General features: G+C 50.2%; 5 protein-coding genes across 5 annotated transcripts; 2 read left to right on the forward strand and 3 right to left on the reverse strand.

Moving 5' to 3' along the window:
- The first annotated feature begins 21,230 nt into the window (after positions 1-21,230).
- SORD (sorbitol dehydrogenase) lies at positions 21,231-42,675 on the forward strand. Its single transcript, XM_067305474.1, has 9 exons — positions 21,231-21,317; positions 23,596-23,629; positions 24,343-24,507; positions 26,718-26,877; positions 29,042-29,160; positions 29,646-29,711; positions 37,584-37,759; positions 40,507-40,628; positions 41,292-42,675. The coding sequence occupies exons 1-9, from the start codon at positions 21,258-21,260 to the stop codon at positions 41,455-41,457; spliced, it is 1,068 nt and encodes a 355-aa protein (XP_067161575.1). The 5' UTR covers positions 21,231-21,257; the 3' UTR covers positions 41,458-42,675.
- A 2,621-nt stretch (positions 42,676-45,296) lies between these two features.
- DUOX2 (dual oxidase 2) lies at positions 45,297-67,834 on the reverse strand. The gene is made up of 33 exons (XM_067305473.1): positions 67,789-67,834; positions 66,774-66,857; positions 64,994-65,158; positions 63,677-63,864; positions 61,827-62,028; positions 60,610-60,776; positions 60,454-60,514; positions 60,175-60,271; positions 59,933-60,005; positions 59,268-59,370; positions 58,760-58,923; positions 58,142-58,308; positions 57,780-57,898; positions 56,239-56,376; positions 55,800-55,913; positions 54,738-54,940; positions 54,127-54,312; positions 53,474-53,699; positions 52,677-52,770; positions 52,282-52,457; positions 51,907-51,976; positions 51,286-51,381; positions 50,243-50,421; positions 49,129-49,359; positions 48,760-48,859; positions 48,565-48,614; positions 48,292-48,419; positions 47,842-47,995; positions 46,966-47,198; positions 46,613-46,771; positions 46,296-46,451; positions 46,077-46,205; positions 45,297-45,562 (listed from the first exon to the last, which is right to left on the reverse strand). Exons 1-33 carry the CDS (start codon positions 67,832-67,834, stop codon positions 45,440-45,442), a joined length of 4,581 nt encoding a protein of 1,526 aa, XP_067161574.1. The 3' UTR covers positions 45,297-45,439.
- A 7,352-nt stretch (positions 67,835-75,186) lies between these two features.
- On the forward strand, positions 75,187-79,322 carry DUOXA2 (dual oxidase maturation factor 2). Its single transcript, XM_013946784.1, has 6 exons — positions 75,187-75,333; positions 75,512-75,569; positions 77,435-77,569; positions 77,762-77,975; positions 78,445-78,659; positions 79,123-79,322. Exons 1-6 carry the CDS (start codon positions 75,187-75,189, stop codon positions 79,320-79,322), a joined length of 969 nt encoding a protein of 322 aa, XP_013802238.1.
- Positions 79,323-85,317: 5,995 nt separating this feature from the next.
- On the reverse strand, positions 85,318-91,127 carry DUOXA1 (dual oxidase maturation factor 1). Its single transcript, XM_013946793.2, has 6 exons — positions 90,981-91,127; positions 89,686-89,743; positions 88,874-89,008; positions 88,530-88,743; positions 86,956-87,170; positions 85,318-85,538 (listed from the first exon to the last, which is right to left on the reverse strand). The coding sequence occupies exons 1-6, from the start codon at positions 91,125-91,127 to the stop codon at positions 85,318-85,320; spliced, it is 990 nt and encodes a 329-aa protein (XP_013802247.2).
- A 17,463-nt stretch (positions 91,128-108,590) lies between these two features.
- On the reverse strand, positions 108,591-113,563 carry NMB (neuromedin B). Its single transcript, XM_067305502.1, has 3 exons — positions 113,387-113,563; positions 112,399-112,601; positions 108,591-108,874 (listed from the first exon to the last, which is right to left on the reverse strand). The coding sequence occupies exons 1-3, from the start codon at positions 113,520-113,522 to the stop codon at positions 108,827-108,829; spliced, it is 387 nt and encodes a 128-aa protein (XP_067161603.1). The 5' UTR covers positions 113,523-113,563; the 3' UTR covers positions 108,591-108,826.
- Between the last annotated feature and the right edge of the window lie 2,014 nt (positions 113,564-115,577).

Raw genomic sequence — 115,577 nt, forward strand, 5'->3', positions numbered from 1 at the left:
AGAAAGACACAGCTGATACCTAAGAGACTGACCACAAGGTCATAAAGTATGTTGGGACAAAAAACACCCTGCACAACAGCTGCTGGTGAAAGGCAAGAGGTACCAGGACCCACACCCACAGCAATGGAGCCACAGCCCAGAGTGGCTTCAGGAGTCAAGGTCCTGCTAAGGATTGTGTGATGGGGTCCTGCAGAAGAGACTGTCATAGCACAAAGGTGAGCAGGCAGCTGGAGGAGGGGGTTATTACTTAGTGAAAAATTCCTCTATTATTCTTTTTCCACAATACATGAGATCATGTCAGGTCTTTACATGATGCTCAAAGAATAAAAGCTGCTCTGAATCAGTAAAAAGATCCTGGATCTGTTATTTCTGATAATGTAGCAGGTAAGGTCTTTGCAGTGCGCGTCTGAGACAAGCAGCCTGGAGTCACAGTGTTGACTGAGATACACAGTACAGTGGAAAAGCCAGGAGGTGGCATCCAAGACCTGAGCACATGAAACCAAGACACTTTACCAAGCACGAGCTTAACAAAACCAGGAGACTGCAGCTTGGAAAGACAGTGAAAGGGCTCTTGTTTTTTGTCCTGCACCTTCCTCTCCCCCTTGGGATGAGGAAACTGTAGCTATTTTAGACAAAGAAAATCTGTATTAAGTTAAAGAGGGAACTCTTGCTACTTCTTTGGTCAGCCACAGCATCTTTACCAAGAAATAACAAATCACAGCAGTGTTTGCAAAGGGACTGCAGGTGTCCCTAGTCCAACCACCCACTGGCAGCGGAACTGTCACCAGCTCAGGTCTTCTAGCTGAGCCTGGGGATGTCCTGAGGATGGAGATCCCTCTACTCTCTGGGTGCCTGTCGCTGTGTGTGGCTTCAGATATTCCTCATTCAAATCAAAAAGAAAGAAAAATAAAACAGCTTTAGAGAAATCCAGCAATCACACCTTCAGGTCTTCATTAGAAACTGTGGAGTAGAGGCCACACAGTCCTCTTATCCCACAGATCCCATCAAAGTCCTTTCCCCTGAAGAACAGGAGGGAAAAAGGCATGTGGCAGAGAGGGCCAGCATGGGCTTGGCAGTGGGGTACATGGTCAGAGTCATTCTGTAAGTAAGTGAGGCGGAGGAGTGAGATGATGAGGGCCAGGTGAGTCACCACCATCCTACTATGGTGTTGGGGTGAGACGGCAGATGGCACTAGGAGATTAGCTCAGGAAGGTCTTTAAGCAAGTAGGAGATGCCTAGAGGCAGCAGAGACTACCTCTGAACTTGCAGATCATACCATGGAGCTCCACACAGAGCTGCTGGATGGGAGACCAAGAGGCAAGAAACTGCTGCAGAAACCCAGGCCTCTGGGCCAGAAACAGAGCACAGGGGCACCAGCCCCCGGCACAAGCCTAAAAGTATCTCCAAACACCTCCAAAATGCCTTGCTCCCTTGGTCTGGGGCCCACAATATGGGAAAAATTCCAGCTTTCCCTCTAAAATGTGGACAGATTGGAGTCGCTTGCGTGTTTGTCCTGCTATGGAAAGCCTTCTTCCTTTATTTCCCACACTCTCTAGGCATGTCAGACCAATCAGGCTTTGTCTGCTGGGTTTCATCCACTGAGCTTCATCTGCTGGGCTTCACTGTGATTGGCACACTCCTTTCATCTGCCTCTGGGTCATGGGAGTGAGGGGGGAACACCTGAACCCTCCCCATCAGGGACTAAATCTCCACACCACTTAACCTGGAAAGGGATTTCACCAGGCAAAGTGAGGTGTTCACTCAGGCCAGCATGTCAAGAAGAGGCAAATTGTGGTTACAGCAGTGACTGACTTTCAGGGTAGTACTGCAGGGTTTGCAGTAGTGGGCACAGCTGAGCCCTTGGAGGTGCCTGGTGGTCTTTATGTGCTGACCTCACTTATGCAACCCCCAGCAGTGATGCCAGCCTCGATGTGCTCAGGTGTTGTCCAATTGCTCCATGGTATTGCCTGTTGTGTGTTTCCATTTTGGAAATCATACATATAGATGGGAAAGGGCCTGCTGGAAGTCCTCCAGCAACTGGCTTTTATGGTTGTTCCCGCAAGGCAGGAGGGGAAATGGCTGGGGACACCCGTCTGGACCACGGTACTTAGTGCTGCCTCTCCTGAAGTGGCACAGAGTTGCCCTCCATAGAGAAAGACCTTAGATGTGAGGGTCTTTATTGACTTTCAGGTTAACATGAGGTCTCTGCATCAGCAGCAGTTGCTATGGGTTGTACATGGCCTTAAGGGAGAAGAGGGTTGCTAGGAACGAGCGAGCTTAGAGGCTTTTTGGCCAAAGAACCTGAAACCATGCAAATGGCAAGGAGAGGCCATTCAGCTCTGCTCTGTCTGCAGCATCCCTGGCTTCGATTTTAGTTGGATCATGCCATGCTTCCCCCCGCAAGAAGCACTATTACTGCACAGCTCCAGGAGGACCAAGTGGCTGCAGCCTCCTCCCTGCTGGGGGCCTGGGGCTGGTACAGCTCCGCCAATGCTCCCATGAAGTCTCTGCACTGGAGGGCAGCCATGGGTCCCATCTTTCAAGGTGCCTGCTGGTGCAGGCGAATGCCGAGCAGTTCATCCTAGGACCTTGCCTTGGGAGCAGGTTTGCCTGCTAATGCAGACAGTCTGAGCCACAGGTGCCAGCACTGGTTGGAGTCAACAGCAATCTGTTTTGCTTCTTCATGCTTGGCTTGATAGGGTGCCTAATGGGTTGATAGCCTGATAAGTGTGCCCTTACATTGCAGGAAGCTTTGTGGCTTCACCCTACCCTCCTGCCAGACACCTAACAGTGAGGGTTTTCACTTGCAAACACAGGCCTGACTGCCATGTGGAAACATGATTTCTGTGCCAGAGGAATGCTTCCCAAAAAATGGTCAGTAGCCAGACCCAGGTGGAAACAGCATCTGAGATGTTGAAGCATGGAGGTATGAACACCTAGCCCTTGTGCTGCTCAAGAGATGCTTGCGGGTTTGGGAAACAGGTGTCATCTTTTCCTTAATGGACCAGAGGGGCCTGGCCAACAGCAGCTGAGCTGAGCCATGCCACCATGCAGTGCCACTGGCTCTGCCACACTTCTGCTGCATGGATGCCCACCCGGAGAAAGGTGCCCTGGCTCCCCGGCTGGCCTTTGGGAATTGACCACCCTTCCTGAAGGGAACCGACCAGCCTTCCTGAACTGACCACTGCTTTGTCTGTGAGACCAGCCTGCTCAGCAAAAAGCTGTTGGTGTGAGAGTTACATTTTCATTCTTACTTTGGACGAATCAAGACCAGTCAGGGGTGAAGGTCTCATAGATGAAGCAGCTGAGACCTTTGGGAACAGTGATGTGCTCTGACAAGCCAGCATCTCCTCCAGGTGATGAACCTGCTAATCCTGTTCCTGCTTCTTCATCCTCTATGCTACCTACACTGTCCCTGAGTATTTAAATCCACAGACACATATTCCCCTCCCCCCCATTACATTAATTCTTATGGGAAAACTTGTTGCCCTGTCAAATTGCTAGCTGTCGTGCTTTCAGGAATGCACCCCTGGCTCAGAATGGGGTCTGGCTGCGACTCATAATATACAGCTGTGCCATTGTAGCTGTAACAATTTATTTTTTCCAGCTATGCTAACTGGTCTATATGCCTTTACTTAACAACTGTGACTTGTCTTTGGCAAATAGGGAGCTCGAGTAACCATATTTACTAGTGCTACAGGGTCTAGAGATGTGGAGAGGGATGCTTAGGCAGGTCAGTCTGGCATATGTCACCCCTCTTCATGGTAGAGAGAGTAGCAGGTTGAGGTGCAAGAAATTCCCCTACAAATGAACGCATTTACCAGCCTCACTACCATCACCCAGCTCTTGTGGTTTGCCTCATAACTGAGTCTTTAGGGAGAACTTAATTAACGAAAGTATCTCCAAACCTAGGGGCTTGTTTCTGCAAAAAAAAACCCAGTCCCAAACAAAACACTGACCATGAGTCACAACTACCCTGTTCCTGAATCAGTCTTTATGTTTGCGTCCCAAGCACATCAAAATGTTGATGAGGACTGAATGAGGCAACATCTGAATAAATTTTGATTAAATACCCACATCTTTGAGTTACCCATCTGGTTTGGGCTCTTAGACATGGGCTGGGAATCAGTAAGGAAATACTATTTTTCCAGGTAAATTGCCACTTGTAAGTACATCCTGCCTTTTGGTGGTGATGGAGGTTTCAGGGCAGTTCAGTGGGCACTGGAGTGAAATATTTCTTTTTTGCAGATCACTCTGGCTGTGCCAGCTTACTTCTGAACTGCATTTACTAGATTTTTCCACAAATGCATCTTAAAATGACCTAGGCTTCGTTGGCTTGAACTGAGCACATTTTTCTCACATTTACATGGATCTCTTTCCTTAATGTCTACAAAAAAGGCTTACCTGGAAATCCCTGTGATCACTGGCCTGTTGTATTCATTTCTTTTCTTAAAAAAAAAAGTTCTGAAAAATTTGCCATTCCTTAGAGATAGAAAGCTAGCAACTTGGGAAGAGGCATCGAGTTCACATGATGGACTTTGCTTCATTAGACACAGGAATCCTCATATCCAATATATGTAAAAAACTTTGGTGGTGGACCTTTAAAAGCTATTTTAGTATTTAACACTTTTATGGCTAAAAAGCCTTTCTTAACATTTAACTTAAATGGCCCTGCTGCAATTCAAAATGATTATTTTTTACTTCTGATGGAGATGTTCTGCAGCTGGGGAATAACCAACAGTGCAGGCTGGGTGACAGCTCTGCAGGAAAGGACCTGGACATCTGGGTGGGCAGCAGCTTGGCTGTATGTCCTTGAGAATGGGGAGGAAGGGGATTTCCAGATGGATACAGAGGAAAAAATTCACACTGAGAGTGGTGCAGCTGCAGGACAGGGCCCAGGGAGGTGGAGGGGGACCTTCATTGTTGGAGACCTTCAAAACATGCCTGGACAAGACCTTGGCCTCCTGCCCTGGCTTGGAGCAGGAAGGTGAACCAAGACCTCCAGAGGTCCCTTCAACCCTGAACCTTTCTCCAGTTCTTGCAGTTTATGACGACACTGCGTGGGAGAAAAGATAATCCTAGCTAAGCAGCCCTTTCTGACCACATTCAGTAGGAAGTCATTCATCACATAATACATGTGGATGAAATTCTTTTTAACTGATTTTTGCTTAAAAAAAAGTTTCTAACTCAGAATAAGAAATATCTATTATTTCAGGGATTAAATTTATTTATCTTACCTACTGAATGCAGCCTACATTTTCCAGAGGGTTTAAGCACTTCTTAGTATTTGCTTCTCATTGTATGCGCCCTTAAAAAGGCACTATATAAGAGAAAACTAGAAGTTAACGACTTTTTGAACTGTTTCTAGTTCTAAAAGAAAAAAAAAGAATACCAAAAAAAGCCCAAACCAGTAAAAGCCTTGAGTATCTAAGGAAAATATTTTGGGGTTAAGAGAAAGGCAATATCCCAGAGATATGATCAGGGCAAAGATGGGATGCACAATCCTGAACCAGAAAGTGGACAGAAAAAGTCATGATACTTGCAGAGGACAGTGTTGGGGGGTGAGCCTTGGGAAAAACAGCGGGTGGATGGAAATGTTAGGCACTGGTTGAGAAACACAGGAAGTTTGACACAGGCAAGTACAAACTGGCTTCCTGACGGATCGAGTGCTGTGCAGTGTCCCGCGAGACAGGTTTTCTCGCATTCTCTGTGTGGAGATAGTGAAAACTACAGGCCTTTTGTATCTGGGCAAAGTCTTAAGTGTGAATACTAGATTTGAAACATTTGGGGGGGGGGTAGCTCCAAAAGACAGAGAGGAAATGGCCAAAGTCAAAGTCAAGATGAAAAAGGGGGAAGTTGGGCTGAGATGTTCAGGGTAAAACCATCCCCAAGCCACCATGTCTAATGCTCTTTGTAGCAGACTGTAGAAAATAACGTTGTTATGACTACCTCCATTGAAATGCACCTTAGCTCCTCCCAGTATAATCTTCTGGCATGGACAAGGCAGGATGTGAGGCAGCATTTCAGGGCAGTGGCCAGAGAAAGCCAAATGATAGAGGGCTACCAAAACCAAGTGAGGATACATTTTCCAGAGCCTGTGATGAGAGAGAGATACATCTGCCTTCCTGAGCTTACAGAGCAGGGATGCATGCCATTCCTTGGAGGAGAGAGGAAGCCTCCCGCAACACCATCCCAAGCAGAACAGAGGAACCAGTCGGGGGAAGTCAGCTCCACACCAACCCAGCGAGTGTGCACGGCCCGGTTTTTACTCCGGTAACTGATCTCCATGGCAGAGACTCCTCAGAAGTGGGATGGGTGCCAAGAAAGCATTTGACAGTCTTCGTGCCTGTTTTTAGAGATGTGCCTTGAGGTGTCTCAACTTGCCCACATAAATCCTATTTCGGCTTAAGGCATGGCCTTAGAGAAAACATGGGCAAAAAAATCCCTGCTCTCGGCAGAAAATAGGGCCAGAGAAATGTGCATGCTCATCTCCAGCATTTGAAAGAGTACTTCTTGCTACGTACCTCTCCTTCCCACAGATTTTGGAAAGATTTCCTACCCTTTCTCTCCACCACTTGTATCCGACCAGTGACACTTTTATTCTTTTCCCAGGATCTTTGCTACCATGGGTGTTTCTGGGCACTATTAAAACACGATTTTTTTTAGCTCTTTGTGGGGGAAAATGATGGCAGGCATTTTAAATCATTTTGAAAAAGGAAACAGCAAATATAGACACTATGCCATCATTGATACTTGTGTGACTGATGTCATCAGGAGCAAAGCTTGGGCTGAAGAACAAATAAGTGTTGTGTAGGAAAATATGTATTTTCATAGAGAAATGCTACACATACAGTTTAGTTCTAAATAAGAAGATGAATGTAGAAAAGTAAGAGTAAATGCACAGAATATATTTTCCTCATTTTTAGGACAAAGTAACCTCTCTGTGCCATTATATGTTTAAATGAAATTTATCTTAATAATTGCACAAAGATCTCCAGCAGAGAGGAAAAGCCAAACTGTTGAGTCAGGCACATTACGCAGGACCTAAGTCTTGTTTGACTTACACAGAAGTGGCAGCTCTAGATATTTTCCAGGGTGAAAAAATACAGGGCTGTAGGAGTGGGTTTCATTTGTTTCAAATGAGCACTCTCAGACTGCTGTAGGCAGTTCAGTATTTCTCTGTTACTCGCGTTGTCTCTCCTATAGACTTCTACATGCAGACCATGCTCGGACATTAGATGGTCCCTTTTGCACATGTACAGCCGGCATCTCCCATCCCCCACACTCCTGCCCCATTGCAGTGTAGTGTCTGTTTTGCAGGTACCCAGGTCTTCCCCTCATTGCTCCTTGCTTGTTCCAGCAGACCAGAACTGAACCTCCTGGGTGCGACTCAAGCCCCACTGTAAAAGCTCTGCCCCAGAAATGCTCGTCCCAGGTCCATGGTGGTGACTAGCCAGAGTAGGATGCTTGAGAGGAGCTGCTGGGACTGGTGGAGGTGGGAACCGACAGAGGCTAAGTGCTTTGATGGTGATGGGGAATGGCAGATATCTTTTAGGTCGACGTGGCCTCCCAGCCGCTGCCTTGCTCGTTAGGTGTCTTAAATCAACCCTTCCGTGGTTTTAGTCCAATGAAAACAATGGGTAATTCGGCTCAACTCACAGTAACAACAACAACAAAAAAATTCCTGCTGCTTTTTTGGAGAGGAGCACCCTCCTCCACCCATGCAGCCACACCATGCCTTTCCCTTTGAGTCATCCTTGCCTGCAGCAAGACTGGGATCCTCTCATCTTCCTTGGCTGAAGTCTTTTGGACTATTCCAGCAGTGGGGGGAGGCCCCTGGGCTGATTCACAGCTCCTAGACCTCATTTTCTTCCAGCCCAGCAACTCTTTCACATCCTTAAATCCCCCTCTGGCCTTAGTCCCCCCAGATCACACAGGGTTCCCCTTTCTCATCAGATGTTTCCCAGCTACGAAACACAGTTGTGGACGTGTCTGTGTGAATGTGAACTTTGCCTCTTGCAAAGCTGCAGCCATACTGATGGGATATGAGCTATCGTGGCTATCAGCAGAGCTCCAGACTGTACATGGGACATGGGGTCTCCACATATGCTAGGCACACTAGGCCTGCAGGCCTTTTTGCGGGAGGAATTTGCTATAGCAAACTCAGTTTGTTAAGGTAGAGAATTGCCCCAAGGCTCAGGCAAGAGGCATCTGTCTATAAAAAGCTCTGCTAAAGTCCTGGACAGAAAACAAGGGATTATCTTATTGAATGCCAGGTCCTGTGTCACCGAAATGCTCTTTATCATCCTGTTGAAGTCTTCTGCCATCCCTTGGTGGTGATGGGTATTCAGGGATCCTTACCAACTGGGTTCCTGGCAAGGCTGGAGGGAATAACAGAAAAACTCTCAAACCACAACTCCTTCAGAGGCTCACTGCAGGTTTTTAAAGCTAATGGCCAAAAGCACTGCATGGAAGGAGGCATTGCCAAGATCATGAAGGCTTTGGAGAATAGCTGAAATCTAGGCATGTGTTCATTTTGACTGAGATTTTAATCCTACTGCACTCAAGTCTAAAGCTACATTTTCTCTATGACCAATACATTATGGCATTTGTGCAGTTCTAAAACATCTCACAGAGAAATGCATAATTGAAAGAAACAGATTTGCATCTGAAAATAAGGAAATCAGTGATGCAATACTTGCTGTTCCATTTCTGTATGGAACTAACTGCATAAAAAGTTTTTAATGTAATGCTATCACCTTAGTTCCTCTGCCTCTGAGGCTACTTGGCACTTCACTAGTTGCACAAGGCCCCCAGGAAATGAGAAAAGCCACTTGTAAATATTCATTTCAAAGAAGCTGAAAGTGCATTTTTAACCAGTCTTTCAAAAACCCTGACAACCATAATGTCAGAATGTCAGAAAAATAAATTCTCTCCCCCTGAATTGTTTACAGAGATTTTTTTCCCCTAAATGGCCAATGTTGTAAGAATACTTGTGTGCAGAAATGAGCAGGTCTTGGGAAAGCATTGTTGGCTCTACCAAAAAGGGTTGGCAATGTAAATTGTAGGCCAGAGATGCAGTGCTCTGTTGAGTCTGTTCTGTGGAGTAAGTGGGGTAAACACAGACACTCAGTGGCTCAGCAACCCTCTATGGGAGGCTGCCAGTTGTTAGTGATGATTAGCTTTTTAAGAGCTGAGTCCACCAATATGTATGTCAGAAATATGTAATGGTCGCTAGTTATTTTGCTGGGGCACGCAGATGTGATGGAGATAAGCAGAAGAGATGGACTCAGCAGTGGTAGTGTGCAGCCTTTCAAGAAGTATTCGATTACAAAACAGCTTCACTAATAAGTCCAGCAACTTCCAGCTCAATCATTGCTTTAAAAGACAAGAAAATACAGGAGTGAGTCAGTTCTGAAATCTCCTAATGTGTAAGCCAACTGGTATGCTGTAAAGAAGAAGGGCACGAACTGGCCATGCTCAGCAATTTAAGCATCAATTAGTTTTCAGCGATCTGCAAGTTAGAGCCCATCTTCCTGGGCTCTTTCCATTCTAGCCCAGGATGTGAAAGACGGCAATCTGCCAAGGATTAAAAGAGCAGTCTCCATCTTGTGTCACCAATCCACCAAACAAATCTGATATAGCCTCTGCACAGTTTCTCAAGGTATCATCCCATTTCGTTTAGGTCCTGGGCTTCTACTTTTTGCCAGGGTGTGATGTGACCACAAGTCAGCCAAATCTTTGAGGTGCATCTCAGACTTTTTCCAACACTCCACAAAAACTTCTGGCATAGCAAAGCCTGGAATAAACTAGAATAGATCACTCTTCAGCTAAAGAGAACTCAAAGTGGCAATGTTGGAATAGAAATAAGAGGTCTATAAAAATTTTTGTCCACCGCTGTGTCCCTGCAAGTATCCTTGCTTCCAGGCTTGGTTTTAGTCAGTTCCATGGCATTGAGTTCAACCCTGCGCAGGGCCATCAGTCCTTTCCCATCATCCCATTGCCTGCTCCCTGGTCCTTGCAGCCTTTTTGGAGCTACAGCTTCCCATCTCCTTGTTGTGGTTACTACTTCCGCCTTTTCTACTTGCTCTGCTGTGCTGCCCCTGGAGGCTTTCTCCGTGAGCAGGCTCAGCTGCTCCCTGGGGAAGGAGCCAACCCATCACTGCCTTCCAAAAGGAACATGATGGGCAAAATTAGAACAAGCAAACCGCACTAGCGCTAAGAGTTGTCTGGGGAAAGCTTCACCTGTGCTGTTATATGGTCCTCAGAGCAAGCTTTAGAGTAGGATGTATTACTGTGCATCTGAAGCTCAGTTCGGCCATGCAGCAGCAGAGGAGCCACAGCCCATGAGTAATCTTCTGCCACTGGGAGAAAGTTTGTGGCCGCTGGCCTTCAGGCGGGTTCAGAAGAGCTACACCATATTACAGCTACACCATAATACAGCTGTATTCCAGCTAGCAGCCCAACATCTTCTCTGGCTTGTAAGTCGTCGGGCCCCAACCCACTCCCTGCCTTGGGAGAGCTCCCACTCTCACATCCTGGTGTGACAGGCTTTCCTCCCCAGTTTGACTCATGCCAGTTTTCCACAATCAGCCTCCTCCTTCAGCTGTTGCTCTTCCATTGCGTCTCTAAAAGAATGCCATTTGTATGCAGACAGTAGGTCAGCCACACCATGCCTGCATGCCCTTCCAAACACACCTGGTCTTAGTCATTTGGCCCAGAAAGGATACTCCGAATCATTCCTGCTGCTCACAGCATGAGGGTGAGTATGTAAAGTTCTGCATATCTTTCATGAAACTAATGCATAGTCTCTACTGCCTCCTAATGCAAATACCTTAGAAAAATATTAGGCATTAGGTGGAAAAAATACATAATGAAGCCAATGTGTGAGAGTTTGGCAGCTTTTCACCTCCAGAGGCATCCAGAGAAGAATATGGGAACACCGGGAACATCAGGGTTAGGATTAGGGTTAAGGTTAGGGTTATGGTCATGGTGGTTTCCAGAAGCTAGAGATACTCCCAGGCTGTCTGAAATCACACTGTTGAACAACAGAGGTCTGGGGTCTCCCTACCTCTTGTAGAGGAGACAGGCAGCCTGTCCCATGCTTGTGAGTGACAAGACCAGGAGGAACCAAGAGGGGAAGCCAGAGGAGAAGTCTGGCAGTGGTGGGGACTGAGAGGAGGTGGATGATTGCAAGCAGACACGTTTATGGCTTGAGTGAGGTGTGTTAGCATCGAGGGCAAGGACACAGGGCTGCCTGTGATGCTGTACAAGACCCCAAAGGGACAAGAGAGTTAAGAGGAGGAAGAGAAGGGGGGCTTGTGAGACAAGATGAGGATGCAATAAAGTACATTTGGGGTTAACTGGAAAGGGGAAGAACTTCTCAAGGGGTAATATCTGTAAGGGTGGGATGATATCCCAGGAAACAAATGAGAATGGCCATTTAGCAGTAGGCTAAAGAAGGACTGGATGGGAACAGTGTTTCCTCTGTGGCTGAAGATTTCAAGGTGGACAGTGCTTCTGTCATCTCCCCAGGCTCCTCTTCCCCCTTGGCGGGAGTGCTCCTCAAGTCATTGGAAGTTCTGCCAGTATGCAAGAGTCAAGGAACTATCTGTTGTTAGCAGATGCACAGCCTTTGGAAAGGAGTTTATTTGTTTCCAAATCCTGCTGCTCTCATCAGTAAGAGAAGTTTCTCAAAGTTCTTCTGATGCTCTGAGAACCAGAAATTTGTGCAGGCATAAGGTGGCACCAGGATTTGCCCATGTTTGTCTGCTTTTGGAGTAACCTCCAGTTGCTTTCTGGAGAAATGTGTGTCATGAAGTGTACTTTGCTCTTGACATCAGTCTGGCTTGGAACAGGCTATCACTATCACAGTCCACCCAGGCAGTTACTATATGTCACATCCGTTTTTTTTTTTTTTTTTCCCTCCCTGCGAGGATAATGGAGAAGGACAAGAATGTTACACCTATATGTACTCAGGTTCAGAATAAACAAGGATGAAACCTCCCCTGGGAGACTTTTCCCTCACTGCTAGGTTTTCTGTATTTCCTGGAAGACCAGTGAACAGGGAGCTGCTGCGCTACCTAAAACCCTCTTTAGTGACACTGGGCAAGCCCTCCAGGCACCTGTGCTGCAGGAGGAAGGAGAAACCTGGAAGGCTGCGGCTCCCCACGTTATCACCGGACTTGTAGCATGACTTTTCTCTGTCTTTGGATTTCCTCTCCAAGCAGGACTTCTGGTGTCTGGATAGAATTTTCTGCCAGTGGCATCCTACTGCCACTGAAGTCCAGTCTCCTATGGACTCGGGAGGCAGTCAGGAATCCTCCAGGTCCCAGTGCTGAGCAGTATCCAATTCCCTGCTCTTGGGTACTGGGGTTGGGGGGGGTGGTTCAGAGCATGGACCACTTACATTCATCTCATCTGCTCATGGTGCAGAGCTTGTTTCCCTTCTGAGCACCTTCCCCCTGGGGATTTGCTCAGAAAAGCTAACATGCTTTTGTTAAAGTCTCAGCCTCTAGAGTTTCTCTTTCACTTGTATGGGCTGTTAATGCTATTTAAGGCCCAAGATGGGGAAATTCTACAAGGTTCAATACCTGCCCTCCTGCACATATCAGTTTCACAGAGTTCATATCAGATTAGAAATGAGAGCGTCATCTCTTGAGAAAAGGAAGCTTTACAGTTCCCTGTGAGATCCAGCACTCATTTTTAGCCCTGGGTGGCTGGTTTTATGGTAAATAAGTCACCTTGTTTAACAAGAAAGAATGTCAACACATTTTTTTTTTAACTTCCAAGCAAACCATGAGGGGCAGGGCGAAAAACTGGTACCTAGCTTTATTGCTGCACTTGATGTTTTTGTTTCCCTGTGTTTCCTCATCTGCCAAGGGAGTGTGGCTTGTGACACATTCCACAACACTTAAGTTATTTGAGATGTGCTTAAAGACATGTGTTGGTTTATTTATAGGATCCCTTTGTACCACTGATGTTGAACTTACTGGTGGATGGCGCAGGCACGGATAAGATATGACTACAGACAAAAGTAAACAACTGCCTCTAGCTGGGTGCTGCTAATGCTCAACATATCAGGTTTTTCCAGGAAACACACCCTGGGGAGTGGCCCAGCACAAGAGAAAGACAAAGCACAAGGTCTCATCCCATCCAGTACCTATCTGGGGTATTGATTCCTGCTGAGAAGTAGCTGGACTTTCTGTGTAGTCCGATTCCTGTACAGAGAATGTAGCAGCTTCCTTATGCATTATCCAAGTTTCATTGCTGCTCCTCACCACCTTCTGTTTCCAACACAGCATGGCCCAGTGTCCTTTCTCTGCCTTCAAGCCTCCTTGCAGCTATTCCTTCTCTGGTTACCGATCTGTGTCTTTCAGCAACCTCCATTTGTTTTGTGCTCTGTTGTCCCATTTTTTTGCTCCACTCGCATGGAGGTTTCTGCTCTTTCAGCCTGCCCCACAAGTATGAAACATCTCCCCCAAACTGGCCTATAGCTCACCATCCCTTCCACATGGATCTGTCTACCAGAGCCCAGATGCCACAATCACTTAAGGCTGATTTCAGAGGGGGCTATGCCATGAGCCCGGAAAAAGCTCTGAAAGGCATCCAGACATCTTCTCTGTCCTTCCTTCATCGTAAGTGTAAAAAGTAATGGTCCTTTCTTATGGAAAGAGATGGTGAAATACTAGGAGCCCAAAACACGGTGTTGATTGCACTGCTGAAGAGTGTGGACCAAGGTGTTTCTCTGGGAGCAAATGCAGGTACCATGTGGCTGTGACCTAATCCATTCTGAAGTTGATGGTGTGTGAAGAGAACCTGAAGAACCAAAAGAAAGCCAAAGAGATGAGCAAGATAATCAGGCTCATGCAGGCAGGTAGTTTCAGGGTGGTCCCTGAAGAAAGAAAGGGATGCAGCAATGGAGGGGAAGTAACATCACCGACTGCTTGATTTCCCCTGTGTGTGGAAGAAGGACTTTAAGTATATCTTTCCAGAGGGGGATTGGAAGGGAATCATAGTTGGTTGACTGCAGAGTCCAGCGGAGAGTCACTAAGATGATTAGGGCTGGAGCACATGGCATATGAGGAGATGCTGAAGAAGCTGAGCTCGTTTTGCCTGGAGAAGAGAAGGCTTCTGGGGGACATAATTGCTGCCTTCCTTACTAGAGGGAGGATATAGAGAAGATGGAACCAGACTTTCCTCAGAGGTGCCCAGTGAAAGGACAAGAGGCAACAGCACAAGCTGCAATAGGGACATTCCAGTTGGACATAATGAAAAAATTGTTCCCTGTGGTGCATGGTGCAGCTGTGGGACAGGCCCAAAGAGTTGGAAAGTGATCGCCACCCATGAGTGCATCACCACCAGACTGGAAAAGGCCCTGCGCAACCCAACGTGACTTTGAAGTTAACCCTGCTCTGGCCAGGAGATGGAAGAGAAACCCCCAGAGGGTCGTCCAAGGCTAAATTTTTCTCTGATTGCATGATGCTATGATTTGATAGCTGCATTTCTTTGCTCCTCTTATCTCATGTTAATTCCAAGCATAAAGCTCCAGTGGGGCCTGAAAGGACTGGATAGCTGGGTTTTATTTTGTTGCTTTGGTGCCTTGTAGATTAGCCACAGCTCGAGAGAGGACAAAGGACATCGGGCTCTTAGGGGCATTAAAAACCTTACCACTGGTGCCTCTTGCTCACCTGTGCAAGCTTAATATCAGATTTGAAGTCAGAAAGGAATTTCAGTAGGGTATTGCATGGCTGTGGCATGTGGAGGATCATTGATTAAATATATGGGCTACTTTCCTGGACTAAACACTTGCTGTCCAAATGTCATATTCTGTTAGTTTTAACCAAGAAGCAGATCTGATTGTGGTCCATCAGTGTGCAACAGGAGCACACACATGGCAACTACTAGCCTAGGGGAACAGATGTGTTTGGCTCCCATGTATGGTAGTAAAGTTGGGAAGGCAGTTGCTAGAGGAGATTTGGGAGCCTCTTGAGTGAGAAATGGCCCTCAAGACAGTAAAATTGTACTTCAGACAGAAGGGGATTGGGGCAAGTAGACAGAATCACAGCAACATTGTTAAAAGAGTGATGCTGTCACATGGGCATGTTAGCATGGGATTTATCTGCTCTTGGGGTGACAATGTCAGAGCAAGGAAGGAAGCAGTATGACTCTTCTACATACATTAGGAAGCAGTCTTTGCTGCTTGTAAAGATGTTTATAAGTGCAAGGGCCTGGGAAAGCAGTTTGCCCTTCTAAGCTCTTGGGAGCAGGACCAGAGCCTGGAGTCCTCTGCTCCCATTCGCCATGGGTTCAAACCCCTCTGGCTAAGCAGTACCTTGTACTTGAGCCAGTGCTTTAGCCACTAGACACTTACATGAAGGTAGAGAGTTTTGCCACTATCTGCTGGTTTAGCAAATCTGGCTGAAGAGGGGTATTCCTGGGCATATGAAGTGGGAGGTATCCATGGGAGTAAAGCAGAACTTCTCTGGCTTGCTGCCCTGGCCTTGGGATCCCTAAACTCCAGCAAATGGTCTTGGGTGACTATATGACTGTTTGCACCCTGCCCTTGGTGCACAGTGCAAGCCCCTTGGGTGACTGATACTACTTGTGTATGTGGGTTCAGGATACTTCACTGAAGAACACAAAAATATGAGGGGGACAGATGCCTCGAACCAGCCACACAGCCCATGTCCCAGACAGGCTACTGCCATCGGTCAAACGTCATTTGAAAAAAGAGGTTGTCTGTAAGATCTGTATTTGTGAGAATAAAACTTGCTGCACATATGGGCTGTTCTGCCGCTGGACATGTGGCCCTGCCTTAGGTTGGGGAGTGGGATGGCCCTGGATGGGTGATGCGAAGGGTACAGCTTTCCCAGGAGGAGGAAAATCACATGACTTCACACTTTTTATAGTTGACACGAGCTTACTAAGGCATTATCTCACAAGGGTATTTAAAAAAAAAGATTTCCTGCCCAGTACTGTTCTGGGTAAAATGATGTTAAACATTGATTGAGAGGACACCGGAAGTGTGAGGGCTGTCAGCACGTAAACATGAGCATGTGTGAACAAGGAAGTGAGTGACTGGAATGGGTTCTGAGGAAATCATAAACCAGAGCTATGCAAATTACTGTGTGTTTAGGAGACTTCTGACTTACCAAATCACAGCATCCACGGAAAAGGCAGAGAGAGTGGTGGTATGACTGCCACGTATGTGCAGGGCTGATTAAAGGTCTTGACCCAAATCAGAAAGATGCTGTAAAAATTTATAAACTGGCAGCCAGAAGGACTCCCAGGATCTTCTCTTGTCCTCATCTGACTGGGAGGCTGGATATGTTAGATCCCTCTATATTTCTCTATATATCTTCTCAATGGAACATTTTGTGAGCTGCTCGGGGACAAGTCACATGATGGAACACTAGAAGTCCAAACACAGTAAAGGAACTGCTTTTGGGGGGTGCAAATTGTTTTAAAATAATGATTGTTGATAGATATTTTAAGCTGTGGCCCTGTTGGTACATTCAGCGAGAGGTTCTTATTTTTGGAACAAATCCCCTTGAGATAAAATCATCTGAGAGCTTGTCTAGGCAGGTAGTTAACATCTGAAATTAGAACCCAGTGGTATTATTTCAGAAAATAATTGCCCCCACTTGGATCTATTTAGGGAGGGTTACTGAACTTTCTAGGCAGACCTTAATCTGAATCTAGGCCCATGACTTCCACACACAGCCCTAACACTCATATTTGCTTTGATTCAGAGGTGACACAAGGGTGTCACAGGACAACAGCTTTATGCTGAGGCGCTGAGTATAGCATTCCCTTTATGTGGAAGACAGAAGTTACTGCTGTATTTTTAATTGATTTCTTTTTCTAATTGTTGTCAAAGTTGCTGGTAGATCTGGACAGGTGTCCTAGCATTTTGGAATAAATTTGGAGAGAACTTTTGCTCCAGTTTGTCAGAAATAGTATTGTTATGCTGGGAAATGGGTGAGAAATGTCAGGGAACCTGTTGAGTGTGACAGTACCTCCCAGGGAAATACAGAACTCCCTTCTGGGGCAAAATAGCAGGGGAAATAAATAGAAATAGCTACGTCCAGTGTGAGTCCTACTCAAGACAGCTATGATGGAGGACTTACGAAGATGGAGAGATTGGGCTCAGGCTACAGCGAATTCAGTCCCTTGGCTATGCTTAGGTGCAGACAGTGGCTTGTAGTGAAATCCAAATTTTACAGCAGATATTTGGTCTGCTCCACCCAGGGTCCACCAGCCAAGACTGCCCCCAAGGCTGTCCTGCCACCTGGGACTCTGTCAAAGGATCACTGCAGAGAGCCTGGGGTCAGAGGCAACATCCTCATCCCCAGCATGGACAGCTGGCAGGTCTGTGACCTGAGACACTGCCTTTTGCTTCCCCTTGCTCCATCATAGACATCGGGGGAGCTCCTGCTCAGGGACTGCCACTGCTCTCCACACCTGAGATGGTCCAAAGGAGCCATCTTCGAGGTCTTGTTGTGGGACTCACCAACACGTCATTTCCAGTTCCCTCTATGTCCAAGAGCATCCTCGTGAGTCCTCCTGCTAACTGGGAAGCATTTGGTGCAGGCCTGAACTAACACTCATGCTTAGGACCCTGGTTCTGCGGTAAGACAGGGCACACCAACATGATGCTACAGACCACTCTGCTAGTCAGATGCAGGAAAAGCCCATACTGCAGGGCTGAAACCAGGCATGTCAGAGTTGACCAAAGCACAGCAAAGATCTCGAACTCATCAGTGTGTCTTATAGGTTACATACCAGGAAAATATAGGCAAAGTTTGACTGATACAAGTGAACTGACTTCAGGGCATGTCAACAAGGAACCTACATTCTTACCTAGAGAGGCAACAGGGATCACAATCATTGATTAAAAAGGGAAAAAGTTTTATTTTCATTGAGTTAATGCAATGTGAAACTCTTTTGGTAATAAGAATTGTTTTGCAAGGTCAAACTATGATTATGACATGATCTTTATGGTACTGCTAATGCATGCTTGAGGTAAACGTGAATGATCTGTGTGGTCAGCAGAAGCTGCACATAAGCATTAACCAAAGTGAGGAAGAAATGAATATGTAGCTAAGTCCTAAGTATGTTTTGTTTAGAGTTTTCTTTGGGTGACAGTCAAAAGAGCTTGCCAGGCAGTGTTAAAGGCAAACAAAGAGAACTAGACCAGGGCAAGAGCTTCAAAAGTGCTTTGAAACCAGGATCTCAGAGGACTTGTAGAAGCTGGCAAAGTCCTTGTGATCTTGAAGCAAGAGCAGGCCCAGCTGGCTTGCTGCAGCTAGCTGCCAGGCAGCAAATACTGGTGAAGAAAATACAGATGGAAAATGTGAAGTGAATCTGATCCAGAAGGAAAGCAGGAGGAGAAGGGGAGTAAACTGAAGTCCCAGTGCTGACAGTCATGACAGGGAGGAGCAGAACAGCTGAAGAAACCAGTTCTCCCACCCCAACAAAAAAGCCGCTTGTCTGCCACAAACACAGGGAAGGAGCTGCCTTCCCATCTCACTGCAGGGCAGTGAGCAGAGGCCATCTGGCCATGGGAACATGTCAGCTGAGGGCATCACTGCACCTTAAGAAGAAAAGACAGCAACACTGATTCCTCCTCAGAGAAAACAGAACCAAATCTCTTGAAAGGCTGCTTCCCCACCATGGTGAGGCAGGACAACCTGGCCCAGGAGCAGACTGAGCCTGGGCTCTTCAAAGCATCCCTGGGTGCGCAAAAGCATTTCAAAAGCAGCAGAAAAGCTGCTTTCACTGAAGGATAAGGCCTCTGGTGATTTAAATACACACTTTTTGGCTTGCACAATGCACCTGCTGTTGGCCTGGCCTGTAGCTCATGACCTGCTTGTTCCATGCAGAGGAAACCTCAGTGTGTGCCACAGTGTGTAAAGAGCAAGCACTCCTTTTGCAGCTGAGCTTCCCAATGGCAGTCTGTAACTTGTCCGCAAGAAATAGAGGCAGTTTCAAAGAGAGAGAAATTATCAGGGGCATACATTAAGCCTAAAAGAAATTTCCCTCAACAACGGGAGGGATTAGGCAGCATGTGAATTGCCAGCTTCCCGGGCATTCCCAGACATGCTTACTTCTGGGCAATTTTGCTTCGCTTCTTCAGGGTTTTATCTGAAAATTGGCAATATTGCTGAGCAGACTGGGGAACAGAGTGAGTCAGGAGAGTGAGATTTAGTGCTGCAGGAGCTGAAGATGACTCTTGTGACTGCTCCCAGCTGAGCCCTCAACACCCTGCAATGCACTTTGGGAGCAAAACTGATATAAGAACATGAAGGACTTTTATTATATCAAACTCCCCAAGTTCTCGACAGAGAAACAGCTTGAGCTTCTGTGAAGAAATCATGAAAGGGGTTAAATCTAGAAGCTGTGGGCACCTCAAGGGGTTTGGAAAGAAACTTGCAGGCCTCAGTAACTTATTCCTCCAGGATTTGTTCAGATCCAGGGATCTGGAGGGCCAGACTGCATGTTACTGGTAGGGCTGTGAGATTTCAGAGTGACTTACAAGCTGAGCACCAGGCAGAACAAGGCAGATAACTTGCCCAGCAAGTCTAGTTTGGAGACTAATTGCACAAGGAGAGCCATGAACTGGTGCCTCAAGAAAATGAGTGCATTCAGGAAGAGAGGGCTGTTTCCTGTCTTTCCATCATTTGCAGAAGTTTAAATATTCCTGCTTCATCCACTTAAGTAGTGCATGCAGCAGGAAATGTATTGCTTTGTAAATACTGAGCAATGTGTTTCATCATAGCTTCCCTTGTGTACACAGACTCTTTCGCCTGCCCTCAAAGCAACCACAGAGACAGCGCATAGCCACTAATTTGATGTTGACTACTGCTCAAATAAACATTATGAGGAGTGACAGATACAGCTGACCCTGATGTGGAGGAAAGAAATGTCTCAGTCCTCGTTAGCCTGGAAGGTAGTCTAAAATATGATCGCAAGAAGGAAAGGAAATACACAGATATCACCATTCATGCAAGCAAGAAAATACACCAGGTGGGGGTAATAACATTTTTTAGCTGGTTCTGGCAACTTTGCATGACATGTCCTGTAGATTTCTTATTTTTCCAAGAAACTTAATTTTGAAAAGCTTTAAGCTTCAAACTGTTCAGGGGAAATGGGTTCAGATAACCTCTTGAGATCTTTGCCAATTCTGTTTTTGAGGGTCTTGAACTGAAAATATCTTCTTACTCCTAAAACCTAGTATTACTGAAATCTCAAATTTTTTTGCAAATAAGCAGCTCTCACAACTGAGATGCCCATGTGCAAACGATGCTACTGTGCCCCCAGCATGTTCCCAGTCAATAAAACTGCTTCCACAACCGTTAAAACTACATGCAGTTCCAGATGAACTAGCTTCGTGTCTTTGATTTGGTTTAGGCAAGGCCACAAGCCTGCATTTCATTGAATTTTAGCCAAAGTACAAGACACCATGTTCATACTGGCTTTACGCTGGCAGCAGGACAAATCAGATTACTTGATTCAGCATAAAAGTAAAAGGTGTGTGGGTAAACAATACTTGAACCAGGACAAGGCCTAGTGGTACTGAGTTAAGGTCTGGAAAAACAGAACCAGTGAGTCTGTGTTGTATCACAGTGTTTTATAAAGCACCTTCAGCCCGACCAATGTGGCACCGCATCCCCTTGAGCCGGGTGCAGCGCCCCGACTGCGAGCTGAGTCTGGGAACACCCACACTCAGAGCAAGGCCTGAGGGTGAGAAAACGCGGAAAGTTTGTGGCCAAGTAACCGGGGCTGCCCCGAGGTGTGCGAGGGAGCTGAACCCGGTGCGGGGGCAGCCGTGGTTCTGGCAGGCCTTGACTTGGCAGCGACTGCCCCTGCACCCTGCGTGTATTAATCCACAAATGTGATTTCCTCCGCGTCGCTCTTTGAAAGGCAGTATAAACACACGGAGCGGGAGGGGGGTGGCAGGGGCACCCCGGACCCTCCAGCGGGCCGCCAGGCAGAGGCTTTTCCCGGCAGCGGCGGGGGGCGGCCGGGGGGGCCCCGCCGGGGCCAGCAGGGCCTCAGGTCCCCGGGAGCCCCCCCCCCCCGGCCTGAGCGCTTCCCCGCTGCGGGAGGCCGGGGCCGAGCGCGGGGCCTGGGGCCGGGCCTGCCCGCTCCGGGCCGCGGGGCGGCGCCGGGGCAGAGGGCGGCCCCGCCGCGGGAGGCCCCACCGCCGGCCCTTGGACCGGGGCGCGCCGCCGAGCCGAGCCGAGCCGAGCATGGCGGCGCCCGGGCAGAACCTGGCCGTGGTGGTGCACCGAGCCGGGGACCTGCGCCTGGTACGGGGCCGCGCCGCGCCGCGGGGAGCGGGCAGCTCCGGGTCCCGCCGCGGCTCGGCCCGGCCCGGCCCGGCGCGGGGGCCGGGAGAGGGGCGGCCGCGCTCCGCTGCCGCTGCGGCCCCCGGCGGGCTGCCGGGCCGGCTGGGCCCGCGGCGCTGCCCCGCCTGCGCCTCCCGGGAAGCCGCGGTCCTCAGCGCCGCCCAGAGCCGGCCCCCCGCGCGGGGCCCCGCGCCGGCGAGCGGCGGCTGGGCCGGCTAACGGCATGGCGGAGGGGAGGCGGCGGTGGCGGCAGGGAGCCGCGGCCCGGGGGCTGAGCCCCAGCGGCGCTGCCGGGCGAGGGGCCTCGTCGCCTCGGGACGCGCGGCCTGGCGCGGGGCCTTGTGCCGGGTCGGTGAGCTGAACCGGCCCCGGCGGGCGGGAGCGGGGAAGGCGGCTGCTCCGCGGGGCGTTCGCCGGCGGCTTGCGGCGCCCCGGGAGCGCTGCCCACCTCCCCGCGGCCCCTGCGAAAGCCTCGGCTGCCCGACACGCGGGACGTCGGCGAGCGTAGCTGCGCGCGAGGCCTGCTCTGCCGCCGTGTGCTGAACGGAGAGAGGGCGTCGAGGGCCTCCGCCGTTCGGTAGATGTTCCCAGGAAAAGGCGTTCCCAGAAAGTAAAAAGAAAGAATGATGTGTTGATTAGTCCAGTTCATGTGAGCACAAGTGAGGACTAGGAAGGAGGTTTCAAACAGAGCAGCCAAACTGATCACTCATGCGCTTATGTCAGAATACTTTGCAGAGAGCAGCACATTTATTTTTTTTTTAAATCAGTGCTTCAAACCGATTCTGCTTCTCTGGCTGTAAATGCTTGGATGTACTTTGGTGATGAGACATTTGTGGTGCCACTAAAGATTTATACTTGCCAGTTTGGTAGGTGCCAAATCAGAGAAGAAAGATTTTCTGTGGGTGAACATTGACAGCCAGTTTTCTGTACAAACAGTTCTGGTAGGATAGCCCTTAACAAATACGCAGACCTTGGACACCTGTAGCAGCTCGCTTGCGAGATGATTGTCAAGGAAGCAGTTGATTTTTATCATGCCTGCACAGCTCAAGCAACACGTGCCAAGGCTAGGCAGCATTTGTGTCCTTAATTGCTGCATGGCTCCCAGCCAGCTGTGACATAACTGTAGTCTTCACGAAGAAGTACATGCAGTAATTGCTTGACTTCTACTAGACATATTCTACTAGACTATGTAGACTTCTACATAGACTATGGATTGCTATAGGGAGTTCAAGAACCCATTTCTAATATCTTGTGATTTGAACAGGCATAAGAAACCTGTAATTGTGGATGCTATCTCATCTGGTGTGTGTTGCCGGTCTTTAAACTGGCTCACACCCAGATGTTTGAGATTTCCTTGGGATAGTCTCCCTTCCAGAAACTTCAAAGGTGGTCATGTGCTCCCATGCCTGGTGGCGGGACCCCTGGGATGTGATCCTCCCAGGCTTCTCCTTAATGTTTTCTTGCCATGATTTGAATGGCAGTCATTGAATTACCCCACTGACTACGTGAAGAGTCTAGACAGTAAAGTTTGACCTCGTTATCTGCATTATTGGTGTCTAAAGTTAGGTGGGTGGGTGACTTGGAGCTTTAACTAACCCTCTGTGACTACTGGGTGCGTATGGTTAGCCTGAGCTGACCTCTGTTCCTGGTTTCCTTCTTTTCCTTATTGTTCATGTCATGAGCAGGTGTTGTGCCAATTACAAGCAGAGGGTGTGACTTTAAATGTTGGTTATAGTAATATTTATAATTTATTTATACATTTAGTAATTATTATATAATAACAATCATTTACATTATTTATACTAATGTTATAAGCATTGAGATATTAAAGTTTCATATAAATATGTGGTTCAAAATCTTCCCTGGTTGCAGAAGGCAAATTTGTTTTCAGAGTGCAGTATGAGGGATTCAGCTGAAACTTGAGGCTGTTCCAGGGCAGGGAAGTTCAGTTCATGGATCTTGTCTGCATGAAGAAATTACTGCACAGTAAGTTAGAGAATGGATTTACAAGCTGTCTGTGTGGTCACTTGTAACGGATGCCCACATTACTCCACTGGGTAAGCAAAATGATGTGATGCACATTTATATCTTGCCTTATTGCACAGCAACTTCTATGAGCAGACAGAACTGAAAATTTGTTCCGCTGTCAGATTTACCTGGAGTAACCTAGACTGACTTCCCACAAGGCATTCCCATGCTTTTGCACAAGTTGAACCTTTTTTTGTTTGTTTCCTCCCAGGAAAACCGGCCGATCCCAGAACCGGGTCCCAATGGTAAGCCTAGAGACTGCTTCTAGCTTGCAGTGTTATTTACTAATCTGTTTTCTTTCCCCATTCTCTTCTGCCACTCTGTGATGCTATAGAATAGATAAAATATTTCTGAGGAGATATAAAATAATCCAGAAGAGAATATGCAGCTGAAATAGGTCATGCAGTGTGTCCCCTTGAAAAGAAGAGCTAGAACAATCAAAGATATATCCCATTATCTGTTTTTTTTGCTTCCTGTTTTGTCAGTTATATATTTCACATTACACAGCTCTTGGGACAGGTCAGATGATCTTATCTGAGGACTAAATAGGAAGGGAGTATGGGCCGATAGGAGTTGGATTCACTAACTCTCTCCAGGGCTGAAGTCTAGTTTAGGGAGAAAGAGGAATTAAGGGCAATTGCTCTTCTGTTCTTGCTCAAATAAGATAGTAGCCATGCCCCTCTTACATTTCATTAGCTTTTATTGACAGGGTTCTTACTGCATTTTAAGCTTTCCTCTGTTTTAAATCCTTATATAGTTTTGTATTTCAGTAGGCATCTGACGAATATGCCATCTGTCCAAAAGCATGTAGGTGCAGTACATTTATTTAACGCTGGTAAATTTGGACGTTTCTGGCTTGGTCTTGGTTGTGGGGCACCGGGACAGCAAACTTGTAGTTGTCCCAGTACCCAAACAGGTAAGTTTTTTCTACAAAGAAATCTTCTTTTCTTTCTGGCAGAAGTCCTCCTGCGGATGCATTCTGTTGGGATCTGTGGGTCTGATGTTCACTACTGGCAGCACGGTCAGATCGGGGATTTTGTTGTAAAGGATCCCATGGTACTGGGGCATGAGGCTTCTGGGACCGTCATCAAAGTGGGATCAGGAGTAACTCATTTGCAGCCAGGTGATTGGAATCAAATCTGTTTGTTTTGTTTTGTTTTGTCTTCCTGTTAATCAGTTCTTGAGAAGGAATTGCTAACAGGCAGTGCTTTTGTGTTATGTTTATTTATCTGATGTTCTGAGCTGTGAGTAGCACAGTGTGACCACCTCCTTCAAAGAGTGTTGCTGCACTATTCAGCACCCAACTTGGCCACTGTGGTTTATGGTATTTTTTAGGTATGCTTTGTCCTCTTGAGCTGTCTGAGTTTACTTTAAGGCAGAACCAAATGTATGGCGGTACAAGGTGCTTTTTGAAGAAGTTAGAAAAAGCTTCAGAAACCATGTACATTGCTCTTGCCAGTAACCTGCTGTTAATGTTTCTTTGCTGCATTTCTGAAGGAGCAAAAGGCCTCCTGGAGTGGAGAGAGGTCACTGGTGCAACTCCACCAGACCCTCTGCTGTGACCTCTGCTGTTCACTGTGCTCATGAATGTCCTAGAAAATGGGCTGAGCAGCAAAGTTTGCAAAGTTTGCTGACAGCAGCAAGTTAGGCAGGGTGAAGAGGACAAGGGAGAGCTAGCAGGAGTTGCAGAGACACCTTATAGGTACCTGGGCAATAAGATGCAGATGAAATTCAGTGCAGGTAAGCATAAAGTGCTGTCCATGGCAGGAGAAACAAGACCAGCTTCATATATAAAACAGTGTGCTGACCATCACTGCTGAAAGTGAGACCGTGGGCTCTGACACGGTGCATGGAAACATTGGCTCAGTGCTCAGTAATGGTGAAAAATGCAAATCAGTGTCAGGAAAGGGAGAGAGACTAAATCAGAGAACATTCTTACATCTCTGTGTGCATCCCTACTGATGCACTTCTGGAGCCCTGCATGCGATTCAAGTCTCCTCATTTCCAAAGGGATATAAGAGAAGTGGGAAAAGGGTCAAATGAGGACAGGATGACTGAAGATGTGGAGCATCTTCTGTATGATGAGCGACTAAGCTAGGAACTCAAGCCCTAAAGAGGCAACTCAAGGACATGTGACATAGATCTAAAGATTCATGGAGGGCAGAGAGAAGGCACATAAAGATCACCTGTTCTCTGTCTCCTCCAGTACAAGAGAAAGGGGCTATGGGAGCTCTGTGCAGCGTTCACAGTAGACATAGCAGACCTGCTGACCTCCTTGGCAAAGGATGGTGTGGATGCTAAAAGTTTACATAGTGGAAAGTGGAAAAGAAATCTATTGTGGATTCCTAAATACAGAGAAATCACATCTAGCTTGGGAGGTCCCTGAGCTGAGTATAACTGAAGGCTTGGAGAACACTGAATGAAATAATTGTATGTGCTTGTCCTGCTCCTCTCTCCCAGACATCTCCTGGTGACCATATCAGAGCCAAGGGTGTACTGGGCTAGAGAGATCTTTACTTTGATCCATCCTCCCTTTCCTATATTGCCTATATTGTGTCAAGTGAGGGCCTTTTGTTGGAGAGCTTCACCATGAGATTTGTCATTGGTTGATTTCCTATGCCAAATAGAAAGGGTTCTTTTGTGTACTTTGTGTACTCGCAATTGTACTTTGATCCCACAGTTGTTTTCTTTAGACCATCCAGCCTCATGATTTTGGGTAAACAGTTACTCCTTGTCCTGCAGCATGGGCCCTTCCGGCAGCCCCCACTGCTACATTGTAGCATCAAGGAGTTTCTGTTCCCTGGCAAATCCTGCCTGACTCCTGGGTGTGCTTCCGTACCTTACCTTAGCTGTCTTCCCAAGGAACAGCCCGTTAGAGCTGGCAGCTTGGTGGCCAGCAGAGCTCACCTGCTTTGTCTTGATTATTTGATATTCCAATTACTAGAGTTTCTGAAAAAAATCTGATCATGTGTGTCTGTGGGATTTCCAGGAGTGAGGACTGCCTCTTCAGTGGAAAGGGGAGATCTGCTAAGGTTCAGTGCAAGGCAGCTGGAGAGAGGTTTTTGTGTGACTAAGCCTCCATCTGGTCTGTATCCATGTCTCTGAAACACCAGCTCTTTTCATGTGACTGTGAAGATCTTGGTGATGAGGCCCCTGCGAAGGAAGTGTTAGGAACTTTCCTGGTGCATGTAGTGTGATCTTTCTCAGTTAGTAAGTGCCCTTATGCTTTTGTTGTGCTGGGTTTTCATGCTCTCTTCCGTGACCATTCTGAAGTACCCATACCTATATGCCCCCCTTTTCCCCAGGTAACACAGTCTGCTTTCACCCTGGCAGGTGATCGAGTGGCGATTGAGCCGGGCGTTCCAAGAGAAATAGATGAGTTCTGCAAACTTGGACGCTACAACCTCTCTCCAACCATCTTCTTCTGTGCAACGCCTCCTGATGATGGGAACTTGTGCCGCTACTACAAACACAGTGCCAGCTTCTGCTACAAGTCAGTCACTGTTCCTTTTGCAGAGAAATATGTGTTCCTTGGGGGGAAATTAGCTGAAACAATCACCTCTTGGCCGTCTTGAGTGTCGCAGTGAGAGCTCTTTATTAGAACACAACAGGTTCTATTGCTTTCTAATCCGTGAATAATGTATATAAGGCTTGGATGGAAGCCACATTGCAAAGGGTTTGTCAGCCAGGTGTGGTTATACCCACTGGTGCCAGATGTAAACAAATAGTTCTTGCATATTTCCTGGGATGTCACCATTGTTTTAACCTTTAATTATTTTCCTTTTCCCATTTGCTCCCTGCTTCTGGTTTCTTTTCTGCTGCCTTATTATGTCCTTGCCTTCTTATGACTGTACCTGGAGGTCTTTGCCTGATTCTTTGAGCTGAGCTAGCTTTATTGCTGCTTTTTAGAAAGCACCACGTCAACTGCTGACACCTTGCTCTGTCATTTGAAACAAAGTCTTCCTAGTTAAAGCAGAACAGGAAAAGAAATCAGCATCCTTGCCAAACCACATTCTGTGTGGTGCTGAGCAACCCCACTAAACTACCAGCAGTATAGCTCTATTTCGTATCCACTTCAGTGAACTTGAATTTGTTCTTAACTGTGGCAGGACTTGCACATGTGCTTAGCAGGAAGCATGTGCTTCAGTACTCTGGCAAATTAGGACACTAGAAATTAGGACACAAACCTCTGCAACATTATACCCATGTAAGTGCAGTTACATGAGGAGTTAAACATAGTCCAAGGTAGTGGCCCTATGAGACTGCTCTACCTCTGGAGCTTAATTCCTCTTTCAGTCTTTGTGGAGCAAGTACTTCCCTGAACAGGCAGGGGAGAGCAGCTGAATGTGCCTGGGATTGATCTTTGGTACCTGTAGAGTTAGCGTTCAGGATCGAATGAATCTGAAGGAGGTACATGGATGCTTTTACTTCTCATGAGAGTCCTCAGGCAGAAAGCTCCTTTCAAAGCAGATCCCAGACAGCTGCTGGAAGATTGAGATGCTCTTCTCATGGGCCCAACTTCTCACTGTCCAGACCTGCTGTCACTGGTTTTCTCTGCTATTGTCTGTCTTTCTGCAGCTGCCATGGGGACCCAGGACAAGCTCTGTGTTGTGTGCTCCGGCTAATTTGACAGAAGTGGGATTATGCCACAAGGCTGCCCTCCCTGCTAACAGGGCAGTGCACGGACTCAGTAGGAGCAAATGTGATGCCAAACTCTCAGGCACCCGAACTCTTGCAGTCAACCCTTTAATGCCTCCTAAAGATATGGGATATGTTGACATCTTACAACTGCCATTACATGACTGTCATTTCAGTTCCTTTGGCTTTGTGTTGGCCTGGCTGAGATGTGACCTCAAGTTTCCCAGGGCTGTCACAAAGAAGAGGTGCTTCAGCTCTGCTGGTGGGGCATAACCTTCCTCCCAGACATACTCTCAGCACCCGCTGTGTAAAGAGGCAGTGATGGTGACTTTCTGAAGGGCTGCGCTGAGCGTTGCGTGGCTGGGATTTATTTCTTATAGGAGTAGAGAAGGGTCTCACCCCGCTCTACTTTTTGCTTTCACCTGTGCTAGCTGCATTACTCTGTCATTTCTGACTAAAATGCTTTTGATACCCGCTTTATACAGGGTGCCACATTTTTCCTGACTGCTGGGAAGGTGCACACTGGGGCCTGTCTACTCTTTGAAACACTGTGTGTCCATGAGGATATCCAGGGTGTGACGGAGATGCCTGGTTCTGGCTGCCTTTGCTTTATGTGGCATCATCATTGGCTTGTGTTAGGCAGGAAGATGTTTTCGAAAGCCTGGATGTAAATGACTCTTGCCAGATGAGGAGTCTGGGAGTTCACTGACGGGTCCCAGCCACAAGGCAGCCTTTGGGGTGATGCATATGCAGCTGTGGGTTTTGTTCCAAAGAGAATGAGCAGCAAGGGAGACTGAGACTGGGTGTGAGGGCTGACTTGCTGAGTGCTGCTTCAGAGCAGGGGAAGAGGCAGTATAAGCTCTTGAAATCCATTCCAGCCCTGCATTTCTCTGTCCAAGGGTGAGAGCATGTTTTGCCACTGGGATTTAGACCTATGTTTGGTCTCTGAGTATCATGGTTTTCCTCCATCACCCTGATAAACCTCTTTGGTGAATATTGCTTCTGTCTGGTTCCTGCAGGCTTCCAGATAATGTCACCTTTGAAGAAGGGGCCCTTATTGAGCCCCTTTCTGTGGGAATCCATGCCTGCCGAAGAGCTGGAGTCACTCTGGGAAGCAAAGTCTTCGTGTCTGGCTCTGGTATGGTAGAACATATTCAGGCCTTGGGTTCCCTGCCTGCTGCAGCTCTGTGGGATGGAGGGTGAAGGACAGTGTGCAAGCTGGGCTTCTAAGCTCAGCAGTAAGTGTGGGTCATGGCAGAGCTGCACAGATGCTGAGGGGGACCTTGAGGCTCTCCTTGCCTGTACTGCACTATAGTACCACATTTTGAGCAGTCCTACTCTAAAGTGCAGTGTCTGGGTGTGCTGAGCTCACCAGCTTGAGGGAGCGCAGGAGTGGGCAGTGCTTTTCCTTGCTGACCTTCAGGTATCAACATTTGCCCTGTCAGCATCCAGTCTCCCTACCCTGGGTACACGGTGATGCTGTGATCCCATCCCAGAACTACCCGCCTGGAAACACCGTTGGAGCCTCCTTTAGTGCAGGAACTGAGCTCTTGGCATTTTCTGTGCTTGTGGATGGTGCTGTTTGACAGTTGTGTATTTTCTCTTTCTCCCCTTTTTACCCAGGACCAATTGGCCTTGTTAACGTGCTTGTTGCTAAGATGATGGGTGCAGCAGTCGTGGTAGTTACAGGTAAGTCCTTTTAACCCATAGGAGTGCCTGTTTCCTATGGTTTAACACTTTGACTGATTCCTAATAATTCCTTGAAGGCAACTGCTAGGGAAGGCAGTCCAAGCACAATGGAAGGTCTGTTCCTGAATGCACTAGTAGTGTTCCTGTCTGGAGGCAATCCTAATAAACACCTCATTTCCCAGGAGACCTTGATCTTCGCACTAATTGGCATCTATAAGAAGATGCAGGTTACAACTGCTGCTTCTCTACTAGGTTAGTGGCCCCAGATAATGACCTCTGCTTCCTAGCAGAGACAGATTGTGCAGGTGCATAAACCACAGGCTAATGAGCAGTCCTTAGATCGAGCCCAGAGACTTCTGGTGGACTTTGAGCAGGTCTTTGGGAAGAGAAACTGCATCTTTATGTCAAGGTTCTGAGTTATAGAAGCTCCCTTTGCTCCTAGTGCCTTTGATCACTAACTTTTCTTTTTATTTCCATTCTGAGCTGTTCTGACCTCAACTTTCAGCTGTTGGTTAGTGTTACACATTTGGCTCATAGATCATGGTGCCCTGAGTATCAAATTTCCTCTTCCCTGTAGGGCTTATAGACCTTGATTATATTTCCTTCTTAGTCTTTGCACTGATAAGTCAGGCAGTCAAGGCACCAAAATGTATTTTATACCTCTCTTGGAGCTATTCTTGGAGCTTCACACTGAGCAGTTTTTTTCTTATTCCTCTTGTAGTGATAAGTGATGGCCTGGACACAGTGTTTCCCCAGTCCTTCCTGTGTTCAGCCACATTGTCCCTCTTCAGTGCTCTTTTGATGCCCTTCTTACTGCTCCCCTGCTGGGGGGTTCATTTTCAGCTGGTTATCCATAATGACCTAAAAGGCCTTTTCAGATTCCCTGCCTTTCAGAAATGGGCCTTCCTTGCATACCTGTGTCCTGGGATTTTTCTATGCTCTTGTATTTGGTTAGACTGTTCTGATGAATGTATAGGTTCAGTCATTGCTCATATCATGCTCATAGTGCACTGTGTTGACTTGCAGTCTTTTGGCCAACTAGAACTGGCAGTGGGATATCACTTGGGTGCTCCTGTTTGATATTCACAGGATCACAGAAGAGCTGAGGTTGGAAGGGACCTCTAGAGATCATCTAGTCCAGCCTCCCAGCTATTTCTATGAGAAATGTTGGTGTGAAGGCTTTCCTGGAGATTTCTAGTCTGACTGCTGCTTGCAGCAGGACTGTCATCAGCAGTGGATCAAGTCAGGCATGGTTTTGTCTAGCTGAGTGTGGAAAACCTCTGAGAATGAAGATTCACACTGTTCTGGGTACCTAGTCCAGGACTGCACGGCCTCCTAATGAAGAAGTTTTTCCTGGGGTCCAGTCTGAACCTCCCAAACTGCAATTTGTGGCTATTTTCCCTTGTATTGTCTGCAGCTACAGAAATTAGTTTCTCCATCCTTCTTTGTAACTGCCCTTCTGGTTGTTGTAGACTGCAATTGGATCCCTCCTCCTCTTTGCCAGACTAACCCAGCCCAGCTCCCACCACCTCTCCTCAAAGATCAGGCTCTTCTCCACATAGTTTGTCCAGAGGAATTGACACGGCAGTGCCAGCTGGAGCAATCTCTTGAGGTTCCCTGGTTGAAATTTCCACCTGGTATTTGAACAGGGCCTGGAAGTGTTGTTTCCAACTGCCACCACTGCTCCCTTTGATCCTTCTGAGTGCTGGTGGCCAGGAGGAACAGTTACAGATACAGCTAGACAATGAGCACAAATTGTTGCAGCATTCCTGGGCCAAACCCCAATCTGGAGCTTTTCAAAGGCTGTTATTCCACCTCCCCATTTAGGGCCAGGAGTGTTCTTGGCCTCTCAGTTACTGTGTTTCAGTCTTCAGGTTGAGAGATAAAATTAAGGTTTCAGCGTCTTGTCATTGCAGAAACATATTTCAGTAGTAGCTTGTGTGAAAATCCAAGGCAGATCATTGCTTTCTCCTCCCTAAGTCCTCTAACTGTCTAGTCTGGGGCATTTCTTGCTCTGCTGCCCCACCCTGCAGGGGTGTGCTTGGTGGATGTAATCAGTCCTGGCTATATATTTTGCTAAGTGTTGTGTTTTGAGGATGATAGTTTCTATAGCAGGAAGAACAACTCTGGCTCTTGAATCATGTGTGAGGAACCTTGATGCAAAGCTGAGCTGGTGCAGGGCCCGTTGATCACCCAGTCCTTGGGTGTGGAAGGGGTTGATAAGCCAGCAGGATTTGGTGGGGCTGATGTTGCTGGGTCACTTTGCTACCCCAACCCCTGTCCTGCTTCCTCGAGCCCAGTCCTGCCTGGGCATATTCTTCCCTGTAGCCCAGGAAACTGCTGTTTCTCCTGTCTGTGAACTGCTCCTGGGTCAGCAGTTCACCATATGGCATATGCTGAATGGCTCCATATGGTCATAGGAAGTTCTTGGTGCCTGGTTTGTAGGGTCAGGAAGTTTGGCTACATAGAATTGACCCCTTCTTATCTTTAAGCCTTGACCTAAGTAGTGATCCTGACCTGTAGATGTCTTCACATCACCTGCATGACAAGTGTTTGGACGAGAGGCTCAGAGACGCCCATGCAGGTGTTGTCCCTTGTCAGATATTTTGTGCGCGACATGGGCAGAAAAATGGGTTTTCTTTGGCTCTTTGCCACAGGGGATTTTGATGTCCTTCTCAAGGAACTGCTTTTTCTGTTGGCATTAGGAGCCAACGCCTGTGAGCTGACTGCCCACAAAGGCCCTCTTGTACTTTGCTACCAGATTCTTTGTATTCATTGCCTGGAGTTGTTATGATGTGTTTGTCTGTGAAAACTTTGTCTGCACAACACATTTAAAACTAATTACTTTAAGTATTTGTGTTTGTTTGGAGAAGCTGCACACAAATCTAGAAATCTAGAAGAGTTTTGTTCCTGACTTGGGGAGAACTCACCTTCTATGGCTTCAGCAGTGGTTTTCTGTGGCTTAGCTGGAGCCAGCAAATTTTGGAAAGTTACATTTCTGCCAAGGAGTCGTGTCCCTTCCCTATCATTCCTGTAGAGATGCTGGCACTGTAGCTAGAGGCTAACGTTCAGCCCTACCCTTTCCAAAGGCTTGCATGCACCAGAGTTTGGCTTTCTTCCCAGCTATAGCAGCTTGCCTGATAAAAGATATTAGCGCTTCTGATAACCTTTGCTCCTTTCCCAGAAGTGATTTCATCCTGGCAAGACTGGTGTTCTCCTATTTTGGGGGGGGTGCATGCAGTTGGGTGCAGAAGAGGTTGATTGATTTGTTTTGTGACTCTTCATCTTCTCTATGGTCTAAAGCTTTCTGCACTCTGCTGCTGAAGGGGTGTGATTGATATTTATGGGAAACCTTCTCCTGTCCTTCTTTGCTGTGGACATTGCTGTTGCTCTGAAAAGCTGCTTTTCTCCTTAAAGGGATCTAAAAGAGCAGCCTTATTCCCCAGCAAGTGCAGTGACAATTTGGGTATTCCTATGACAGTGTTAGGCCTTGCTCAACCTGACACTAAAGGGACACTTAGTAATTCCCACATAAGAGAAATTATTCCACTTGTACTGTCTAAGTCTGAAGTCCCTGGTGCTGCTGCCTTGTGCTCCAGAAACCCTGGAAGTCTGGTCAGGGAAGATGAATAATGGGACAGAATTCATGTTCTGTCTGAAGGATCATCAACACAGAAAGTATGAGAGCTTCAAGGATATTAGCCCATCAACATAGAAAGTGTGAGAGCTTCAAGGATGTTAGCCCATTAAATTGGATCCATTGGTTAACCATCACAAGAAGCTTAAGTGTAATTTGGTCACTTCTGTGGGAGCAGAGTTACAAGAATAGACTATTTTTAGTCTGTCAGACAAAAATTTAATTAGCGCCGGTGGCCGGAAGTGAAAATGAAATTCTGACTAGAAGCAATATACAGCTCTGTAATTGTGTAATTGATCAGTTTCCCAAGCGTTGTGTTGGGTTCAGCCAAGTTTAAAATCCAAATGACAAACTCACAAATGTCTGAGCTCTAGATAATATGGTAACCTTCTCATTTTATGTAACTTGCAGATCTATCAGCCTCAGTAAATGCTTAACAATGATTCGCTTATGCCAGCTATGCAAAGATGTTATTACAGTCCTGACTGAGTCTGATAGTACTGCTGGTGTGATCCATACACCTCTCCTACACGAGTACTTCCTTCCCGAGCAGATCAACAAACTAGAGGACTACTATAGGAGAAGTGTGGAGTATTCTCTGTGACGTTTGCTGCCTGTCAGCTACTTTTGCGGCCACTTCGAGGTGCATTGGCTGACAGAGTGAGCTTTCTCTCCAGAAGTATATCTGTTCCTCATATGGCAGGCTGCCCACAGGGGCACTGCCTCTGGATGTGTTTCTGTCAAAGGGACAGTATAAAATATACTAGCAAATGGCCAGATATGACAAATGGCTGAATCCAGCTGTGTCTGCTGCGTGGTGGTGTTCCGAACAGGGCACTTTGCGAGGAGTTTGGCCCATTGCTGGGAGTACAGTTGAGCCCCTACGGTCTCTTTCCCATGCACTAGCATGTGGGAGACACCAGCTGTGCCAGGCAGAAGTGCTTCTTGACTCTTCAAGTGCCTTGAAAAGAGCAGCTCTTGCTCCTTGGGAGGTCTCAGAGTGCAGCTCAACTAGGAGAGCGTCGAGCATGACTGTACACGTGGCCTGAAGTCCAATGCTTAGGGCTTGGGAAGGACAGACGTGACTAATGCCTCCTTCAGCCACAGGAAAGAGAGCTCAAGCCAGGGCTTCCAGGATGATGTTAGTCTTATTTTTCAGCTTTGAGTTTTCCTACTTCGTTTGCATTTTATTACCCTTTGTTCTCCCTTCTTGAAACATCCTCCACAGGTCTCCTGGGTACTCATCTTGGTGGGTGTGCCGGCACCTGGCCTCCTGAGCCTTCTTGCTGCTGGTAGGGGCATGTCTATGGCCTGCCCTTGCTGCTGGTAGGGGCATGTCTATAGCCTGCCCTTCCAGTAACGTCACATTCGCTGCGTGAGGGGCAGGGCAGCTCCTCTGACTTTGCTTCCTCCCAGCATGGGGGCTGAGTCAGAGTGGCTCATGTTAGAGCAGTGGCCTTGGCAGGGTGATAGCTGTCTCTCTGTCTTCCATTCTCCTTTTTCCTTCATTATTTTCCCCTTGCCTGTGTCTCTGATTTCTCTGAAGCCAGAAAAGAAGCTGTGCCCTCATAGGAGGGGTATGTTCTTTGCGGTGGACTCACTGTGTGTCTTGGAGAGAAGACTTGGGAAAACTATGGTTTTCTGAGTTTCAAGCCTAGGACCACTGGCTGGAGAGACTGGCCCACTCCACCAGCCCTGAGTTTGAGAAGTCTTGACTATTACAGCTAAGCTTCCACCATCCAGGCTTCTCTTCCAGTGCAAAGACACAGGCCTCTTCGGACCACTGCTTCAGTGCACAACAAAGAGGTAGTTTCTGCCTCAGAGGTGCCACTATTCTTTTCCACTGTCTACCTCCTCAAGTCCAGAGATGTTCTGGCCCTGGTGGGGTCTGGAGAGAGATGGGTGGGTTCCTTCCAGGCGACATGGCTACCCAGGGCAGCTTGCTCCATGGTACGGGCCAGGGCTTCATCTTCAGCTTCAACCAAGAAGAATTTGTCTGTCATAGGCATGTCAGGACAGGTTAGGTGAATGTTCTCAGCTTTGCAGAGGTGAGTTTTTTCTTGGGGCTCTCAGGGTGAGTTCTCCTTGAATACAGTTCACTTTTCGTGAATCAGTAACCCTTTTGCCAAGCTCCAAGTCAAAGGGATGCCTGTTCTGGTGTGAATTGTTACTATGTCCGTGATGGTCCTGCTCTCTTGGTGTGCTCCTGTCCAGACTGGCCAGTCACAGTGTGCTCCCTCACATGTGGCCAGTGTCAAGACCCTTTGGCTAAGGCTGAACCTTGCTGGTGCTGGCTGTGTGCTGGAGCAAGTTGTTTCCTCGCCTTTGCCTCCTCTGGAAGACCAGCTGTATTGTGATGGATAACTCCAATTCAAGGAGGGATAACTCCTTGAGGCCATTAGTTATGGGCTATTTTAGATTTTTTAGGTCCACATATTTATGGAACTGTAAAGATTCCTCTGGACAGAGTACCATAGTACAGCCATGCCCTCGCAGACATTTATCTTCACCTGCCTTGTTCTCTGCATTAATGGGATATCCTAGGCCCAATCTATTGCCATATCACTCTTCCCTTCTCTTACATGCTTGCCTTCTAATTAATCTGTGGCAGAAACTGCCTTGAGAGGCGCTCAGCAGCCTCCGGCCCTGTTGTAAGAAGGGTAAAAGGATGGGAGACATCTGTAACAGCAGGGACACACTTAGTGTTGCCAACTAATGCGTTCTGCAGTTCGCTCAGCTGAAAGCATCTGCTGATGGTTCATTGAGGAAGCTCTCAGAGAACTCTTTATCTCCTCTCATCTGGTATCATTAGAAGTTGTACGGCCAAATTAATGATCCTTTGAGCCCAGGGTGATGTCTCCTGTCAGGAAGGTTTCTTGGTGCCCTGCTGTTCATAGCCATGGGATTTCTAGCCATAAGGGAGCAAGGTCAGAGTGACCTTGCCTCTGCCTGCAATGCCCAGGACATTCATGAGGACAGAACATGAGCAAAAGCAAAGCACCTTGTCTTGAGAGCCAGGGAAGGAAAATGCAAAAGAAATGAGAGGTGGGATTTGCCTAACTGTGGGCTCCTGCAAGGTTAACTTGCTGAGCTTGTGTATGTTGTCTTTTTCTTACAGTCCTGTTCCACTAGTGGATTAAGGTCCCTGTTGAATTAGTGAAGCTGCTTCATGAAAGAATCATTGCCAGAGAGGCACTGAGCAATGCAGGATTAGACAGTGGCAGCTGGCAGCTTTGGTAAGACATAACTGCACTTTTCAAGCAGGTCGAGTGTAGCTTAGCACTCCCCCATCTGTCCTGTCCTTCTGCTGCCTTTTGCCTTTTCCTGCACTAAGGTTCCTCTGCTCTGCAGTGAGTGTTGGGACTGCAGCATGCATTAGCCCAGGGCAGGCATGGTGGCAGCACAGCCACAGCAACATGGCTAGTATATGTGCGCCAGTGCTTGGCCACAGCTGTTCATGTTGCAGTCACATCCCTGCTTGTAGTTTCAATGTGCACGCTCTTGGGACTTAAGCATGGCCTTCTGATCTGTCTTGGCACTGTAGCCTCTTGGTGCTCCTGCAGTACTGTAGAAAAATTTGGAGACCTATGAAGTGACGTTCTTAGAAAACAGCCCTCGAGTCTGATGGTTGCAGCTCTTCCTTCACTTGGACATTGCTTCAGATGATGTGCTTTTGTCTATGAGTTTGGAGAGTTTGTGCTTTGCCTCTTTGAAGCATACCTACTCCTGCAGCTGGAAAATCTTTGGCATCTCTTGGGCCTTAAGTTGTCCTCATAGCTCATCCTTCTCTACCTGCCTAGAAAAATGATCAGATCTCTTCCGCACCTCCTCACTGACAGCTGTGTGAATTTGAGAGAGGGAACTTAGACTTGCCTGGTTGTGTGCTGCTCTATGAGCACATGTTCAGACTTCAGAGAAAAGTGCCTGCATCAGGGCTTCTTCGGGGTGGCCTCCTATATTCTTTAAGGGCGGGAATCCAGAATCCCTTTGGTTTGCATGGGCTACATAAATTTTGAGAAAGTACTAGAGGGCTGTAGTTTCCCATCTTGTCCTAACACATAACAAATGTTAGTTTCTTTCCTGAGATAGATGACAGCTGGTCACCTAACAAGGTGGCTCTGTCACCACTGTTGAGACATCAGATAGTGGAAGGAAGTGGATTGCAAGCTCAGGTTCTGGCTCTGCCTCTGCTTCATATAGTGCTCCAGTTGTTAACTTGTTTCATCTTTCCCCAGATTTATCTGCCTCTCGCCTGCAGAAAGCCAAGGAGGTAGGGGCAGATTTCACCATTCAGGTAAAGAATGAGACCCCACAGGAGGTGGCCTCCAAAGTAGAAAGTCTGCTTGGCTGCATGCCCGAGATAACTGTGGAGTGTACAGGAGTGCAAGATTGCATCCAGGCTGGCATTTATGTGAGTATCACTTGTTCCTGGGGTAGAGTAGTACTGGCATTTGCTTTACTCTTTCTGGGACACAGCAGCGAATGATGTTATTCTGCTCTCATAGTGTTTAGTCTTGGGGGCTTGGTATGGTAAAAAGAAGTTGCTCGTTAGAGAACAAACTAAGAGAGACAGCTAAGCAGAGTTATGTCTTTGCAGACATCACGGGGACAATTGTCTGATTTGATGCTCAGATACATTACCACTTACCAAAGAGACTACAGTAAAACTCTGAAACCTGAGCATGGCTAAATAGCAGTGTCAGGGAGCTCGTAAAAGTAAGAGAAGATCTTTCATACAGTAGAAGCTATGTCCAAATGGGGAGAATAATAAAGAGTGTAAGTTTTGGCAGATGAAGAAGGCAGTTAGAGGGGATTTTTTGTTGTCCTCAACTGCCTGATAGGAGGTTGTGGAGAAGATAGTGCAGACTCTTCTCAAAGATTCAAAGTCAAAGGACAAGAGACAAAAGGGACAAGCTGCAAAAAGAGAAATTCCAGTTGTATACAAGCAAAAAAAATTTTTCTGCTGAGAGGAGTGCAGCCCTGGGACAGGCATGAGAGAGGTGGTGGAAATCTCCATCCTTGGAGATGTTCAACACCTGGATGGATGCAACTCTGAACAGCCTGATCTGACTTTGAAGGTGGATCTGACTTTAAAATTGGCCCTGCTTTCAGTAGGAAGTTGGACCAGACACCTCCAGAGGTCCCTCCCTACCCGAATTTTTTCTTTGACTCAATATATTGCAAAATCAAAAGAAGGCAGTTGAAAAAAGAGTTTCAAGAGCAACTCGTAAAAGACATAAAAACTATGAAAAAACTTTGCCTTTTGCAAAGCACATTGGGAGCAGGAGGCCTGCAAGGGAGTCCATAAAACTGGTAAACAACCTAGGGGAAGAAGCACCAGGAGATAAAGTCACACATACTTGTTACATATATCTTCTCTGGGACTCTGTGTTCATCCTTAGTGAGGCTCCCACACTGGAATCCTTCCTCAGAAGGTGAGCTTCAGAGTCTGTCTCACTGTGAAGCATCAGCAGAAGAGAGAGCAGAATAAATTGACTAAGCAAATAATGAAAACCCTATCAATGGTGTGACCTACAGGGTCTGAAAGGCCTTTGCCTCTGTTGGTGCTGCTGTGACAGAGAGGATTAGTTTTAGCAAATCTATATGAAGCCATTCACCGAGAAAGAGTAGGGTAGGGTAGGGTAGGGTAGAGGATCGGTGTGCCAGCAGCAGCTCAAGTGCTGTCTCCTGGTGTAGCCTCCTGTTCTTGGCTTAGCTGACTCCAGGCAACCCCTGCAGGGTGAATTGCCCAAATCCCTTTTGCAGTGGGATCATGTCAATCTCCCCTCCAATCTTGTCTCTCCTAAAAACCACCCCACTGCTTTTACCTGCCCTCTTAATCTTCCAACTCTTTGACAGCATGACAGTGGTGGCAATTCCCCAGGCATAAGCTGACCTCCGGGAGAATTCAAGAAACCATCCCAAAGGAATGATTAAATTACAGTTGTAAATTTTAACAACATGATATAGATACAACATGGCAAATTCAGGTGATACAGTGATACGAAGTATTTGCTGTTAGTAATTACCTTCATTCAGGATGAAAGTAGAAATAAGAAGAAAATAGTTTTTTTTTTATATTCAGAGGTTAATGATGTTTTAAAGAGAGTTCTGGGAACACAAAGGAGATTCTGCAGGCCTGTCATTTAATTTTAAGTCTGTAGTAGGCCTTAGTGTAGTATTTCTCATAGGAGAACCTAGGATATGGTGTTTGGAGCGGCTTGTGTTTTGAGTGATGAACGATCCCCTCGGTGAGGCTCAGGAGACCTGGATTATGCTCCTGATTTTGGTACTAGTTTGCTGGCTGGCTTTGGGCCAGGCAAATTTGATCCAGTTCCTCAGCTGCCTTCCCTTTGGAGCATGGACTTTATGAGGTCTCAACTGTAGCAAAAGCTTTTGGGTGTTACTGTAATGCGAATACTGATTTCCCCAGCTTGTCTGTTGTGCCTTGGCTATGTGGCATTACAATGTCAGTATACCAGGCAGCACACGGTGGTTTCTGCCAGTGGGGTGCAGGTGGACTTGGTCTGCTCTTACTCTGGCCGTACACTTCCTGTGGGCTTCTCCTGATGAGGATTTTCCTGCTGCCTGTGGCCTTAGATTGGACTTCAGGATTAGAAATGTAGGAGAGTAGGATGCTTCCACATATGAAGGATGGTCAGGGAGAGGGGCTTAGTAGTTTCAAAACCTTTCTAAAGCCCCACAGTGATGTGACTACCTGTAAATCAGCAAGGTCATTTCTAACTTGCACCGTAGCTAGGTGGTTATGTGCTTTTTAAAGTTTCTTTGTGGCTCAGCTGCATTTTAGGCACATAAAAACTTGGAATATCAGGCTCTTAGACATTTTAAATTTCTCCCATTGAAATCCAAAAGGCTTTTTGTACTCCTAAGTGCCAGTCATTTTTCAGAATGGGATTTAGATACCAAAATCCTTCAGGAATTTTCAGAAAATTGTTTCCTGAGTATTGTTTATCACATTTCACACTTACGGACTCCTGACAGCATCCTGCCTCTCCCTTGGCTTCTCTGTTGTACTCCAGGCAGTGCGTTACAGTCACAAAGAACAATTTTATTTTTTACAGTGTGCTGCAAAGGCTCTTGCTGTGGTGACTAACTTTGTTCAGCAAAATATAACATTTTTGTGTGTGTGTTCTTCAGGCCACTCGTTCTGGAGGGACCTTGGTGCTGGTGGGACTGGGGCCTGAAATGGTCACTGTACCCATCATTAATGCTGCCGTGCGGGAGGTGGATATCAAGGGGATATTCCGCTACTGCAACACGTGAGTCTTGTGCAGGGCTGGGTGGACTGAAGTGTCTCAGAGTGTCTCATCCTCAGTGTCCTTAAGAAATTCTTGCTTTCCACAAGGAGAGAGGAAGTGAAAAAGCTTGGTTTTCCTTACAACTGGTTAAACCTCATGTCACTCTGAAATACTAGCACTGCAGGACAGACAGCCTGACTGATTTATCTTGCACTTTATACCTTGATTACTGGAACAGTCCTGCACTGCAAACCTGATCGCAGTAAAGCAGGCCAGTCGATCAGCTGATGGGACCTCTAGCCCAATGCCCCATTTCAAACAGCAGATGGTGCCAAGAAAGGTAGAGACCCTTCAAACCCTTCCGCTGCTGCAAACAAGCCAAAATGGAAAAAAAGTATATAATTGACATTTATGTCTTCAGCTCCTGTGCCCTGTACAGAGGGAAGGCCAGGTGCTGGGGGCATTTTGGAGGAGTCTGGCTTGTCTGCAAGCGGACTGGCTCGTTGTGAAAGCCATAGCAGGCAAAATTCCCCTTACTTCCCTGGGCTGCAAAAATTATTGTAGCAAAGTCTGACTCTTCCCTGCTCTTTCCTTGGGGCTCTTGGAGAGCATAGGTCTTCACAGAGACCTCCCGGATCCAAACCAGCAACTGCTCTCACGTCCTGCTCTACATTTCCCTTCCAGGTGGCCCATGGCAATTGCTCTTCTTGCGTCCAAGCGCATAAACGTCAAGCCCTTGGTTACACACCGCTTCCCCCTGGAAAAGGCTCTGGAAGCATTCGAGACCACTAAGAGGGGCGAGGGAATAAAAGTCATGCTGAAGTGCGACCCCACTGACCACAGCCCCTGAGATGCGGTGGTGCCCGGCCCTCTCCCCTGTTACACTGCCTGTATGTGACTTGACGGATGAGGCCACCGGAGGCTGATGTATGGCTGTTGCATGTCCTCATAGTCACCTTGTGCAGGCACTCCTTTGTAATAGAGCTATAAAATCAAACTATAATGAGGGTGAAGAGCACCAAGGGATATTTGCAACTAACTACAAATGAAGAACCAACAGGAAATAGTTTGAGGCAAAATGCTGCTCTTTGATTAGAGATCTTGATTCACACAGTTGGCTCTTCTCCAGCAGACCACGTACTCTGAAGAGTCTGGGTTTCTCTGCGTGTGTCAGGCAGAGCACTTCCTTTGTGCGTGCCCCGAGAGGCGCCCATGTGGCACTGCGGGTTTGTCTGAGGACAGAGGGCAGGATGATGTCAACTGTGGCAAAGACGGACGAGAGGACTGAAATGCTGGTGCTACACCTTCCTGCCCCAGCGCTGCCCTGAGAGTGTGCTTGCCACAGCTCTTCCCATTTACAAAGCACTGGGCACAGAATAGCGGTACTTGAATACTCTGCCTTCCAGTCACACATTTCCTTGAGGATGCTCAGGGATTTTAATAGCCTGTGGAACAAAGGCTGGCCAGCCCCTTTCCGTGGAAAGTATCCTTACATTCAAGTAATTCCCTCCATGCTCTTTGCAAATAGCTCTGGAACAAACTGCAGGCCCAAAGCCTAGACTCCAGGGCTTTTTTGGAGAAGCTAGTCTGGAGACTGGCTAGGGCTGTATCTGCCATGTAATCCCCCCACAGCAGCTCCCAATGGGGCAGAATGGACTGTTGCAGAGCAGGCTGGAGCGTGTTTGCAGCAGAACTGCCCTGTCTCCAGCTGGGAGTGCAGAGAGCCCGGTCCTGACTTGGGTGACCCACAGATGCGGATGGCCGTGGCCCCTGAGAAGGGGCTGCTGGCAGCGGTGCAGGTTTCTTTTAGCGTGAAGGGATGTACGGGAAAGAGGTGAGGGGACGGCATCACTCAGAGGTTTTACCACTGCAAAGGAATTGCAGCTCGATATCAGAGCTTCCTGCTGAGTTTATGAGCCATGAATGAGGTACTAGTGTGGCAGCAGGTTGCAGATAACAAAATCTAATTTTAGATTACAGTTGTCTTAATTCTAATACTAGGAGATCAATCCAAGAACCCTCTCTTGGGCCGGTACCGAACTTTACCCAATAAATGCTTCTTACCTGATGGCTGTATGTCCCTTGAAGCTTTGGGTGGTCAGTTTGGAGGGATGTGGCTTTGTGGCTTGGGGACCTTGCTCTCATTGCAGCACAGAGTCTTGTGTGGTTCATTGGGGAGAGCGGGGGAGGCTGGTCCTTCAGAAAACCCTCTGCGTGTCCTACACTGTGCTCAGCTCAGTGGTTGGGGGGTGCCCACTGTCAACGTACACACCACCTCCAGTTACACGCAGAAGCTGAGAAATGACTGAGAAGGACTTTGGGGTAGCAGGGCTGTGCTGGGTTTATGGTGGAAACCCAGCAAGGCCCAAGTTCACCCCCTTTGACTGGGTCTCCTGATGCAAAAGCAGTCTGGAGAAATGAGGTCTGCTGGTGGACATCAGCCACAGAGGGAAAGGTTGGCAGCCCTGCAGCCAAGCTGAGCTGCTCCTAGCTGCTTGGAAAAACTGGTTTGCAAAGAAAGCTTCTGGGCTGTGGGACAAGGAGACTGCCCCATTCCTAGGGCGCAGCTCAGTGGGGGCACCTGTCTCCTGCAGATCCCCCAGCTGGTGCGCTGCCCAGTGGCAATGAGCAGTGGAAGAGCTCACAGCTGGCAGGACCATGCAGCCTTAGGTGACGACCCAACCCTTTTGGCATTGATTCTCCTGCCAGGCAGCTGTCTCCAATACACCTTTCAGCATGGACTTTCTACGCTTTGATTCATTCAGAGGGGCCCGGTGGGGGCTCACTGGTGGCTTGGGGGAGGCTGTCCCTTTTGGAGTAACCCTCAAGAGATGCAGAACAGCCATCTATGATGATTTATGCCAGCCCATTTATGCTTAAATCAAAGGGTATATATATATATATATATATATATATATTTATTGCAGAGGTGGCAAGGTTAATTTTGGCACAGGTAGAAGCCTTCAAGGCCACACTGTTACAGGGCTAAGACACAACCCAGTCAGGCTTCCCTTAGTCAGAAGGAGAAATGGTCAAAGTACTGTTCAGAGTAAACTGAGTAGTTAATGTTTCAGGCTGACTCAGTCACTGTAAGCAGGTAAAACCTACTGATAGCCTGTGTCTGTAATCCTACATAGTGGTGTTAGCAGAGTCCATGCAAGATTTGCTAAAAAGCACCTTGTAAATGGGTGTATGAAAGCTGGGAAGGTGAAGGCTGCTGGCACGAGCATGTGCCGCAGGGGAAACGTGAGCCGGGGCTTCCTGCTGAGCCATGGGCTATCCAGCCCCAATGACGTGGCTGGGGACTGCTGGCGATCGCGGGCCCTGTTATTACTGGGAACTGCAGAGCAGCTCCCTGGTGTCTCAGGGGGCTCTTTCATGCCCCAGGTGCTGACTGCGGGTGGAAGCGATTTCCATGGCGGCACCTGGCACTTCTCCTTGGGCCCCTTGGCTGTGAATTGCCCCACGTCAAGGCTTGCTGGGAGGCATTGCCACTGCAGGGGCATTACTGCAGGTAACAAATTGCTGCAGAGGCTGTGCCTGGGCTCAAGTCTGCATTTTCCCCTCCCCCCCCCTCCCCCCAAGACTCCAGCCATATCGTAATCCTCTAACAAAACTTAGTAACAAACTAAAATCAAGGCTGTTTTAGGTCTGAACAACACCCCACTCCATCACCACCTTTCTCATCCTGTGCAACCAATGCAGGGGAAACTCACTCCTCCTATTTAACCTACATGTTTCCCAGCAGGATAGGACAAATGCTCTGTAACAGCAGCAAGGCAAGCACTATGCCACAAGTATTACAACTTGCCAGGCGACAGAGGTACAACTACAAGAGGCAAGAAAATGATTTAAAACTTCAGTCAGCTTTATTTAAGCAAAGAGAAATGATATTGCTCAATCATAGCCCATGAGATTGGCAGCCCAGTGATGCATAGCCAGACATTAGTTAAGCATTAATGATCCCTGATCGAAGGATGGTGGCACTGCTGGAAGAGGCCAATGCAAACACAACTAAGGCCCTGAGCAAACTGAGGGGACGCTCGGAGGGCTAATGAACAGAGACACATGAGTACAGCAGGGAAGCTGAGCCTATTTCCTGGAGAGGGATGGTGGGGAGCTCACTGGCTCTGCACACCGTGCTGAGGTCTCAGGGCAAAGTGCCCTGAATTCAGGTTGCACAGGAGTGAAGCTGCTTCCAAAAGCTGTTCAGAGCCATTCCCCAAGTGATCCTGTGGAGCATGTGCTTTACTGTCTTGTGGGATTAAGGTGGCTGAGCCTCACCTGAGTTGAACACTGGGTTTTTCTGGATTGGGACATGCAAGCTGTCAGCCTGAACCCAGGGTGCAAGATACAGGAGTGCACAAAACTCAGTGTGTGGATGGTAGCAGGGTGCCCTGGGGCCAGGGGGACATGCAAGCTGTGCAGGCAATGCTGTACTAGTGCACCGAGCACCTGTTTTCAGCTCTGTCCCTTCCCTAGCTCCCACAGGCCAGGCTGCACATGGTTGCGGATGGGATTTTCTCCCAGGAACAGCAGCTGGGGCAGCCATCCAAAGTGGCACCATGTGGGTGCTGGGGGTTGAACATATGCATTTCCAATCAAGATGCTTTGGTATTGTTTTGAGAGGCTGGAGCAGGAGCACGTTGGGAGATGACCCAAGAGGATGTGCCCACTGTGATACCTGGCTCTGACAGGCAGATGATCTGCAGACTGAACCATGCCTGCTAAAGGGTCCTGGCATGTGGCTCCTGGCCAGAGGGCAGGCAAAGGCAAGGCGCTGCCCAAACCCAGCTCCCTGTTGCAAGCAGGGGATGGGGCAGGCGATAGGGTCAGAAATTCTCATAGTGATGCACAAAGTAGGTCTGGTCCTTCTTGTTAACTTGCTGACAGGCCTTTTCCACACTCTTCGTCATCCCAGGCGGGCCACAGCTGAACACCCCAATCTTCTGCACCTGGGGAAAGAGGGAGGCCAAAGGGATGTTGAATCTGATGGCATGAGCTCTCCTCCCAGCCCAGCTACTGCTGGCTTGCTCATGCCAACCCTTGGGCACCTCATCCTCCGGCAGCATCAGGCATAGCTGCTGGCCGTCCCTGCCTGAGGAGGCTTCCAGGGACTTCCTGTGGAGTCACTGGGGCTGTGGAGGAGGGATGGGGGCCTTCAGAAGGATCCTCTTGGCTTCTGCCAGCTCCAAGCACTGGCTGCAGCCAGGGTCTCATCATATGGTGAGGTGGGGGGGTATTTGGCTGGCACAGGGCAAATGAGACCCCCATGGCTCATCCTGTCTCCAGAGGGTAGAGGGGGTTTATGCCCCTTCTGCCTTCCCCTTCATGCTGGCACCACCAAGCTCTGCAGGGCCTTGGGGATGGGCTGGGACCAGGGACATCACTGTTCCCTGCACTGGCCAGTGGGGTGCCCCCCTCCTGCCCCCATGCAGGTCCCCAAGGCCCAGACCGGGTAACACAGACCTCAGGGTGCACCTCCTGCAGTGAGGTGAAGAAGGGCACGAATGGGGGCCGCCCGAAATGGGTGATGGAGCGCAGTCCCGTGAACAGGCTCCGGTTCAGCACCTTCTGGAAGTGCCGCTCACAGATGTACTGAAAGAGAGATCAGGGCACATCAGACCAGCATGGCCCAAGCACTGGGCCAGCCGCCTCCCTGGCAGGCAGCCCTGGCATGGGGCTCACCAGCATGGTGGTGCGCAGGTCAAACTTCTCAGCCAGCTGTGTGACATAGATGTGCACAGAGACCAGGTCGTTCCGGTCGGCCTCCTCCACCTCGCGGATGATGTCAGCCAGCCACTCAAACTGCCGCTGTGTGCGCGTCACCCAGATGAAATAAATCTGTGGCGTGCAGGGATGAGGCTTGGTATGGGGCCAGAACCCACAGTGCACATCCAAGGGGGTCTTTCTTGGCCAGATCTTGGGGAATTTCACCCCAAAGAGACCAGAAGCAGCACAAAGTGTCTTGGGAGGGCTCTTGCTCTCTGGCTGCTTCCTCTTACCTTTTTACAGAGCAGCTTGGAGCTGAAGGATGACTTGAAGACCAGGTCCTTAAGGATGGATGCGAAGGGAGTCACCCCGATGCCTCCTCCCACCAACACTGATACCTCAAACTTGTTCCACTCCTGGTGGCCCTCCCCAAAAGGTCCGTCCAGGTAGAGCTGGAAAGGAGCTGAGTCTTAGCAAAGCATCTCTCTCCTCCACTCACCCAGGGCTTGGCCACCTTCAAAGCTGGACAAGTGCCTTGGGCTTGGGGACAACTCAGTGCCAAGTTGCTTTGGACCTGAGAGCTGCCTGCCCTTAGGGGGTCCCCATCTCTGGAGCAGCAGCCCGTGGTGCACAGTGCCGGGCTCACCTTGGGCAGCTTGCCAATAACAGCTAGGCTCTCCGGGGAGTAGAGCTCCCGCAGGCGGGTAGTCCAGGGTCCCACAGCCCGGATGTGCAGGCTCAGCGTGTCCTCATGCGGCGCCGAGGTCAGGGTGAACGGGTGGTACTCGGTGGTGCCCAGGGCCACACAGGCAATGCGCACCCACTGCCCCGACTTGTAGTCAAAGTCCTGTGGCCGCTGGAACTGGAGATGGGTAACACCTGGGGTGGGGAGGGGGTGACAGAGGACTTTGCTAGCTCCCTCATTAAGGTTGTTGCTTGAGACATTGAGCAGTGGAGGGAAAAGGCTAGGAGAGATCAGTGGCCTCAAGGAAAGATGGAGCATTTGACCTGTGCTAGCAGTGGGGGGATGAGGCTTAGGGACAAGCTGTGGAACCAGGCCTGGGCACAGGATGCCTAGAGAGGCTGTGCCAGGGCATGACATGAAGACCAAGTGGTTCTCGTTAGGTAAATAACTGATCCCTACTCAGGGAGGTAAAGTCAGTGTGTTGGCTGAGCTATGTGCCTCAGTTTCCCTGTCTGTGGAGGGCCACCAGGAGATCCTTGCCATGCATGGGTGCTGTGAAGGCACTGAGAAACATATGTTATGGGACAAGGCTGCCTCCCTAAGCGGTGTCAGTCTGAGCCACCAGTTCATGTGACAGCCAGCAGGACATTCTCCAGGGAGAAAATGACCTGCGTGCCACCTGTGTAAGGGATTGCTGCCATGGGACACTCGCACCTCAACGCTAGCAGGACTGGAAAACTCAGCCCCTGAGAAGCTGGGTTTCCTCTTCCTCTGCAGCCCCCTGATGCTCTTGTGAACAGCCTGACCTGGCACCATGGGTCTGTGTGAATGTGGTACCTGATGGCAGGAGCTCAGCTTTCACCACACCGATCTCCACCTTCTTCCTGCTCAGGCTGAGCAGCTTGTCTGCACCGTAGATGAGAGCTGGGATAATGAAATAGATGTGGAAGCGGGGCTGCTGGATCAGAGCGTAGCTGCCGTGGATGATGATCTGGGGAAGAGCAGGGAACAGCCCCCATCAGTGCGGCACTTGGCCCAGCAAACCATCGCCCTGTGGTTAATCTGGTGACAGCTCACTGGTAGCAGGGAGATGGGAGGGTCCAAGGATGGTGGAAGGAGCAAGGATCCAGGCCACCAGGTCCTTTTGAGTACTGGGCCCTGTGGGATCTGCCTGGCTATTTCCCCTGCTGCTCCTTGCTGGCTGGGCTGAGCCTTGGGCTTGCAGTGCATCAGCACCACCTCTTCCCTCCCTGCCCAACAGCTGGGCTGGGAGGAGACTTGCATTACCAGGACATAGAGCAGCACGTAGAGATGGTGAGTGATCCAGAAGCCCTGAAAGCTGACGCGCCGGAAGTGATGGGTGGCAAACACATACATCACAGCAAGAATCACGAGCAGCAGCACTCCTGTCATGCCTGCAAGAGAAGTGGTTGGGAGATCAAGGGTGGATCAGGCCTGCCCCATGGGGGCTCCACCTGGGCTGGGCGGAGGCTGCCCGTCTCTGGCACACAAGCAAGCATAGGGTGCAAGGTACACAGCCTGACCACTAGGCAGTATTACCTGGAATAGTTTGGAAGAACCACCAGTAATACTTCTGAGGGAGCTGCGACCTAGAGAGGGACAAGAAATTGCACCATGGATCATGGACTGGCCAGAACAGGGATAAGCCTAACACTTGTCTGAAAAAAGTTTTCACTTTCTTTCCCATCCACGTCCAGGATGTTCTGCCTGGACTGTCCTTCAAACTGCACCTACCCATCATCCATAAAGACACTGGAGAAGAGGCAGGACAACACACTGAGAGGGATGACTGAGAAGATGTAGACGTTCACTACGTGGCCGGCAGTGTGGAGCACTGTGGAAGAGAGAAACCAGGAGAGAAAAGCATCATCACTGCAGTAGATGGACATGTGGCAGACCCTGCTGATATGCCCAGCAGCCTGGTGATTACTCCTGTTCTGTGGTGCAAAGCATCTAGTCTCACCAGGCTCCCTACACAACGGCATGCTTCTGCCAGGTCCAGCTGTATCATGATGGGCTGGTCCCTTCTGAAGAGGTGATCTCCTGGTTTTACAGTGATTCCTGGGTGACATCTCCCCTGGGCCTCCCCAGAAGACCACCCACCTGAGAAAATCAGGGCTGCCATGGCAATCCAGCGGTGGAAGTCCACGGCGGCGTCGAAGGGGATGTAGCGATTGAGGAAAGTCTCCCGCAGGATGGTAATGAGGTTCCGGCACATGGTGAGCAGGATGTAAGAGTACATGAAGGAGATGCAGGCAGCTGACCCCCGAGAGATGATGATCCCAACAAAGGTGGTCTGTGCAATTCCAGTGAGGGGGGATGCAAAGGCATAGTCTGGGGGGAGAGAGCAGAGTAGGGCATCACACGCCTAGCACACTGCTCCTTCCTGAAACCAGAGTGACTCTGCCAAGAAGCGGCTGCCTGGGACAGGGCTGTGTGGGAACAGGGACACACTATGCTATGTTGGACCCAGGATCTGCACTGGTCCCTGCTGCTGGGAGACAGGATCTCCTTGGCAGTTGGGGGAGGGGATTAGTCTCCTCTTTATAGCACTGTGAAACTGCATCTCAATACTATGTCCAGAGTTGGGCTCCCCAGTACAAGAGAGGTATCAGCAAATAAATGAGTCCAGTGGAGGCCATCAGGATGGGTGGGAGCTGGAGCACATTGAGTATGAGAAAGCTGAGGGAAACGGGCTTGCTTGGCCTGGAGGAGACAAGGCTCAGGGGAGACCTTACTGCTGTCTACAACCATGTAATGGGTGTTGCAGAAAGGATGGAGCCAAATTCTTTTCAGTGTTGCACAGTGACAGGATGAGAGGCAATGGTAAATATTTCACTAAGGGAAATTAGAATTAGATAGCAAATAAAAACTCTTCACAGGGAGGACAGGCAAACACTGGGATGGGTCCTGTGATGAGACTGGATCTCCATCCTTGGAGCTCTTCAAACCTTCTCTAGACAAGGCCTTCAGCCACTTGATTCAGCTTTGAAATTGACCTTTCTTTGAGTAGGGAGTTGGACTGGAGACCTCCAGAGGTTCCTTCTGACCTCAATAATTCTTTGATTATTTCAAGGGAGGACCAACACTGTTGGACAAAGCTGTGCCAGCACCTTCCCCCCCTCCCCACCTTGTGTCCCATGCAGTGCGTAGTTTTCAGGAGTCAACCCTATGCACCCCCCAGCATTTGGGGTGGCAGGGCTGAAGGGACACTCACAATATGCTCTCTCCACAAACAGGCCGGCAGTGATGGCAGAGAATAGGACCACACAGACAATGTGGCGCCGGTAATTCTCAATGAAACGTTTGAACTCCTGAATCTTCTGCTGAACTTTGTTCTTCTGGTATTTTTTCCTTCGTGCTTCAGTGTATACATGTAGCTGGTACCGGTTCACTCTGGAAAAATAGAACTGGTGTCAATTCAAGATTTACCTGATGTTGAATATGGCTCAGGGACTGTATAGCACCTAGCACACTGGAACAACCCTCTGCAAACAAGTGCAGTGACCTAAACAAGATGATATCAGAGGTTAGTCTTAGTGTATGATCCACTTCACACAGTTATGAAAGCTGATAACAAACACGCAGCTAATGCCTGATGAGATAGGCCATAAAGCAGAATCATAAAAGATGATAATTTTTATAACAATAATGAACCCTTCAGAGAGATGAAAGATCCCAGGGTTGGATAAATTATTCCTGGCTAGGAATAATAACAACTTAACTGCTTTGCTGGAAGAACATTTGCCATTGCCACAGCAATGAGGACTTGAGTGTCTCTTGTTGATGTTGCAGACATTGCAGAGCTGAAGCAGCAGAGTCCCAGAGAGCAGAGGAGGGCTGGCAGTGCAGGCAGGACTTGCCATACAGTGCTCCTCTCTGCAAGTAGGGCATACACTCTAAAACCCACTATCCTAGGCTCTGGAATTGGCCACTTCATGTTTTTCCAAAGAAACGTCAACCAGAAACAGCTACAGTGGTGAGGAGCAAATCCTGTGCCGTCCCACTGAAATGGGCTTATTCCCAGGGCAGACATCATGTCCCAGCCTGAGAAAGGGTGATGTGTCTGCCCAGGCAGTGGTATCTCCTGGCGAAGATGGTGTTGCATCCCCTCCCTCCATCCTGCCACCTTCATGCTGGGTTCTTCATATCAGTTATTTGACTTAAGTCCTACCAGGACACAGAGACATAAGAAATTGGAAACAGCAGCCTGACTGAACAAGAGCCCAAGTGCAGAAGGCAAGGAGAGTGCATACTCACTTTCTGCCCAGTCTCTTCCTCAGTTCTTGCCCTTCTTGCTCCATATACTGGGCCACAGTTTCCACATTTGGGCTTTCCTCCCTGTCTGAGATGGTTCTGCCAAAAAGAGAGCTTGTGTAGTTGAAAGCTGCATTTGCAGGAAGGGCTGTGGGTCAGTCAGAAATGGGTCTTCTCCATTGCTGCCCCACAGATGCTTTCCATCTCAGGCTCAGCCTAAAAGGGGCCTTGATTTTTCTTGCCAGCCTGCTGCATTCTTTAACTGCAGGGTACATGGGTTGAATTCACTCCAAGATAACCCATCACCCTGAAAAGCAATGTGGGCTCCCCTCCCTGTGGTAAGGCATCTCAGTCACGTAACACGTGCAGTGTAGGCTCTCCAGGAGGCAGTTCCTCCTCAAGCCCATCTGCAGTACTAGGGGAGCGAAGAGAGGGCAGCATCCAAACCACAGTATGCTGCCTGCTCATGGACATGTCCCAGTGTGGGCATGACCCCTCTCCAGCTCTGAGGGTGGGAAGGCCCAGTGGGAGAATTTATTGGAGAGGCTGAGGTGAAGGATAGGTATGCATAAGGGCAGAAATAGAGAAAGAAACAGCAGCAACAGGATTGAGAAGAGAGCTTACCCTTTGGGCTCGTCCTTTTTTATGAAGGAGACACGGTTCTGTATGTTTTTCTTGAATACGTCGGGGACACCTTTCAGGATTCAAAAGGACAGACAGCCATTTACATTGTGTAAGATTCAATGGACAAGGTTTAGACATCTTTCTTGGGCAGGGGTGGTGCAGTGGGGAGAGTCTTTGTGCTGAACAAAACTGCTTCCCTGTGTTGTACATGGAGCAACAGCCAATGCCAGATTACTGCCCATGGAGAATGGGGCAACTAGGGGTTGGAGAGACAGATGGGACATGATTTGGAAGCTACATACTAGGTGCTGTCCAGCTCATCCAGACCTTTGGGCCCAGGTGTGACCCAGCACTCCTGCACATGCTCCCACTGACCTTTGATGCAGAGGTGGGTGAGACGGAGCTCGCTGTCATGGTCCCGCAGCATGTAGTGGAAATCCTCCCATGTCAGTTCATCCCTGTCCTGAAACCCTGAGGCCTGAAACATGGACTCAGTCACCTGCTCCGCCTGATCTCTCGACAGGCAGTTGTTGGAGATTTCAATAAAGGACCTGGAGCAAGGAGGGGAGATGGGAATATTAGAGTACTACAGCTTGAGTCCTTGAAATAACACAGGGCAGAGCCCCAGACCGGTTTCATTAGGTCTCACGTAGTCCTCTTGGGGACTGAAGCACAGAGATTGGGAATTGCTTGTGAAGACACCTACATTTGCAGACATTGCCAAGATATCTACAAAGATTCCTGGTTCTGTCTAGAGAGACGAAAGATACCTGAGCATCCTCAGAAACTCCTCCTTGGAGAGAAACCCATTCTCATCAATGTCATACATCCTGAACATCACCTTGGACTTCTCTTCTGGGGACCCTGGTGGGAAGGGAGAGAGGTGGAGTAAGAACAAGATTTTCACCAGCAAAGGTGCTTTCAAACATTGCCTTTGAAAGCCTGGACCTGTGGCAACAGTCTCGCCCATCTCTGAAAAGACTGTGAGGACAAACTGCTGATGGCAGTTTGACTAGCAACAGAGTTTTCCTTCACTCTCATGGCTCACTTCTGCTTGACTTTCTCAAGTGAAAGGTGAAAAAATGGGTAAAGACACTGTTGTGCATTATTTTACAAGCTCAATATGTGAAAGCTTTTTCACAGCAATGATTTTCTGGGAGCTAATTTGATTAAATCTGTTATTCATCACCTCCACCTCCTAATTTCCCTTTCCAGTGGTCAGTTAGGGAGGATCAAGCATGATATCAGATATGGTTGATATCTATCAAGGACAGGATGTATGGTCCATTCAGGAGACAGAGTGGACTTGTGTGTGAGAGGAGACAGACCAACAAATCACTGTTCTGAGATAGCTGTCCTCATGCACAGTCGGCATAATTACATTGTTACTGCCTTGTAACTCAAATTCAAGCTGTCCTAAGTGAAGTGAACTTTAATCTGTAGAACTGTCTGCAGATTGACCTGCTGGATGGATCTTGTCCCTTACTCTGCTGGTGACATCATTGACAGAGCCTAGAAACAGGACTTAAAGCAACAGATGAAGACACTAACCAACACCAGGTCCCACCTTTCATGAAGATCACCAGGATGTCCAGAAACTCCCGGAAGGAGATGTACCCATTGCCGTCTTTGTCTGCCAACGAGAACATGGACTCCACAAACATAGAGTGGGCTTTGAGCCCTAAGGACTCTGCAAACTCAGCCCTGCTCAGCTCACATGTCAGAGACTCCTTTGCCTTCTGTGAAGATTCAAAGCTGAGCTCTCCAGCATCAGACCGGTCAATGTCCAGCACCTGTAGGTTGTGTCCCACAAAAGAAATCCTCTGAGTGCTGGCAGAGCAGAAGGCTATTGCTCGCTTGTCCAGCCTATTGCACAAAGACTGGTAGCTCTCCCGGCACAGAGTTCATGACAGATACCGTAGGAACGTCCTGTATTTCTCCTGCACAATACACCTTTTACAGTAAACACCACTGACCATTATGGATACCTCAGTCACTTTATGCCAGTCTCTTTCTAACATTAAACACTTGTATCACAACAGCAGAGCTGCCTTTGTCTTCTGCAACGGAAAATTTTCCGTAATTCTAAAAGTATCAGCAGCTTCTTCCTTTTGTGTGGCTAACCAACTCTTAGGGAGAGCAACAGCAGCAATATTCATTGTTTAGTCAATACAGAAATACCTTCCTCCATTCATCAGAGCCCGCCACACCTGTACATACCTGAGCAAATAGATGCCTAAAGAAAGTCTCCAGAATCTTTTTCCTCTGCTCCTGGGTGACTGCCTGTTTCAGCAGACTCTGTTCCTTCATCTCAGACACATGCAGATCAAGACAGCTCTTTTTCAAGTAGTCTCGTAGCTTCCCAATGAAGTTGCTCCTCTCTGCCTCTTCGCTGAAAAGCAGCACCTGTGAAAGGCACCAAATGGCTGTCAGTGGCAGAGGCTCTCAGCCAGGTTGAGGTGGGACATCACACTCAGCAAGCTAAAAGTCCAAGCTTTCCTCAGCAGTTCTTGGCTGTTCTTTTCAAGCTGGCCTGACCTCCCCTGTCAGAATCACCCCACACATGCCATTTCTGTGTCCATGGGTACTGAGACCTGATTTGCTAAAGCCCACTGGTCTGGAGGTCTGCAGCTCAGTACGAAGCACTGCTGCTGTTCACCACTTCATGGTATGAAGTGAACCTGGTGGTTCTCAGGAGGCTGTGGCTACCCTTCAGGGGCCCATGTTTCCCCAAGAGCCCAGTGCCCAGGACTGAGTGATGCAGCATATGTGACCAGTGGCAGAGGATGCTGGAGGCCCAGGGGACATTCCCCGGGCATCATGGTACTCACTAGGTCGTACTCCTTGGGACTCTTCAGGAGCAGAGCTCTGTTGCCTTTGTTGTTGGAGAGAATCATCTCCACCCTTTGTTGGGTTTTCAGACTAATGCTCCGGAGCACAGACCATCTACTATCCAGCACTTTGAGCACTTTGTCAGGTTGGAGCTGAATGCAGACAGGAGAGCTGTCTATCTTGGGACCGTGCCACTCCATGGCTGATGGGAGAGAGAACAGGACTCAGCTGGAAAGGCACACCTGAGCTCCCATTCATCCCAGAACCTTCCCTCACTGAGATGCAGCTTGGGAGTAACTTCATGGGGCTTGTTCTAAGGGATGGTAGTCCATTGTTCCTTCCCTGCTAAAGCCGCACAGTACAGAGGTTGTACACAAAATACCTGGCAGGTCACGTGGGGTGCTGGGGAGGGGGAGCTGGACTTTGCTGTCACATAGTCTGACTTTGCTGCAATAACTGTGCCATCTTTGGTACAACTCTACAGTTGTGCCTGGGTCTTAGTTTTGTCAGAGTTAAACCTTCCCACCTCATTTCTAAAATTTTAGACTTGCAGTTTTATGTGGGCTCAATGCTGTTCACTAACCACTGGTCACATGTCTGCCAGGAGACCATATACATCTTAAGGGAAAAAATGATGTTCTCCTGACTGCCTGTAACAGAGCAGAGCTCAAGTGTACAGTCATGGGAGGAGTGCAGACCATGGAGCAGGATAGAAAGATTTTCCCAGCCTTCAGAGCAAGGAGAAACAGTCCCTGTCCTGGAGCCACTGGTGCAACTGCTCTGCATCTATTTCCCTCAGATAAGGTGTCATCTGGAGAGGATTAGTATTATAGGGTCATAGGGTAACTCAGGTTGGAGGGGACCTCAGGCAGTCTCTAGTCCAACCTCCTGCCCAAAACAGGGCCAGCTATAAGGCCAGGCCAGGTTGCTCAAGGCTTTATCCTGAGGCTTGAATAAAATGGGAACTCTCCAAGTTCTATTTTCCAGCCTTGCCTGGGTATGTGCCCTGACTTCAGCAGCATCACCAGACCCCCATCACAAGATTAATAGTGCCACCTCACCATGTGCCACCTCACTGGTCACCTCTCTCCGCACGCTGGGGTCCCGCTTCTTCTGCAGCTTCTTGAAGTCTCTCTTGCGGAAAACAGCAACAATCCAGGCAACAAACAGAGTCACTGGGGACACATTGGAGAAGGAGGCATGAGACATCACAAAGTTCCTTTCTGCTTTGGCAGTGTCTCCTGTATGACTGGGGCAGACAGGGGTTTATTTCTTCCCCATTCCCCCATTTAACCTTGCACAGTTTTATTTAACCCAGGGCTGCACCAACACTGGTCCATGAAAGCCCTACTCCATCCCAAGCAATGAAGGACCTGCCACCACAAGGACCTCAAGAATGGCCAAGACTCAGCAGCTCCTGCTGGGAGATGTTTACCCTGGGCAATCATCCCCATCTTCCAGTAAAGGAAGAGAAGAAAAAAAAAAAAAGTAATGGCAAACCTAAAGGCAGACAACAGAGGACAACGATGATGATCCCAAAGCCTGCACCACTGCCTTCAAAGTAGTCCAGTACGGTCATGGGTGTACAGTTGGCCAGGTGTTGAGTTGTCAGCTGCTGGGGCTGAGGGCACGGGTCCCCTGCATGGGGGGAGAAAGGCTGTGAGCATCATGGGCCTTTTATCCCTCTCACCGCTGTCATCCTTGGAAACCTCTACAGTTAAGATGCTGCTGGGGTTCATTGCTGAGTGACCCAGGGAGCAACGCAAAACTGTCTCATGCTCATCACTGGCCTGATGTTCAAGTTAAACTCCAGATTTTAGGGGACAGCCTTTGTTTCCAGGCTGAATCTTTGCCTGCCACATCAAACCAAGCACAGAACTGGGCCCAAGTACTCTGGGCAGTCTCTGCTGTGAGGTGCTGAACACCATCATCTCTCCCACTAGGATGGGCTGAGCGAGGGCACTCTGGGCCATGCCAAATCAGGGCTCAGCACCCCTGCTTGTCACGTGGGTGCTGTAAATCCAGACAGCTCTCCTGGTACAATTGATTGCTGTGTACATCTAGGGAATCAAAACACATTGCAAGGGCTGGAACATGCACCAAAAAAATGCTTTCATTTAACAGGAAGGGTGTGGCAAAATCAGAAGAGGGAAAGGCATGCTGCTATTTTTGGCCACATCTCACCCTGAGAATAATGCTGGGAGACCCTTTGGGTCCCAGCAGCAAGGACAGGAAAACTCATTTCAAGGATGGCACACGTCAGCCTTCAGTGTGGGACTTGGGTCTTTAATGCTGCTTCTAGCCTGCTGGGAACCAAAAATGCTCTGGCACACAAGCCCTGAGCCCTCCCTGGGCTGAAATCTGGCTGGCACAGTTCATCACACACAGCTCCTCTCTTGATCTCCGTGGCAGTTGCATTACAACCTCAGAAAAGCCTGGTCAACTTTTTGAGCAGCCCTGGTTAACCAACAGTCCCACCAGCAGAGCAGCTGGGCAGGAGCAGGTGTTACAGAGCAGCACCCAGGGAATATCCAGAGGTTGATGCAGTTAAGCACAAATACAGTACACAAAGCTTAATTCATCTGCAAACTTCACAGAGTTTCAGGTCACTCACCAGTTTAACCTGCAGACCTGTGTGTATACATATATAAAAGCAGCTAGAGAACATGTCATTGATGAGCATGACACAGCTTGGGGCAGGCAGAGGCCAAGTCAGCCTGTGCAGGACTTTCCAGGGCGTCATTTGCCAGTGGCATTTTTGTACCCAGGGATCCTACCAGGACTCATGCAATGCACATGCCTAGCCTTTATCTAACTTTCAACGTCAGCTCTGCCTGCTTTGCTTACAGGTGATCCTTGAATTTTGTGTACATTTTGCTTGCTTATGAGCATAGCAAGCCAGTTTGCCAGCTGGTTGCTTTCCCTGTGTCACTGAACCACTGGCTGTGTCATCGAGACTGGCCTGTGTCCAAGCCCAGTGGAGCCGTTTCCTCACTTGTGCTGTTTGCTCCCTACATCCTGGCACTGCACAGAGAGCTCACCCTCATGCCAAACAAACACCTCGCGCTGAATTTCTGCTGAGTTTGCGTAGGTGACTGCAACGAGGACATCATGGAATGTGGTGTTGCGAATCTCCCTGGTTTCTCCCTCTGTGAATAAACTAAGAAAAAAGACATGGAGCCAAGTGGTGGCCGGGATGACACAGCTTGGCCCAGAAAGCCAACTGATGGCAGGAGGGATTCACTCCCTGCGCCATTTTAGTAACTGAGGAAGCTGAAGGGTGGCTTTTTCCTCCAGCCCCAGTTGCTGTGGCTATAGGGATGAGGTGTCCATGGCTCTCTATGCATGGCTGACAGAGCAGTGGGCAACCTGCTCTGCGTGCCAGATGGGGAGAGGCATTTACCCATTCTTGGTGTTTTCAAACCAAAACCTGTCGCCATCACGCAGGCGCACAAACTGGTCCAGGATGATGACACTGAAGAGGGAGCCGTTAGCCTCCAGCATGCCTCCAGGGAGCAGCTCCAGCCTGGCAGTGTTGTTGGCGTACAGGGCAGCAACCCGCTCCAGGACCTGGACAGAAACCCCCACCACACACGCAAACACAGCATGAGCAGAGGGAATTTTGCCAGGGCATTGAAAAGTTTTGGGAAGCCTCAAGAGGAGCGGGGAAAATGCATTTCCCAGGCATCCCATGTCCGTTGACCGGGCAGATGATCAGACCCACATAGCCTTGAGCTTGTGCTTGTGCTTGAGCAACCAAACATTGCTCCCAGAGCAACTCAGCTCCAGGAGTAGAGCACGCAGCAGCATGGGAGCTCTGCACAGGGGCAGGATACACTTATTCACATCATGTAATTACACAGTTACTCCAATACAACAGCCACACACATGAAAATGAGCTAGACCAGGGTGTGCACTGATGTACCTCTTCCTATCTTCTTGGAGAAAACAGACACTGCTTTGACTGTCTTGAGATCCTTTGACCCTTATGCTTTCTCATCCCAGACCAGTCCCCTGTTACCTGTTCTCCCAGGTGCGGGGCAAGGTCTGTCCAAGTCTGGAGAGGCTTCAAACCAAATTGCTCCCGGGCCTGGTTATAGGTGGGTAGGCCAATGTCTCGTCCACGCTGTAGCCAACTAGCCACATAGTCAGTGCGGGTGTACTTCAGAGGTCCATACCAGTAATCTGTGGGTGGAATCAAAGCCATGGTGATAGTAAAACATACCCTGAGGAGCAACCCCACCTGCCCCGGATACTGGGCTGCCTTGTCTGTCTGTCAGCTATGTCCCCCATAGACTATGCTGAACATGTAGATCACCTCCATATCCCCGCCGACAAAGTCCAACATGCTTAACGTCCTGCAGCTTCTCTGCACCTCCATTAACTAGGTTGAAGCTGGTCAGAGCATGCACTCAGGTGCTGACAGTGGCGGTGATGGGACCTGCCTCCCTACCTCAGCCCCCACAGAGCCCCAGGAGAGAGGGTCCCCCCCTAACAACACACCAGCTGCACTGCGGGTTAGTGCAAACCTTGGAGATCTTCCACCACAATGTTGTCTTCCCGCTCCGCGATCTGTGAACTCATCCCCAATAGGAGGTCATCCATGTCCTCTGCATGCTGCAGCCTGGTGCTCTGAAGGGAGATGGAGAGAGCAGGTGAATCCTCACAGGACTAAGGACATGGGGAAGCACTCCCCCTCCCCCCCGCCTGAACTGGTACCCAAAGCCAGTCTGCAGTGGCCACTGGACTCTCCTGGCCACGGCACACAAACACCCCCCTCTCCCCCCCGAGCCTGGGGACATGACTGGATTGGGCCATGTGGACAGCAAGCGTGAGCCACTCTACGTGGGCCTGATGGCACAGAAGAGCAGTGTTGCTGTAGCTGACAAAGGAGTCAAGTGGGGTTTGACTCGGACCAAGCTGGAAAATAACCCTAAGGAGGAGGATATGTGGCAGAGCTTCTCCCCAGTCCAGCTCTTCCCAGCAGCACTAACTGCTTTGTGGTGTGCTTGTTTTTGTATCCAGCAGAGAGATTTCATTCCCACATCCCCAGCCGTGCCAACTGAGGGCATGACAGGCAGCTCTGCAGGAAGCATCTCATTCCTCAGAGGGATCTTCCAAAGGGAGAAGCAATTTGGGGAGAAACAGAGCTTTAACCACATGCTCTGGACCCTGCCAAGCTCCCTCCCCGTACCTCTCTGCTCCAGTAGCTGTTGCAGAGCCGCAGTGCTGGGTACGGGTCGGCCCGGAACTGGCAGGTGGGGTTTCTGAAACAGGAGAGAAGGGCTGGACCTGCAGCTGGCTGCCCCCGAGACGGGGCCTGGCAGGCCCCGCACTCCCCAGGTGACGGCAGGATGACAGGGAAGGAACAGGGACTGGCCCCACCTTCCCCAGGGCAGGCACGGCTCTCCCACAACCCGGCCTGGCTGCTCCTACCTCCTGTAGATGCCCGGCGGCACCATGGTGGCAAGGAAAAGCGATGCAGCTGCCATGAACTCCGGCGAGAGGCTGGGGTCCAAGTGCTGCTGGTAACCTGTAGGGGCAACAGCCACGGCCGGATCCGGCACCCGGGAGTGGAGGGACCAAGGCGCCAGGCCCCTCTGCCTCCCCGGCTCCCTCGGCCTGCCCAACCCATCTCTTCTCCCCGACCCAGGGCCCCTGCACACCCCATGGCTCCTTCTTCCGTGGGCAACCCCCTTCTGCGTCACCCCTCACCTTTGTACTCCGGGACGGCTATCTCCAGCAGGGCTGGCAGCCACTCGTACAGCACGATGCTCTAGGGCAAGGAGGAGCGGGTCAGGGCTAGCGCCAGGGAGGACGTCAGGGCCCCGGCAGAGCCGGGCTGCTCCGGCTGGGGAGCCTGACCCTCACCTGGAAGGTGGCAATGACCCGCTTGCGAGCATGTTGGAAGAGGTCCTCGTCAGTCCAGGTGGGATGTGCCTGGGCCAGCGCCGTGGCCCAGTGGTTGTGATAGCGAAACCAGACGATGTTCTCGGCCTGCAGGAAAGGGTTCTCGTTCCCCCAGGCGCTCCCCAGGTCTGCAAGAGCCGCCGGGGCCGTGAGAAGTGGATCCAGCCACAGGGTGCATGAGGAGGCTGGGGTGCCCCCGCCTGTGCCCCCAGCTCCCCATCCAGGACATGGGGGTAGCCGTAGCGACAGACAGAGAAGCACCCCAGTGCTGTGGCTAAGGGGATGGTGCCTCTTGCCCCGACGGCTCTGGCACCACACAACCTCCCCTCGTCCCCTGCCCTTCTCTCCTCGTCCCTCTTTCCCCACCTCCTCCCATGGAGAGGAGCAGCCTGAGCGAGAAGCAGCACGGGGCAGAAGCATGTGGAGGGGGAGCAACTCCAGGCCCCAAGCACAGAGCAAAGGTCGGGCAGGTAAGGAATTCAAAGCAAGCTGAGCAGGTTTTATCAGCTGCCCCTTTCCCAAGAGGAGATCTCCTTGGATTAGAGGGACGAGCGCCTGTCGGCATCTACGCATTGGCCGGGAGCTGACCCACTGCCTTCCGGGGATGTGGTGACTTAAGTTCATGGCACATCTTTGCTGTGCGGCCCTGCCTCCTCCAGGACATGCATCTTCCTCCTCCTCAGGCTGGGAAACTGCCTTCTCTCCTGCAAGACGTCTGGTATCTCTGCGCCATGTAGTCCTGCTCACCACACTTCCACAGCCACTCAGGAAGGGGCTTAGCTGCCCCAAGCCCCCTCCATGATCCCCTTGCCCTGTCCTGGGGTCCCTCTCTGCCCTTTAGGCTTAGCACACCAGCTGCCCTGAGCCTGGGGTGCTGCACGGCATCCCTTGTCCTGGCCATGCTCCACTCAGAAGTAACCGTCTCTCCTTTGCGATGGAGTTTGCTCAGGGAACAGGGAGGGAAAGGGAGGACGCAAGCCAGGACCAGTGTTTGTCAGCCACCTTTTCTCATCACGGGGATGGACGAGCAAAGCCTCCTGCAGTTGCCCTGTGCCGTTAATCACTGGGGAGCCCTGAGCTCAGCTTGGAGGCTCGCCGGGTCAGAGATGGAGCAGAATAGGGAAAATTGCCAAGGAAAACTGGCCCACAGGGAAAGGAAACCCCAGGTTCTTCCTTACCATAGATCCCCTGGGGACCACCTTTCCCTGTGGATGGATCCAGAGCCTTCCACATGGGGACCCTCCCATTCGTCTCCCTCGGGAAGCGCTTGTCGGGCCCAGAAGCCAGCTTCCCCCCTGAGAAGCTCCTCAGGGCATCGCTCCAGGAGTGTGACGGGCCGTAGATGGAGCTCCCGTCGAGCCAGCTCGTCACTTCGTTGGTCTGAGGGGAGATGTGGAGAACAGGCGTCAACAGGGGGCGGCCTCCAAGGGCTCAGCAGAAGGGTATAAAACATCATGCACGCTGAAGAGTCCCAAGCAGCTTGTTTGGTGTCTTGTCGTAAGGCAGCCACCCCAGCCCCTATTTTAACGAGAACTGCCAAGATACATATCTTACGATGGCCAGTCGCTGTGGAAGCTACTGGACTAATTCCCACAGGCTCCTTGTCTGGTTTGGAAAAAAACAGGTGCAGATTTTTCCAAAGTATGAGTTTTTTTCTTTTTCTTTTTTTAATTATTATTTTCAGCTGTGCCCACAAGCAGACAGCCCTGAATCCTTATGTGGGCAAGGCCGCACTGGAAGGGGGCAAACCCCATCCCTGGGGAAACTGTATGTGGGGGTGAGTGTAGGAAACGCTGGAGTTTTCTTTTTCCGGGGGCTGTCCCACCATGAGATCCTCCCTGGAGGGCCTTCTCCTCACAGCAGGGCATCCTGCTGTCCTAACAACATGCCGAAACATCTCCTCTGCCAATATTTTCAGGAAATCATCCTTTTCATTTGAAAATGTGCTGGAGTTTGTTTTTCTAAGGTTTGAAATACTGCTAAAAAATGTAACCTGCTAATCTGATCTCACTGAGGTTTTGTCACATGAGCAGCATTGAGGTTTATTGCTTTGGCTATTTTGATTGGGAAACTTTCCAGAACTAAAGAAAAAAAAAAACACATCAATTTTGAAACTCATCCAGCCTCAACATAGCAAAATAGAGAGAGATGGGGAAATCTGGATTTTCAAGAATGCCTGAAATCCAGAGAAGTTTTACAACAAATACCACTTTGAAAATTGTCGGAGGGGGGAAAAAAAGTGTGAAATCCATATGGATTTTTTGCCTGGTGTTTATTAGTGACAGTTGCATTGCTAGGAGCCAGATAGCAAGCCATATGAGCTGATTCCACATACTGCATGCTCTGTGACACGGTGTCACCCCCAACCCCTCAGGAGCACTTCAGACAGGGTGACAGTATCAGCTCACTTTCATGAAACATTTTGAAAGATGAATTATTGCCTAAAATATCTGTCTTAATTGCTAATCTTCCAGAGTGGCACGAGTATAAAAAGATCTCTTATTTAAGTTCTTCACACTTATCCTAAAATGGCCCTGGTTATCACTTGTTTTAACAGCCAGAGGCTGTTCTCATCTGGTGCTAACAGCCCTGTCTTTCTCATTTTGATTGACATCATAAAAAGTTTGGCAGCCAAGGAAGATTGTGAATGGTTCCTGCTTTACACGTTTCTTCCTAAACCTTGCAAGATACTCAGATTTGCATTAAAATAGGTGGCACAGGCAGGTCTGGAGTAACCATCAGGTTTTCTTTTGGAGAGAGAGAGGGGAAAAAAAAAAGCAAAAAAAAAAAAGAAAAAGCAAAGCACTGATCTTCAGCAACCACAAATGTTGCTCTATGTAAATTAGTACCTTGGGTCTGTGCTTTGGGTTATTTGCACTGGGTTCATACTCTCAAGAGTGGTATATTTTTAAGACAGCAGCGCTCTCCAGTTTTCACAAAAGCCAAAAAGTGCTCCTACAGACCCAACTGTCAGGTGCAGAGGAAGTTAGCCAGAAGGGGAAGAGCAAAAGAAGAGCAATGTCCTTACCTGCTCCCGGGGTTTGTTGGGGCTCTGCCCTGTCTCCAGTGCCCACTGGATGCGCTGGAAGGGTAGGATCACGTCTCCAGTGCTCTCAGGGTCAAACACAGGGTCTCCGGTGGGGATGTGGATATTCAGGAATTCAGCGGGGCAGCCGGGTTTCTCTGCTTCCAGGATCTCGGAGAGCACGTGGAAACCTGCCAGAGAGCCGAGCAGAAGCGGCAGCTGAAGGGGCTGCCACCACCACATGGAGGGGGACATGCTGGTAGACAGCCAAGCAGGTTTTCTTCCTGCCTTCACTGATGGTTTGCTCTGTGACCTTGAACAATTCACTCCAGGCCTTACTTTCCTGCCTGTAAAGCAGGGCTGTCAACACCTGCTGTGGTGCCCTGAGGCCCTCAATGAAAATGAATGCTAGAGGGACCAATGTGCCTGGCTCCATCCCATCTGAGCTGGGGCTCCATGTGCCCCTGGCCAAAGCTCACAAGTAGGGCAGCGTCATTGAGGGACCAGGGTGGAAAATCAGACAAACTCAGCCAGTGGCGGTCCAGAGACCCCTGGCATCTGCTAGACACTGCTTCACCGGGAACAAGGCTCTTCATCCAGCCATCGTTTTCCTGAGCTCCTGCTCACTGGTGGCCTTCAGGGCCCAGGGCTGCTGCTGGTGCTGAGCCCTGCAGCAGCCGTTGCTGTTGGCCAATCAGAGCTCTGGTGTGACGGGAAAAACTGTCTCCAGGCAGAAGCTGAGTGGTACCACACTAGTGTCTGCTCCTCCAGCAGCTGTGGGCTTGAAGAGTCCAGCGACTCATCTTACTTAGAGCCCAGTGCCCAGAGCTGGGTGTTGGGAGCCATGTGTGAACTTTAGGCTATACTTGGAGCTAATTAGTCTCCACTTCTTTGACAAGTTCAGCCTGTTTCCTCAAAGAGCTGAGACATGAGATCCCCAGGCTCAGAGACCCAAGGCCTGGCTGAGCTCCTGAGAGAGAGCAGAAACTGCTCCGACTTGTAGCAATGCTGCCCAGCAATCACTCGCTATACAGCCATTATAAAATCTGTCAAATGTTTTGCAATAAGATAACTCTACTGTTAAAACAAACAAGGAAGTTTCCAAACAATCAATATCAGTGTTTGGAGCAAGCAAAGGTCACTGAAAATTCATGCAAATTCCCTTACTTAGGCAGTACTTTGGGATGGCAATAGTCAAGGCTTTATCTTTCAGGTGTGGATCTGCTCTGAAATTAGCATATTAGGAGTGACAGGAGTCATTCCAAGTGTGAAAAGCAGTCTCCAATCTGTGCCTGGTGCATGCCTAATCCTTGCTCTTACCGAAAAAGACTCCAAGGACTGTTGTGTTCCTGTGGGAGGGCAGCCCGGAGGGGCCCTGGGCCACTGCAACGCTGAGCTGGCGAGCGTTGGGCACACGGGGCTCCTGCAGTGCCTGGTACACGCCGTCAGCGTAGTTTGCTGGCAGGAGACGCAGCAGGCTGGCACCTGGGGCACCAGAGCAACAGGGTGTGGGTCCAGTGGCACCGGACAAATGGCAGCCAGGGTAATAGCAAGGTACAACAGCATGTGGGAGGGTCCCAGAAGAGTGTGGTAGAATGATGTAGACATTTATAGGGGCTGAGAACATACAGGTTTTGGCACTTACAGCAACTCCCATCACACTGGGATCAGTCCTCTTAAAATTACGAAGGATCCTGTAAAGGCACATTCCCTCCCAGCTGTCCTCCTCTTGCCCCTGTGCATCCCCTTTGCCTCCAGGAGGGTCTGAGGAGCTCACTTGGTAACTGCGCTGCCTGTGTAGACTATGCAATTCTGTGCAAACATGGGGATCAGCCTTTTGCCAACACCACAGGAAACAGGAGAGGGAACAGCAGGAGAGACACAAAGTAAAAGATGAAACACCCTGAACTTCATATCCACTGCCCATCCCATAGTTGAAAAGCTGGGAGGCAGGAGGTCATTTCTCACTGATGAGCAAATGCATTTTGAAAGGCTGTTCACCAGCGTATGGTGGGCATTGCTTGCTGGAGTTCCCTAGAGATGGGGGAAATCCTGAAATACTGGCTGACCACAGAGGGGTAGTGGGCTTATTTTTTATAGGTTTATTTCCATAGGTTAAGGGCTGGTGTCTCTGCTTGGATAGAGAGAGATCTTGTCCATTGTGGGCCTGCTGGCCTCTCTCCAACAAGCTTTGACGTGATGGGCTGGTGACAGACAAGTCATGTTGAAGAGCTATTCAGTCTCAAAGGAAGCTGTACAATTGCCACTGTAATTTGTGTCACCATGTAGGTGACAGATCTAGGCTGCAGGATACAGAAGCATTCATAATCTTTAATATTTCAGATGGGATCCTGCCTGATCTGCCCTGGTCCCCAGCTCAGTGATGTCTCCTGGAGGTGGGCTCCATGGGCTGATTGTAGGATGTGAAAAAGCAGCTCCAGTCCCTTATCTGGCACACAGGAATTCCGCACGCCTGTTCCAGCACAGGCCAGCGCACATTGCATGACAGCCCCTCAGCCTCCACCACATGTACAGTATCTGCCCTGTGCAGAGTGGAGATGGAGTGGGGCAGCAATACCTGGGCCACAAACCCTTCTGTCTCTGACCTTGCATTGAGTGCTGCCTAAACTGCATGCTGATTTTGGCCAAGGATACCTTTTCTAAGCTCTGGCATCCCTGACCACCACTGACATGCCTGCTGAGAACAGCTAGGTCCTCCCTTCCTTGGATATTTTGAATGTGCTCCCAAAGGCACGGCTGTTTTTGGGGCCTGACCCAATGCCAGCCTGGCCCACAGATGTTGCCTGAGCATCAGGCATGGTAAAAATGCCTGAGCATCAGGCACGGGGGAGAAAGCTAAACTGCTGGCCCCCTCCAGACTGCTCCAAAGGGGCTGTTCAGGTGCATCTGTGGATCTACCCTGAGTGACAATTTAAGAGCCAACAACAACCTCCTCTGTGGGAGCTGGCATTGCCTGGCCACCTCCCTGGTTCAGGCTCAAGTCAGAAAGGATTTCTCCGTCAGCCCTGAGGCAGGTCAGATGCCAAAGAAAGTGTGAGCCTGCTCCCAGCCCACCGCCCCCAGGCCCGGTGGCACTTACCCACTGAGCCATGGCTGTGGTGCAGCAGGTTGTTGTACCAGCCATCATAGCGCTGGACCTCCCAGAAGATGTTCTCCTGGGCCCCTGGAAGAGATCAGGCCCTGACTCAGTTGGGACAATCAGAGTGAGACTGGTACCGGTGCAGAGGTGACCTGATGCAGTGCTGGCAGCAGTCCCACTCCAAGCATGAGCTTGGACTAGAGCTCCCCGGGGTCTCTGCCAGCCAGCGCTGCAGTGATCCCATGGCATTTGCTACAGGTGATGGGCTGGGGGCAGCCATGGCCACATGGCTCACCCAGGGCCACTTGCTGAGCAGCAAAAAAAAAAAAAAAAAAAAAAAAAAAAGCACGAAGCATCTCAGCATCTCCCTTACAGAATTGTATTATATTGTCATATTTTCCCCCATTTTTTCTGAATCCTTCCTTATAAACAGATATTTTGAGAAGTTCTGTCCTCTTTTTGAAGGAAAAACAATGTATAAGATAATAAATTCAGACTTGTGTTCCTGAAGTCCCCAAATCAATATGATATCTGATATCTGGCTACCATCAGTCTGCTCCCAAAGGATCTTAATTTTCTCCTGTTCTCTCACTGTGTCAGAGCAGGTTTTCCCCTTGCTTCTGATCCCTACATTATCCAGATGAGTCAAACAAAAGCCTTGGCACTGGGGTGATACTCTCCTCTGTTCCACTACGCATCAGCAGAAAAGAGCCTTCACCAATAAGTATATGCCCTATTTCCTGCACGTTAGTTTTTATTGCTTTTATTATAATAACGGCAAGAAACCCTAGTGCCTGGTTACAAGCTGTATGTACACATACACAGTAGTAGTAAAGTCTCCCAACTTGCAGGCCCTAGAAGCTCAGCATTTTGCTCCATTTCTTCCTTATCATCTCCTCACAAAGTGAATTATGCCCCACCCTGATACAATGCCCCATAAGTTAGAGGAAGTTCCTCGAGGGCAGAAACTATCCAGGATGGCCCATTTTGGATGCCCTTCCCAGAAACTACTTACCCCCCAAGGTCCACATTACCAGCAGAACCAGGGACAAACTCAGCATCATCTCCATGGGATGCAGCAGCCACTGGGTCTGTGGAAGGACAGAGCCATAAATAGAGAGAAGGACCGAGCTGGAGCCAAGCTGCTCCAGGAGGCTAACACCTGCAGATCATATTCTCAGCTCCCTCTTGTGGTCTCTATTGACTAATAAAACCCTTTGCTACTGCCTGTTGGCAATATGGCCCCCTTCTGGCTCTGAGAAGGCAGCAGAGATCCCATCACCCTGGGAAAGCTCTGTCAATAGGTAACAACTGGCCTGAGATGGGAATACTTCTGCCGGGGCAGGGCCAGTGCCCCTGCCTCGGGGTACCACCTGCTCTAGGCTCATGTTCATCATCCACGGAGGGACTCACTAAGCTGGGCTAGCTCAGTTATGGAAATCCGTTCTTCATTACAGAAACAGGTACGTTTAATGTGCATTGTCCCATTTAAATATCCAGCTGGCAACAGGTTGGGAATGTCCTCAGCATGCAATCAAGCATCCAAAAGCATGTTAATACTACAGTTAATGAGCTCTACATCAGCTCTAAACTAACTCTTAGCAAATGCCCAACAAAATGCTCTCAAGACTAGCCTTTCTCATGATGCTTTCCCATCTTATTTTCCAAAGACCCTGGATCCAGAACAAATGTCAGTGGGACTTGAGCCTGTAAATCCTCAGCCAACACCTAATTGAACAGAGGGATTCCCAGACATATGCAGTAAAGGCTATGTTTTTCTTGGTCTCAAAGACAGAGAAGATGCTATAATGCTGCCACTGGATTTCCATGCAGTTTGATAAAGGAACACCAAACTTGAATTTGACTCCGGAATAGGGTTTTCTACTAAATACGGCTCTTTGTCTCTCGTCCCAACACTATGGGTATATAACAGCACTGTGAATGTGCATCCAAAGATTATCATCATTTCTTGTGAGCTGCCCTTCCCAGAGGACAGAGATGTACGGGTTTCTGGTCTGTGTGTCAAACATCTCAGTTTCTCCTACACTGCACTGTTGCAAGCTGAAGTGATCCTTTCAGTCTTTTTCCTTGTTTTAACCAAACTTTAAATCAATGGTGGTTTCAGAAAGCTTACACTTTGCCAACAGTTCTGTAGGTTTCATTTTAGATTTACTAGGTATCACAACAGGGATTTTTCACTTATAATTAACAGTGGCACAAATTATAACATACAAGTCACTAAATATACTGTCCACTTACCAAATGAAGTGGTTTGAAATTTAAATGCCATTATTTGTGCTCACAGATAATTGTGCTCATAAAATAGGACACTGATTGTCAAGTTGTGAGCATAGTATATAACCAGCAAAATCCATTTTGGTCAAAGATTTCTCTAAGTTTGTTCTTTTGTATTAGAAAACAAGCAAGAGATATCAAGAGATAACATTTCCTCATTCCTCCTACTTCACAACAGCTCACCTGCGCTCAACACATCACAGGCAACCCATTTTATTAGCTCTCTGTAACCTGATTTAAAATTAAATCAGTATTGAAATATGTGTTTGAAGGGCCGGTACGTAGCAATCAGGACAGAGGCTTCACTGCAGGCACAAAGCTACAAATACACATTTCCATCAGCTGGCAACAGGGTTTCTGAATAGGGCCATGCCAACTGGATTTTCAGATCTGGCTTCCCCTCCACGCACCTGCCTAAGCAATGCTCAGCCAGCAGCTGGCTCTACAGGGACATAGGACCGCGTGAAGAGCTGCCTGCCCCAAGGTGGCTCTTTCTCACTAACAAAACCTGCAGTCTCAAAGCAGTACAATGTGACAGCAGAGCTGGCAGAGAGCTGTACGGCCCCAGGGCTGTCCTGCAGCTCCTCAGCAGCATGGGCCTCGCAAACAGTTTGGGCACACTCCCCATTCTTGACTGTGTCACAGGGTCTGTGCTACACTAGGGGTTGAAACCTCAGAACAGCTGAGGGCAACATCAGGCAGAGGTTCTGGACCCTCAGTGCCATTCCTATCCTCCTGGAACACCTCCCTCTGCAAGGGGCCCTGGAGATCTCCCATCCCTCAGCTCTCTGCTGAGCATGGTCTTGTGGCCACAAGATTTGGGTTGTGTGGTTGGTGGTACCCAGAGGCTTGGTAAGTCCCATCCCATAGGAGGAACATGAACATTTAGACAATGGGTGAAGTGTTGAGGTGCTTGGGACCTCTGCTAGGAATGGCAGAACCCAGTTGACATCACCATGTGGGACCCTCCTACCAGAAAGCTCTTTCCATTCAAACAGCCTGCTCCATTCTCAAATCAATATGAAGGGCTGGGTGGCTGGAGACACCCTGTAGCGGTTGTGGTTTCCTTCCACACAGAGGTCTATGTGACCTCCCATGCCACAGGAAGGGAATCCCCATAGACACAGCTGGATTTATCTCCTGCCCCCATAAGATGTATGGTGTTACAATCCCCATCTAGAGCTGGGGCCTGAAGGTACCGCAGAAGATTAACCAGTCACTCAGGAAACGTGGTGCTAAGCTCAAAGCACATAACCATAGTCACAGCATAGCACCTGACGCCCTTTCCCTTGGTTCTTCTTGCAGAGCTCCAGCAGAAAAAGGGTTTTAAAATTCCCTGTTACAGACCAAAGCTCCCATTTCATCAGACACAGGAATTACTCTCAAACCAAGAAGTCATGAGATTACAAGCAAGTTCTTTTGTGCTCCTCATCTCTCCTGGCACCAAAACCCCACTTACTGCCTGGTCAGTCCCAGACTCTGGGGAGCCCTTGGAGGCTTTCCGTGGTGGTCCTGCTCCAAGTAGTAAGTTGGACTAGAGACTCCTGAGGTCCTTTCTCACCAACACTTCTGAGATCTGACATGGGAACTTCTCTTCCACTTGCTCCACTTGCCTTCACAGCTCTATGTCCTCCCATGAGTTATTTGGTACATCAGTAGTGTGTGTCCCAACCAAAACTCACAGGCCATTTCTCTTCCCCTGGAGCATCTCTTAAGGGCAGAGCTCAGTCTTTGCAGGCATGGGGAGGCACTGGCACCATGTCTCCTCTGTCTCAGACCTTCTCCAGCCACTGCTGGGAGCTTCCTTACAGGCAGAACTGAGTGACAACAGTCCTTACATGATACCCTCAGGAAGAGGCAGGTGCAGATCTAGGCTAGGGACCCTATGCCCAAGGAAGATGGGCATTTCATGAGTGACACTTAGCTGTCCCACAAACTCCTTTCCCATGCCACAGCTGAGAGCTCCAACTTAGCTCTCCCTACTGTTCTGTCCATGTGTTGAGGACCCAGTTGCTGGGCTTCTCCAGAAGAAGCCCCCTGCTCTCCCAGCCACCTCCCAAACCTCGCAAACCACCCAGGGGCTCCTTGACATAATGAAACAGAACCAGCCCCAGAAGCCCACGATACAGCTTGCTGAGGGAAAGCTTTGCAAGCTTGGATTAGTTGCACAGACCTGTCAAGTTGCCTGGGAAATTTGCAAATCTGATGAGTCCTCCAGGCTCTGCTGTTCAACAGATTCCCTGTGCCGCCTTGGGAAAGTCACTCCCTCCCTTTGTGCTCAGTGAAATCAAAGCCCCAGCTTCCCCAGCCCTCTCTTCTCCCAGAGAGGATCCCTGTGCCCTATTTTAAGCCCAGAGTTTCCATCTCTTGGCATATGCTGAAGCCCTCCTGCAGAGAACATGAACACATGGCCTGCACCAGAGCCAGAATCTCCAGCTCCACCTGATCTCAGAAGGTTTGGCTCCCCCTAGAGCTAGGGCTTCATCATTCAGACATCTCTGGAACTCGTCTCAGAGTCATGCATCAGCCAGGACTGTGGGACCCAACAGGTACAAAACAGCTCCCTGGCCCACAGTAATGTACCCTAGGAGAGCAGCAGCCCTGTGGCAGAGCTGAGTGTGACCGTGTGGATGAAGGAGAGCAGTCTCGAGGCTTCTGACAACCTTGAGCCTGATCCCTATCGTCCCTCTTGGTCACATCTTAGTTAATTTCTAGCTCACCCCACTGCTGGTGGGACAGATTGGGGAACTGTCACCTGTCCCCACCAGCCCTGGGATTTGGGAACAGGCAGTGCCCGAGGGCCACCACAGTGCCCAGCAGGGGCTCCATCCCCCATGGGAAACAAGTGGCCCTGTCAGGGCCCCACAGGCCCCTGAGCCCACACAGGTGGGGACACCAGGATCCTGTGCCCATATGAGACAGGAACATTTGGCCCTGTCCTACTAGCCCCCTGTGCCCACACCCCTGAGCCCACACAGTCAGGAACATGCATGTCCTGACAGTCTGTGTCCCCCCCCACCCCGGTCCCATACCCATGCAGGACACAGACCTGCATAGCCCCAACTCTGTAGCCCCTGTGCCCATGACAAGCAGGGACACGCTCTCCCCAAACCACCCCATGGTCCCCATCCTCATGCAGGCAGGGAAATGCATGGCCACATCCCACCCTGTCCCTATGCAGGTGGAGGCATGCATGACCCCAGCCCCCCACACAGGCAGAGACATACATGGCCCCATCTCACTCTGTCCCCGGGTCACTGCACAGGCAGGGACACATGTGGCCCCACCCCACCTTATCCCTTGTCCCCCATGGGGACACGTGTGAATGCCGGCCCTCCATGCAAGCAGGTACACCCTGGCCCCCCACGCAGGCAGGGACATGTGTGGCCCTGCCCCTCCGCTCCCCCCATGCGCACGGGGACAGGTGGTGGCCCATATCCCACCCTCACACAGGCAGGGACTCGCGCAGCCCTCATCCCCGGGGGCCCCCACACAGGCGGGCACACGCGCAGCGCCGGCCCCTCCGGCCCCCCAGCGACATAGACACGCGTGTCCCATACCCCCGCCCCCCACGCAGGTGGGGACCCGCGTGGCCCCGGACACCCCACGCAGTCAAGGACAGGCGTGCCCCCAGCCCCTACCCCCCAACCCCCCAGCAGGCGAGGCCACGCGTGGCGCCAGCTCCCCCGGGCCCCACGCAGACACGCGCGGGGTGCCCCGCCGGCGGAGCCGCGACCCCGGCGGCGATCGCGGCGCGGCGCGGCGCGGCGGGCACTCACCGGCGCGGCGGGCGCAGTGCGGCGGGGCGGGCCGCGCCGGTATTTACATAGGGCTCCGCGCCCGCCGCCGCCTATAAGAGCGCGGCGCGGCCGGTGCCGCCCGGGCTTCTCTGCCGCCGCCCGCAGGTAAGGGCCGCCGCTCCCCCCGGGCGCTCCGCGGGTCCCGGCTCCGCGGCGGAGGGAGGGATGAGCGAGCGAGCGAGCGAGCGAGCGAGCGAGCCAGCCCGGAGCCGGCGCTTCTCCCTCCCTCCCTGACTGCCTGCCTGCCCCGAGCTGAGGGCCAGAGGATGCTTTCCAAGGTGCACCAGCTCCGGTTACTCCTGCTGTGAGCTGCAGGAGACAGCTGGTGGGTGGACAGCAATGAAGTTTGGGGCTGGACTGTTTCCCCGGGAATACCCTGAACAGCGGTTCCCAGCAGTTACACAGTGTGGAAGAAATGCTGACGTCCCTCGATATTGTTTGAAAATTCAACTTGGAAGAACAAAAGAAACATTTTCTATGTTATGTTCAGATTTTTCAACTCCTATGTACTGTTATCTGCTTTAATTTACAGAGAGTTATATTTGGGGGATTACCAACTTGGTAATCCTTCTTTCCCCTGTTACATCTTGTATGAAATTTGGGCAAAGAAATAATGAAGCCAGTGGAATTCAAGTAATTAAAGCTTAACTTGTTCTGGGCTAAAATGTTTGTTTATCCCTTCTCTTTCAGCAGGTCTGACTGTTTGCGAGCACGTTTGCTGGGCTGGGGACCCCTGCAGCCAGACTTTGGTCTGATATTTTTTATTGGGACTCAATTACGGCTCCTACTTTTCAGGTAATCCTAGAGAAAATGGTGTTTGAAGGCTGTCTTTCTTTGGGCTCAGTTATCCAGTGAAATAGCCCAGAATAGCTATAGCAGAATAACCCGAAACAAGATCTGTAAGTACATGATAGCTCTGCTATTCAAGCAAAGGGTCTAGATACGGTTAGGTCCAGATCAGTAGTGAGTTAGACCACTTCCCTCTAAAGGTCCAGTCTTCTGTTAAACTGTTTGCTGTAATGATCTGAGCTCTCAGTGGAACTCTTCTGAAACCAAATGTTGCTTTATGGGTTGGAGAGTGAGTTCAGCTGTACAGGTCTAATTATTTTGTGATGCTTATTATAATCTCTACCCACTTCTAAGCATTTTGGACTTTCTCTTTTGTGCCTGAATTGTTTTGGGTTGGATCTTACCTAAAAATACAATTACTACTGTTTGCAGAAAATGAGAATAAAACCAATTCTTCCATGTTGGGAAATTATGAAATTATATCTGCTCATGAGTCTTATTAGCTCTGGCATCCCCTGACTTTTGAAGACTTCCCAGGGTAGTCTCATGCAGAGATGCTATTAAATAAACAAAACAAAAGGACTTAACAAGCAATCAGTTCTGGCAGAAAAGATCCAACCCAGAAATGGGGGGCAGTTTTGTAACTGCTACAACTTAAGTGTTGGTGGGAGCTCAAAGCAATCTGGGAATTACACGCTGAGTCTGCCATCTGATCTTATTTAACTCAGTCTCCGATGGCTTTGAGATTTGCTCCTGATGCTCGGGTGCTACCAAGGACCCTTGCATGCTTGGGCCCATGTCCCAGCTCTGGTGGGTTGCTTCTGTCCCCTCTGGACCAAGTGCAGAAACAGTCCACTCCCTCCTCCCAAAATCATGCTTTCCAGTGTCGGGGAAGAAGCCCCCTTCAAGAAAGAGGATAGGGTGGAGGTGGTAAGCTTTGTTCTTTGTGATGATGGCCTGGGGCTGGGATAATTTTGCTGCCATAAAGTTAATGTTCTCAGTGGTTCATTGCTGTTCTGGAAAAAGGCTGCGTGTGCCAGCTTGGAGGAGTAGTGGTTGCTGGCTCAAGGCTTCCTCTAAGGGTGCGCCGCAAAACGGAAAGCATCTGCTGGATGGAAAGGCCCAGCTCTGTCCAGAGAGGAGCTGCTCAACAGGTTTCTGGGCCTGGGCAGTTCCTCAAGTCACAGCAGAAGAGCAACTTGTGGTTCCCCCACATTGCCACAAGCCCTTCAGGCTGTCTGAGCCCTGCCCCAGGCACCTCCTCTCCCCTGTTGAGGGCTTTGGGTGGCATGTTTCTCTGCTGTGCAGTATTTCATCATGCCGGTTTCCTTGAAGTGTTACATTTCCTTGTCCCTCTGGGGAGCTTTGTGAGGAACTTCCCACAGCTGGTTGTTCCAGAGCTGAGGTGGGGTTGAGGTGATTGGGGTGGAGACCCCCTGAGGCTCAAGACTACCTGGCAGGGTAGCAGATGAGGCAAGCTGGGCCTCTCCTGTGACAACCTCTCTCTCACAGGCTCCTGGAGGCACAGGATGACTCTCTTTGATGGCGTTTACCCCTTCTACCCTCAGCAGAGAAAGAGCTTTGTTTTCGATGTCAGCACCATCATAGTGATCATTGTCTTCCTAACACTTGCTTGCAGCTTCCTTGTCATCATCCCGGGCATCCGTGGAGGAGCGGTGCGTGACCCCTCCCTTGTGAAAAAACGTCTAGTCCTCCTGTTTTGGAGAGATGAGAAAGCTGCAGGTCCTCCACACACCAGAGTGCTCCCAGCTGGCCTTTTACTAGCTGGGGGTAAGGTGGGAGGACAGCTGCAGCTGTTCCCCAGTGCCTGATGTCCCACCTCTCTCCCTGCAGAGGCTGTACTGGCTAATCCGGGTTCTCCTCAGCCTTGTCATTGGGGTGGTGATTGTCGGTAAGTGTTGCACAACTCTCTGAGGGTGGGCCTGTGCAATGGATTAAGTTCTGGGGCAGGGTTTGTGCCTGGGAAACATCAGCTGGTGATCACAGCCATGGCCTGGCAGAGGCTGGTTGCAGGGTCTGCCCTACCCCTGCAACACAAAGCAGGGGCTTAAGAGCACTTGGAGGTGCTCGTGCCCACCTCTGAACTGAGAGGGCATTTTGCTCACTCCAACTGCTCCAAGGAAGCCAAACTGCCCTGCTTAGGTGAGCAGCACAGCCCTGTGTTCTCCTGGCTGTGCAACCCCTCCTGAGTTGCCTGGTGCTTAGGGAGCACGGCTGAGTAGCTCGGACTGCGGCCAGAGAGTTTGGAGGGTGAAAGGAGCTTTGCAGTGACGTGGGGAGAGCAGGTTGAAACAAAATACAGGCAGGTTGGAGGGAGGGAGAAGGCTTTCCAGGGAGTGAGACAGGAGGAGATGGTGAGAGAGAGGATTTGATTTACTAGAAACCAGGAAATATTTTGGAGTAAATGGGACTGATGGGGAAACCAGCAAGGATCCAGACTGGACGTTTCAAAGGCACACAGGGCTGCAGGGAGTCTAAGTGAAAGATGGAGCAAGGGGAAGGAAAACAGCGGGTGAGGAGAGCAACCAGCCCTAACCCAAAGTCATAAAAACTCTACAGATTTGAAGAAGAGGTATGGCAGATGACAAGACCATTTAGAGAAATGGCAAAGCATAACTTAAACGACTCAAATCCCAGTTCAACAGGACAGTAACAGTAGATAGCCAGGCTGTGACCAAATGTGTGACACTACTGACTGACGTGTGGGTCACAGGGCCCAGTTTGATATGTACTGGTCACACTCCATCTAGGGGTGTCCAGGTGCTGTGGGGTGCTCCCAGAGCAGCTGGGGAACATGGTGCCAGGCTCCAGCTGGCAAAGGGGTGGAGGTCATAGCTATGCTCCACAGCCTCAACCCGTTCAGTTCTTGCTCAGCCCTGGAGAGCCATCCAGTGCCACTTTCATTACAAGGAAGCAGTCGAGTGCTGCTTGGGCACACAGGAGGAATTAATTGTTTTAAAGGCAACGTCAGGATTTTTGTCTGGCAGCAGCAAGGCCCACCCAACTCTGTAGCTAGAAAATGTTCCTCCAGAACTGCTCCTGGATCAGTGCTCTCACAAGCATGGGGGAAGCTGATTCTACAGCTGAATTCATTTTCAGGCAGGCCTAAAAGGTCTCTTTCAACCTGAGATCACCTTCATTTTCAGCTCATTTCAGTGCTGGCAAATTAAGCCCACTGTTAAGTGAATGTGTTTCAGAAAAGGACACTTCTGAAAACATAAACCAGAAATTTTTCAAATTTTTCTTTTTTGCCTAGCTGAAATGACCAGCAGAACTGCCACAGCACTTGCCACCCTTCTCCACCAGATCCATTTGACAGTGATATTCACTATTCACTAATAGTGAGATCTGTTACTCACTAATGAGCTTAATATTCAGCAACAAAACTTATCCCTTGTCTCAAGTCTGAGGAATGTCCTTGGGGGCCATGGTGCGTGCTGTAGTGTGGAGGCTGCAAGGAGTACTGAAGAGGATTCCCAAGGAGGAATCTGATTGTGAGGGTTGTCCCTGGGGATCTGAGCTTTCTCTGGGATCGGGGGAGTGGATGCTCTGTGAGAGGAGGACACGAGCTCTGCCCGAGCTTGGGGAGCTAGCTGAGGCACGTTCTTGCGGCTGAGTCAGCTCTCCTGCCCTCCTTTCACTCCCTTGCTGTCCCACAGCAGGAAAACTTCAGTCTGTACTTGCCCAAAATCCCCCTTGAGCAGAACAAGGCCTGAGACAAGCCCCTCTTTAACCCCAACTTACTTTTCTTGGCAGCTGTCCAGTACACAGGGGACTGGGAGAGTGGCTGGGTGAAAGCAAACACCTCCTACAAATCCTTCAGCCATGCCTTGGTGAACGCAGACATCGGGCTGCACATCGGCCTGGCAGGGGTGAATGTCACGCTCGTGGGTGAGTCTGACGTCCCTTTCTGGGTCTCTGAGGTGGCCATGGCCTTGGGAGGTTTCCAAGCACTTTGTGAAATGCCTTGGTCTTACTGGCTTTGCTCCTAGCCCTCTGTTGTTGTCGGGACGCCAGTGCTCCCAAGTGGCAACACTCAGACTAGAGGGCCACAGCAGGATCTTAGTTTTCCTCCTCCATCAGGAAACCCCGTGAATCAGGTCAACGAGACCATCAGCTACAACGAGCACTTTGCCTGGAGCTTCGATGCAGATTATGACCTCAGCTACAGTGAAGGCCTGGAGAAGGGGCTGCCTAGCCCCATCCTCTACGTGGCAGAGAAGTTCACCACGCAAAGTCCCTGTGGTGTGCACAACCAGTATCGCATCTCTGGCCACTATGCATCAGCCACTCTCTGGTGAGCCTCGCTCTTCTGGTGCGGGCAGGGGAGATGCAAGGATATGAGAAGGGCCCTGCTACCTTGTCCCTAAGCCTCCAGAATTGGTGAGCGATGGGTGGTAGTCGCACACTGCCAGGAGGAAAGCCATAGGAGTGGAAGAGCATCTGTGAGGTCTGCTGTCAAACCTCCTTGGGATGAGCAGATGGGAGGGATGGTCTTGGTCCTCTCTGCAGGTGAATCCCACTGGGGTTGGGCAGGACACAGGAGAAACTAGAACATGGTGCAGATTCCTGCCATGATGTGGTGATGGTGGCAGGGACCCGTCCCCATGGAAGGGAGTTGGAGTTGCTGTCCTTGGAGGCCTGGAAAGGCATCACATAGTGCAACCAGGACCCCAGATTCCTCCTTCCACATGGAGAACCTTACCTAGAGCATCCTAGTCCATGGCACTTGTGCATTTCATCACTTGGTCTTCTCTTGTCTCCAGGGTGGCCTTTTGCGCTTGGCTCATCTCCAACATTCTCTTCTCCATGCCTGCCCTAGTCTATGGAGGATACATGGTCCTGGTCACAGGGGCCTTCATGATCTTTTCATTGCTCTCCTTTTCCACTGTGAGAAACTCCCCAATGTGTGCAATCCACTTTGGGCCTGCATCCCTTCACACAGGCTACGGGGGATCTTTCTGGCTCACACTAGCGGTTGGTAAGCACAGCAAGCTACATCAGGGCATGCCACTGTGTCCCTCTGGATGTGTAAGAGTCCCAGCACTTTCTCCCCCAGAAATGGAGGTGAGATAGCTCAGGGCGTGCAGCCCCTTGTGCTCTGCAGGAATTGGAGTCCCAGCCAGTGCCTTGGCAAAGCGGATCCTGGTGGAGATGTGGAGAGGGCTAGCAGAACATGGAGCACCTTCCCTGTCTAAAGGGTGGTGAAGGGATTTTTAGTCCTTGTATTCCTAAGGTGTAACAATGTAAGGAAGTGGGAAACACATGCCTGTGGGTTTTAAGATGCTCAGTGCAGCAACTGAAGCCACCTCATATGGAGGAAGGCCATCTTCTGTAAGGGAAGGTATTGTACCTTGGTGGGGGGGCCTATCAGAGGAGGGATGTGGGATGGGGAACGTGCTGGTGTTCACAGGCATGTTCTATGAGAGGACATTGTTTTCCAGGCTTGCTCTGTTTCGTGATTGGGGTCACTGTTGTTGCACTGCACTTCTTCAACTTGGACCTGCTGAAAACCTTCTTTGATCTCCATGTGGATGAAGCAGAGGAGTGCCAAGAGATGACGGAAGTGTACATCAACCCTCAGTTCATGAACAATGCACTGTCTCCTCCTCAGCCCTCCACACTCAGCCCTAAGAGTATCTAGAAGGAGGTTTTTCCCACTTCACTGAGCGTGGGCCCAAGAGGGCAGAGCATGAACCCTTCTTGGCATCCCCACAGAGACTCATCTCCCCAACCAGCTGCCACCAAAGTGTGCACATATATTCTGTTGGGATGGGGACTTGCTGGGAAGTATCTTTGAAAGCTGCATCTCCCTGTTCATGCTGTCTGGGAAAGGGCAGACTTTGCAGAGAGCCAGCAGTCTGTAATTGGAGTAGCTCATGGCTCTGCAGCCTTCTGAGCAGAGCATTCACCTGGGGATCTCTGTCCCAAGAAGTGGTGTCCATTCCTGCTCCTCACCCTGCCACAATGTGGTGCAGTGAGTCTCCAGTGGCCAGTTCCCATTACTAAAAACTGAGCTCACTGGTGAGACTTCTTCTGGGGAGTACCCAGGAAACTCTAAAAGACAGGGATTAAACCTGCCCAAGCTTTCTTTCCCAAGCACTGATGTTTAGTGTAAACCTTTAGGTGTACCTAGGAAAGACAGACAGGCCTCTGTTAAGCTGGATGCTGTATAAGCTAGAGTAAAAAATCTGCTCCAAAAATAAGGACTGAGTAAATGTACGATGGAGGTTGCCTGGGGGAATGCAGTGATGTGATGACTTTCATAAAATGCTTTCCAAACTTAGGCTTTATTACACAAGAACAGTAGCCTAACATAGACCAAAAAGATGCCATGGGGAAGGCAGAAAAAGGAAGAATGAGCTTACACCTGCACAGCTGGAACAAACTTGCTGGCTGGGCTTACCACAAAATGCAAGCCTGAGGCCAAAAGTTAGATCCAGCCTGCTTATAGCCAAGGTGAGAAATGAAGCGCATCAAGTCACATTATTACAGATAAAAGATGGGCTCTGGGAGCAGACTCGCCGACACTATGATGTTTCCAGAAGTTACAAGGAGATTGCCATAGCTGTATGTTTGATACCTGGGCAACTTTGGTGCAGTTAATTGTAAGAGAGAAGATTTCTGTATTTTTTTCTTTCTGAGGAAAAAACTCTTATTAAATTGGACTACTTATTTCTTTCACATGATATTTGTATTGAATTAGTTTGATTTGTTATAGTCAAGAGCTATTATTTTTAATAAATTTTTTTCAAAAGTGCATCTCTGAAATACTTTGGGGCTTTTCTGGAATAGTTTCTCAAATGGAGGTTCAGAGGCTTGTCTGCAGGTGGCCACTTGTGAGCTCGAAGGAGGAGCATCTTTCCCTTGGGTGATGCTGCCCTGGCAGAGGTGCCCCCAGGAAGAGACTAGATTTATTGGTGCTTATCAAGGCAGGCCCTTGGACAATGTTTGCCATTAGAAGCAGCACACCACAGTGATGTGGGAGATCCTGAAAAGGAAGTGCCAAAGTGCACTTAAATTTTTCCAAGGAACAGGACAAAAGCCGTAAGGTTAAAGCAACAGAACTTGCAGTGGGTTGACTCCCTTGGGAAAGGGAAGATTCTTTCTCGAGCCTTCACAGGTCAGGCCTGGTGGCCTTGCTGGAAGGTGCTACAACAAACACAAGCTATTAGAACTGGTATGGGACAGATCCCCCGCCCTGAAGCTATAGGAAGTTGAAGTGTTTCCTATTCTTTCTGCCTCCACATCTGGCACTCTAGCCCTCTCCAACCTCATCTCTTGCCTTTAGGAATGATTTTCCCTGAGAAACTGATAGTGTCCTTAGTGGAAGAAAAGCTTTGGCTTATTACATCTGACATACAGAGACATTAACCCAAATAAACAAAAAATATATAAAATTGGATTCATCTAAAGCATTGAGTCACCATTACCAGGGTCAGCTCTCTGTGTGCCTGGTTGGTTTATCAACAAACACGTGATGGGATTTCTGCAGCTGGATGTGCATGGGACCAGGTGAGCAGCTGCAAGGAAACCATGGGGGAATGCAGAGATCCCTTCACACATTGTATCTCTCATGGAGATCTGTATTTTTCAGCGACAGCCCAGCAAGGTCAGAATAATGAAGGCTGGCTGTCCTGGCTGCGGAAATGTTGTGGGGACTGGCCCCCAGAGAGGAGCTTTACAACGTGTCTGGGCAGGGGACTTCTTCCCTTGCCACCTGGAGTCTCCTAACACCCTTGCTGGCTGGTGGGTTTCTGTCTGCCCCACTGCAGGCTTTCTCCTGGGTCAGGCAGGCAGCCACAGCATGTTTCTGAGAGGCCGGGATGTGCTGCCAGCTCCTGCGGCGCTCTCAGGATCTTGGCACTGGGCTCCCAGCTTCGCCGTGGCAGTGGTTCGCCCTCATTTCCCAGCAACGCCTGTGCTTAACTTTCTCCACACCCTCGAGCTGATCTCAGAGTGTGCGATTTGGGACATGTCTGCATCCCTCTGTGTATTTTTATTTGTTCCCCTGAGAAAGCACTAAAAAATCAACTGGAGCATAGCAGTGGGAGGCCTCCAGCTGCTCTGGGAGAGCTTGGCCAGCTGAGGTGCCAACTAGAGCAGTGCCACCTCCTTTTCTGGGCCAAGACTTTCCCTGTCCTGCCCTTGTGCTCCCTCTGTGCTGTCCAGTGCCACCACCCCAAGACATCTCAAGGACCCGTTTTGAAGTGGAGGTGACTGCATGTGGCTGAGGGATGTATGTGCACGAGGCCCACTGTATGTGGCCATTTCTTTCTCAGCCTGACACTGGCAGAAGCACTGGCAGAGGAGAAAGGGGCGACTGCTAAGAAGCACCCAACACCCCATCTCCAGCAGCAAACATCAAAGTCATGAGGCTGGGGACCTGCTCAGTTTGCTTCATGGGTGTGTGGGGAGATCAGAGGTCGTTGTCTATGACCTGGCAGGAGTGTGCCTATGTCCCCAGCCCTCTGCTTGGGGACGGCTGCTAGGTAGGGCCTCGGAGAGGGATGGGAAAGCTGGCAAGCGACAGTGGCTACTTGCCAGCTTTTCCCCCAGCACTGGGGGGACAAGGTTTGGCAGCCTCTCCAAGGAGCCCGGTGCCCTTCCAGCGGACACTATTTGTCCTACGGTGCTTATGGGAGCTGCTGTGCAGGTGGTTTGGGGCTGCAGGGACAGAGGCTTGGTGGTCCAGAGACTTTCCCTGGGGGATACATAGTTGAGCAACTTTCTTTTTTGCTCAGGGATGATTATTTTGCCTCACTGCATGTTATTATAGCAGCTTGTTGACATGCACTGTAACAGTTGTGCCTATACAGACCCTAAGCAGTGCTGCTGTAGGACCTACCTCCTCCATCCATCACAGGTCCCAGCTCAGTTTCCTGGCTGGACTGAACTGTTTTGGACAACAAGACATGAAACAATTGCCAACAAATCCCTGGCTCTCAGCCCAGGCTGCTTCTGGCCCCATGTTGTCCAGATCAGACCTGTCTGCTGGAGCGAATCTGGCATCTAACCAGAGCGCCTGTGCCGGTAAATGGAGGAAGCACCATGTGCATCTCGGAGAGCAGACTGGGACTTGGCAATGGTCATGGTCCCCATGCCTGGAGGCACTCGGCACCCTGGGGCACTTGGCCACCATGCTATTTAGCGGGTACTAGAGCTGCCCTCTCCCCTGCCCCCAAACTGGGCTGCAAGGAGGAATGTGCTTGGGAAAGGGAGAGGTTTAGATTGGCAGAATTTTGATTTTTCCCATTGAAAATAAAAGAAGTGGAGAAATAAAAAGGTTTTGTTAGTGCCTGGGGCAGGCTGAGGCTGAAGCCTCTCTTAGTACACGCCATTGGGAGTATCATGGCTGAGATCTCTCAAGCCCAAGGAGTTCAGATCCATTTTTAAATGACTGTCGATGAGAGAGAGGTCCTCTTTGAAGACTATCCCATCTGGAGTGGGATGGGACAGGCTGCTGTGCCTGAGCAGAGGATCTGCCATGTCATGATCCCTCTGCAAACCTCCCTGTTGAGCTGGGGGCTGCTCCCACCAAAGTGTCCTCATGTCCAGGGTCACCCAAGGAGCTAATTCCCCTCATGCTCAGGCTGCTTGCTCACCTGGAAATGCTTCAATACCCCATTTACCATGTGTCATCTTGTCCCTATTGCCCTGCCTTAGTCAGATGCACCATGCCAGGAGACAAAAGGGCTCTGTCAGTGAGTTTTTCCCTTTCTTATTGCTGCCAGGCCAAAGGAAGGGAATGTCCCAGGCCTGCCAGGTCTCAGAAGTCCATCTTCTTTGCTAGACAAGGGAAAGACCAGGGCAGATTTATTTCACTAAGATAGAGGGGAAAATATGTAAGTACAAAACAGAAAAAGGATTTTGCAAGATCTGCACAGAGTGAAAGGGGTGCAAACCTGAAACATGCTCAGTTCCCTCCATCCTTCCACATAAATGGCCAAGATGCATCTTAGCAGCTGGCAGCCTGGAGTGGGTGGCTGCATCCAGCCTGCATGTGCAGTATTTCAGCAACTCATGCCTCACAACACATGTGTTTTCACAGTTAAGCAGGATGAAATCAAGCCTTCCAGACAGGGTATGATGCCCACCTCTTACTAATTAATTACAGGTGCTCTCTGAGGCACCATAGCACCTCTGTTCCCTTCTCCTGCTCTTGTTCCTTCTTGCTGAAACATTCTGTCTTCCTTTCAGAGAGTTGCAAGAACACTGGTGACTCATGGTTTGTGACCATCCATTCTGATAATCTTTGATATGTGATGTGTGAAACTGCATCTGGAGCCTTGCACAGAGCCTGGAGAAGGAAGCAGGGCAGGAAGGTGGCTGTTCCTCTGCTCCCGGCCCTTTTCACAGTGAGAGGGCCGTTCAAAGCTCCTCTGAGGTCTGGCCATGCACATTCCTAGGCTGTTCCTATGTTGTCCCTGTGGTTTCTGGGTGTTTTTAAGCATTGTAAGAAGCAGGGACCAAAACCCAGTTCCTCGACTGTGCTTTTTTCCAGCCCAATGTACAGCCCAATGCACCTCATATCTGCTGCCCACATTGAACCTGAACTGTGGGACTCCAGGATGGTCAGGAATCCAGGATGCCTCCAAGATTTGGTACCTTCAACATCCCACTAAGTCATGGCCCTCCTTGCCAACCTGTCCTTCACCACACACCAAGAGGAAATGCTGCACATGGGGCATCCCAGTGGCCACAGGGCCCAGCTCTGCTCACTTGTCCTGCCTGCTGATGGGAAGAGATCCCTGGGCAGAGTCCCCTGGCTACTCAGAGGCCTCTGGGCTTGGGGTGCTGTCAGGTGGCTCATTGGGTTCATTTTTACGCTTTTCTCTAGTTTCTTTTGTTTTAGCCTCTGCATCTTAGGGAGAACTCTCAGTGTTTGTTGGAGACGGAGTAAGTGGAAGAGCAGTAGCCCAGTGGCTGTAACTGGACAGCCAGGAACAGGGCAAGGATTCCTTACCCCGAAAGCTCTCCCAGCTGCTGGTGAATTGAATAGCAACAGCAAAATTGGGGCAAACGTTTATATTTGAGACCTTTCCAGGCTTGGATATTCTCATGTGTCTCTTCCCATTTGAGCTCTTGGGGGGTTTTGGGCTGGTGCTTGAATTCAGGCCTCCTGCCAATCCCAGCTGTCATTGCCTTGTGTCAGGCCATGGCAGGGGAAAGACCTTAGCTCACCTCATCCACTCAGGGTAGGCCACATCCATGGGCAGAGGAGCTGATGGAGATGGCTGCCATCAGAGTGCCAGCATGGCTCATGCAGGTGCTGCTCAGGGCAGTCTCCTGCCCCAGTGAGGCCACGAGCCACTTGAGACAGCCCTGAAAGCTTCAAGCTGCACAGCCAGGCAGAGCACCTGGTTTTAAACCCAGTCTCTGGGCTAGTGCTGCAGAGCTGTGCAGATGCACCCATGTGCCTAACAGAGCACAAGCAAGAGGGAAGAGATGCTGCTCCTACCCTGAGTGGCTCAATGGGACCCTCTGTGGTGGGGGCACTTGGCACTGAGCTGCGACAGGGACAGAGCAGGGACAAGCTGGGACCCTGCCCTGTCCCTGTGCTGTGGCCAACTGTGCAGAAGGAAAGTGGGCTTTTCTTGGGCTTCACTCTCCCTTCAGTGCCCTCCCACCCCAGGACCTTACAGTTTGGTGGTTGTCACCTCACAAAGTTCACTCAAAGGGACCATCAGCATGTCTTGCTCAGAGATGCTGGCATCAGCTGGCAGGAAGGACTTCTCCCACCTTTCTGCTGCTTCTCCTTTTCCCTCCCTGCCATCCAGGTTAAAGACAAGTTTCAGCTTCTCTGGCTGCACAGAATTCAGGACGATGACACCCAGCCCCAGCAGAAGGCACAGCAGCCCTGCAACACAGAATCACAGAATCACAGAATCACAGAATCGCTGAGGTTGGAAGGGACCTCTGGAGATCATCTAGTCCAACCCCCCCTGCTCAAGCAGGGTCACCTAGAGCACATTGCACAGGAAAACACAACATGGAGACGATCATTACTGAGTGCCCTTAACTCTCTACACATCCTTCCCCTGGTGTCCCAGCATCATCCAGACCAGGATCCAGGGCCAGGAGGCCAGCAGGCTTGTGGCATCAGAACAGAGGTCAAGGGAAGGAGTTAGTCCCCTCCATTCAGTGCCTGTGAGGCCACGTCTGGACATTGTGGCTAGTTTGGACTCCGCAGTACAGGAGAGAAGTCAATAAACTGGGGCAGAGGGCCAAGATGGTTAGGCCTGGAGCGCGCTGTGTGTGGACAGGAGCCAGGCTTGTTCAGCCTGGAAAAAAGGAGGCTTCAGGGGGACCTAAATGCCATCTTCTGCTATCAGAAAAGAGCCAGTCTCTCCTCAGAAGTGCAGTGAAAAGAGGAGAGGCAACAGTACAAGTTGTAACACAGGAAATTCCAGTTTGATTTAAGGAAAAAATTGCTCCCCCAGAGCAGGACAGCCATAGGACAGGTTCTGGAAAGTAGAGGGGATCTCCAGCCAATGGGGACATTCAGCACCTGACAGGACAAGGCCCTGTACAGCCTGATGTGGCTTTGAAGTTTACCCTGCTCTGGGCAAGGGCTGGATGAGAAACCCCTGAAGGTCCTTCCTTTTGGCACACCTCCACATACATAAATTTGGCGATTCAAGTCTCGTGGCTGGTCAGCTCTTTTCTCCCATCTGGAAAATGCTATTCTAAAGTCTTTTATGCTGTTTCAAAACATAGCCATCCGAATGCTCACTTCTCTTCCAGCTCATTGTCAGTCCCCAGTGAACTGCCCCAGCTGGCCACCTCTGAACATGCTCAGCTTTGTAGTCACTCAACTGTATGGGGTAGTACACCATTACTCATGGGTCTGAATTTCCATCATTTTTCTTCTTCTGGTCATGGGCTAATAGCGTGAAGGATTATTTGCTTCTGAACAGCTCTGTATCTTCTGTCTGATCAGAAAACCCTATTTGCCCAAGCTGGCTTTATCACTGTCAATCACTGGATTTTGTGGCATTTCTGCTCCTTTTTCCAACCCAGGGACCTCCTGGTCCTTATGGGAATGTAGTGATCCTGGGGCCAGAAAGGGACTTTTGCTAAGGGATATGGCCATTCTCCCAGGTGAACTGAGTGGCTTTCCTCATCAGGAGTATGGAGAAGCCTTGAACATAATCAGTTTCTGTGACCACTTGTGGAGGGGGGGGGAGAGGTGCTGTTGGAGCTCTCCATCTTGACTGTGCAGCATTGCTGTAGGGAAGGAGAAAAAAAGCCCCATGAGCAAGCTGAACACTAACCTGTTGCTAAAGTCAGCCAAAAGGATCTGCCATAGACTGTTTTCAGGGAAGCTGGGCCAAACTGGATGGGGCACTTCGGAGTGTTCCTTGCAGTGAAGAGGAAGAGCAATGAGAAGAGCATCAGTGCTGCAGTGAGCAGGAGCATATAGCCACCATAGAGCAGGATGGGCATGGAGAAGAGCAAGATGGAAAGGAGCCATGTACAAAAGGCCATCCTGAAAAAACAAAACAAAACAAAATACAACACTGAGCAGAAAGTCTCATGCTTAGCGTCTATTCTCAGGTCTCTTCTCCAAATCCTCATGGAGATGGGTATACCCCATTCAGCCTCCCCAAACCTGAAGGGGCATTGCAGAGAGGATGGAGTCAGACTTTTCTCAGAGACAAACAGTGAAAGGACAAGAGACAACAGTGCAAGCTGCAATAGGGAAATTCTAGTTGGATTTTAGAAAAAAATTCTTCCCCATGAGCCTGGTGGAGTCCTGGGACCAAGCCTGCAGAGGTGGAGGGGAGGATCTCCACCCTTGGAGGCATTCAGCACTGAAATGCACAAAGCTCTGAGCACCCTAATCTGGCTTTGATGTGAGCCCTGCTCTGGGTAGGGGATTGGACTAGAGATCTCCAGAAGTCACAGAATCACAGAATCACAGAATGGTTGAGATTGGAAGGGACCTCTGGAGATCATCTAGTCTCTTCCAAGTTAAATCTTTCTCTGATTCTATGACCCTCCACAACCTGCCACCTGGGCCATGGTTCCACCCATTTAAAGGGAGAATAGTAACAATGGAGACTTTTGCATGAAGACTCTCCTAGTGAGCCGTGCTCACATCTGATTTAGCATCTGGAGTGAACCCAGCTGCCAGTCCTGCCCTGTATGTAGAATTTGGGCTTAGTTCATTGTGGAGGTGAGTCTAATGAATGGTTCTGAATTCTAAGAATGATTACATGAATTTTACAGTAACTCTGCTGAGTATTTCTGAAAAACTTCCCACCTCCACAGCAGGAATGGTTGCACATGGCCAGTTTTTCCTGAGAATGGCTGAAGAGATTTTAGCAGGAAACTGGAGTTTGTGCTCACAGGAAGAATCAATCACAGGACTCATTCTTCCAGGCAGTGTCTTTCCCATGTACTCTCAGACATGTGGGGATGCTCTGAGACTCTGCTTTGTACCACAAGGCAGCCTCTGAGCATCCTCTTAACGGTCCATCCAGAGGAAGCCCCCATTGCACTCTTAGCAGGGCTCTGCATCTTCAGCAAGATGGCTTGGGAGAGGTCCTTGAATCATAAGACCCAAACAGTGCATCTGTTTTCTTTTAAATGAAAAACAATCTTCTATCCAACTGTAATTTTATCCGTCAGGGCAGAGAACATAGATAATGACTCTAGGGCAGATGACCAGGTCAGCCTGAGCATTAGCAACTCTAGTTCTGAGAAAGGGTTGGTCCTCAACACTGGCCAAGACTTTGGTGTGGTCTTACTGGGAAGACAGCGACTCCCCCATCCACTCTCTGCTCTACTCTGTCCTTTCTACCTCAGTCCCGTCAGTAGCCAGAGACCTCTTGCTCTGCCTTACCACAGCATGAGTGATGCATAGTGGCCAGAGATGCGATACTGGTTGTGCACACCACAGGGACTTTGCGTGGTGAACTTCTCTGCCACGTAGAGGATGGGGCTAGGCAGCCCCTTCTCCAGGCCTTCACTGTAGCTGAGGTCATAATCTGCATCGAAGCTCCAGGCAAAGTGCTCGTTGTAGCTGATGGTCTCGTTGACCTGATTCACGGGGTTTCCTGATGGAGGAGGAAAACTTATGTCCTCCCTTAGCCTTGGAGGCAGCTCTGAAATCCCCCAGTGTGGAGACTCGGAGGACTCTGCTACCAAGCTTGTCCCCCATCACCTCCTGCTGCAACATGCACTCACCCATGAGCGTGATGTTCACCCCTGCCAGGCCGATGTGCAGCCCAATGTCTGCATTCACCGTAGCACAGCTGAAGAACTTGTAGGAGGTGTTCACTGTCACCCAGCCATTCTCCCAGTCCCTGGTGAACTGTGTTACTGTGAAGACTGCAAGGGTTAGTTATGGCCTGGTGGCAAGACTTCTAGTGACAACATACACTGGAAGCACCTGCTGTGACTGTCACCATGGCTTGAACCTCAACCACCTCATCCTGAGGGCTAGGCCTGGATTGTGAGCCCTGAAGACCTTTCAGGTATGGCAGAAACCACAGTTCTTGTATGTCTTTCCCCAACACCAACCCTGAGCTGTGACCCAGAGAGAGCAGTTGGAACAGTTCCTCCCCAGATGCCCAGCTCAGCCCCAGGTGCTAGAGGTGATGAGGCTGGCCTGCAGGTGCCTCCCAGGCACTAGTCCTGTTCCAAACACCAGCTTCGGTCACCTGGCAGACAGCAGTGGGCTTTCAGTGAGCACCCTGGAGGTGATCTTTGCATCTGACCAGCCTTTGTAAAGGAGACGGTTGACTGGTTTGTTGCAAATACATTACCACCAGATCCCTGCACTTCCCTCTGCTTGCCGATTACTCTGCTGGACCAGGTTCTGGGCAAAGATAAGGACTGGTCTTCTCTGCAAGCTAGTCCTGAGTGCTGGACTCAGCTCTCATCTGCTGTTCCTCCCCCGACCTCTCTCTTCTGTCCTCCACATCCTGATTGTCTTTGTCCTTCCCCACCTGGCTCCCAGCTGCTCAGGGACCCATGCTTGGCGCCCCAGTACTCACTGAGAACCACTGCTCCAATGAAGAGGCCCATTATCCCACGCAGGAACCAGAAGAATCGCTGCAAGGAGTCAGCAGAGAGCAGGGAGTTAGCGCTTGTGACCAGCCACTCTCTCTCCTTGACCATTGCTCACACAGTGAGGTACATGGTATGTAACAGGAGGAGCAAGGAAGTTCAGATCAGCGGCGCAATGTGTGTCCCTGCAGTGCAGCACTGCTAAGTTAACATATCATCTACTCTTCAAAAAAGTGAGTTTCATCTCAGTCAAAACCTTTCAGAGGGAGGATGGGTCTCAGCCAGATTTTCCAATTCAGAACTCAACCCAAAGCAGAGCATTTAGAAATGCCAGCTAATAAGAAAATGGACCTGCCCCTCCTCTGAGTCATCCCAAAGGCTCTGCAAGTGAGTAGGAGGTGAGTGCCCATGGCTTGGGAATCCCTCTGCAGTGCGTGGGGAGCAGGGCCTGCTGTCTGGGTGTGGGAGGGAGGCATAGCTATACCCTCCAGGAGGCAACAGGGGGATCCAGGTAGAGCAAAAAGGTCAAAAAAGCCAATATGGAAAAGCTGTACTGTTCTTTCTATTGGAGGGATAGAAACACTCCCTTTCAGTATTCCTGAACTCAGATTTCTGCAATTTTCCAAGCTTTACATGTTTAAATGTGTTGACAGCTGGTCACAACTGGAGACAAAAACAGCTGCCAGGGTTTGTAATGTCCCCCAAGGTGGGAGCTGTTTCTCTGCCAGCTCTGTTGTAAACCCAAGTGTCTGGCTAGCTTACAGTGTGTGAGTGGCGAGCTCTGTGCAAGGCACAGCTGGGCAGATCAGTTTGTCACAAGACGGCGAGAGACATTCCCTTTTGGCCTGCCACTATGCTGGAGCTGTCTGTGAAGGCGCAGAGCCCCGTGAGCTTACAGATGGTGTTGTGACATGTACAGCACACGCCTTTGTTTTTCAGGGATTCAGAAAGGCGGAGCAAGACCATTGCACCTCACCTAGTTTTTCTACTCCTGTAAAATCACTCTGGTTTGCTCATAGCTCGATTTCACCAAGAGCTTGCCAAGCTCAGATCTGGGCTTACTAATCCTTATACATTTGGGATTGTGGTGTTTGGCCTCCCCAGAATGGGGTAGATGCTGGGTTGGGCTTGAGCTCACCCCTGGGGTTGTTAAAGATCCCAGAGCCCTGGCCCATGGTCACATTTGCTGCCCAAGTCAGTTATACAGGCAGGGAAGGAGGAAGCACATGTACTGCAGCTGGCATGGACAACAGGGTTTAGCTTCTCCACCCCCTCCACTTACCCCTCTACCCCGGATCCCCGGCAGGATGATGATGAAAGTGGCCAGCACAGAGAAGAAGACAGAGATGATGACAGCTTGGGTAGTGTCGAAGGGGAAGCATGCATTCGTGTTGGGGTAGAAGGGGAAGGAGCCATCCCACAGAGTCATCCTGGTGCCAGCACTGAAAGAGCCAAGAGAGGAGCAAATCACATCCCTGACAGTTGGCGGCATTCACTGCACGTGCTTCCTCCTATACTGCACATCCATCCGACACAGCCTTCCCCACAGAGCCGTCTTCTGTCCTTCTGCCAAAGCATTCCCAGTCCCAGGCAGGTCTGGAGACAGGGCTGTGTGCACATTCCAACTGTCTGGCTCTGTGGCAAATCCCAGAGTAGGACCCAGCAAGCTGCATCGGTGCAGAACATGCATCGGTCTGAGGGCAGAGTTGGGCACCCCACACTACAGGTATCCCATTTGGTTGCATGGGGTGAGCTTCACCTACCAGCTAGCTTCCCAGGAAACCTTTCTGTCTTTGCACCCAGAAGAGCTCCCTACTCACCTCTGTGAGCATCACATATCATATGTTTGCATGTATTCAAGTATCTCACCAGGAAGCCATTCATCTGCCTGAGGGACATCCCAGAACAAAGAAGTTTCAGAGTCACTGGGCCTCTGCCTTCAGTGGTCAGGTGTGTCCCCAAATGGGACAGCAAGATGCATACAAATCACTGGGCCTTTCACTCCCTTTCTCTGCCCTTTCTTGGTCCCTGTTCTGTCTAGGCTTTTGCTTTTTTCTGGACCAAATTTTTGTTTAAAAAGCCTGGCTCCTGTTGTGGGTGTTGAACACCAGAACGTGCTCGGGGCACTCAGTGAATCACTGCACAGACAAACCAGGGCCATGCCCTTTGGGCTGTTTCTCTCTAAGCCTCAGACAGAGGTAACTCCTCTCCATTCAAGAAAACAGGAATAATCCAGAGGGAACAGAGAAACTGCCCTGTTTCAGGCAGCAGGATGCCAGTCATTATCTGCCAACTCTCATTCCTTGGAGCTGGCTGCAGGTAACATTTTTCCTATGGCAGGCAGATGGCTGTTGCTTGGAAGGTAAGCACGCAGTCATGTTCTTGACATAGCAGTTGGCCAATCCACTGCTCTACTAGGAAAAGCTGCTCAGCACCCCCAGGCATGGGGAGCATCCTAGCAGCAGGGCTGTAACTACAGAAACACCCGTGCCCCACTCGCCACGCCAGGCCTACCTCTGTCTGCAGCTGTGTCTTAGAGCACGACGGCTGCCTGGCTGAGCGATACCCTGCCGGCTGCTCTTGCTGATCCTGAGGGCTGGTTGCTGTAGAGGCACAATGTGCTCTGAGATGTTGGGAAAAGGAGTGCTGCCTTCCTCTCTGTGCTACCTCCCTGGGGCGGGGGCAAGAAGCCAACTCGGCATGCAAAGGTTGTGTTTCTCCCAGTCTCTTTTACAGTATCCGCCTCCCTAAATGGCTGGATCATGCAGCCATACCCACACCTGACCTGCCTCCTCTGGCACTCCTGCTGAGTCCCCAGATGGGTATGAGGCAAGAGAGCTATAGGCTGGCACTGCACCCTGGCAGTGCTGCAGAGATGAATGAGCCTGGGGAGTGGAGGGGGGCGGGGGCGGGGGGGGGCTTTTCCCTTTCCTTACCTTTTCTTGTGGACCAGAAAAAATTCCAGCTATTTTTTATGGAATGAAGGTACTGAGGCTCCCAGGCTCCTCAGGAGCCTGCAAGGGGCAGGCTGGGAGGTTGCTGGGGAAGGCATCAAAGGAGTAAAATCCCCCATCTGCATTGCCCAGTGAAGCATGTGAGCTCCCAGGACATTTGGCTCGGTTTCCTGATCCTTACCTGCCTGACTCATGGTTTTTGAATGCTTGGGGTAGGCAGTGTTGACCCTGCTCCAAACTCCATCCCCAAGAGAGGGTTCCCCAGGAAGGTCCCAGCCGACTGGTCAATCACCGGGCAAGGCACCCCAGCAGCTAGTGAGGGGACCAGCAGAGAGGTGCCCTAGACACAGCCCTAGAGAGGCTCCCAGTCCTGTTACGCAGTAGAAGCTCAGATCCCTGGTCTGTCCGGAGTGTGGAAAGCACAAAAATTCAAGCTTTGGGGTTTGCACTTGTGTTTTGACAATCTGGTTAGCTGAGACAGGTTGCATTGATGCAGAGAGGCCCCAGCGTGGCAGAAACATCTGCAGTTCTGACCCCCCATGTGGGGCTTCCCCTCAAGAGCTGGCACAGCCACTGCTCTCTCCTTCCTGAGCATCCCCAAGGGGGAGCTCCCTGCCTCCCCAGGGCGGAGGCATTCATAATGGCCAGAGCTTTGAGACGAGCTAACGTAGAACGCTCATGGGCATTTCTTGCTCAGTCCCAATGCTTTATGGCAGTGGATAGGCTGTTTGGACATCCTGAAAAGCTATGCTTCCCACCCCCTCAGAACAGAAGATAATAGAGGTAGGTAAAATTCACGTCTTACATCCATACCTAGCAGGAAATGAGCCATTTCTGGCCAGAGACTTTGCCATTTCCCCTTAAGTGCCAGATTCATGCTCCCCAGTCTGACCACTGACTCCCTTCATGGGGCTTGTTTAAAAAAAAAAGAAAAAAGGCAACGTGTCTGGGACACCTGCATGCAGATCTGTGCTGCAGATGTGTGTGCTGGTGCAGACAATGACAGGGATGTAGCATCAGCTCCATCTACAGCTGCATCCACAAAGCGGAGGGAGACGTGGGATTCACAGTAAAGCATGGAGATCCTGGGGAGTGATTGCTGGATGTCTGTGGGACTTTGGACCTCTTGGAAAGGTGGAAATATCTCTCTCGCCAGTGTGGGGAAGGGAAAACTGAAGAGATGCCTGGTAATCAGCAGGATGAGATTAATTAAGATGGGGAAAATACAACCATTTGAGGTGGTATGTCCGGGGTGAGAAGTGGTCTCACTAGGAATTAGACCGTCACTCATAACACCCTCTGGAACTAGGAGAAGCAGCAAAGGGACACACTTTGCAATAGCTTAGCCAAACCCACGTGGCTGCTTTGGGCTGATAAGTTTGACAGGGGCAGGGAGCTGTCTGGGCATCAGACACATTCCCTTTTCTCTCCTCTGTTGTACCAGCCACCACTTCTCCCAAAAGGCTGCAGTGCTCACCATGCAGGTGAGGCCTGGCGCTGGTGTGCCTCTCCGCAGCAGGATGCTGGGGCTCAGGAGGTGGGTATCATGCACAGGCCTTCCTTCAGCACCATTTTTGCTCCAGGTTTTAGCAGGCTGCTCCAGAAATCAGCAGGGCTAAGTCACGAACCAGCTAGGTTGCCTCAGCGCAGGTTCCTGGGAAGTGGTGGGTTTGCTCAGGAAGAGATTGGGACATTGCTGTTTTCATGCTGTTCAGAGGAACAGAATGATGCAACACCACAAGCCTGGCTTTTGGAGAGATGCCCTACCGTCACAAAACTCAGGGGAACCCCACTTTCCCTCCATCTCTAAGGGAGCTGACGAAGTGCCCAACAGCACAGCGAGTACATTTGGGTGCAAGGACATCAGCATTCAGGGCTGTTATGGTTTTCTGCTCCTCTGCCTGTAAACTAGAAATAGCAGCACTCCCCACACTAGCTGTGCCCAGAAGGCACTGAAGGTTATGGGATTGGGTCCTAAGGGGTGAATCATCCTGAAATTTAGAAAGGCTCCTGAGGGGAGTTAGGTGCTTAAATCACCCCTGGCTGGAGAGGGGATTTCCTTGAATTGCCACTTTGCATGCAAACCTTCCCACTCCCATGTACGTCTGCAGTCCTATGCACTGACAGCAACGTGGTGGTGGTAGTGGGGGAACATGAACTTCTGTCAGGTGCAGATGTGCAAGCTGATGTGCTCGTGGGTTGGCAAATGTGGAAAAACTACTGGATTTACACCTTATCCAGCACTCTGCATCCATAAAGAGGTCCTACAGGAAGCTTGAAGCTATGTTAGTAACTGTTTTGCTTTTTTTTTTTAATATTTCTGTTCTTGTCATTTTCCAGATGTTTCTGTTATTTTCTGGGGACAGCAGGGCTAGAGGCAGTAAAAGATTTTTAGCTCTCTGGGCACCTTCCAGGGATCAGGTCTTGGGACTGGTTTTGGCTGTCATACACTGAGGACACAAGAAGCTCATAGCCACAAGTTCAGGGCACTGCTCCATGCCATAATCACCCTGCATTCAGTTTTGATAGCCCTCTTTATTCAATAGCTTCTGCTTTGCTTGGGTGCCAATGATGAACAGGACAATTGCAGATGAGTCACTTGATACAAATCACCTGAAGAAGGGGGAGGGGGGTGAGGGGAGCAGCACAAAACATCTCCTACACCAACAGCTTTGCAATGTCAGATCAGTCACCATGTATGAAAGAGCCGGAAGCCAAGGTGGGGAAGGTGGACGGACATGCCTGGGCAAGCAGGACAGCTTTCAGAGACGCAGGGCCTCAATGGGAGCCCCAAGAGGCCACTTTTTGCTCCAGGTATGTGTGTTAATGGGTAGTATTCATCTTGCCCTGCTGGTAGATGACAGGAGTCCTATCATGGCTCTCCCTGGTCACCTTCAGTCCTCCCTGTCTCCTGTGCAGAAGGTGCCTTGGCTCAGACAGCAGGTAGAGTCAGGCCGGGGCTCTGCCACCATGAAGGCTGGCCAAGGTCCTGCCTCGTCGAACATCCCATCTCTGCCAGAGCATTGGTCTGGATGGCATCCTGCAGGCACAGAGGGAAAGGCCTTGTCTTGCCCAGCCTATGGGGAGCCCTGTGGAGGTGTCCCTGCTGATCGCTGCTTCCCACTGTGGAGTGCCTCACCAGGCAGGCCATAACATGCCTGCCGTGGAGTGTGGGAGGTGGCGGAGGAGGGCAGGAGGGTGCACAGTGGTGGAGGTCAGCCCCACTATCCCTGCTCTGCCGTGTGGGGCTGGTGGGGTTGGCAGAGTCCAGGGAGGTTTGGGACCCCAGGAGAGTTGGCAGGTGTTGGGTGGCCCCACAGGTGCACCCAGCCGTGCGCGCAGCATCAGAGGAGGCTGTGTATGGTCAGGAAGAGGTGACTGTGACAGACACCCTTCAGGAGCTGGCCTTGGGAGGAGAAGGCCAGAAGCTTGAGCATGTGAGACCTGTAAAATAAGACTGGTCAAGAGGCTGGGGAACGGCCTGGTGCATGCTGGCTGGGTCCTCTCTCATACCTGTGACTGCTGCATGTTTCAGCTCTTGACTCATGGCCTCTGTCTGCATCATCTTCATCTCAATACAGCTCTCCAAGTCTGTCTGGGGACTAGGAGCACTCCTGCTACATCATACATCAAATGTGTGTCCTTCTGCACAGCCTCAAGCTGCCTGTCTTATACAGAGACCCACATTTCACGTCCCTGCCCATCTGTTCTGTGCTCTCTGGGGAGCAGTGCTGTGGACGTGGGAAGGCATATGCAGGTCTGACCAAATATCCACCTCTTCCTCTATCCTGTCTCCAATGTGGTTGGTAATCTGTCATCTTGTTGCAGGTGCTCAGAGCAACATCTAGCTTTGATAGCTGGTACATTAGCTTGGCACCTCCTAGCTGGGCATTGGCAGGCAGGTGGGGCATTGCTGCCCACCTGCGAAGAAATATTGACCAAAGAGACAGGGGTCTTTGTGTTGTGTGTTGGTGAAAACGGGGGTAAGTGGAGTCCAGAGCTCCAGGATCTGATTGCGGATGGCTCTGTGCGTGTTTCTAATGGACCTGAAGCCTATGGCTCAAGAGTCAGCACACCTAGCTGCTGCCATGAGAGCCACCTGGGTTTGGGAATGGCACAGTTTTAGTCCCATGTGCTGGACAAAGACCATGCTGTTTCCTGTCTCCACCTGGCAGGTCCACCTACAGCCTAGCCCTACTGGCTTGAGTAGCTTCATTCGTAAGGAATGGAGAAATGGTCTAGGCTACCTCACAGCTCCCTGGCCTGTAGCTTCTCCCTCTCTGTGGTTAAACTCATATGTTAATGAATGTTTAGGAACATGGTGAACTTGAATCACTCCCTACTGGCAAAGACAGACCCATGAGTCAGGGCTGCCCAGCGTGGCAAAAGCAAAACAGGCTAGTTTGGACTATTTTAGGCTCCATTCCACTGCAAAACCCTGGGAATGGGAATATGCAGTCACTCCTGTGCATGGCTACACTGCTGGACAGGTTCAAAAGCTCAGAGGTGTGTCCTTGCACACATATTGCCAACATGAAAGAGGCAAGAACTACCATGATCTTTGCTTCTCAGGTCACCAAATTACTTGCCTGACCTGACACTGGCAAAAGTCAGTTATTGTGCCAAGATCTTCCTGTGTGATTGCTTCTCGCAAAAGATCATGAGCAGTGGGAAGTGGGCTGGGACAGGTTGCACTGGGGGGCAATGGGTAATGGATGGGATTGGAGCAGATTGGCCCCAGTGATACAGGAAGCAGTTGTACAGACCTTGCAGGGTTTGGCATGCTTGGTCTGTGATGTGTTGCTTTGGTGCCCCAAGTGCCAGCCTGCTCGTTTCCTGACAGCAAACTATTCTGACGGCATGTACCAGGTGCTGCAGGAGGCCCTCATGCCCAATGCTCGCTGGTTCAACATTTTGGTGGTGCAGTGGCCTTCTGGACTGCCTCCCACAGGAACACAACCATGCGGGGTGTCTTGTTCAGTAGGAACTGGAAGCTGCCATGCCCTCCTTGTCATGTGATTAGAAATCCGGCCGAGGTTTCCCTGTCCTGGAGTCAACATCTAAGCAAACTCCAGTGAAACATTCACACTGCTCAACAGCTTTTAGCAAGCTCCAGAAGACAGTGAGTGGCAGCAGCCTCCTCCCTTGGATGAAGGAAGGGCATGGCAATCCTATTCCAGGCAAGACTCATTAGAGAAAAAGGAGCGAGGGTGAATGGAACCTTCATCAAGTTGGTGGAGTCAGGCTGTCCAGCCCTTGCTCATGACTCTTCTGGAGACCATAGGGAGCCATGAAGATAACATAGCAGGAGGCTGCTAATGCCAGTGGGTAAGATCACCCGCTCTATCACTAGATGCTGGGATGCAGCTACTTGCCTGGGATCCTTTGAAACAGCTGAATGGAGAAGCTTGAAGGGAGGGACAGGAGGAAGGACAGAGAGGCTCCCCACTGGGCAGTTTCCACCTAGCGGAGTGCAGTAGTCCTTGAGCAAAGCATGGTGCTGCTAGGTTGGGCTGTGGGAGAGCTGAGCCCACGCCAGCAAAGGGGATGCCCGAGGCAGGGCCTGTCCCTGTTCCTTCCCCAGTGTCCTGACCTTCACTGGGTTTGCTCAGCACTTGCCTGGGCAGTGTGGCACCTTCCAGGCCCCAGTTTAGGGGCAGCCCTCGGAGCTGGCCAACTGCAGGGCTGTGGGTCCAGACCTTCTCTCTTGTTTCAGAAATCCCATGTGCCAGTTCCAGGTTGACCTGTACCCAGCACTGTGGCTTTGCAACAGCTACTGAAGCAGAGAGGTACGGGGAGGGAGCGTGGGGGGTCTGAGTAGTCACCCAGGGGCCCCAAAGCCTGCACAGCTCTGGGAGGACAGAGCAGAAGAGGAGGCTTGTTCTCAGCTCCTCCGATGTGTGCAGAGGCAGGGAGCATCCTCCACTGGTTTGGACTGGTGTGAACTCACCCACAGAGCAAAGCAAGTAGAGAGCAGAGCCCTCATCCTCCACTCCCCAGGGTCTCTTCCATAAGCTGGAGGCCTGTTCACCCACTGCAACCATCACTTCCCATCTCTCTGGACACAGCGCTCTGCCAACATCCTAGGCTTCACCCTCTGCCCCTCAGCATGGGCAGCCCCTTTCCCACGTTAGGCCTCTGCCCATCACAAGAGCTCTTTAGAGCCAAGATGGGGCCCCACATCCACCTAGCATGTCCATGGTGTGTTCTGGGGTACACCACAGGACATGAGCAGCTGGATGGCCTTGTGGGGTCCCAAGAGTCTCAGCTTTTGTTTTTCCTTGGTGGAATAGATGTTTGCAATTCAAGAGGGCACCATGTCTGGAAATTACCAGGGTGAAACACACCTGGTGCTTTAAAAGCATGTCAGAAGACCACTTTTGAACCAAGCATCTGGTTGGCAACAGGAGGGATCACTGGGTCTGAGGGCAGTCATGGCCCCTGCAGCAGCTCGCTGCCTGCCCACTTTCCCCAAGGAAGAGACGGTGGGGAGAGAAAGGGAAGGGGCCATGAAGGCTCCTAGTTCCCACCAGCTGTGGCCTCACCTCTGACCAGTGCTGATGGAAACATCTGACTGGTTGAAAAAAAAAAAAAGGAATTTCACTGTGATTTTGGAAAACCCTCCCCCAAATGATGTATTTCGTGGTATTGTTCCTGACAGAGCTGAATGTTTAGATAAAGCCAGGCAATATTTTATGGATGTTGCCTTCTCCACCAAAAAATGGTGCGGGTGTCAGTTCTCAGAGCATCTGTCCAGCCTCATCCCTGAGTGCACAGCTCATCCAACAGAGCTCTGCCGCCACAGGACAAGAGCATTACAGAAGTGCTGAATGCCCCGAATGCCTTCCCTATTCAGTGCTGTACAGAAAAAGGCCAGGAGCTGGTCTGCCATCTCTCTCCTGCCTTACAGCAACCACAACAACCTGTAGTCTGCCCCATGGGACTTCCTCTGAGTCCACAACATGCAGGACACGCAGGGTCAAAGGCAGCCGTAACCTGGAGTGGGACTCAGTAAATCAGTGTCCCTGTGCATTAGTCTTTGGGACATGGCTTGTCGGAAATTTTACCATGCCAGCTTGGGGAACCCCACTCCCTGCAGATTACAGTTTGTAGCCATTCCTGTGAGTCTGCTGTAACTAAAAACAAGCTAATCCCTTCCAAGCTTTGCTTGTTAATGATGTACTGGGTTGTAATTAGCACTTTAAGCCTAGCTTGTAATTTAGAGAACAAACTTTCTCTCACAGTCCCTATTATTAAAGGCCTAATGAAAGCAATACTGATACTCCTATATCCGGCATCTCTGTGCTAGTCTTGAAATTAATGAATAGAGCAGTGCTACCCCACCATGGACTGCAATGCAAGTCTGTGTCTGCATATACCCAAGCTGTCTACACCTCATATTCTGGCTATGAGTAGAGGGTCATCTGAATATCTGTTTCTTTCATCCAGAGAGAATTGCCAATAACATATGGTGTAATAAGAAAGCATGCTTCTACCTCAAAAGCAGTAGAAAGACCTCAGGGCTGATCTGCAGGGTGGGGTCAGAAATATTGTGAGATAAATTACAGACAACTACTTGTTTAATATTTTTTTAAAATACATAGAATCATGACAGTCTGTAAGAAGAGATGGGGTTGCCTTAGCTTATGCATAGCAAATCTTTTGATCCAGCTGTACTTAGCACAGATTTTGTAGGGATTGTGCAACCTTGTTGCAATCAGTTTTGATCTCGCAAGACCCCTGGCTGTCCCAGAGTCCTGCCAAGGTTATAAACTCAGAGCTTCTCCACTTGGCTTTGGGTTTGGAAAACGTCTCTCCCTCATGCTGCAAGGAATGGTCTGTGTTCCTCCAGGGTCACCAGCTCCTGCAGGCTCATGCTCAGAAGTGGCATTTCAGAAATCAGGAACATTATGCAGAAATCAGCATGAAGGAGGTAGGATCTCCATAGGCTATTTCCAACAGGCTTAACTTTTTGAGTGAGGCTATAAGACAGTGCAAGAAGTTTCTGGAGATGTGATTAGAATAATGGGATAAATGTTGAACTGAAATGAAATGTCATTCTGGGCTCCCTGACTACACAAGTTCAGAAGCCCAGATCTCCTCCTTGCTCCACAGCTGCAATGCATATGCCTCAGCACACACCTGTAAGCTCCAGAGAGTAACTAAACCTGGCTATTTTTGTTTCTGCTGCTCTAGAACCATTTCCATCCATTGAAGAATGACATCTCATGTTCACCAGGAGCAGACGCTGAGAAGAAAGCGTATAAAAAAAGCTTTGTGGGTGTCTAGCTGGGATGGTCCATCTCTCTTGCCTCAGGACTAGTTGTGTTCACCTTGGTCAGGTCAGGGTTTGGTGGTCATACTGGGATGAGAGAAGTTCTCCCTGGAAGAGCATGGGGGATGGCAAAGATGTATACAAGACTAAGATTGTTCTGCTTCCTGATGGCAACTTGATTTCCTTTCTGCCCCTTTCTATCCTGGCACAACAAGCTTCCTCATTGCCTGGTTTACTGCTTTCATAAGGAAGAGAAATCTCAAGAGATTGCGGAGGAGGAAGCATGCCAACATGAGGTCAGAGACGCTGCTGAGGGTGTAGAAGGTGAGCCAGTCCTGCGTGACTGAGCATGACATAGAGCGCTTTGCTAACCCTGGGATACCAATGACACCAAGTGGTGGCAGTGGCCCTTCACCCACATCCATCTGAGCCACTTCCTTCTCATGGGACAGTCCCACACCTAAATAGGAGCAAATGTCAGTGGTGCAGGTGATTTGTCTCCATTTCTCTTACCTTGCTTCACTTCTTTCTCCTATCTATCTCTGCAGTCATGCCACAGCCACTGCAGTGGGAGAAGTCCAGGAGACATGCTATGGTCGCCCTGTAGACATTCATGCTCTGAACTGTTGCAGCTGCTGGACATTTTTGCTGCAGTTCTGCTCCATGACAATCTGTGCACTCCAAGGAAGCGATCCTCATTTGAATCATTGACCTCAGTGCACTTCTGCTCACATTGTGCAGAAGCAGCCAGCTCTGCTGCGAGCAGGTTCTGGAGAACATTGAGCTTTGTGAGCACAAGGAGTCCAAGCATAGGCATGGAGGGATGGCCTTGGTCTAGAGCAGCAAGGGGAACAAATGCAGAGCTCTTTTATGTGGAAGGAAAAACCTGAACAATTCACTAGTTTCCCTAGCCTCTCTCACTGGAGAAAGCCCTCTGTCTTTCCTAAGCCCTTCCTCATCTTACACAACCTGGAGGTCCCCCTTCCCTCTCCCTCTGCTCCACAGCCTTGGAGTGTCAGGGCCCTGGTGAGCCCAGCCAACATATTCTCCTGCTCTTCCAGTCGAAAATGCAGATCAAGGTGCTGGACAGGAAGTGGTCCATGGTCCACAGCGTCAACCTCCAGTTCCAGCAGTGGGTGGGCATGATCCTGCCCAGCAGCAAAAGGAATAAAGCTTTGCTCCTGAAGATCCCCAAAGAATATGACCTGATGTGTGATGGGGCATTGTGCTGATAGACTGTGTATGGTGTGGATCAGCAGTCAAATGTCATAAAGGCAGATCCCAGAGCAGAGCAGGCAGATCGCAAAAGACTGGGATTTCTCAAAAGCTTGGAGGCATGATGTCTACCAAAGTCCTGAAACAGATGCTTAAGGATAGGTTTCCAGGGTAATGCTCTCAAAACACCCAAGAAATATAAGAGCCATGGGTATCCACCAGAAGTCACCCAGGTGCTTTGAGAAGATCAGTCTGTAGGTGTGTTGAGTTACCTCAACATGAATATTATCCAATGTCCCTGGGGACTGTGGAGTGGACATCAGCAGCATTTTCCAGTGTGAGCATCTAGCAGCACACCTGAGGTTAGCACCCTAAACCTTATGTTTCCTTAAGTCTTTGGTAGTTACAGGGATGCTTTGTCTTTCATATCTATTTTCATGGAGCAGTATAAGAATTGGAAGCTCAGGAAGGAAACCCACTTAGAAAACACAGCAAGGTAGATTTATGGCAGGATCTGCAGTTCCTGGCCCAGGGCTGGACAAGGAGATATGGTGGCTTTGTTCATGGAGTGTACTTTCTCACTGGGGGCTGGGCTTCCATGTAACCAGAAAACAGGCAAAAGAGAATTCAAAAGCAATTGGTTCCTCAGGAGATACCAGAGGTTCCTGACCAATGGGGATGGATGGATTGCTGAGCTGAGGCTCCCTGGATGGCCAGGGAATTCCTATCTGCCACAAATGCTGGTTTTTAATAGTGAGGAAAAGTGGAAGGTGTTTGCTGAAGATCTGAACATCTACTTGGAAGGGAGTGGGCTGGTACTCAGAGCATCAGAAATGAGGGAGAAGGACCTGCTGAAGGAGGCTGTGACAAAGAAGCAGAGGAGTCAGCTCTTGGAATTTTGGAAATATTTGTCAGACATTTATTTGCTCAGATTTGTACGTGGGTGTAGACAACATTGAGCTGGATACATGATGGATCCCTCAGATGCAGCAGTATTGGCCTTGAGTCTTCAGCAGTAATCATGGAGCAGCGCAGGGCTCAAGGCTGGAAGGGACCTCAGAGATCTCTATTCCAACTCCCTGCTTGGAGCAGAGCTAATGATAAAGACACATCAGTGTGCTCAGGGCCTGGTCCAGGTCAGTGATGAGCATGCCCAATGGTGGGGAACTCCCCTCCATCTCTCTGGGCCTGTGCCACAGCAGCATCATTCTCATGGGGGAAAATGCTCAGGGCCTTGCTGCAAATAAGTTTTTGGAGAAGGGTCCCAAAGTGATCCCAGACAGTCATGTTGTGAATCTGGTCAGTTCTCATCTCACAGGTGTGGGATATTGACAAGTCAGATGCTGGTGACCTCAACAATGACTCTTCACAGAAAGGCAAAGGAGTCTCTGATGTGCGAGCTGAGCAGGGCTGAGTTTGCTTAGTGCTTGGGACTCAAGCCCCAGGACATGTTTGGGAAGTCCATGTTCTCCCTGGCCAACAAAGATGGCAACGGGTACAACTCCTTCTGAGAGTTCCTGGATGTCTTGGTGATCTTCATGAAAGGTGCGATCCAGTGCTGGTTTGAGGGATAGGAGAAGGTCATTGACTTGGCACTCTGTTTTTTTATTTCTCCTGCTGGGGAACCCAAAAGTCAGGGCACGTACAACTTTGGGGTGAACTCCTGGTCACTAGCCAAGTAGAGGCATAGGGCAGTGACCATCTATTTCAAAACACATCACTACATGGGAAGCCCATCACTAAAAGAAGAGATCCCCAGGCTCCCTTCATTGGATGCTACCATGCATCTTCACGTGAACAGAAATTTGGGAAGGTTGTGAGTCTGAGTTGCCTGGCAAGCCAGAGATGCATATATGCTTTGGTAAGCTGCTGGTCTCTGGATCACAGAGCAGTGCTGTCCCCAGCTATGTCAATGAGTCTGTTCTGGTAGAAGAGCGCAGAATCTGGCCACCTGTCTCAGTATCTCGTAGCCTTGGGGATGTGTGTTGCTTTTGCAAGTGCAAGTGTATGTTGCACTGCACATTCTGCAGTGACATCACTGATTTGCCCAGAAAGTCTCAACAGGACCTTAGAAGGTCCCTCTGCAGGGTCTGTGCTAATCCCCTGAGCTTTGCTTGTGTTGTGCTTTGCTCTACTAGGCTCTCCAGAGGAGAAGTTGAGGCTCATGTTCATGATGTATGACCTTGATGACTTTCGCATTGTTTTGGGGATACTGCAGGTTGTGTCTCTGCTCCACATGTCCTCAGCTCCCTGATACTGATGTGAACACCTGTTTTGAGCACAAGGGCAACAACAGACATCAAACTTATTCTCATTTTTCCTATGCTAATGACACCAGTCGAGACCCAGACTGTCTACTTGAGCTCGAGCAGTACAATACTTAACCATGAGGTATCTTCTCCATTAGGCTAGCCAGCACACCTGAGTTAGGAGCCAAGTTCTCTGTAAAGTCAGTTGAAAGAAGATGCCCCTTTTGGAAGTCTCTGGAAGAAAATTCAAAAATTTGAGCTTGGCTCTTTCAGGTAAAATCCACAAAGGCATTTGGGCTCATAACTCTTCTTAGGCACCTAGTCTTACAAATATGTCAGTAGGAGCCTAATAACAAGTGAGAACTTTGCTGTCCACATCCTCTCCATCGATGGTGCTGGGAAGCCAGCCTCCTCTGCAGGGGAATTCAACATCGCTGCAAACTGGCACAGCTTTCAAGGGGAAGGTAGGGAACATTACACTGAATTTGTTGCAGACCAGAGTCAGCCAGAAGGTGTCACTAGGAACAGGGTTGTGACGTGGGACAAACATCTCTAAGTGAGAAGCCCCAACCCATGCAGTTAGTGCCAGGCTGAGCTGTGTCTGGGAGTGCAAGTGACTCACCCAAAAGAGGAGCAGACCCTCTTCTAAGCACCAGTGGCTCTTAGAGCGATGTGGTGCATGCACTGAAGCATGAGGCTAGCAGAGAGAGACTTATTTTCATTCTAACCTCTTCTTCAAAGTGGGCAAAACCAAGCCTGGATATCTGGATGGCTCCAAGAAGTCCCGTGCAGAACATGTCTAGGAGCACAGGAAATTGCCAGGCTACCTATGGATGCTTTTGTGGAATTAGGGCCTGGACAGGTACCTGGAGCTGGAGGTCCAGATTGGGCTCTGAACTTTGGGCAGTCTGTTCCATCCCAGGAAGGCTACAGAGGCATAAATGTTGAAGGGAGATGATTTTTAAGGACTCCAGATCTAGTCTACACAACCCAACATAATAATGAGGAATCAGTTACCAATTTTGCATGGGTTGTCCTTGGCTCCCCTGACTTTATAAGTAAGGTGAAGCATAAAAGATTTTGTGATCTTTCAGCAGTGAGACCTGTTCTTCCTACCCATTACCTGGGGACTATCATGAAAGTTGAGGTGGGCTGGTGTTTTCCTTTAAACAAATTGTGTCAGTAAAACCATGCCTAGAGTCTTTTTTGTGCTTTGTCTCTTTTTTCCTATGTTGGCTCTGTGCCATGGGAGAAGGGAGAGGGGGCATGGACTAGACTGGGCAGGAACTGAGAGCCTTTAGCGAAGGGATCTCCCAAGTGCATGGTGGTCTGATCAGCTGAGAAAACTGCCTGTTTTGGATGCTGCCATGACATGATCTGGAAGACAAGACTTGAAGGAACTATCCCCTTCCCCAAAACTACCCAACTCCTGCAGTGATGGGGGCAAAGGACTTTAAACACCCACCACAAAGAACAGAGATGCACAGATATGGGAGACAGCAAGGTCACCTGGAGTGGGAACGTGTGAAATGTCTCATCAGTGGGGCAAGACAGAAAATAACTGATAGGAAAGAGTTTGAGTTTAAACCTGAAAAGCACTGTGTGGCATTGCGCCAAGGTGGCTGAGTCAAGGATTCTTTTGAATGTTCACTAACATAAGGGGGACCGTAAAAGAGCAAGGACTCCAGATGTAACACGGCCACAAGTAAATAAGCATTTATTACTCACTCTTAGATTAATCTTTCAGCCTAATTCGCTATAGCCAGGCACTAAATATTATTCTATGTACGCTTTAGGTTCACAACGAAGTTGCTCTCTTCTGAGATTCAATCCCTCCATGCCCCATCAGTCACCTAGGAATCACAGTGCGGGTGTCCCTTTCTCACTGGGTGGAAGGTCTTGAGCTCAGCCCAGCTGTCTGGAGCAGGGTCCACACTGTGCAAGATGGTGTTAATCTTTTATAGCTCCCCATTGTTCCCCCCAAAAGCAGCAGTTCAAACCAATCACAAGCCAAATTGCCTTTTTATCTAACCAGGCTCCGTTGCTCCCTTAAGAATCTGCTGCAATGATGTTGGGGGCAGCTAAGAAAGATGAGTCACTGTCAGTTGTTCAGGGAGGGGTTTTATGGGAAACTCCCCTTGAGGCAAAAGAGTTTGCAGAGTGGCACTAGGTTTGGTGGTCCCCAGATCCTGACCGACGGAATCACCTGGCTTTTCCATATGTCAGAGAAGCAAGCTGCAGGGCCAAGGTGAGCCACAGGCACAGACAGCCGGGTAGGCTTCTTTGATTATCCATGTGGGCAGCCCTACCATTGCCCCAGATCAGCCACAGTGTACACAACCATCTCCTTGGCACCAAGGATAAAGGACCAGAAGCTGTTCTTGTGATGCACCACAAGTAGAGACCAGCAGGGATATGGCCAACCTGGAGGATGCTGCAAGAGTGCAGCAATGCCCACCTAATCTTAGGAAGCAGAATTGACCCTGTCCTGACACAGCAGAGGAGCAAAACCCCTGGTCTTCGTCAATGTGACTATCATGGGGGTCAAAACACTGTGTGGGGCCCCAGAGGGGCATCACCATGCTGGTGAGCCCCACATCAGGGCTGCCTGCTGGAGAGGCTGCCAGGCTGGTGCCAGGATTATGCAGTGCCATCTGACGTGCACTGGTCTCTTTCAGTACATCTGCAAGAGGCACTCCAGAAGGTGCTGAATCAGAGCCTGTTCACAGGGTTGTGCTCGGCCACCCATTTCAGGTGGTCCCCCTTCATGCCCTTCTTCACCTCACTGCAGGAGGTGCACCCTGAGGTCCATGCAAGCTCTGTGGAGTCCCCAGAAGAGCATCTGCCCTCAGTGGGAGGCACACAAACAAGTGACCCATGGATCTCTCTCCTGGTTTAAAGCCTCCTGGCAAGGGGACAGCTCTGTCACAATCCCATGTGCCACTCACAGAAGCCTCTAGGATGGTGTGACCCCACTCCCGCTCCCTCCCCATGACTAGTAGCAAGGAGCTTCTCAGAAGTCCTGTTCCTCCTCCCCAGGTCCAGGACATCCGGGTCTTCAGCTGCAGCCCCACCTGCATGACCAACAACATGGAGAAGGCCTTTTAGCAGGTCAACAAGCAGGATCAGACCCATTTCTTCCACACTGTGAAAATTTCTAGATCCCACCCTTCCCATCTCTGCTTGGGACTGGGTTTACTTAGCAGCAAAAAGCTTTAAACTTTCGCTCTTTTAAATCAAGCCAGAACCTGGCCACTGAAAAGCTCTCCAGGAGCCAGCTCAAGATGAGGATACTTACCTAGGACATAGGAGAGCAGGTTCAGCACCTGGCTCTATTTCTCTTTGCAAAGCTTTTTTCCCATTCTTCAGCACTTCTGTGGGTTGTACAGTCTCTTTCAGAGAGGCTGTTTCAATGAGGTCTAAAATAATATCTGCCTTTTTCAGCTGTCCTGCACAATGGAGGATCCGGGATCTACACCTCTGTTTGCATAAATGTTTTTAACTGTGTGCACAAGGTGAAGTTGCACCAGGTGACAATTCCAGAGGCGGCCAAAGCCAGGCTGAGTGCCTAGTGGTCACAGCCAGCAGATGAAGGACAGCAAAACAAGGTCCAGCTTTGGGCCATGTGTACATATGAAACCCTGGGGTCCTGCCAGCCTAGGACCACAAGACCATGCTTGTATCAGAAACCACATCCAGGACCTGAGCAAGATGCCTTTTATTTTCATGATGGTTTGCCATTTAAACTGCTGCTAATCTCTCCAGCTAGGAGGTCACACTGATGCCACAGGGGCTTGCTCCAGCAGCAAGTGCTGCAAGCAGCTCATCCAAGCTTGCAATTTTGTTATACAGCAGTTTGTGCCTTCTTTAGTGAGTAGAGGCTGCAGGGAGTGAATCCTATCCCCTCATGGCTGTTAAGGGGAAAAGGTTGGAGGTCAGCATGCTTGCACTGACAGCCTTGCTCAAGCCCAGGGCTGCATCACTGGATGGTTAGGGGCAATGGTGCACAGAGCAGGATGTGCTCTACACTATCAGGCACCACATGCTCCCAGGTGGGAGAAACACAGCCACTCACAATAAAGAGAAAAATCACAACCCAACTCCATCAGTGCTAAGAGTGATCTCCGTACCTTCCCTCCTCCCCCAGCACAACCCACAGACTTCCCCCATTTCTACCCCCAAAGAAAAGGCTGAGCTGGTCTGTGCAAAGAGCTGGTTTTATTGACAGGGGCACATTAGACATTAAGAAAGCAGAAAACATACAGGAAATGTACAGGGAGGCTCTGCTTTTCATACAGGCAATCACTATTAACAGTATTACAGAAAAAAAATAAACAAAAGTGATGTTGCTACAGTAACCCACAAGGAAGTTGCTCTCCTTCATTCGCCGTACATAGACGAGCCTGCAGACCCCATCCTCTGTGGCTGTGCTTCTTCAGTTTGAAAAATACTTCTCCAGCACCTTTGTTAAAAGCCCTGTCTCCTACAAGGAAGAGCACAACAGTAAGCCGCTTGCCCCATACGCGGCCTCTGCCTACATCGCCTGCCTTCCTGGGCAGCATAGGATCAGAAGACCAGACTGATGCCCCAGGCTGGACTAAGAAGGTGCTTTCACAGGTGGTTCAGGACAGCAAGGGCTAGAGGGACAGCACACAACAGGAAAGGAGCCAGGGGCCCAAATTCCCCCTCCCACCCCATCACTCCAACAGCTGGAAGATGTCAGAGGTGAACTTTACTGCAATACAGCCCTGCTGCAATGAGACAGCAGCCTCTGGGTCATGTTTCAGGGTCAAGGGCAGCCTCGGGGTCTGATTTGGCAGGGAGCAAGGCAAGAAGGCAAAAAGCAAGACACAGCAGGGAAGAGTCAGAGGGATTTTGTGGAATTGCTTGCTGCTCAGAAATCCCAGAGCTGTGTGGGACAGGATTTGTGTTCATGCAGACAGGCTCTCCCCACAACTCTAAAGTCATCTCAGTCCATACACCCAGGCTGTTTGTCTCCTGGAGAAATGCTGCCACTTATGCAATGAGATGACAGCCCTTCTCACCCCCACCAAGCACTGAGATGATCCTCCCTTGCCAGCCAAATCTTTGTCATGCACAGGAACAGGGAGGCACTGTGACCCACTACCCCAAACATGTTGGGAGTCAAGCCTGCCTGCTGCATGTAGTTTAAAAAATTTTTCAAACCCCTTTTGCTCTGTGTGACTTCTGCTACCCAAAGCATGAGGCAGCCCATGGATTCCTGCTCTGCAAAGGGCCAGAAGATGTCTTGAGAAGACCAAATCCTAACAGCAGCAGGCAGGACTAACTCATGTGAAAGGAGAACAAGCAAAAAGATTAAGTCCTGGGGTACTTAGAGGGGCCCCATAGAAAGGGAGAAGCAGTTTGTCAATCACCAGTGACAACCACAGAAAGGAAAAAGCCTGTTTGATTTTTTTTTTTTTAATAAAAGCCTGTGTCCCCTGATGCTTACCCTGCCACACAGCACGGCAAGTGTATCAGTGCAGTGGAGCGACATCTAGAGAGCATGAGAATTCCTGCCTTGCTGACTGGCAGGTCCCAAGGAAGGTGCTTTTCTAATCTGAATCAAGATGAAAATGATAGTTCCTGAGCAGGGGTGGATGGAGAGTTTCACCCATGTCAAACAGCTTGATAGACAGCCAGTGAACATGGCAAGCAAATCAATTCAAGCAGAGGCTTGCTGCTGACCCCAGGTGTCCAACAACAGCCATAGTGATGGAGAAAGCAGAAAAGGTAGTAGCAACTGGCAATGGCATCATGTCACCCACATGAGAGAAAAAAAATACTAAGAACCCAGTAGAAAGCATAACACAGACAGTGCTCAAAGACACCAAGGAGAAACAGTTCTGTGTTATCAACCAGCAACTTGAAGACAAGAATGTCCCAGGGGAGAGAGGGAAGGAGTGAAGAAAGGAGCAGGAAGGCAGGAATCGAGTCAAACGAGGTGCTCGTAGATGCTGAAAGGCCAGAACTGGATGTAACACCCTGCACAGAGCAGTCTCCACTGCCACACAGTCAGGGAAAGGACAGCTAGCACTCCAGGGCACCAACTGGGTCAAGTCAAAAGACTTGAGGGGTTTTGGGAGGAGAGGGGCAAGAAACAGGATCCAGCTGCACACCAGACACCTCAGTTTAGATGCCACATGGGTGCAGGGCATTCCATCTCCAGCAGAGCCACCAGAGAGGCACCGGGACAACAAGGTACCCAGCCAGCTGGAGCCAGCTTAACTACGAGCCAAAGCACTCTCCAGTGATGGAGCTTCAACACCCAGCACACACATGTACCAAAGACTGGTGTTCAACACTGGCCAGAGCCCGCCTTCAAGCACTGGGAATGAGCACTGATAAGGCTGGCAGGGCACAGACATCCAGGTGGCTGTCTGAAACACAGCAGTGATGCCTAGGACAGCCTCCACCCCAGCATATCTGCAGTGAGAGCAATGACTGTGTGACTTACCTACACAGAGGAGAACCACAGGATCACTTTAATTGAATTCGCACTGCACACTCGCTACCATCCTAGTGCATGAAACAGGGCAGCACAGCAACCAGCCCTCCCACCATCTCCAACAGCTCATGCAGCAGCAAAATACCCTCCTCAAAGACTCCCCATGGAAGGTTGGAGGAAGGTCTAGGACCTTCAGAGCCCTCTCCTCCCCTTCAGTTGGGTCTGAGAAGCACAAGCTGCAGCAGTGCAGTGGTCATAGCACATGGCACCTCAAAGGGAGCAGAGTGGGCTGATTTCTTCAGCGACGCCCAGCTGTCTCTTCACTACAAAGTTCCCATCCTGATGGGACCAGTTCTCTGGGAGAGCCCCAGTTTATCTTGATCTGCTGAAACCAAGTCAGGAAGGTGCTTGAGCAGTCAGTGCCACCCAGGCTCACATCCCTGCAGCTCTGCTCCACTCACACCTTCCCAAAAGAACAAAGAAGAGCAAGTGCTGCCTAAACCCAGATGACAGAAGCCGTTTTACCTGTGTGTAGTGTTACTGGATAGCTCCTCAAGCACAGCAGCTCAGAGGATAGTATGTGTAGACCCCACCTAAGCAGATTTCATCCCTTTTAGACTCTCAATTATTTCCTGCAGTGACTAGAAAGGGTGAGACGCAAGGGGAGCACACATAAAGCAGCAGTCAGGCTGAGCCAGACAGACCAAGCAATTCCATCTCCATGTCCCTGTGAGGATCTGTGTGTGCACTTTATCCCCAGTGGGGGATTTTCCACCAGGATTTGGGTGAGCTCCAAGGCAAAAGCTACACCAAGGAGTCAGGGAGCGGCGGCTGAGGATTTGCTGATGCACAGCAGGACTACCAGAGCTCCTGCTGCAGAGGGCGCCTGCTTGATCCCTGAGACCTCTCTGCACTGCAGTATGAGCCACGTACACTTCCCCTTCGCAAGCCAAGCTAACAGCGCTAAGCGTTCCCCCAGTAGCAAGGGATCTGGCCAAGGCAACGCAACACCAGGATGGGGGTCCAAGACCTCTTTGCAGGACAGGCTCCTTTTCCTGCATGTAGGAAGCTGCATGCCTCTTGACTTACCTCTCTTTAGAGAGAGGGGAGGTAGGATTTCCTGTTCCTTGAAGTGGCTGGTAAGGCAAGGTGAGGGGCCATATTTTTCCATGGCAGCCTCAGTAGCCATTCTCTTCCGCATCCAGATGCTCATTAACAATCCCTGGGCTGAAGATCACCACTCCCACAGCTCCACCACAACATCCCCTGCTCATCCTCATGCCCTTCCCAAGGGCTTGGGACAACTAACAATGGTCCGACTGGACACAAGCCTAGAGATATCTCTCCTCTGCCCCTTTATGGCTGCTCTTAAGAGGTGGTTTAAGGAGGGTTAACAGGAGCAGAAGGGGGTGGGGAGGGGAGAAACACCCTAACATTTGGGCAGATGCTCACATCTCCAGCCAGGCTGGCTATTGCAGACTAGCATCTCTAACACCTCCCTGTTCAGGGCATCTCCCTTCCTCTTAGTCAATATTCACCTGGTCAGTGAGATCATATTTCCCTTGGTTCTCATCCAAAAGTCTTTCTTGCAAGAGGATTTTCAGGAGCTCACGGGTAAGCAGTTCCATCATATCCTCCAGCAAGGCTCTAAGAGAGGGACCAAAAACCATCGGCACAGCAGGATCTTCTGGTGACTCCAGGTGTGGAGAGCCCGAGACGCTCTTCTTCCCCATGAAGTGACCTGCAATACAACACACTTGTGTACCACGAAAACGCCTGGAGAGGGGGGCAGGGATTCTGGCAGATGGACATTAAGCTATTATCTGCTACCTCATAGCAACACAATTCCATGGGAAGCACCAAGCAAACCTACACCTGCCTAAAACAGCCAAATACAATACAGTGAGGAGCTAGTGAGGAATAATTCAGCAATCCCAGGTCCTTGTTCCACACCAGACTTCAGGGAATTTTCCTTCTGCTGTCAAGATCTCTAGGGTTAAAGAAATATTGCACTCATCACCACGAGATGTGAATTCCTCCATAAAGCTGAGGCTGCCTCATCACTGCCCTGATGTTCTTCTGGCCACCACAGGAGGTAGAGTGCCTTCCCTGCCAGCTACAGCACCAACCTGCTGCAGCAGGGCTCAGCAAGCCCTCCAGCATCCCCCCTCTGCTGTGCGGGGAGGGGGAGCAGGAGACTGGTCACAACCTGCCACATCCCCAAGTTGCCAGAAACCTCTCCAGACCAGAGCCCTTGACACCCATTTCAGATCACAGTGAGAGTGAAGATGACCCCAACTCTCTCCCAGAAGAGGGCTCATCCCTCATCCCAAGAGGCACAGTAGGAACCCCCTGGAGGGCCACCCACTAACAGAGGTGACCTGGCACAGCCTGCTCCATCACCCCACTTCCGAGGTGAGTTTGGCAGTGCTCAGCCAGGCCTCGAGGCTGCCTGAGAATTGGTCCCTCACCCCCAGCCAGCCTCCTCCATCTGAAGCTGGGAACCCCACAGGCTCCCGCCAGTACCTGTAGCCCAGAGGTTGCCGCGGGGGTTGACCTTTATCTTGGCCGCCTGGCTGCGGTGCTCGGCGAAGTCGAGGTGCACGGCGGGCCCGAGCGCGGCGCCGCACAGCAGCAGCAGGAGGCAGGGCAGAGCCGCCATGGCCGGCCTCGGCGGGACCCGCTCCCGCCTGCCGCCGCCCTGCCGCCGCCGCCCCTACTTATAGGCCTGGGGGGCGGGGCAGGGGGCGGGGCTTCGGCGGGACCCGCTCCCGCCCGCGCCGCGGGGCTGTGGCGCGCGGCGCCTGGCCTCCCTCCCACCCCTCCCCCCGCCCAGCGGGGCCGTTAGGCTTCCCGCCCTTGACACCGCGCGCCCCAACCGCCCCGCGCCCCCGGCACCGCCCCCCCCGCGCCCCTAACCCCCCTCTCCCCCCCACAACCGCCGCCCTGCCCCGGCAGCCGGGCTCCTCCCGGCCCGGGGCGCCTCCTCCCCCGCGGCACGGCTGGGCGGCTTCCTCCTCGAGGTTCCCCAGGCTCCTGCCAGCCCGTCCCTCTGGGTGGCAGCTCTGCCCTCGAGTGTCTTGGCCGTTCACCCCAGTTTGGGGGCCATCTGCAACTCTGACCACAGCACACCCCTTGCCTCCTGCAGGGCTGGATAAAGAGACCCCTACGGTGCCCCAGGTGTGACCTGCATCCAGGGAGAGCACGATCTCTTAACCACGGTCCTCTGAGCCCCACCATCCAACCCATTTTTATCCATCTGGTTGTCCACCCACCCAGAACCACACTGCCCCAGCCCGGATGCAAGAATATTGTAGAAGACGGTGTCAAAAGCCTTGCTGCTGTCAAGATCAATGACGCCACTGCTCTCCCCTCACCCACAACTCCAGTGATTTTATCGTGGAAGGCAATCAGGTTGGCCAGGCGGGACTTACCAGTGCTCAGTCCTTGCTGACTGTTCCCCATCAGATTCTGCTCCTCCATGTGCCCAGAAATGTGCTCCAACAAGACTTGCTCCATGATTTTCTCAGGGATCAAAGTAAGGCCAGCCAGCCTGTAGCTCCCAGGCTGCTCTCTTGGCCTTTTTTGAAGATGGGCGTGACATTTGTCTTTCTCCGGTCGTCAGGGTCCTCCCCCAATCTGCACAATGACAGGGACTTTCCAAAGTGATAGAGAGTAGCTTTGCAGGGCATCCACTAACACAGATGGCCAGCTGTCTCAGCACCCTTGGATGCAGCCTGTCTGGTCTCACGGATTTTTACGGGTCAACTTCTCTCCACTAATACCTGTCCTGACCCTCATCCACTGCTGGTTATTCTTCTCTTTGAATCCCTCCTCTAAGTACAGAACCTGGGAGACCTTGTTAGTGAAGACTGAGGCAACGGAGTACCACAGTTTTATCCGTGTCCTCTGTCGCTAAATCACTTGCCCCATTCAGCAATGGTCCCACATTTTTTCTTGCTCAGCCTTTTTCAACTAACGTAGCAGTAGAAGCCCTGACATCCCATGCAAATTTCAGCAAGCTGAGCTTTGCTCCTATGTGCCTGGGTAATGTTTCTAAATTTCTCCTATGTAGCCTGTTCCTGCTTCCAGCACCTGCACACTGCCTTTCAACATTGGAGCTCAGTTCCAAGTTTCCTGTTTAGCTAAGCTCTCCTCCTGATACATCTGCTCGTTTACTTGAGTAACGGATGGTTCGTTCTCCTGCTTGGAGGATGCTGTCCTGAAACACCCGCCGGCTCTCCTGCGCTCCTTTACCCTTCACAGCTGCCCCCATGGGGTTCTACTTACCAGTTCCCTCAATAAGCTGGTCTGCTCTCCTAAAGTCCAGGGTCTGTATACCACTACTTGCTTTTTTCACACCCCCTCATGTTTCATGGCCACTACAGCGAAACCTGCCATTGATTATCACATCCCCAAACAGCTCTTCCTTTTCTGTTAATAGGATGGAGCCATGCATGCCCAGCAACAGCATGGATGGAGCTATGTGTGCCCAGCAAGGACAGGGACAGAGCTATGCATGCTCAGGGATGGGAGCTGCGTATGCCCAGGGATGCCAGGCCCAGAGATAGAGCAATGCCAGCCAGGAATGGTGGGAGGCACAGACAGGGACTGTGCATGGCCGGGGATGTCTAGGGCTCAAGCAAACTGAAGTCCATGAAGAACCGGAGGCATTTGTTCAGAGGACACAGACTGTGATGTTTCTTCTTGTCACCTG

Source organism: Apteryx mantelli, chromosome 15, assembly GCF_036417845.1.
Source record: "Apteryx mantelli isolate bAptMan1 chromosome 15, bAptMan1.hap1, whole genome shotgun sequence".
Lineage (NCBI taxonomy): Eukaryota > Metazoa > Chordata > Aves > Apterygiformes > Apterygidae > Apteryx > Apteryx mantelli.

What these genes read in the sequence shown, in the direction of transcription:
- SORD (XM_067305474.1), top strand. Translation starts at nt 21,258, where the DNA reads ATGGCGGCGCCCGGGCAGAACCTGGCCGTGGTGGTGCACCGAGCCGGG. An exon ending in GAGCCGGGGACCTGCGCCTG is followed by an intron (nt 21,318 to 23,595) that starts GTACGGGGCCGC and finishes GTTTCCTCCCAG; the next exon opens with GAAAACCGGCCGATCCCAGA. An exon ending in ATATTCCGCTACTGCAACAC is followed by an intron (nt 40,629 to 41,291) that starts GTGAGTCTTGTG and finishes TTTCCCTTCCAG; the next exon opens with GTGGCCCATGGCAATTGCTC.
- DUOX2 (XM_067305473.1), bottom strand. Translation starts at nt 67,834, where the DNA reads ATGCTGAGTTTGTCCCTGGTTCTGCTGGTAATGTGGACCTTGGGGG. An exon ending in CCTGGTGATCTTCATGAAAG is followed by an intron (nt 52,771 to 53,473) that starts GTGGGACCTGGT and finishes CCTTCCCACCAG; the next exon opens with GGTCCCCAGAAGAGAAGTCC. An exon ending in AGTGTCTTTATGGATGATGG is followed by an intron (nt 48,615 to 48,759) that starts GTAGGTGCAGTT and finishes GTCCCTCTCTAG; the next exon opens with GTCGCAGCTCCCTCAGAAGT.
- DUOXA2 (XM_013946784.1), top strand. Translation starts at nt 75,187, where the DNA reads ATGACTCTCTTTGATGGCGTTTACCCCTTCTACCCTCAGCAGAGAAAG. An exon ending in CATTGGGGTGGTGATTGTCG is followed by an intron (nt 75,570 to 77,434) that starts GTAAGTGTTGCA and finishes TTTTCTTGGCAG; the next exon opens with CTGTCCAGTACACAGGGGAC. An exon ending in TATGCATCAGCCACTCTCTG is followed by an intron (nt 77,976 to 78,444) that starts GTGAGCCTCGCT and finishes TCTTGTCTCCAG; the next exon opens with GGTGGCCTTTTGCGCTTGGC.
- DUOXA1 (XM_013946793.2), bottom strand. Translation starts at nt 91,127, where the DNA reads ATGACTCTGTGGGATGGCTCCTTCCCCTTCTACCCCAACACGAATGCA. An exon ending in CGGGGATCCGGGGTAGAGGG is followed by an intron (nt 89,744 to 90,980) that starts GTAAGTGGAGGG and finishes GACTCCTTGCAG; the next exon opens with CGATTCTTCTGGTTCCTGCG. An exon ending in GGTGAACATCACGCTCATGG is followed by an intron (nt 88,744 to 88,873) that starts GTGAGTGCATGT and finishes CTCCTCCATCAG; the next exon opens with GAAACCCCGTGAATCAGGTC.
- NMB (XM_067305502.1), bottom strand. Translation starts at nt 113,522, where the DNA reads ATGGCGGCTCTGCCCTGCCTCCTGCTGCTGCTGTGCGGCGCCGCGCTC. An exon ending in CGGCAACCTCTGGGCTACAG is followed by an intron (nt 112,602 to 113,386) that starts GTACTGGCGGGA and finishes GTTGTATTGCAG; the next exon opens with GTCACTTCATGGGGAAGAAG. An exon ending in AATATGATCTCACTGACCAG is followed by an intron (nt 108,875 to 112,398) that starts GTGAATATTGAC and finishes TCTTCCTTGTAG; the next exon opens with GAGACAGGGCTTTTAACAAA.